The sequence below is a fragment of the Neovison vison genome, chromosome 7, assembly GCF_020171115.1.
Source record: "Neovison vison isolate M4711 chromosome 7, ASM_NN_V1, whole genome shotgun sequence".
NCBI classification, from domain to species: Eukaryota; Metazoa; Chordata; class Mammalia; order Carnivora; family Mustelidae; genus Neogale; species Neogale vison.
This window is the reverse complement of record NC_058097.1, coordinates 54,800,547-54,906,162: the sequence shown is the minus strand read 5'-3', so window position 1 is coordinate 54,906,162 and position 105,616 is coordinate 54,800,547. Positions and strand designations below refer to the sequence as shown.

At 41.8% G+C, this 105,616-nt stretch overlaps 3 protein-coding genes across 12 annotated transcripts; all 3 read left to right on the top strand.

Moving 5' to 3' along the window:
* The first annotated feature begins 4,073 nt into the window (after nucleotides 1-4,073).
* On the top strand, nucleotides 4,074-21,301 carry LOC122911980 (zinc finger protein 234-like). Of its 4 annotated transcripts, XM_044257200.1 has the most exons (5): nucleotides 4,074-4,159; nucleotides 8,165-8,258; nucleotides 10,307-10,433; nucleotides 11,193-11,285; nucleotides 19,642-21,301. In XM_044257200.1, the coding sequence occupies exons 2-5, from the start codon at nucleotides 8,244-8,246 to the stop codon at nucleotides 21,033-21,035; spliced, it is 1,629 nt and encodes a 542-aa protein (XP_044113135.1). In that variant the 5' UTR covers nucleotides 4,074-4,159; nucleotides 8,165-8,243; the 3' UTR covers nucleotides 21,036-21,301. The 4 variants fall into 4 exon arrangements, with proteins under 4 accessions (XP_044113135.1, XP_044113137.1, XP_044113138.1 ...); XM_044257202.1 differs by lacking the exon at nucleotides 8,165-8,258; XM_044257203.1 differs by lacking the exons at nucleotides 4,074-4,159; nucleotides 8,165-8,258 and adding an exon at nucleotides 5,185-5,223.
* Nucleotides 21,302-30,531: 9,230 nt separating this feature from the next.
* LOC122913370 (zinc finger protein 226-like) lies at nucleotides 30,532-75,174 on the top strand. The gene is made up of 11 exons (XM_044260118.1): nucleotides 30,532-30,648; nucleotides 36,039-36,133; nucleotides 37,292-37,833; nucleotides 39,619-39,766; nucleotides 45,754-47,604; nucleotides 59,709-59,718; nucleotides 59,948-60,132; nucleotides 65,686-65,729; nucleotides 68,466-68,592; nucleotides 69,997-70,089; nucleotides 72,599-75,174. Exons 3-11 carry the CDS (start codon nucleotides 37,771-37,773, stop codon nucleotides 74,782-74,784), a joined length of 4,707 nt encoding a protein of 1,568 aa, XP_044116053.1. The 5' UTR covers nucleotides 30,532-30,648; nucleotides 36,039-36,133; nucleotides 37,292-37,770; the 3' UTR covers nucleotides 74,785-75,174.
* A 16,113-nt stretch (nucleotides 75,175-91,287) lies between these two features.
* On the top strand, nucleotides 91,288-104,252 carry ZNF227 (zinc finger protein 227). Of its 7 annotated transcripts, none has more exons than XM_044257176.1 (7): nucleotides 91,308-91,344; nucleotides 92,086-92,224; nucleotides 94,512-94,584; nucleotides 95,009-95,070; nucleotides 97,158-97,284; nucleotides 98,082-98,201; nucleotides 101,663-104,252. In XM_044257176.1, exons 4-7 carry the CDS (start codon nucleotides 95,011-95,013, stop codon nucleotides 103,783-103,785), a joined length of 2,430 nt encoding a protein of 809 aa, XP_044113111.1. In that variant the 5' UTR covers nucleotides 91,308-91,344; nucleotides 92,086-92,224; nucleotides 94,512-94,584; nucleotides 95,009-95,010; the 3' UTR covers nucleotides 103,786-104,252. The 7 variants fall into 7 exon arrangements, with proteins under 7 accessions (XP_044113108.1, XP_044113111.1, XP_044113106.1 ...); XM_044257170.1 differs by lacking the exons at nucleotides 91,308-91,344; nucleotides 92,086-92,224 and adding exons at nucleotides 92,445-92,619; nucleotides 92,732-92,911; XM_044257173.1 differs by lacking the exon at nucleotides 92,086-92,224 and having other exon boundaries at nucleotides 91,288-91,344.
* Nucleotides 104,253-105,616: the final 1,364 nt, after the last annotated feature.

Here is a 105,616-nt window from a genome sequence, read left to right as displayed (position 1 = left end):
TTTTACATGTGAAAATCCAGTTATCCTGGCAACATTTTTTGAAAAGATGGTCTTTTCTCCATTGAATGTTCTTGACTCCCTTGTCAAATATTAATTGAACATATATGTCTGGGTTTATTTCAGGGCTTTCAATTCTTTCCTATTGATCTATTTGTTTTTATATCAGCACCATACTGTTTTGATGACTGTAACTTTATAGTATAGCTTGAAATCAGGAAGTATGTTGCCTGCTTCGTTCTCTTTCTCAGGCTATTGGGGGTCTTTTTTGGTACTGTATAAATTTTAGGAGTGTTTTTTTCTACTTCTGTAAAAAAAATGCCATTGAAATCTTGATAGGGATTTCAATGAATTTATAGATGGCTTTTGGTAGTATTGATATTTTAACAGTATAAATTATTCCAATCTATGAACATGAATACTTTCCCATTTGTTTGTATCCTATCAGACTGGGGCCCCACTCTAATGACTTATTTAATCTTAATTGCCTTCTTAAAGACCCTATCTCCAATCATATTGGAGTCATATCTCCAGTCATATTGGAGTTTAGAGCTTCAATATATGCATGACAGAGGGGCACAGTTAAGTCCATAATAACTTGTGAGAGGGAAATTGTTTCAAATGGTTTTTTTTTTAAAGATTTTTTTTAAAATTTATTTATTTATTTGAGAAAGAGAGACAGTGAGAGAGAGCATGAGCGAGGAGAAGGTCAGAGAGCGAAGCAGACTCCCCATGGAGCTGGGAGCCCGATGTGGGACTCCATCCCGGGACTCCAGGATCACGCCCTGAGCCGAAGGCAGTCGTCCAACCAACTGAGCCACCCAGGCGTCCCTCAAATAGTTTTTTTAATTGGGATATAATTCACATACTTTAATATTTACACTAGTGAGGTGTATGATTGCATGATTGTTGGTACATTCACAAAGATGTAAACTATCACCACTATCTCATTCCAGAACTTTTTCAACAGTTCACCAACCCCCCCATCCCTTAACAATCATTTTTCCACTCCCAATGGACAAGTCCCTGATAACAACTAATCCTCCTTTACAGCTTGATGTATTATGCACATTTCATATAAAGGGGATCATTAAACACATTCTTTATTGTGTGTAACTTCTTTCCCTAAGCATATTTTCAAGGTTAACCCTCCAGTGAATCAGTACTTCATTTTTTAAAGGTTTTATTTATTTATTTGAGAGAGAGAGAGAGAGAGCACAAGCAAGGAGAGGGGCAGAGGAAGTAGACTCCCTGTTGAGCAGAGAACCCAATGTGGGGCTTGATCCCAGGACCCTGGGATCATGACCCGAGCAGAAGGCAGATGTTCAACTGACCAAGCCACCCAAGCACCCCTCAGTACTTCATTTTTTAGTTGCAGAATAATATTCTATTTTATAAATATATCAAATTTTATTTACTATTCATCAGTTGCTGGACATTTGGATTATTTCTACAATTTGGCTATTATGAATAATGCTGCTATGAATATTTTTGTGCAAGTGTGTAAATATGTTTTAATCTCTCTTGGTACTTACCTAAGAGTGGAATTTCTCTGTAATAAACCCAATCTTTTATTTTTTTTATTATTTTTTAAAATTTTTTTTATTTTTTATAAACATATATTTTTATCCCCAGGGGTACAGGTCTGTGAATCGCCAGTAAACCCAATCTTTTAAAGATCCATTTTGGGGGCGCCTGGGTGGCTCAGTGGGTTAAAGCCTCTGCCTTCAGCTCAGGTCATGATCCCAGGGTCCTGGGATCGAGCCCCGCATTGGGCTCTCTGCTCAGTGGGAAGCCTGCTTCCTCCTCTCTCTCTGCCTACTTGTGATCTCTGTCAAATAAATAAATAAAATCTTAAAAAAAAAAGATTTCTTAAAAAAAAAAAAAGACCAGTTTTGGTGATGTCAGGCTAAGGGTGACATCATAGTTAAAGATACTCATGGCTCTGCAGTTTATAAGACTATGCGTACTTAAAGGGGTACATGCACCCCAATGTTTGTAGCAGTATTATCAACAATACCAAAATTATGGAAACAGTCCAAATGTCCATTGACTGACGAACGGATAAAGAAGATGTGGTATGTATAAACAATGGAATATTAATCAGCCATCAAAAAGAATGAAATCTTGGGGCACCTGGGTGGCTCAGTGGGTTGGGCCGCTGCCTTCCACTCAGGTCATGATCTCAGGGTCCTGGGATCGAGTCCCGAATCGGGCTCTCTGCTCAGCAGGGAGCCTGCTTCCTCCTCTCTCTCTGCCTGCCTCTCCGCCTACTTGTGACCTCTCTCTGTCAAATAAATAAATAAAATCTTAAAAAAAAAAAAGAATGAAATCTTACCATTTGCAATGATGTGGATGGACCTAGAGTATATTAGTTTAAGTGAAATGAGTCAGTCAGAGAAGTACAAATACCACATGATTTCACTCGTATGTGGAATTTAAGAAACAAAACAGATGAACACATAGGAGGGGGGAATATCAAAGAGGGAAATAAACCATAAAAGACTCCTAATGATAGAGAACAAACTGAGGAGTGATGGAGGGAGGTAGTTGAAGGATGGGCTAGATAGGTGGTGGGTATTAAGGAGGGCACTTGTTATGATGAGTACTGGGTATTGTATTGTATGTATGAATTCTCCTGAAACTACTATTGCACTTTATGTTAACTCACTAGAATGTAAATAAAAATAGAAGACTATGTGTGCTTAAAGAGGTGAGATTGTCAGAATAGAGGGGACTGTACAATTCTTAGATCCAAGTAGATGGGATCAGGTCCTGTGCCTCAGGAGGGCTCATACTATGCAATACCAATTTTTTTTAATGTTACCCTCTGCTGCCTGAGTTTGGTCATTACTGGTAGTGAGTGTTGTCCAGTTGGGGTGCCTAGAGCTGGGATCTGGGCCCATGTGTGTCCAATCTTGTTTCTCCTTCTGGGGTTGTCTCAGGCCTTTATCCCATCTGAGTGGTCTACCAAATATCCCAGGAAAAGCCAAGATTGATGCCCATGAGGTTCTCTTGAGGGGCCTTGGCTATTCCCATTAAAGGCGCTTCTCTGTGGCAGTGTTTCTTTAGGCTATTACATGATAGTGTACTGACAGAATGGAGGTGACTCATGGATTTTGGGAGATTCAGACTCATGTGGGAGAGGTAATAAAGCATCAGCCAAATTACCATACCTCTCCTGGGCCCATGAATTTTGAAATACAGTTTTATTTTTATTTATTTATTTATTTTTAAAGATTTTATTTATTTATTTGACAGAGAGAGATCACAAGTAGTCATAGAGGCAGGCAGAGAGAGAGAGAGGAGGAAGCAGGCTCCCTGCTGAGCAGAGAGCCCGATGCGGGACTCGATTCCAGGACCCTGAGATCATGACCTGAGCCGAAGGCAGCGGCTTAACCCACTGAGCCACCCAGGTGCCCCTGTAATACAGTTTTAAATTAAAGTTTTTATCCACAGTTCTGTGTAGGTTTCCAAATGTACAGCTTTTTTTTTTTTAAAGATTTTATTTATTTAAAATAAAGAGAGACACAGCAAGAGAGGGGACACAAGCAGGGTGAGTGGGAGAGGGAGAAGCCAGCTTCCTGCTGAGTAGAGAGCCAGATGGTCTCTACCCGAGGACCCTGGGATCATGACCTGAGCCGACGCCCAAGGACTAAGCTACCCAGGTACCCAGATCTGCATTCTTCTGAAGACCTTAAGTTCATCACTGCAGCTTGAACAAAACTTTCCAATCATATGAGTTAGGTTGACTGTTACTGTAGAGACAAAACTAATAGCAGCTTAAATAACAATATTTTCTGATGCCGGACTCCTGAAAGATAAACTCTAGACCCAGTGTGAGAATGCACGTTATCGCCCAAGAACTGGACAACACGAACTTAGCCCCATTACCATTGTGGAAACCGTAGTACCCCATCTCCCAAAAATCGCAAGCACTTCCGGCCAAGGAGGATGGGAAAGGGGGACAGTGTTCTCCGGCTTTCTGGGAAATGTAGTCCGTCAGTTATGTAGAGACTCGGCTACTTCCGCAAGGCGGCCGGGAAAGAGGAATTCTGGGTAGTAGAGCTCCGGCGCAGCCTGGGGACGGGACGGTCTCAGGCACTTCCGCTCAGGTGGCCCGGTTGTTGCGGGTTCCGTTGCGGGCTTTCCTGTGGTTATGGTGAGTGCGTTCTGGATTCGGAACCCTCCTGAACTTCCCCGGGTGCCAGTACCACTGGTCACTGTTTTGGGTAAAGAGCTCCGCGCGCGAGAGGGGGCTTGAGGGCTGGAGTGACGTTCCCCTCCAGGAACCCTCTTGGCGTTTGGGGCGGTTGAGCAGCTTATGGCCTGGCGGAGGGGCTCCCCAGACCGCACACCTTTCCCTCGCTCAGCCCTTTTCGCGCGGTTGGACATTGGGCCACTTACTTAAATTTCCTTGGCTCTAGTGGGGGCGTGTGTGTGTGTGTGTTTATAGTTGATGTTTTCTGTAAAATTGGGGTGACATCCTACCTTCCTATAATCCAGTGGTTTGAGAATCAAACGAGATGGTAGGAATAAAAATCATAAGGACAGTTCCTGCTCCGTGGTGAATAGTGGTCTCTTGGTATTAGACTCTTGAATTTTGTTAAGTGCTCAGTAACCAGACGGCCACCAATATCGTGTCTGCAAGGAGTCCTGGCACTTCTTTTTGATCCCTCTTGGAAGCCTGATCGTCCCGAACCCCTTCTGAGGTTACTCCTGTGAAAGTTAAATAAAAGTAAACCAGCTTTAGAGTGGAGTCACAGGCTGGCAGGGGAAAGCCCTCCTGCCCTACCCTCACTCTTGCCAGTTGCAGACCCACTTGGAAGAGGCCACTTGATACTATTTTAGCTCTTAGTTACTATCCAGAGGGAGGAAGAACGGCTTTCCTGCCCCTGCGTCCTCCCAGCCAATGAGAAATTGTCAAAACTCAGCCAGTGAAGAGCCACTATACTTCCAAGCCGCAGTTCACTCCTTTGGACTTTTGTGTTTAGGACAGCATTCTCAATTTCTCCCTTTCCCCTATAAAGGAGGGTTTCTCTCCTTTGTTCTGTGGACTTGCCGTATCTTGCTTGTTCTGTTTTGCAGTTCTCTGCTGTTCCAGTAAAACAACTGGCAGTTTTATTTTGAAGGTTAACCCTCCCAAACCGTTTCCAGCTGGAAAGGAGGAGGGGCAGGGTGGGGACAGATTATCTCCGATTTCTCTGGGACAAAGACAGAATTATGGTATTTCAGAGCCTCCTTTCTTTCCTTGGCCTTTATCTCAAAAAAGACTGCATTTCTTGTTGCACTGTTGTCAATAAGTAGTTATGTCTGAAAATTGCTGATATTCTTGCAATATTTATGAGTTGAAAATACCAAGGCCTCGCTGCTGTCAGCTGTCAACTGTTCTTGCACTTTTTTTCCTTCACACATCTCTTTTTTCCCCCCAAAGAATTAGAGATTGTGCTGTAGACAATCCTTCTTTTTCCCTAAATGTTTGCATTGTTAACAAAAATTGAGTAAATTTCAGGACTTAATTGACTTTATTAAATGATTCATAAACTGGGCAGCATCCCATAAAGCAAGTAGAAGGCAGCTCCCAGGAGTTGTACAAAATGGAAGGTTTTTGTAGGAAGGAGGATGGGGCAGGGAAATTATTAGCAAGAGAAAAGAAAGGATTGTTTTAGGCAAGGTCACTTTCCCTTGGAGGGAAAAGCAAAGGATCTTATGCAGATTACCTCATCTTGAAGGCGTGGGGAAGGCCTGGGTGTTAGATTAACTTCTTAGGTGCTTATCAGGAAATTCCTGAGTGACTGGTTAAGACCGTGTTTCTGGGGGGAGGTTGAAATTGCAATTAGGTTAGGCGTTAAGCCCTGGTGGGTGACTTGGTCTAAGTGATGCCATTTTAGTCCTGTGTTTTTCCTTTGAACAGTGTTTACTTTCTAGGAATCAGGATAATCTCTTCTATAATCACAGTATCTAGATCAAAGTCAGAAAATTACATTGTTAATCTGCTGTTATCTGACCCTCATTCCATACTTAAATGTGTTCTGTTTTTCATTTAAATTTCAATTAAAATCCTTTTATCCTTTATGTTTCCCCCTGATTAAGGCCATTCCTTTCTGTTTACCCCTGAATAAAGCCATTTTTGTGGGCTGCCTTTTGCTGTCATGTTTTCTGTTGTGTCCTTTAATCCAAAATGATTCCTCCTCCTCCATTATTTAGTTCGTGATGTTTTTGTTCATGATGTGGAGGCAAAAAATATCAGAGAAAGTCCATCTTTTGAGTTTTATGTGATAGACTTCACAGTTTGCGGATTATGTGTTGTTGGCAGCAATTCCACAGAGCTGGTGAGGTGGCCTTTTTAGTCAGCATAACAGGAGCTGAAGGACGTATTTTGGTTTTTATATTGGTGACGCCAATTTTGTTCACTTAGCGAAGGAGAGCTCTGTGCCATTTTACCACTGAAGTCACTGTTGATTTTTGTGATTTAAGTTTCCTGTGGGCAGACATGTTTTATTAGCGGGCTTCCTGTTGTATAGATCACCATCTGCTTTCCTCCTGCTTCTTTTTTCATTCCTTCAAATATACATTCTATACAGACTCTGAGTCCAGAGGTTTGTTAATTTAAATGAGATGTTGCTTATCAGACCATGCTCTGTTTTATATGTCAAAATTTTCCCTTTGCATGTGTGCAATTGAGTGCTTTTTGTAACATTGAGTGGTGCAGCTGTCACCATAATTCAATTTTAGAGCATTTTCATTCTTATAGTAAGACCCCTTGTTACCATTTGTATTTAATCCGTGTTCTCAACATCCCCAGACAACCACTAACTTCTTTTCTGTCTCTATATTATGAACCCTTTATTTATTTATTTATTTATTTTAAATATTTTATTTATTTATTTGTCAGAGAGAGTGAGCACAGGCAGACAGAGTGGCAGGCAGAAGCAGAGGGAGAAGCAGGCTCCCCACCGGGCAAGGAGCCTGATGCGGGACTCTATCCCAGGACGCTGGGATCATGACCTGAGCCAAAGGCAGCAGCCTAACCAACTGAGCCACCCAGGCATCCCTGAACCCTTGATTTAAATGGCATCATACAAGATGTGGTCTTTTGTGACTGGCTTCGTTCACTTCTGTTATTTTCAAGGTTCATCCCTGTTGTACACATCATAATTTTATTCCTTTTTATTGCCCATTAGTATTTCGGTGTGGACATACCACACTTTGTCCATTCACCCATGCGTGGACATCTTGGTTTCTAGTCTGGGGTTCCTATAAATAACAGTTTTATAAATACATTAAGAACTCATTTTTGTTTGGAGATAGGTTTTCATTTCTCTTGGATGGATACCAAGGAGTAGAGTTGCTTGGCTGACTGGTAGCTTCTGGTTTAACTTTTTGACAAACAGCCAAAACTTCCAGATTGGCCTCAGCATACTGTCCCCATCCACCCCGCCCCTAGAATCTTGTGTTTCTTAATAGATACTAGAAACCAATGTCGTTATTGTTTGGGAAAGTGGCTGTCCATAACAATTTAAAAATTACCGCTAAGGTAACACAGTGTAAGGGAAGACAATGTGGCAGAGTTGACTGGTTTGTCAGAGGTTCCGGTACCCTGCGATGTCTTTTGGTAGAAATCACATGTATAAGAGCAATTCCATACTGCAGAGTGTCATCTTTTTTTTTTTTTTTTTTTTTTTTAACCAGAGCTACAAAAATGAGAAACCCTGATTATATTCAAAGTGTTGTCCAGCTCTCAACAGTTCCATGAGTTAGAAAAGTTAGAAATATTATTGTCCCAGTTGTACAGATGGCAAAATTGAGGAAAAGAGATGTTATTAATTTGCCCAAGATGATAAAATTAGTGAGAGGCGGAGGTAAGATTTGAGCCCAGATATTGTTGCCCCAGAGAGGTAATTCTTGCTCGACTCATTATGTTGTCTCAGTTTCCATCATATTAGCATCTGAACTGCTACCTTGATAGCCACAAGATAGCACAAGGCAACACACAGCAACAGTGTGTGTGTTGTGTAGGAATGAAGTAGCCATGCCATGACTGGCTCCTCCCGCTGTGGACAGCAGCCACCGGAAGGAAGGGGCTCCTTGGCTAATTCACAGTAAACATTCATGTAGGCGAGCATCATCCCTGGGCACCTATTCATGTCCTTTTCTGCCTTTCCAGACATGACCAGGCACACGTTTGCCTTGCCAGGACTTCGTATTCTGGGAATCTGTACCTCTCCAGAAGTAGGAAGAAAAAAATGACCACATTCAAGGTGCATATGGCTTGCCTTTCTTGCTGTTAAAATTCCATTTCACTACTCAAAATGTTACATGTTGGGGCACCTGAGTGGCTTGGTTGCCTAAGTGTTCCACTCTTTGGTTTCAGCTCAGGTCATGATCTCAGGGTCCTGAGATTGAGCCCTGCTTTGGACATGTGCTCAGCCAGGAGCCTCCTTAGGATTCTCTCTTTCCTTCTCTGCTCCTCCCTACAGCTCGCTTTCTCTCTCTCTCAAAAAAAAAATTTTTTTTTTTTACATATTATTTTCATTTCTTGGGGTGACTCTGGGAGAACACCAGGCTAAATGACCTGTTTATTCTGTATTTGTTTTTAGCATTTGTCTTATTTTGTCATTATTCATTTTATTTAAAAAAAAGGTGCGTGATGAGCACTGGGTGTTATACACACCTAGTGAATCATTGAGCACTGCATCAAAAACTAATGATGTATTATATGTTGGTTAATTGAATATAATAAAAAAATTAAAATATATATAAAAAAGTAAAACTAAATGTGGACTAATTAATAGGAAAGCCCAGTTTTCCTGCTTGCTTCACCACTGACACATCGACTATTTTTTATTTTCTCGTACTCTTTCTCGTGTATATTCACATTTATTAATATTCATGATATATATCTAATATTGACTTGTGCTTCTTCATTTAACATTATAGAACATTTGTTATTTGTGGTTATATCACATTCCTATTAAATTGATATGATTTTTAATTTTTAACTACCTGCTGCTTAGGTGGCTTAGGAGTCTGTTTGAAGCAATACTGAGGTGATAATTTTCCTACCTGCAGTCTTTTTCTGCAAAAAAAAAAAAATCACTTCTCCAAATAAGCTACCTATTTTTTCTCCTCAGTGTACCAGGAGCTCAATAATGAAAAAGTATATTTGACACATGCAGCGTTAGAGTTTTGAAAGTTAGAATATTCAAATACGGCACATAGACTCTTAATCTCACAAAACAAATGGAGGGTTGCAGGGGCGGGGGGAGGGAGAGGGTGGTGGAGATTGGGAAGGGTATGTGCTATGGTGAGTGCTGTGAAGTGTAAACCTGGCGATTCACAGACCTGAACCCAGGGGCTAATAATATGTTATATGTCAATAAAAAATAAAAAATTTTTTAAATAAAATCTCTCTTAAAAAAATATTCAAATACTGCACAGCACAGTAGGCTCTAACTGCCGCTTTATGCAAATCTCGGAGATTTTCACACAGGAAGAGCAGGCTTCTGTCTGTCTTATGTCCGAGTCATACCCTACATGTCACTTAACTGATCTACTTTTATTTCATCATGTATTAGTTTTTTCAAAGTAATGTATAACCTCAGGTTTGTGTGTATGTGCATACACACAGACTTCATTTTTTAGGGAAGTTTAACATTCACAGTCAAATCCAGAAAGTACAGAGATTTCTCACCCTGCCCCTACACACCTACAAACTCTCCCATTGTCAACCTCCACCATCAGAGGAGTACACTTGTAAGAGTGGGTGAACCTCTCTCCGCACATCATTATCACACAGAGTCCATAGATTACTGTAGGATTCACTCTTGATGTTGTTTTCTGTTGGTTTGGACAACTTTGTAATGATGTGGCCCCACCATTATAGTACCCTACATAGTACTTTCATTGCCTTAAAAACCCTCAGTGTTCCACCTGCTTATCCTTCCCTTCCCCAAACCCTTGCCAACTACTGATCTTTTAGACTCCACAGTTTGTAGTCTCCATAGTTTTGCCTTTTCCAGAATGTCATATGGTTGGATTCAAACAGTATATAGCCTTTCAGATTGACTTCTTTAACTTAGTCATATGAATTTAAGGTTAACTCCATGTCTTAGCATGGCTTGATAGCTCTTTTTTTTTTTTTTTAAATCCTTAAATTATACTCTGGTCTGGATATACAGTTTATCCACTTACCACCTAAGGGACATCTTGGTTGCCTTCTTATATATAAGAAGATATATCCCTCAGTGCTGTCCCTCTCAGTGAAGGTTGGTTGTAAGATTGAGACGACACGTGCTTGGTGTTGTAGGAGATGGTGACGTTCAAGGATGTGGCAGTGGTCTTCACCGAGGAGGAGCTGGGGCTGCTGGACCCCTCCCAGAGGAAGCTGTACCGAGACGTGATGCTGGAGAACTTCGGGAACCTGGTCTCTGTGGGTGAGGACACGAGCCCTCTGTAACTGAATGTTAGTTCCAAGAATGGCTTCATATCCTTGGGTTTTCAAGGTTTTGGGGCCCTTGAACTGGTTCTGTGAGTTTGGGGATCTGACTTCCCTAATATATCTGGGACTCGCAGAGAGCATTGTTTTTTTACCAACAGATCTTTATTTTGTTTTAGAAATGTAAATGGATAGTATACAGCTCTACCTTACCTATTTCTGATCCTATCATGAGTTACAAAACTAGTGCAGTGAGTCCTGTTAGCAGCTTTTTTTTTTTTTTTAAAGATTTTATTTATTTATTTGTCAGAGAGAGAGGGAGCGAGAGCGAGCACAGGCAGACAGAGAGGCAGGCAGAGGCAGAGGGAGAAGCAGGCTCCCTGCCGAGCAAGGAGCCCGATGCGGGACTCGATCCCAGGACGCTGGGATCATGACCTGAGCCGAAGGCAGCTGCTTAACCAACTGAGCCACCCAGGCGTCCCCTGTTAGCAGCTTTTAATGAAATAAACAAATTAGGTAGTAGCAATCCTTCTCACACTCTTCCAAAAAAAATCAAAGAAGAGTAATTACTTCCTAACAGATTCTATGTACATATAGGAGACTTGGCAAATGATATTTCCTCCAGTGGGTCATGAAAACAAATGTGTGAAAAACATTGCTTCTGGTTGTTTGAAGAATAGGAAGTAGGAACCCCATTTTCCAGTGAATCTTATCTAGAACGTGTTGACTTTAAGCATATGACTTTGTGCGCTCCCAGGGCATCAACCATTCAAACGAGATGGAGTCCACTTGGTAAGAGAAGAAAAGTTTGGGATGATGAAGTTAGCAACCCAAAGAAAAGGCATTTCAGGTAAGAACCAGGTAACCATGAGTCTTGGAGGCAACTCTCCAGTCTGTTTGATATTTCTCCGTGCTTATTTCGATTACCTTGTTCTAAATTGCCAAACCTCTTTCCTGGGTTATCACAACAGCCTCTGTGTGGGTTGTCCTGCTCCCACCCTTCCCATCCTACATCTGTTTTCACAGAGTAGCCAAAGGGATCCTTAGGTAATGTAATTGACATTGACATTGCTCTGGTCAAAAATCCATTATGGCTGGGTGCCTGGGTGGCTCAGTCGGTTAAGCATCTGCATCTCAGGTCATGGTCTCAGTGTCCTGGGATTGAGCCCCATGTTGGTCTCCCTGCTCAGCCGGGAGTCTGCTTCTCCCTCTCCCTTTTCCCACCCCCACCACCACCACTTGTGCTCCGTTTCTCTGTCTCTCAAATAAATAAATAAAATCTTAAAAAAAAAAAAAATCCATTATGGCTTCTTTTTTCCCCCCTGCCTTCCAGTTAAAACCACTTAAAGTGGCTCCTGGAGTCCCCCAGAGTCTGCTCTGCATCCGCAATCCCTCTTGTTTGAATACATCTTCTGTCCTCTCTCTCTTATTCCATTTTTATTTTTCTTTCAAGGTTTTTTTGTTTTGTTTTTGTTTTTTTTTTTAAGTTATCTCTACAACCACCGTGGGGCTTGAACTTATGACCTCAAGATCAAGAGTTGCAGCCAGCCAGGTGCCCCTCTCGCTCCATTTTTCCACCCGTGTTGTTCTCCCTGCTGTTACTCAGACCTGCCAAGGATACTGTATATCGCCTATTGCTGCCTTATCAAATTACTATGAATATAGCAGACTAATCAATAAACTTTTAGTGTATTTTTGTCGTTCAGGTATGAGCTCTGACATATCTCACTGGGATAATACCAAGGTGTCTACAAGGCTGCATTCCTTCCTGTCTCTTACCTTTCCAGACCCTTACGATGACATTGCTTCCTCCCAGACAATCCAGAATGTTCTTTCTGTTTTTCTGATCAGCTGATTAGCACCTTTCATTGCCTCTGCAACCCAATTAATATAACATAACATGTTCACAGGTTCTGGGGATTGGACATGGACATCTTCCTGGAACCATTATTAAGTCTGTTACAGAAGCTTCTCCCTCGGGCTCCTTTACTTCTTCATTCTGCCAGGAATATTCTTTCACCAAAAATCTTACTGGTTCATCTCTTCCTCATCCAGGTCTTTGCTGGGTTTTAATACCATGCATGACGCAGGCCTTCTAACATTCTGTGTAAAATACAATGCATATGTCCCTCCTCTTGCCTTCTGTTGTGTCTCACGTGCTTTTGTTTACCTCTCACTTCTCTCTCCCCAGTGGGTATAATCTGCAGGAGGAGAATTTTAATTGTTTTGATTATTGATGTGTCCTCGGTGCCTAGGCCAGCAGATGCATGCAGCAGATACCTATAACTATTTATTGACTTTGCGAATGAATTCATGGATAGGAGAATTTAACTGTATTTCTTGCTGTTGGTGATGCAGAACAGTTAATTTTTCTGAATGCTTAGTATAGGCTTTTATTTTTATTTTTTTATAATTTTTAAAATTAACATATAATATATTATTAGCCCCAGAGGTACAGGTCTCTGTTATTACAGGCTTTTAAATTTATTTCACAGCTCACTAAAAGTCTTTAGTTTGCACCTTGAAAAAACGGATGCAAAAAAGACCAGGTTATCTATGTGCCAAGTTTTCCCACCCTGTTTTCAAAGAAGCAGCCCGGAAGCCTTGTGAGAAAACAGGACATAGTCTTTCTTTTCACCATTCCATGACTCATGGCAATCACTAATAAGTGACCATAAACCAGAGTGAATTGAAGATATTGAGGAATGTTACTTGTCCTCAAATGGCTGCCTATATAATTTCTACTTCTTTAGATGACTTGGAGTGTGGCTGTGCGTGCCCACACCAGAGAACATCCTTTTCCCTGTGGCTTTCCTTTTGTAGTTGTTTCTGGGAAGAAAAACCTTTTTTTTTTTTTTTTAACGTTTTAATGTACAGTGTTACAGTAGTTTCAGGTGTACAATATCGTGATTCAGCACTTCTGTACATCACTCAGTGCTCATCACAAGGGCCCTCCTTAGTCCCCATCATGCTTTTCACATACACACACCCACCTCCCCTCTGGTCACCGTTAAGTTCTCTATAGTTTCTTGGTTTGTCTCTTTTTGGTTTTTTTCCCCTTTGATCATTTGTCGTCTTTCTTCAGTTCTGTGTATGAGTGAATTTATATGGTACTTGTCTTTCTCTGACTTACTTTACTTAACGTTATACTCTCTAAATCCATTCATGTCATTGCAGATGGCAAGATTTCATTCTTTTTGGTGGCAGAATAATACTCCATTGTATATATCTATCCACCACATCTTCTTTATCTGTTCCTCGATCTATGGACACTTGGGCTGCTTCCAGGGATGCCTGTATCCCTTTGAATCAGTGTTTTACTATTCTTTGGGTAAATACCCAATACTGTGGTTGCTGGGTGGTAGTATAGTTGTATTTTTAACTTTTTCAGGAACCTCCATACTGTTTTCCACAATGACTGCACCAGTTTGCATTCCTACCAACAGTGCGATAGGGTTCCTTTTTCTCCACATCCTTGCTGGCACTTGTTTCTTGTGTTTTTTATTTTTTTTTTATTTTATTTTATTTTATTTTTTCTTGTGTTTTTTATTTTAGCCATTCTGACAGGTATTGTGAAAGGGGTTGCATTAAATGTGTAGATTTCTTTTTCTTTTTTTTTTTTTCTTTTTTTTTTTTTTTTTAAAGATTTTATTTTTATTTATTTGACAGAGAGAAATCACAAGTAGGCAGAGAGGCAGGCAGAGAGAGAGAGGGGGAAGCAGGCTCCCTGCCGAGCAGAGAGCCCGATGCGGGACTCGATCCCAGGACTCTGAGATCACGACCCGAGCCGAAGGCAGCGGCCTAACCCACTGAGCTATTTATTTATTTGACAGAGAGAGATCACAAGTAGGCAGAGAGGCAGGCAGAGAGAGAGAGAGAGGAGGAAGCAGGCTCCCTGCTGAGCAGAGAGCCTGATGCGGGACTCCATCTCAGGACCCTGAGATCATGACCTGAGCCCAAGGCAGCGGCTTAACCCACTGAGCCACCCAGGTCCCCCTAAATGTGTAGATTTCTTTGGGCAATATAGACACTTTAATAATATTTGTTCTTCCAATCTGTGACCATGGAATGTCTTTCCATTTCTTTGCATCATCTTCAGTTTCTTTTATCAGTGTTTTATAGTTTTCAGAGTACAGGTCTTTCACCTCTTCGGTTAGCTTTATTTATTTTATCTCATTATTTTATTTATTTATTTATTTATTATTTTATCTCATTATTTTTGGTGCAGTTGTAAATGAGATTGATTCCTTAATTTCTAACTCTGCTGCTTCATTATTGGTGTGTAGAAACACAACACATTTCTGTACATTGATTTTGTATCCTATGACTTTACTGAATTAATTTAATTCAGCAAATTTAATTAATATCAGTTCTAGCAGTTTTTTGGTGGAGACGTTCAGGTTTTCTATATATAGTATCATGTCATCTGGAAATGGCAAATGTTTTACTTTTTCCTTACGAATTTGGATGCCTTTTATTTCTTTTTGTTACTTCCTGAAGCTAGGTCTTCCAGTACAATGTTAAATAACAGTAGTGGGAGTGGATATTCCTGTCTTATTCTTTTTTTTTTTTTTTTGTAAGATTTTATTTATTTATTTGACAGAGAGAGAGAGATCACAAGTAGGCAGAGAGCAGGCAGAGAGAGAGGGGAGGAAGCAGGCTCCCTGCAGAGCAGAGAGCCCAACGCGGGGCTCGATCCCAGGACCCTGGGACCATGACCTGAGCCGAAGGCAGAGGTTTTAACCCACTGAGCCACCCAGGCGCCCCTCCTGTCTTATTCTGACTGTAGAGGAAAAAGCTCTCAGGTTTTTCCCTTTGTGGATGATACCTGTGGGTTTTTCATATATGGCCTTAATGTTGCCTTTAAACCTACTTTGCTGAGGGTTTTTACCATGAGTGGATGTTGTACTTTGCCAAATGCTTTTTCCACATCTATTCAGACAACCATATATGGTTCTTATCCTTTCTCTTATTGATGTGATGTACCATGTTGAATGATTTGCAAATATTGAACCACCCTGGGAACCCCAGAATAAATCCCACTTGATTGTGGTGAATGATGTATTTAATATGTTGTCAGATTTGCTAGTATTTTGTTTAGGATTTTTGCATCTGTGATCATCAAAGATAGTGACCTGTGGTAGTTCTCTCTCTCTCTCTCTCTCTTTTTTTTTTTTTTTTTTTTGGTGGGGTGTTTATCTGGTTTTGGTGTCAGGGTAATACTGTCCTCATAGAGTGAATTTGGAAGTTTTCTTCCCTTTTCTATTATTTGGGATAGTATGGTTTGGCAGAATTCGCCTGTGAAGCCATTTGGTGCTGGACTTTCATTTGTTGGGGCTTTTTAGGTCACTGATTCAATTTCTTTGCTGATAATTGGTATTTTCGAATGTTCTGTTTCTTCCTTTTTCAGTTTTGGTAGGTTATATGTTCCTAGGGATTTATCCATTTTCTTCTAAACTGTCCAATTTGTTGGCATGTAGTTTTTCACAATACTCTCTTGTAATTACTTGTATTTCTGTGGTTGGTTATTTCTCTTCTGTCATTCGTGATTGTATTTACTTGGGTTCTTTCTCTTTTTCTCCTCATAAGTCTAGCTAGAGCTTAATTAGTTTTAATGATTTTTTCCCAAAGAATCCATTCTTGATTTCATTAATCTGTTGTTTCTATATCATTTATTTCTGCTCTAATCTTTACTTACTTTCTTCTGCTGGTTTTAGGTTTTGTTTGTTGTTCCTTTTCTAGGTCCTTTAGGTATAAAGTTAGGTTGTTTGAGATTTTTCTTACTTCTTGAGGTCAGCCTGTAGTGCTATTAAACTTCCCTCTTAGAACTGCTTTTTCTGGGCATATGGGTGGCTCAGTCGGTTAAGCATGTGCCTTTGGCTCAGATGGTCATTCCAGCAACCGGGGATTGAGTCCCACATGGGGCTCCCTGCTAAGTGCGGAGCCTGCTTCTCCCTTTCCTTCTGCCCCTCCCCCCTGCTTATGCTTGCGCGCTCTCTCTCTCTCTCTCAAATAAATAAATAAATAAAATCTTTTTAAAAATGAATCACTTTTTCTGCATCCCAAAGGTTTTGGACTGTTGTGTTTTCATTTATTTCCATGTACTTTTTATTTCTTCTTGTGTTTCTTGGTGGGTCCATTAATTATGTACTAGCATGTTATTTAACATGCGTGTATTTGTGGTCTTTCCAGATTTTTCTCTTGTGGTTGACCTCTAGTTTCATATCATCGTGCTCAGAAAAGATGCATTGTATGACTTTGATCTTTTTAATTTGTTGATGCTTGTTTTGTGGCCTAATACGTGATCTGTTCTGGACAGTGTTCCATGTACACTTGAAAGAATGTGTATTCTTCTGTTTTAGGATGTTCTTAGTATGTCTGTTTTTTTTTTTTTTACCTTAGTATGTCTGTTAAATCCATCTGTCTCAGTGAGTCATTCAAAGCCATTGTTTCCTTGTTTATTTTCTGTTTAGATGATGTGTCCATTGATGTAAGTGAGGTGTTAAAGTCCTCTGCTATTTTTTTTAAAGATTTTTATTTATGTATTTGAGAGAGAGAGAGAGTGTGTGTGTGTGTGTGTGTGTGTGTGTGTGCAAAAGCAGGCAGAGGCACACACACTCCGCTGAGCAGGGAGCCTGATGCAGGACTTGATCCCAGGGTTGACCTGACCCAAAGGCAGAAGCTTAATTGACTGGGCCACCAGGTGCCCCAAAGAAAACTATTTTAAAGGGATAGTTAAATACAGCCATAAACTAGTATCTACCAAGAGGTACACACTCACCTATTGGTGATTTTCCAAGTTTTTATCCTTAGAACTTCTTTACATTTGAACAAATAGTTTAATGAAAGACTTGCTGAGTTCTTGAACTAAGTTTTCAGACCTTTTAGAACACAAGCCCTACTAGGAAATACTTCTTTCAGTGTATCCAAAAGAAATATCGGGGAGCCTGGGTGGCTCAGTCAGTTAAGCGTCAGCCTTCGACTCAGGTCATGATCCCAGGATCCTGGGATCGAGCCCCACTTCAGACCCGTTGCTCAGTGGGGAGCCTGCTTCTCCCTGGCCTGCCATTCCCCCTACTGGTGCTTGCTCTCTATCTCTCTCGCTCACTCTGTCTGTCAAATAAATAAACAAAATCTTAAAAAAAAAAAGAAAAAAAATCACGCGTATGTAGATTTATATGGATGACTGTGTAAGACAATTCATGGAGTCGCTCCACTTCGTCAGTAATGACACTCAGAGAGTTACTGTCCCTTTTTCCTAAATGCTTATTGCATGATTTTAAGTTTATTTTACAGCTGACTAAAAGGCTGCAGTTTTCAATTAGAAAGACTGTGGTAAAACCCTAACTTCTCTACATTCAAAGATTTCTCACACTCTGTTTTGAATGAGAGACTCCAGAAGCCTCAGAAGAAACCAGTTCATAAACTTCATGTAGTCTTTTCACCCCTCCTGGTTCTTGTCACCTTTGATTCTTTTATCAGGAATACCGACCTCCTTGTGGGTATTCTGCCTTCACAGGAAAACTGCAGTTTCCTCTCCCTTTTTAATTTCAGCTCAGGTCATGATCCCAGCATCCTGGGATCGAGTCCTGCATTGGGCTTCTTGCTCAGCAGAAAGCCCGCTTCTCCCTCTGCCTGCAGTTCCCCCTGCTTGTGCTCTTGCTTTCTTCTTTCTCTCTCTGGAAATAAATGAATAAAATGTTAATTTCAGATATCCTAATTAAGTTTCTGTGTGTATTAACACAGGAAAATGAGATGAATTACACACATTGTGTAGAATTTGCAGAAATACTTAGAATATATAGCTATAATCAGTTCTGGGTGCTTGATACATAGGATTGAAAATTGTTCAAGCAACTACAAAGTTTAGAGGGAAAGTTTACATGGATTTCCTGGCACTCAACACCAACTACAGGTTTGAGAGGATCCCAAAATTGCCTTCAGATTAAAATAATTTTCTTTTCTTTCTTTTTTTTTTTTTTTTAAAAGATTTTATTTATTTATTTGACAGAGAGCGATCACAAGTAGATGGAGAGGCAGGCAGAGAGAGAGAGAGAGAGAGGGAAGCAGGCTCCCTGCTGAGCAGAGAGCCCGATGCGGGACTTGATCCCAGGACCCTGAGATCATGACCTGAGCCGAAGGCAGTAGCTTAACCCACTGAGCCACCCAGGTGCCCCCAGATTAAAATAATTTTCTAAAGGGACTGGCAGAATTCATGAATACTGTTTTACTCACAGCTGGCGTTTATTACAGGGAAGGATACACCTTACACTCAAGCAAGAAAAAAAGTACTTGAGAGGGAGTTTAGAGAAGTGCCAGATGCAGAGTTTTCTTTGGTTTCTTTCCGTTGGGTCAGGGGTGTGTTACTTTGTTACTTTGCAAAATGAAGGTGTACAGTTATACCCAGGATGTTACCAATTAGGGAAACTCACCTGATCCTGTGTCCAGAGTAATTATTGGAGCTCTGTCATTTGACCAGAATAGACTGAATGGTTTCATATGGTTTTTCTCAGTCCTTCGGTTCACACCACCAGGTGATTGAAAGCCCCACCTAAAATCATAGTCTTGGTGTTTCTGGTATGGTCCGCCTCATCCCTAAATCATATTGTTAAACTGTCTAATGTGATTAAAAACCCTGTGGCACTCCTTTGAGGCATGACATGCCAGGGGCTTAGAACTGTCTCTCACATGTTAAGGACAAAGGCCTTCACTGTGTATATAATTTACTTACCCCATAATTTATTATTTAAGAATTTATTTCTGTGCTCAGTTAGTTGTTTCTGACTCTGTATCAGCTCAGGTCTCGATTTCAGGGTGGTGGGTTCAAGCCATCCTGGGCATGGAGGGTTTTGTTTTGTTTTTATACTAAGTGTTTACACTGATTTATGAAATTCAATAGAAACAGCAAAATTAACCTATATCATGGTCATTTTTGTTATTAAGTTTTTGATTTCTAATTTGTATATCACATATGAGGCTTGGAGTGATTCTAAATTTGTTTCATTGATGCTTAGTGCATAGGAGCCTACTGGACTACCTCTTGGTTTGTGTAGGCATTTAAACCAGAGACCATGATATACACTAGAAGGATGTAGGGATTCTGTCCTGGTTTCATTAAAGTCCCATGCTCTTTGCCAACTGCTAAATGGTTGAAGACACTGAACAAAGCTTTCATTTGTCCACATCTGCATTCTCTGTCATTTTAGGAGACAAAGTCCAACATGAGGTGGAGACTATTGCTAAAGCAGAACCACACGAAGAACTTTCCTCCTGGCAAATCTGGCAACAGATTGCTAAAGACTTAGCCCGGTATCAAGACTCCATGATAAAGAGTTCTCAATTCTACAAACAACATGATTTACCTGGCCAGGTTGGGGCAGGATTGCCTGTGACTCACTCAGGCCAGAAAACTTACCAGGGAAATGGGTGTAAAAAATTCTTCAGTGATATCTCCAACTGTGATCTTCAACAGTTAAACTCAAGAGCGAAGTCTCATACATGTCGTGAGTGTGGGAAATGCTTCTTTTATAGCTCAGCACTTCGTATTCATCAGAGAGTTCACCTGGGAGAGAGGCAGTATCGGTGTGATGAATGTGGTAAGGAATTCAGTCAGAGCTCACATCTGCAAACTCATCAGAAAGTCCACACCATAGGGAAGCCATTCAAATGTGAAGAATGTGGGAAAGGCTTCAGTCGTAAATCAGAACTTAGTAATCATTGCAGGTTACACTCGGGAGAGAAACTTTATAAGTGTAAGGGATGCGGGAAGGCCTTCATTAATGCTTGTCATCTTCAGGACCATCAGAGAATCCACACTGGGGAGAAGCCATTTAAGTGTGATATCTGTGGTAAGAGCTTTCGTCGTAGATCGGCACTTAATAGTCATTGTGTAGTCCACACAGGAGAAAAACCATACAGATGTGAGGATTGTGGAAAGTCCTATACTTGGCGTTCACGTCTTCGTATCCATAAGAAAGTCCACATGGGACAGAAGCCACACAAATGTGAGGAATGTGGAAAGAGCTTCTTTTCTAGGACACATCTTTATTACCACCGGAGGTTCCACACAGAGGAGAAACCCTATCATTGTAAAGAATGTGGGAAGAGCTTCAGATGGGTTTCCCCTCTTTTGACACATCAGCGAGTCCACAGTGGAGAAAAACCATTCAAATGTGAAGAGTGTGGGAAGGGATTTGGTCAGAAATCATGCCTGCAAGCTCATCAGAAAGTCCACACCAGAGAAAAACCATACAAATGTGAGGAGTGTGGGAAGGGCTACAAGACAAGCTTGGATCTTGATGTGCACCAGAGTGTGCATATGGGAGAGAACCCATACACCTGTAGGGCATGTGGTAAGCACTTCACTAGGACCTCAAATCTTAAAGTTCATCAGAGAGTCCATACTGGAGAGAAACCATACAAATGTAATGTGTGTGGTAAGGTCTTCAGTCAATCTGGACATCTAAAATCTCATCAGAGAGTTCACACAGGGGAGAAACCTTACAAGTGTAAGATATGTGGTAAGCAGTTCAGTTCAAGTTCATATGTTAAAATTCATCACAGAATCCATGCTGGTGATAAATTTCATCCAGTCTCATAGGAGAACAGTAAAGTGAATGTTTCATCCATAGCTGAATATATCTCGGTGATCTCAAGATCACACAAAGGGTGCAATGAGGGCTTTAGTTAAGGCCTTAGCAGTTGAAATTATCACTCAAGAAACAGGCTGTTGAAATAATCTTTCCTTAAGCACTTAATCAAACTCTAATGGATATTAAAATTGATGTCTCCTGGAATATAATCTTCATGAGGGCAAGAAGTTTATTTGCTGCTGAATTTATATAATAAACATTGAGTAGCACTCTGTATGTGCACTTGGTACTTGTTTGTTAAATGAATCAAAGGGAAGAGAGAGACTTAGGGAAGGTGGCAGAGTAGGAGGACCCTAAGCTTGACTTCTTTCATAGATACAGCTAGACAACACATCAGTGTAAGTGACCCAGAAATTGGCCTGAAGCCTGGCACAACAAACTCATGAGCTAAAGGTAGAGAAGAGGCAATATCAAAGAAGGCAGGCAGGGCAAAGGTGCAGTTTGAGAGTGAAACAGACTGTGTCCATCTGTGGTGGGGACAGAGCCAGTGGTGGGGAGAAGGCAAAAAACACATTATCACAGGGAAGACAAATTCCCGTAACATTTGGCTTTGAAAGTGAGAGGGGCCAAATGCCATGAGTTCTTACAACCAGTGGGACTTAAGCCTGGAATTTCAGTTTCTGTGGGCTGGGCTCTAGAAGAGCATGGCAACTAACCAGTGGAGATATAGCCAGGAATCAGCAGTTTGAAAACGTCAGGGGCGCCTGGGTGGCTCAGGGGGTTAAGCCGCTGCCTTCGGCTCAGGTCATGATCTCAGGGTCCTGGGATCGAGTCCTGCATCGGGCGCTCTGCTCGGCGGGGAGCCTGCTTCCCTCTCTCTCTGCCTCTCCATCTACTTGTGATTTCTCTCTGTCAGATAAATAAATTAAAAATCTTTAAAAAAAAAAAAAGAAGAAAACGTCAGGGGCACACGAGAGAGAAAGTGACTTAATTCATCTCTGAGCATGGCCCGGAGAGGCAAAGATCATGGGGACACCCCTCCAGGAATAAAGGAGTTGGTAAGCCCCATTTCCCTCCCAGGCCCCCCAGCATAAACACATGGCTACCTGCTTACAAGTTCGGTAAGGAGCAGCACCAGCACTCCTTACCTAACTTGCTTACACCGAGCCCTACCCACTGTGGTCCAGTGGATCTGCCTTTCCCAGGCACACTTGCTTCAGTCCTGGCTCTGCAAGCCCCTTCCCCTGGAAGAGTAGAGCAAATTCCACTAACACCTCATCTGCCGACCTGCATGTTTTATGGGATCACATCCCGAGGTGGCAGTGGCAAGCAGGTCTCTTCACATGTAGACCAACCCACATTAGGATGTGCCTCAGCCAGCTGAAGACCACACACTGCCCACAACAGGCAAAGGGAGCCTCCGCAGATGACCAGACTGAAGGAAAAGGCAGCCAGGACCCAACAGCAGGCATAGGCAACACACTTAGGAGACATGCCCTAAAGCGACAGTTCCCAGGGAACAGGAGACTCCATGAGGCCATTACCTCCAAGGGCCAAGAGACATAACACTTGAATAAGACACCGAAATAGAGACAAAATGAGGAGAGTTGGCATATCACCCAAATGAAAAATGACCAAACCACAGAAAAAGACAAAGCAGATGTAAGTAATAATGCCAGAGAATGTAAAGTAATGTTCATAAAGATACTGAACTTGAGAAGAGTGAAAGACATCAGTGAGACCCTACCACAGAGATTAAAAAGACCCAATCAGAGATGAACACAATAAATTAAAACACTTGATGGCATAAATAGACTAGATGACACAGAAGAATGATTAATGATCTGCAAGACAGAGTAATGAAAAGTAATCAAGCTGAGCAAATGAGCGGGGAAAATTATCCAAATAATTAGGGAACTCTGACTCCATCAAGCATAATAACATTTGCTTTGAAGGGATCCCAGAAGAAGAGAGAGAAAAGGAAGCAAAAAGTTTACATGAAGAAATAGCTGAAAACTTCCTTTTTGTGGGGAAGGAAACAGCCAGATCCAGGAGGCACAGAGAACACTCCAAAAATCAGCCCAGGAAGGTCCACACAAGACACATAGTTCTGGAAAACGGCAGAGAGTAGTGGTAAAGGGAGAAGATGCAATATTTAAAAATTGTATCTGTAAACGGAAGCCAGCAAAAAAAAAAAAAATTCAGAGAAACAAATAGGAATTGAAATGCAGAAATGCACAGTACTGCATTCCACAGCATTATTTTGATAGTATCCTATTGCATTTGGCTCCTGGCATACACTTGGCCTCTATTCTGTGGTTGGTTATTTTCTGTGTCTTGATCTCATGTTCCATTGGTTTGTACAGTAGAAATTCAACTCTCTTGTGGCTTTTCTCATTGCAGACTGAAACAATTTTAACTTTGTAATAACTGGCCATTGCACATAGCTTAACTGGACTTTCTCAACAGTGTTAAGGCAAGGGTTCAAAGTAACATTAGAAGTGTCAGATTTAGTAATGATAAAATTTTCTTAATTTTGAGTTCATCATTGATTTTCAAATTTCTGCATTTCTACATTTGATCTTAGCCAAAAGACCAAGAAGCAATCAACTTTCTGCACTTCTGTGTGATCTTTTATATGATTGTCTTCTAATTGTAGCATTTTTAAAAAATAAAACTTCTCTGGTAGAAGGTATGCCAGATTTGAAGGACATTTAGCGTGTCAGCTTCCCATATTCTCCCTCATCCCCATGAAATAAATAATAGAAAAAATTGGGGATTTGGTGGTTTCATCAAATATATTAATTGTACAGAAATGACAGATAACATGTTATTCTTGCTTGGTGACAATACATATCTTTTGAAAAGGAGTATATAGCAGAATGTGAACATGTAACTGTGACGGAAATCAAACTAGGAACATATGATTATGAGATTCAAACAATGGAAAGATGAAAACCACATTGATAATACTGCAGGGTTGTTTTTTTTTTTTCAGCATAACAGTATTCCTTGTTTTTGCACTACACCCAGTGCTCCATGCAATCTGTGCCCTCTCCAATCCCCACCACCTGGTTCCCCCAACCTCCCACCCCCCGCCGCTTCAAACCCCTCAGATTGTTTTTCAGAGTCAGTTTTTAAAATGGAAATAACAAATGTTCACAATAAGAATTTGTTTCAATTTCATATGTTCCCGCAATAACATGGGGACATTAAAGTAATGGACATGTAATATTAGAAGAACATAATACAGACTTTGTGAAATCAGACCATAGTCTTCATAGTATAATAAAATTCATAACTCTCGTGTATATGTGTGTGTTTTGTGTATATCTATACATAATGTGGAAGTTGATACTTAGTAATATTCTCTGGCAAGGAGTATCTCCAGCAGACTCCACACTAGAGCGCAGAGCTAAATGCCGAGATTGATCCCATGACCCTGAGATCATGACCTGAGCTGAAACTCAGATTTGGACACTTAACTGACTAAGCCACCCAGGCGCCCCTCTATTATGTTTTTATTTCTCAGCATCAGTTTGATCAAACTAGTAAATTTTGTGCAATAGTATTTGAAAAATTATTTATATGAGCCCCTTACAGTTAAAGTCACCTAATTAAGATTGCTTTACATTATCATATAACAGATAAGATTAAAATTAAGGACTAGGACTCAAGCAGTATTCAGAAATTTTTGCTTTGAATACAGCGATAAAGTAATGATTATGATTAACCGTCTTTGTAGTTAATGCACAATATGCATCTTGAGGCATAAGCCAGGGAGCAGAAACAAATACTGAAGATAGTAGTAACGTGGTTATATGGTGGGGGTTAAAAGAAATGATTTGAAGAAAAAACGCATGGGTAGAGATCATAACATAGTAGCCAAACCTTTAAGAAGAAAGAGCAGTTTTGTATGCCTTTTCACTCTTCTTGGACACCATGGTGATATTTTAAGTGTATTGACTAAAGAGCTTTACTTACAAAGTATATCTAGTAGATTCATTTTTTTTTAAGATTTTAATGAAATGGAGTTAAGTCTTCCCAAATCCATGTTCCCCGACACCAGCCAAATCCAGGCTTGCAAGCAGGCCTAAGTAAGGATCCCTGTCTCAGAACTGCTATATTAACTTTCCTCCATACATGATATACAGAAATCTATGGCCCATAATTTTTTTCTCCTTTTAAAATGTCATCAAATACTAGTAAGTCATCACCAAGGTAGTGATTTGTAACAAATCTCACCAGATCAAGCCAAAAGTACTTAACTCAAAACTGGAAAGACTACAGGTGGGGCTTACACCTAACTGTGTTGCAGGGGTCCTCAAGGTGGTCCCAGCTAGTGACAACCCGAGACTGGCTGGCGTGTGTTCATGTTCGTGTCTCCCAAAGTGGGAGGCCGAGCCTCCCAACCACACTCAGTGGTAAATGCTTAGATTTGTATCTAGTTCCAGAGCTTTTGTGAGCTCATCCAGCTTCACTCCCACTTGTCACCATGGACTTCACTTTTCTTATGTGGTCCCTATGGATATCCTTATCTTAGCTTTGAACTTACCTACATTTGATGGGGATTGTTTGAGGTCATTATCCTTTCTCTGTGTTTAAAAAGGAGAGGCTTTCCAAGTCATTAACATCTAACTATATTGGTAGGATATCCATTTAAAGATCTGAGTCCAAAAAAAAAAAAAAAATCTGAGTCCGGTACCACAATATCTCCTGATTATTTGACACACTGTGACTGATTCTAAAGTTATCAGAACCTCTGCCTTACTCATCTGAGACTGACATTTTGGTACATATGCCATGTCTTACCACAAATTAATTCTCGAAAGATTTGTTCAAACTATAAATACTTTCATATCTTTTTACTGACAGGACTAATGCCTGGACATTGTAAAGAAGCCCATCAACAGAGGACAGTCAAAAGAAGAAAACAGGAATTAGTAGGAACTCACCACTATTAATATTTTGATGAGCATTCTTCAGTACCTCTAGGCATACAAGTAAGAGTTGTATAGAATTTTACAAACTAAGAACCTAATGCATACTATTTTCTTTCCCTTTAAAAAAATATTTTATTTGGGACGCCTGGGTGGCTCAGTTGGTTAAGCGGCTGCCTTCTGCTCGGGTCACGATCCCCGCGTCCTGGGATCGAGTCCCACATCCGGCTCCTTGCTCCGCGGGGAGCCTGCTTCTCCCTCTGACTCTGCCTTCCACTCTGTCTGCCTGTGCTCGCTCTCGCTCGCGCTCTCTCTGACAAATAAATAAATAAAATCTTAAAAAATATATATATTATTTATTTATTTATTTGACAGAGATTGCAAGTAGGCAGAGAGGCGGCAGAGAGGCGGCAGAGGGGGGAGCACTTGATCTCAGAACCCTGGGATCATGAATGAGCTGAAGGCAGACACTTTAACCCACTGCACCACCCAAGTGCCCCAATGCATACTATTTTCTATTTAGAGTTTTTCACTAAATTCAAATAATTCTTGAAGGTCACTTCAATAAATTGACCTACAACCTCATTTCTAGTACCTAAACAGTATTCTGGCTTACCAACTATCATTTTTTTCCCTAACTGGTTTCTTGTTGCTGAAGACCTGTGTGATGGTCAATTTTATGTGGCAGCTCACCTTGACTACAGTCCCCAGTTATTCTGTCAAAGTACTAGGTTTTAGGAAGGTGTTTTGTAGATGTGATTGAAGTTCAGAATCAATTGACTTTGACTAGGGTGTAGTACCCTAGATAATTTGGGTTAGCCTGATTCAACAAGTTGAAAGTCCTTAAGAGCAGAGCAGAGCTGAAATTTCCCTGTAAGAGACCATTATTCTGCCTGTTGGTAGCATCTTTAGTTTGTGCCCAGGAGGTCCATTTTGGCCTTCCTGATGTCCTGTCCTAGGGATTTTTACTTTGCCAAGCCAACCCCACAATCTAGTGAGCCAGATTCTTGGAATAAATCTCTTATATTACTTCCTAATAATTCTTTTTCTTTGGTTGAATCTTTTTGAAAAAAAGATTTTTGTTCCAAGAATGGTTCTGGAGGAACAGAATGTGTTTTATTTTAAATATTTTATTCATTTGTTTGACAGAGAAAGAGCAAGAGAGAGAGAGAGAGAGAGCACACAGCAGGCAGAGCAGCAGGCAGAGAGAAAAGCAGGCTATCCACTGAGCAGAGAGCCTGACATGGGGCTTGACCCCAGGACTTTGGGATCACAACCCAAGCCTAAGGCAGCTGCTTAGCTGACTGAGTCACCCAGACACCCCTAGAGAAACAAAATCTTTAGAAGAAATTTTCTGAATTGTGTTTTCTAGAATTCATTCTTGAATCTTAATAGATACAAAGGCACTAATGACTCTACTTCCAATGCAAAATAGGGCACTTGCCATGGTGTGACATAACAAACATGTATGAAATACACATTTGATACTCTTAAGGAAATAACTATTGAAGACCTCAGAACGTATCAGTCACATTAAAGAGTATAAGGGGTTTGCTCCTAACTATGTTGGACAAAGCGGGGGGAAAAAAGAGCACACGGCTTCAAATTCCAGCTCAACTATTAATGACTTGAATGTTTCAAGTCATGCACTGGCTTCTTGAACTTTCCTTGCACATTGAAATAAAGTTCTCAGACAACAATCTGAGTGGCCATGCAGGCTGCCTTGCAAAACAGAGCAGGAGCAGCTGAAGTCTGCACATAGCTTTTGTTTTGTTTTGTTTTGTTTTAATAATTCTTTTTATTTGACAGAGAGAGATCACAAGTAGGCCGAGAGGCAGGCAGAGACAGAGGAGGAAGTAGGTTCCCTGCTGAGCAGAGAGCCCAATGCGGGACTCGATCCTAGGACCCTGAGATCATGACCTGAGCTGAAGGCAGAGGCTTAACCCATTGAGACACCCAGGTGCCCTGTTTTGTTTTGTTTTGTTTTAACCAGAAACGCAAGAACAAATGCCTAGAAGTGTGGGAAAGGAGTACAAAGGGATGGCAACTATCTTGAAGCCGTTAAGCAGGCTTGCATTCTCCCCTGCATGTAGGCATGCAGGGAGTCAGTCATGGGATAAGGGAGGAACAGGATGTTTGGGCTCGCAATTGTCAGGCATAGGAAGTGGGGACTGAGGGTTACATTCTTTCATAGCTCCTAATCTATACCCTGCCCCTGGGGATCATGGGATCCTGCTCCCACACGGCCATTGCGTTCAATAGCCCAAAACCAGGAATGCTGCTGATGTTCCAGCTGCTTCCATAGTTACCCCTCAGGGCTTACAATATGTTTTCTAAAAATAACTCTACATTTCCTTGTTGATCTTGGTGTCCCTAGTGAATAAAAAGATGGAAAGTCTACTGAATTATTATTTGATCTACACAGGTGGCAGAGTTTTAGGTCAAGTAAACAGAAGTCTAACTTGAATAATCAAAACAGAGGGTCACAGTTCCTAAATCAATTCTTAGACATGGCCAGTTTAGAAAGCCAGAATCCTTTGGGTGAAGGAGAGGCCAGGTCATCTTGAGGATGGAAACTTCTGTACTGCAAAAGTGTGGGCTGTTAATCTTTTCTCCAGAGTACCCCAAAGGGACCTATGGCTATTGTACCAGTGTGACTATGCCCTGAGAGGAAATAATCAGACTTTTTTTTTTTTCAGTGAATGAGTTGTTGCTGCTCTCAATTGGCACATTGATGATATTGTGCTGATTGGATCTGGTGAGCAAGAGGTAGGAACTACCTTAGTTGTATCGACTTGCTTGTAAGAAGGTGGGAATAAATCCCAGAAATATTCAGGGAGCCTTCACCTGAAGTAAAATTTCCAGGCATTCTTTGGTATATGTTGAACTGTCCTTCTCGGTGAAGAATGTGTTACATCTTCCCACAAAAATGAGGTACAATATCTAGTGGACTTCTTTAGATTTTAGAGGTAATATAGTCCTAATTGGGGTGTGCCACTTTGCCTTTTATGAATGACCTGAAAGCTTTTGGGGCCCAGAACAAGAGAAGGTTCTGCAATAGGTCTTGGCTGCCATGTGCGCTGCTTTGCCACTATGCATTTTCCCTGTCATCCTGATGTCATTGGCTTCATGGTATGGTGAGATGACATTTGAAGCCCAGTTAGGTGGCAGAAACCTGTGGGCCTCCACTCTGTCCTCCCAGATGCTGTGTATGCTCTAAATCAGTGTCCAGTATGTAATACTGTTTCACCGGACATCAGGGGTTTTGTTTTTCATTCTCAATCCATTCAATGCAACATCATATGGCCATCATTTGGAAGGAGTTAGATTTTCAGGGACTGATACTAGAAAATGTTTATGTTATACCGAGTTTAGAAAAATGGAAAGAGAACATGAGACTTCATTTTTAAAAGTTGAATATGTATGTTGATAGGTATATGTAAGTTTATGTGGAGACAAAATTTTTCTTCAGGGAGAAGGATTCTAGGTGCATTTTTTTTCTTATTTCCCTCATACTATTTTTAGTTTTCAGTAACATGCATCTTTTAAAATTGCTAACTATAATAAAGATATTTTAACCAGAAAAAAAGGGGGGAAAAAACCTCTTAATGCTATAATATACTCCCCCACCTACAGAATCCTTCTCAGTGCTTTAGCATTAAATCATAAGCTTTGGGAATCAGAATAACGCCAATGTCAAGCTCTGCAGCTATTCCGCTTGCTTCGAGTTAGTGGACAATTTTGTAACTTCACTGAAACTTGACGTTTTCACCTCCGAAGTAGGGATAGTTTTAATGAAAAGTTTAAGTGAGGGAAGAGCTATTTTCCATGAGGACAAGCTTCCACTTTGGCCCTCTTATGCTGTTTTTCCCACTAAACTTGGGGCACATCAGGGTCTGGAGTAGGGGCGCGTAACTTCCTCGCTCCTCACCGCCTCTCCCAAATTCTACCCCACCCATTCCTTTAAACTCTCTTTTAGCCTCCTATCATCAGATTATACTCAACACCATCCTCCTTTCAATCAACTAGTGTCGCCTAAGCAATCGTTTCCCTTTGATTTCTTGAAGATTATTCTCTCCTCACCCCTTCCCTTTCCAACAATGCTCCTGTCACAACTGGGAGGCATTCCGAATTCAGGAAGTTGTATTCATGGAATCATTTCGCACAGGACTCAGGCAGAGGGAACGCAGACTCTTAATGTAGAAACCCCTATGAGCACTCAAGAAATCGAGACTATGTGATTCCTTCCTTTCTGGCGTTTGGGGGTAGTAGAGACAAGGAGCTCCCAACAGCTGGAAGACCTGCTTTGGAGCGTCAACCTAAGAATGTTCTGCCTTCAGCATTCTGGGAAGTGTAGTCCAGTCGCCCTGTGTGGTGGCATGAACTTCCGCTCCGGAAGGTAGATCCGATGCATTTTGGGACGTGCCATCCAGACGCTCTCTGTGGTACCGTGCACTTCCGTTCAGGAAGGCGGATCTCGTGCTGCATTCTGGGCAGTGTAGTTCGGGACTCTGTGGTCTCGCCGGCACTTCCGTTGGGTGAGTGTGAGATTGCTACTGAATTTGCTTTGGGAGAGGTGCGTCAGTTCCGCCTCTCCGGCGCTTCCAAACTTCCTGGGTCCGCTTGGGACCTGCAGCGACCCGGTGGTTTAGGGGGAAAGAGGCCTGGGCAGAGTATACAGGTATGGAGGGGGATGGCAGGGGTGTGCATCTTTGGGAGAGACTCTGCTTTCAGGGTGGTTTGCGAGTCTTGGGGTGGGGTGGGGTCACCTATCGCCTGGTTTGAGAGTTTCTGCGCGTCTCAGCTCGCCCAGTGTCAGCCTCCCCTGCACCCACGGCTGCTTCTGCTTCCTGGGGTTGGGGAATCGAAAGAGGTGGTGAAAGCTGCCTCCATTTTGACCTCAAACTTTCTAGTTGGCTTCTTTCCAGCTTGTCTCGGCTCGGGTGGAAGACCCCGAGGGCAAAGCATCCCCTCGTGGGAGCCAGAACTACTCGCTCACGCAGTAAGGACTGCTCAGAGCGAGCAAGGCCCCACCCGCGACCGAGACAGTGATCATTTGACCTTCACTGCCCACCTGCCATCGCCCCGCATTTTCCTTGTATAGACCTGGAAGTATTTGCGGTACTTTGAAGACAGTCTTTGAGCTGTTTGCAGTCTTTTTGGTGTTGGCCTCACTGAAATAAATTCCTTTTTTAATTCACCACCACTCGTTTCTCTGCTTGTGGATTTTGTCAGGGGCCAGAGGTGAAGTCTGGTCTGTTTGGGAATCCCAGAGCCAGGTGCTCCTGCACTCCTGTGTGCCAGCGAGTGATAGAAATAAAAATCTCAAAACTGTTTCTGGCACCTGGTGGATGGTGACCTTTCTTAGTATTAATTTCCTGAGGAGCGGTCAGTTCCCTGGGTCAGGGTCAGCTATTCCACTGCAGAACCTTTACTCTTCTCTGATTCCTGGGTGACGCTCCATAACCCCAGACCCCTTATAATCTCTCTTTTAGGAAGGTGAGGGTGTAACAGAACCGACGTGAGTTTGCTCCTTGGTGAGTCAGAAACTGTACCAGGTTAAATCATTGCACAAAGAAAGCTTATTTGCAGCAAATAAAGAGATCACGGGGAATGGCTTCCAAAGCTGTGACTCCCACAGAAGAGGGTGAATGGGTTCCTTTCGTTTAGGGTTAGGAGGGATATTTAGATAGGGAAGTTTTGTCATCCTGTGTAGAGGTGGGCAAGGTCAAGCATACACCGTAAGGAAACTAGCTTACACGTACACTGTATGTTATGTAAGTTAGGCTGAGTCGTCCCCCCCTCCACCAGCCCCCGAAGTCACTCCATGGTCCTTCCACACAAGTATGAGTCGGGCTCAAAAGCTCTGGGTGGTCTGGGCCTGTGGCAGGTCTTGGCAGTTGTCATCACTTGAGGCGTGGCTTTGAGTTTCACTTGCCTGAGGTAAGAGATAAGCTAAAAAGAAGAGCTTAAGGAACAATGCAAGACAAAGGTTAATGAGTGCAAGCAGGTGGGCATTAAATGTTAGGTCTTGGGGTCTAGTTGGTGGCAAGGGTTGCTTCCAGATTGCATGGAGGGGAATGGAGGTTTTAACTTCTACTAGGAATAGCAGCATGATCATGGCATTTCATAACATTCTTTTCTTTCCCCAGCCTGATTTCTCACAAAGGGCTGCACAGAGGTGGGAGGAGGGACTCCTTGGCGACTGACAGCAAGGTTCTGTGTGAGTGGGATTTGGCATTTTTCTTTTACAACAATGTTCTCATTAGTCGGATAACGTTTGGGATGTGTAACCGGGTAGGGGCATATTTTTTTTATTGCCGACCTCACCAACGATGGTTTTATACAAATAAATACATTGTGCCACACCATAGCTATGTGAAGGAATTCTGCTTTCTTTTTCTGTTCTGTTCTATAAAATGAGATTGAGACCCACAGAGCATAAATGATTTTCCCATAATCTCTACCTGTAAAGAAGCTGAGCTGGGGTTGGGATGGAGGCAGTCTGAGTCCAGAACTTGAGTTCTAATCTCTTGGATATGTTCTCTTTAAGCCACAGGAAGTAGCAGGAGTCAGACTCCAGGTAGTTAGCACTTGATTCTGGATGATCTGAAAAGGCTAATGGGCTATGACTTTTCCGAGTTTTTTCAAACATTGTCAACTATTTTGTTTTACTTATTACTAATAATATGTTTTATGCTTATAGAACCATGATGGAAAATTCAGAAAGTACAGAAATATGAGGGAAAAAATTTTTTAAATGACCCATTAATCCACAATGTAAAGATCGCAAATGTGAAGCTTTTAATGTATTTCTATTTGGTGGTATTTGTATATTTGTTTATAAGCATTTTACGAAATTATCACATATTTCTTTGTGTTTTTCACCTGGCGTATTTTAATGATGGAAAGCTTTTTTAAGATCTTATTTTATTCTTTATTACCTTTTTATTATAATTTCTAAACTTATTTTTTTATTATGTTCAGTTAGTCAGCAAATAGTACATCACAAGTTTTTGTTGTAGTGTTCAACAATTCATTAGCTGCATGTAACAGCCAGTGCTCATCCCAACATGTGCCCTCCTTGATACCCATCATCTGGTTACCCCATCCTCCCACCCTCTTTATTTTTAAAAAAAGATTTATTACTTATTTATCTGAGAGAGTGTACATGACCGCGCATCCTCATGCAGGGGATGGTGCAGAGGGAGAAGGAGGCAATTTTTTTTTTTTAAAGATTTTATTTATTTATTTGACAGAGATCACAAGTAGGCAGAGAGAGGGGAGGAAGCAGGCTCCTCGCCGAGCAGAGAGCCCGATGCGGGGCTCGATCCCAGGACCCTGGGATCATGACCCGAGCCGAAGGCAGAGGCTTTAACCCACCGAGCCACCCAGGCGCCCCAAGAAATTCAGAATTTTAAGCAGATGCCCTGCTGAGCATGAAGCCTTATGCAGGGCTTGATCCCAGGACCCTGAGCTTGACCGGAGCTGAAATCAAGAATCTGCCAGTTAACCGACTGAGTCACCCAGACATTCCTTAAGATTTTATTTCTAAGTAATCTCTACCCAGTGTGGGGCTCAAACTTGCAACCCCAAGATGAAGAGTTACATGCTCTATCAACTAAGCCAGCCAGGAGCCCCTAACTGTGGAAATTTTTAAACACTACCAAGAAAGAATAAACTAATGAGTTTCCATATAATTTTCTGATCCTCTTTATTATTCCTATTATTCCTGTTATTCCTATGGCTGTTTCCTGATATTTTAAGGCTGTAATTTAAAATTTTTGCATTGAAAAGTTGCAAAAATAGTGCAAGGATTTCTCATATACTCTTTACCCACATTCCCTAGTTGTTTACATTTTGCCTGTTTTATGGCTCTGTCAGCCACATAACACCAGGAATATACCTGGAATTCAATGACAGCTTATTCTAGCTTTCTTTTCCTTTTTTCTTTTTTTTTTAAAGATTTTATTTATTTGACAGAAATCACAAGTAGGCAGGGAGGCAGGCAGAGAGATAGGGAAGCAGGCTCCCTGCTGAGCAGAGAGCCCGATGTGGGGCTTGATTCCAGGACCCTGAAATCATGACCTGAGCTGAAGGCAGAGGCTTAACCCACTGAGCCACCCAGGCGCCCCTTATTCTAGCTTTCTGAAGGAAGGAAGCCCCAGATACGGATAGCAGGAGGTATCTTGGGAAGAGGGATTTAGGAGAGGCTGATTATAGAAGTCTAGCACAACTTAGCTGATACTCTTAGATATTATGCTACATAATAGTGTTATCTATTAAATATTAGATACCTAGTAAGTTATTACTAATAGTATTTAATAGTGTTACCTATTAGATAATCCTGGAAAACATTATATAGCATCCTGTTTATGTAATCCACAGTCTTGTAGTTAATTTTGTTCTGTTTTTCATTTAAAGGCCTTATAGCCAGTCTCCCCTAACCCATCTCAGTTCAAAGTCCAATTTTTTGCATTGCCTTGAGCTGTATATTTGTTTATAAACATTTTACAAAACTTTTATCATCTTTTTGTCCCTTAATATGGAATGCATTCCATAGCCTTCTTCGTTGATGCTTTTTTTTGTTGTTATTTTTTTTTCTGGGTAAGCTCTATGCCCAGTGTGGGGCCTCAACTCATGACCCCAGATCACTACCTGCTGTAGTGACTGAGGCAGGTGCCCCTATTCTTGATGCTTTTATTTGTATTTATTTATTTATTTTGTAGATTTTATTTCTTTACTTAGGGGGAGAGTGCAAGTCGGGGAAGGGGCAGAGGGAGAGGGAGAGAGAGAATCTCAAGCAGACTCCGCACTCAGTGTAGAGCCCGGCAAGGGACTCGGTCCCAACACCCTTGAGGTCATGACCTGAGCTGAAATCAGCAGTCGGACACCCAACTGACTGAGCCACCCAGGTGCTGGTTCTTGATGCTTTTGAAGAGTATAGAGGGAAGTCATTTGGAGAAAGTTCTTCATTTGGGGTTTGTCTGACGTGTACATGTTTAGGCTCTGTTATGCATCGTTGGCAGGGATTCCACAGAAGCGTTGAGGCATTCTTGTATTGCAGCGCAACAGGAGCCAATGGCTGTTGGTTTGTCTAGGTTTTGGTGAACTCAACTTTGTTGACTAGCTAAGGTAATTTCTATTAGGTTTCTCCATTGTAAAGTTACTATTTGATTAATGAAGCCTTCTTATGGGAAGATACACTTGTTAGTGGACATCCTACTGTGAGGACAAGCTTTCCCTTCCCCCTTGCTTATTCACTCATTCATTCAAAGTTTTGCTAATTTAAATAACATGTAGATGAACAAACATTTATTTTTACCAATATACTTGAGGTATATTGTACATATCCTAGAATTCACCCATTTTAGTTGCATGAATCAATGATTTTTTTAAAAAAGATTTATTTATTTGAGTGAGTGAGTGAGCAGCTGGTGGGGAAGAGGGAGAGGGAGAAGCAGACTCCCCATGGGGCAGGGAGCAGGATGTGGGACTCGATCCCAGGACCCTGGGATCATGACCTTAGCCGAAGGCAGGCACTTAACCGACTGAGCCACCCAGGTGAACCCCTTGAATCAGTGATGTTTAGTAACTCTCCTGAGTGGTGCGGCCATTGCTATAATTCAATTTCAACCGTTTTTGTTTCCCCATTCCTCATGCCCATTTTAGTTAACCCCCCATTTTCATCCCTGTTACTCCGGCAACCACTAACCTGCTTTGTCTCCATAGATTTCCCTCTTCTGGACATTTTCTATAAAGAGAATCCTACAGTATCTGACCTTTTGTGACTGGCGTCTTTCACTTTGAGCAGTGTTCACAAGGTTCATCCATGCTGTAGCGAGATCCGCACCCCTTCCTTTGAATTGGCCGCTAATATTCCATTGTATGGATTTGCCACAATTTGTTCATTCCTGCATAGGTCATAGGTCTGTGTTTCGGTGGTTTCCAGCTTGAGGGTTATTAATGAATAATGGCGCTGTGAACATTCAAGTATGGACTCACAACCGTCATCCCTGTAGATGAGCACCATCCTGGGCTACGTTTAATGCCTTTTTCCTGCCTTCCTAGGCACCCTGCAAGGTGCAGCTCTGTCTTCCTGGGATCTGTGCAACGCAGGACTCTGCACGCGCCCAGAAGTAGGAGGACACATGACCATGGTCAGGGTGAGTAGGGCTTCGTTTCTCACTTTCCAGATTCCATCTCATTACCCAGGTTGTCACACATTTTTCTGGGGATGACTCGAGCAGAGCAAAAGGCCTTTGAGGACCTATTTTCCATCAGGGTCTTACTTTGTGCCTTTTGAATTTACTTCATATGTATTTTTGGGTTTTGCTGTATTCTTATTTTATGGAGTGAAAAACTGACGAGAAATGAACAGTTCCCCCACTTCATTACTTCCCAACTAACAGATGAGCTGTTTTCATTTTCTCCTACTTTTATCCTTGTGGGCGTTCATAACTGAATTTGTATTCATAACATACACCTAATTTTAAGTACTGACTTTTTTTTCCCCTTTCATGTTATGTCATGCTCATTTTTTATGGTTGTGTCCCATTCCCATTGAATCGATGTACCTTTCTATCTTGAGCTCCTTCCCACTCAGAGACATGTCCATGGTTTAGGGATTTTACTGTCTTAAGCAACACTGCAGTCTCTTTCTGCATAAAACCTTGTCCCCTCAGGTCAACTCTGAAAACACTCAGCCCCCTTTTTGTCCTCACATTTGACATGTGCCACGTAGGCTATATTTTAGGTGGAATATCCCGCTGCAGCCAGAGCAGAGCAGGCTGGAAGTGCTGCTTCACACAAATACTGCAGGAGGTTTGCACACAGGGAGAGCTGGACTCCGCCTTCCCCGTGCCTCAGTCTTAGTATCGGCTGGTGACTTGCACTCTGTGCTTGGCCCCTCAGAGCAGCCAAGGAAGGAGGTGTCGGTCTTACCTTCTTCTTAAGCATGTGAATATGAGAGCCCCACTCAGATTCACACAACAAGCCCAGAGCAGGAATGTGAGGTGTCCTGCTCAAGTGAAAGAGATAGACAGGAAGACAGAGAGAGTTCATTTTGGGCCGTCGGCCCTGTGGCGTGTCTAGAGGGCTTTTTTTTTTTTTTTTTTAAATTTTATTTATTTATTTGACAGTAGAGATCACAAGTAGCGAGAGAGGAGGAAGCAGGTTCCCTGCTGAGCAGAGAGCCCGATGTGGGACTTGATCCCAGGACCCTGAGATCATGACTGGAGCTGAAGGCAGAGGCTTTAACCCACTGAGCCACCCAGGCGCCCCAACTCTCCTTCTTTTTTCTCCTTTTTTTTTTTTTTTTTAAGATTTTATTTATTTGTTGAAGAGGGAGCAAGGGCACAAGCAGAGGATGCAGCAGGAAGAGGGAGAAGCTGGCTCCCCGCTGAGTGAGGAGCCCAGTGTGGGACTGGATACCTGGACCCTGGGATCATGACCTGAGCTGAAGGCAGAGGCTTAACCGACTGAGCCACCTAGGCATCCCTGGATCACTCTTCTGAGAGATCATCTCCACCGGTGTTGCTGCTCCCTGACCCCTGTCTCAGGGTATCTCTCTTCCTGTGGTTGCTTTCCTTCACTGACCTGCTCAAAGCTACAGACACAAAGACAGCAGTTAGCATAGGCGCTATATAAAAACCTTTAAATTCCTCTCTGGCAAAAGACACCTAATATGCAATTACCAGGAACAATAACCTGGGGCAAAAATATTTACCACAGTGATGCTAAAAAGGAGACAAAGCCCTTATGGGCAACTTACACATGTGGTTAAGGGAAAAAACCCAATGGCATGCAAAGAAGGACATGCACAGCCATGTTAAAAATGAGAAATACGAATAAACATCTGAAAAGGGTAGGTTTGTGTTTTTTTCCTTTAAGATTTTTTAATTTGAGAGATAGCAAGTGTGGGGGTGGGAAGGGAGGGAAAGGGAGAAGCAGACTCCCTGCTGAGCAGGGAGCCCAGTGCGGGACTTGATCCCATAATTCTGAGATCATGACCTGAGCCCAAGGCTTAACCAATTGAGCCACCCAGGCTCCCCTGAAAAGGTAGTTATATTAATTTATAGTCAAATAAGTGGGAATACTAATACAGATTGTTCTTCCAAATCAGATTGCCAAAACCATAGAAGGTTATATAACCTGCTCTTGACCATCGTATGGAGAACCCAGGTTGTCGTATTCTCTTGAAAGATTAGGGAAGTAGGAAAAAGATTGGGAAGAAAATCTACCATCATATGATCATAATTTTGAATGTGCTTATTTTTGACCTTTTAATTTTCTCTTGCAATTATTTTCAAGTCAGCAGATGGGGAACAAAGCTACATAATATATGTTCTTTGTGGGATGGATTATAATGAGAAAAATACGTAAAACTAAATACCATTTATGCAGAACAGGTAAGGATAGAGGATCTGTTCTTTGGGATAACGCAGCCACACACTGTGATGAAAATATTACTCATGCTGGCAACACGAAGAAATAGTACTAATAATATCAGATATTTTTTTGGCACTTAACTCTGTGCCCTACTCTGTTCCAAAGACTATAGGTATTCCCTTGTTTAATCCTTGGAAAGAACTCCGTCATAGAAGAACCACATATGGAGAAGAAGTTCAGGCACACGGACAAAATTGTCCAGAGTACACACCCTTGGGAATCGCACTGAGGCCTTCGTTTCTAGAACATGGTGCCGAATGTTACATAGGGCCAGCCACACCACTGTCCCACAGGGTTACCCAAAGCTTGTGAGTTTGACACATGTTAGAGCAAAGGGACAGGGTTCATATGTGAAAGAGGAAGAAGGTGGGTACAATCAAGTATGTTTGGGCTAAATTGCAAAATACTTCTGGGATGGTTGGCAGTGGGCACCACAAAACAAAACACGGGTCATCCAGGATGTGTATTCAGAGCTCTTCGTGGTTACTTATAAGTAGACTGGATGAAGACACAAAAATATACGGACATTCATCAACAGATGAATAGATAAAGAAGATGTGGTATATATATACACAATGGAATACTATGCAGCCATCAAAAGAAATGAAATCTTGCCATTTGCAACAATGTGGATGGAACTAGAGGGTATTATACTGAGTGAAATAAATCAATCAGAGAAAGACAGTTATATGATCTCTCTGATATGAGGAATTTGAGAGGCAGGGTGGGAGGTTTGGGGGTAGGGAAGAAAAAAATGAAACAAGATAGGATTGGGAGGGAGACAAACCATGAGGGACTCAATCTTACAAAACAAAATGAGGGTTGCTGGGTTGGGGTCGTTAGGGAAAGGGTGGCTGGGAGATGGACATTGGGGAGAGTCTGTGCTATGGTGAGTGCTGTGAAATGTGTAAGCCTGATGATTCACAGACCTGTACCCCTGGGGTAAGTAATACATTATATGTTAATAAAAATAATTTTAAAAAAATATACGATCATTTTCATTCCCACACTTTTTGGTAAGGCTGAGGAAAGTCAGTGTGTGACATTGGCAGGGTAGAAGGGGAAGGGCCTAGAAGCCTATGATGGACTTGAGTCCCTCAAATTCTGAAACCGCTTTCCACCATCCTCGCCTCCTCAGCGCGGCTCCACTCCCAGTGGCCACCAGATACAAGATTGAGGTTGCATGTGTTTGGTGTTGTAGGAGACGGTGACATTCAAGGATGTGGCAGTGGTCTTCTCAGAGGAGGAGCTGGCGCTGCTGGACCCTGCCCAGAGGAAGCTGTATGGAGACGTGATGCTGGAGAACTTCAGGAACCTGATTTCTGTGGGTGAGCACAGGCACTCTATGGGTATGTGGCAGGTGTCTGGAAATACGTGTTGACTTGGTGAGTGTGTCAATGGATGGGAGACCAGTATGTCTCCATGAGTCAGGAAGATAGCTGTACGTCATGTGCAAACCAGAGTGAATGAAGGATGTTGCAGAATACTTTTTGTCTTCTACTGAATGCCTGTTTAGTTACTTTCTGTTTCACTCACTTTTTTGGGGTGCCCTTGGCATGAGTGTATGTTTGGGTCTGTGTACTTGACCCGTGTCCCAGAGAAACTTACAAGCATTGTGGTTGTGACCATACTGAGTAAACACCCTTTGCCTAAAACTTCCCTGAAATCTTCCACTGGCGGGCATTTTTCTTTCTGGGAAGAATACTTGTGGGATGAGAATTCTGATTCTGATTCTCAGATCCCCCCACAGAAGGAGGAAGACCTGTTTGCTATAGTGTCAGACACTGTCAGCCAGATTGCAAGCTGCCTTCCTCTTGAAGATTTGCCATCTCTGCCCATTTGCCTCCTTCGGAGCCCACACCCATGTTGACTACCCCCTGGTTTCCCCTTCCCTGTCCTTGAGAGGGAACATTTAAGGTGAGAGTAACAGACACATACGTAAATACTGCCTGTACATCTGGCTCAAAATACATTATGCCTTTTATTTTCTAAAGTGTACCCATTAAACAAATGTTGAAGAGTATAGATGTTATAGTTTTTCCTTGATTTTTTATGAAGATAGGGTGTTTTTCAACTGGTGAACATTCTAACCTAGAGAGAATCAGGAAACTTGCTATCACATCCTCAGAGATATTCCCTTTTCCCCTCACACAGCTACTGTTTTTTTTTTTTTTTCAAGGTTTATTTATTTGAGAGAGCATGTGTGTGAGCGGTAGGAGGGGCAGAGGGAGAGAGAGAGAGAGAGAATCCCCAAGCAGACACCCTGCCAAACTTGGAACCTGATGTGGGGCTCAATCTCACAACCCTATGATCATGACCTGAACCAAAACAAACTGAAACTGCTTGACTGCCCAAGCCACCCAGAAGCCCCAAACGTCTACTCTTTTTAAGGGGCAATTTGTTAAATAAAACCATGAACTGCACTGTCTACCAGAAAAGTACATACTCACCTAAGTAATATTTTCCCAAGATTCTGTTCTTGAAACTTACCTTTCCATTTGAACAATTTGTGTAATTAAAAACTGGGTTGGGATGCCTGGGTGGCTCAGTTGTTAAGCGTCTTCCTTTGGCTCAGGTCATGATCCCAGGGTCCTGGAATCGAGCCCCACATCCAGCTCCCTGTTTGGCGAAGGCCTGCTTCTCCCTCTCCCACTCCCTGGCTTGTGTTTCCTCTCTCATTGTCTCTCTCTGTCAAATAAGTAAATATAATCTTTAAGGAAAAAAAAAACAACTGGGTAAACTTCTAGAACCAAAGTTTTCAAGTTTTTTTTGAACATGAGCCATAGTGAGAAATGGATCTTTCATTGTAATCAGAACAAACATTTCACATGTCAGTTCATACCTGTGACTTTTATAGGCATTTTATGTAATGACCCCCTGTCTTATTGGCTGTGATGCTTTGATGGTTTCTGTCCTGGCTCTTTTTTCTGAAAGCTTTTTTTTTTTTTTTTTTTTTTTTTAGATTTTATTTATTTATTTGAGAGAGAGAGACAGTGAGAGAGAGCATGAGCAAGGAGAAGGTCAGAGGGAGAAGCAGACTCCCCATGGAGCTGGGAGCCTGATGTGGGACTCGATCCCGGGACTCCAGGATCACGCCCTGAGCCGGAGGCAGTCGTCCAACCAACTGCGCCACCCAGGCGTCCCTTCTGAAAGCTTTTTATAAGCTTCTAAATCTTTCCAGCTCACTGGCATATTGGAGTTTTTTAATTTGTTTGTTTTTTTAATGATTTTATTTGTTTGCCAGAGAGAGAAAGAGAGAGCATGTATAAGCAGGGGGAGCAGCAGGCAGAGGGAGAATCAGGCTCCTCGCTGAGCAAGGAGCCCGACCGTGACCTGAGCCAAAGGCAGCTTCTCGACGGACTGAGCCACCCAGGCATCCTGGAGTTTTTTAATTTGAAAAATTATTGTGATGGGCTATTTTATCCACACATCCACATATGCACTGTTTTTCTACATTCTTTCATCAGACAGACACTCCTAAAGCTTCAGAAGGAACCAACAATAGACCCTCCTTCCTTTTCACCCCAGGAATTCTTGCTACCTTTCTTTTCCCATCTCTTTCTCTCTTTTTCTCTCTCTCTTTTTTTTTTTACATGAGAGAGTGAGCACAGAGAGGAAGAAGCAGACTCCTACTGAGCAGAGAGCCTGATATGGGGCCAATCCTAGGACACTGAGATCATGACCTGAGCTGAAGGCAGATACCCTACTGACTGAGCCACCCAGGCACCCCCATCTTTGATTTTCTTATTAGCATCCTGCTTCACGTACCTCTGGCTCTTGATGTCACCTGTCCAGCTTTTCAGCTTCCCAGCAAGACCACAGCGTTCTTTCCCTTTTCTGTTTCAAATAACTTACTTGGAACAGATGTTTTCCTTCTAGGACTTGGCTTAAACTCTCACCAGAATGGTCAAACTGGGATTCATTTAGTCATTCAACATGGATTTGTTGACTATGCACCATGTTCCGGGCATGATTTTGGACATTGGTTATAAAGTAGGAAAGTGTAAAATGTGTTCAGCCTACAAGGTGTAACATGCTTCCCGCCTTGATGCTGCATGATGGTGGAAAAGACGTGGTGAACAGCAGATGACTTAGCATGTCACATGGTGCAAGATGCCACGAGGAACAGAAACAGGTAGGGATGGGAGTCCCCGGAGGTGTCCTCCGGGGTTAGGAGGATCAATTATTTTACAGTGGGCGATAAAGGGCCTCATTGCTGGGCTCACTTTGAGCAGAGACCTAGAAATCATGAGGAATGATCCACATGTCTATCTGGGAAGAGTTCCTGGCAGGATTGAACTCCCCACTCCAGTACTGGCTTTCAGAGTTCATGCTGTGATCGTATCTTTTCCTTCTCCCAGGCTCAATTTCTTTTGTTTTCACATTTTCCCTAGAGATCTGAATTTCTGTCAGGTTTTAGAGCCATGTATGTTTTCTGTTCAGCTTTATTTCCCTTTTATCCTCATGAAGGAAACTTGCCTATAGAAACTAAGTTCTGCTCTCTGCTTTATGCTGTGTTTTAGTCCATGTGCTTTAGGTATTTGCTCCCAAACCCGCAAGTCATTCTAGACATTCGATACCTCGACACTGAAGTAACTTTCCAATAAAGTGATCTGAGGCTTGTATAGTTATATAGAAGCTGTTTACCACATGTCTACTGGATTGAAAGAGGAGGCAGCTTTTAATTGACTATTCATACAGGTAGGGGAGTGAATTCCTCTCTTTTTTTTTTTTTTTAAGATTATTTATTTATTTATTTGACAGGGGGTGGGTCACAAATAGGCAGAGAGGCAGGCAGAGAGAGACGGGGAAGCAGCCTCCCCACTGAGCAGAGAGCCCGACGCGGGGCTTGATCCCAGTACCCTGAGATCATGACCTGAGCCGAAGACAGATGCTTAGCTGACTGAGCCACTCAGGTGGTCTGAATTTCTCTTTTGTAAACATTTTATTCAGTAGTGCTTTCAAAGACTATTTTTTTAGAGCAGTTTTAGGTTCATAGCAAAATTGAGAGGAAGGGACAGAAATCTCCCATATAATTCCTGTCCCCATGCACCCACAGCATCTTACATCCACATCCCCTGCCAGATAACATTGATGACTCTATATTGACACGTTGGTATGGCTGAGTCTGTACTCTTAGTCTTAGGGTACTCTTGGTGTTGTACATTTTATGGATGTGGACAAGTGGATAAAGGCAGGTATCCACCCTTATCATACAGAGTAGTCACACTGCCCTGAAGATCCTGTTCTCTACCTCCTCATTCCTCCCCTCTGACCCTGAGCAACTGCTGATCTTTTTACTCTGTCCCTACTTTTGCCTTCTTAAGAATGTTGTAATTAGGAATTATACTTTTCAGTTTGGATTCTTTCACTGAGTAATACGCATTTACATTTTCTCCATATCTTTTCTTGGTTTAATGGATCATTTCTTTTTAGCACCAAATAATATCCCATTGTATGGGTGTACCACAGCTAATATCTGTTCACCTACTGGAGGATATCTTGCTTCCTTCCAAGTTTTGTCCTTATAAATAAACCTCCTATAAAAATCTGTGTATAGTTTTCTGTATGGGCTTAAAATTTCAGTTCCTTTTGGTTAATTCGAAATTGTGCAATAGCAGGAGAGTATGGTAAGAGTATGTTTAGTTTTGTAAGAAACCACCAAACTCAGGGTACTTTGTGTGGCTCAGTTGGTTAAGTGTCTGCCTTTGGCTCAGGTCATGATTGTGGAGTCCTGGGATTGAGCCCAGCATTGGGCCCCCTGCTCAGCAGGGAGTCTGCTTTTCCCTCTGCCCCTCCCCCTGCTCATGTTCACTCTCTCTTTCTCTGTCTTTCAGATAAATAAAAATCTAAAAAAAAGAAAAGAAAGAAACAACCAAACTCTTCCAAAGTGGCTCTATACCATTTTGCATTCCTACCAGTAAAGAATGTGAATTCCTGTTGCTCCACATCTTGGTGGCATTTGATAGTGTTGGTGTTCTGGATTTTGGCCATTCTAGTATGTGTGTAGGGTATATCAGTGTTTGGATTTGCATTTCTCTGATTACATAAGATGTGAAACATCTGTATTTTTATTGGCCCAGTAGATCAATACTTATTGATTTATTGGTGCAACAATCAATATTTTTATTGGCCCATCTGTATATTTTCTTCAGTAAGGTGTATATTAAGGTCTTTGGTTCATTTTTTAACCACATTCTTTTTTTCCTTATTATTGAGTTCTTAAGCTGATTGAAAAGGTTATTGAAAAAACAATCTCCAGTGTTCAGGTAACTTTTGTATAAATATAGAAACTTGGGAATACCATGGGATAAACCTTTTAGAAAATACATCTCTGGGGGCGCCTGGGTGGCTCGGTGGGTTAAGCCGCTGTCCTCGGCTCAGGTCATGATCTCAGGGTCCTGGGATTGAGTCCCGAATCGGGCTCTCTGTTCAGCAGGGAGCCTGCCTCCTCCTCTCTCTCTCTGCCTGCGTCTCTGCCTACTTGTGATCTCTCTTTGTCAAATAAATTAATAAAATCTTAAAAAAAAAAAAAGAAAATACATCTCTGAACTTAAATTATTAGAAGTGGTCAAAACTGTATAATAGTAGCCGACTCATTTAATGTCTGTCAAAACAGAAAGATTAGATAAATGTGCAGAATTTCCAGGAATACTTTGCATATATAAATATAAGTATTTCAAGGTATTTGATACTAGGATATATAACATGAACCCCAAATTTGATGGTTACTGCTTTTCCGAAGTTCTAGTTGATTCATATTTTATTATATAATGTTTCTGTTTCCATTATTTATTAACTACATAATTTACTATTCAAGATTCTGCACTAACTTTCAGATTCAGTGGAAATGGCCGTAAGTTCACAGTTTGAATCATATTTACAATTTTTGAATTAAGTCTTTGACATCTAACTTATACCTCTCTTAGGAGACTTGGTTTGGGGCCCCTGGATGGCTCAGTCATTAAGTGTCTCCCTTTGGTTCAGGTCATGATCCCAGGGCCCTGGGATTGAGCCCCACATTGGGCCCCCTGCCTGGTGCTCCCTCTCCTTCTGCCCCTCTTCCCTGCTTGTTCTCTCTCTCTCTCATAAATAAATAAAATCTGTAAAAAAAAAAAAAAAAAAAAGGAGACTTGGTGTGTACTTGCATAGTGGATAGAAGCCCACTTCTTGGATTTCGTATACACATAAACCAGAGAATAAGATACACAGTGGAAAAGACCAACTGAATATTCTCTGGATTCATTAAAGTCTTATGCTCTCACCTAAATGTGAAATCTTGAAAACATTGAACAGAGTCTTAAGTTGTCCACATCTTTGCATTCTGTCTCTACAGGAGGAAAGATCCAAAGTAAGATGAAGACTGTTTTAGAAGCAGAACCATCTGAAGAGCTTTCCTGCTGGCAGATCTGGCAACAGATTGCAAGTGACTTAACCAGGTGTCAGGGCTCCGTGATAAAGAGTTCTCAGCTCCCCAAACAAGGTGATTCACCCCGACAGGTTGGGGCAGGACAGTCTGTAACTCACACAGGCCAGAAACCTGATCAGTCTAGTGAACTTAAGAAATGTTTCAGTGATGTCTCCAGCCTTGATCTTCATCAACAAACACACTCAGGAGTGAAGTCTCATATATGTCGTGAGTGTGGAAAAAGCTTCTGTTACAGTTCAGCACTTCATATTCACCAGAGAGTTCATCTGGGAGAGAAACGCTACAAATGTGACGAGTGTGGTAAGGAGTTTAGCCAGAGCTCATGTCTGCAAACTCATCAGAAAGTTCACACTGTGGAGAAGCCGTTCAAATGTGAGAAGTGTGGGAATGGCTTCTGTCGTAGATCAGCACTTAATGTTCATTATAAATTGCACATGGAAGAGAAACCTTATAACTGTGACCAATGTGGAAGGGCCTTCATTCATGCTTCACATCTTCAGGAACATCAGAGAATCCACACTGGGGAGAAACCCTTCAAATGTGATAAATGTGGTAAGAATTTCCGACGTAGATCATCACTTAATAGTCATTGTATGGTCCACACAGGAGAAAAACTGTTCAAATGTGAGGAGTGTGGGAAGTGTTTCTTTTGTAGCTCAAATCTTCATATCCACCAGAAGGGCCACACACGAGAGAAACCTTATAAGTGTGAGGAGTGTGGGAAAGGCTTCATTCAGCCTTCGCATTTTCGGGCCCATCAGAGAATCCATACTGGAGAGAAACCATATGTATGCAAAGTGTGTGGTAAAGGCTTTACTATGAGTTCAAATCTTCAGGCACATCAGAGAGTCCACACAGGAGAGAAACCATACAAATGTGATGAGTGTGGGAAGAACTTCGGTACAAAAACCCGTTATCAAGTTCATCTGGTAGTCCACACGGGAGAGAGACCCTATAAATGCGAGGTATGTGGGAAGGACTTCAGTCAGAGAGCATATCTTCAATCCCATCTAAAGACCCACAACGTAGAGAAACCTTACAAGTGTGAAGAGTGTGGACAGGGCTTCAATCAGAGTTCCCGACTTCAGATTCACCAGCTGATCCATACTGGTGAGAAACCACACAAATGTGACGAGTGTGGGAAGGGATTCAATCGTAGAGCAGATCTCAAAATTCATTGCAGAATCCACACAGGAGAGAAACCATTTAATTGTGAAGAGTGTGGGAAAGTATTCAGGCAGGCTGCAAATCTTCTGGCCCATCAGAGAATCCACAGTGGAGAGAAACCATTCAAATGTGAAGAGTGTGGGAAGAGTTTCGGTCGCAGTTCACACCTCCAAGCCCATCAGAAAGTCCACACTGGGGAAAAGCCGTACAAATGTGAGGAGTGTGGGAAGGGCTTCAAGTGGAGCTTGAATCTTGACATGCATCAGAGGGTCCACACAGGAGAGAAACCCTACAAGTGTGGGGAGTGTGGTAAGCACTTCAGTCAGGCCTCAAGTCTGAAGGTTCATCAGAGTGTTCACAGTGAAGAGAAACCATACAAATGTGATGTGTGTGGCAAGGTCTTCCGCCACTCTTCACAGCTGCAATCACATCAGCGGGTTCACACGGGGGAGACACCTTACAAATGTGAGACATGTGGTCAGAGCTTCCGTTGGCGATCAAAACTTTCACATCATCGCAAAACTCATGGTGGCAGTACATTTTGTGAAAGTAAGAAGAGTAGTAAGAACATCAAAGAATCATCAGAAAGATGTTCAAAATGATGCTTTGCAAAACCCTGAATTCCTGTCATCATTGAGTCTCATAAGAGAGAAAATACTTGTGTTAGTTTAGTATTATTAAGCAATAATTGAACATATCTCAGTTTTCACAGGATAACACAGTGGAGAAACCCTGTAAGTGGTGTGGTGAGTCTTTGTTCAGAATCGCTTAGGGGGTAGTAGTACTTAGGAAAAGAGTTTGGTCTGACCTTTAACACAAGTATAATGATGGGTATACCAGAATTGATACCCACTAGAATGTAAGCTCCATGAGGGCAGGGACTTTGCTGCTAAGTCTACACTGCCCTCAAAGCTCGAGGCATCATCATTCTGGACTTCAAGTTATATTACAAAACTGTAGGAAATAAAACTGTATGGTACTGGCACAAAAATAGACACATTGGTCAATAAAACAATAGAAAACCCAGAAGTGACCCCATAATTATATGGTCAGTTAATCTACAACAAAGCAGGAAAGAATATCCTATGGGAAAAAGATTTTTTTTTCAACAAATGGTGTTGGGAAAACTGGACAGCCACATGCAAAAGAATGAAATTGGACTACTTTCTTAACATCATACACAAAAATAAATTCAAAATGGATGAAAGACCTAAGTGTGAGACCTGAAACCATAAAAGTCCTTGAAGAAAGCACAAGCAGTAATTTCTCTGACATCAGCTGTAGCTATTTTTTTCTAGATAGGTCTCCTGAGGCAAGAGAAACAAAAGCAAAAATAGATTATTGGGACTACATCAAAATAAAATCTTCTGTATAGCAAAGGAGACAATCAAAACTAAAAGGCAACTTACTGAATGGGAGAAGATACTTGCCAGTGACATATTTGATAAGGAGTTAATGTCCAAAATATATAAAGAATTTATAAAACTCAACAAAGAATGAATAATGCAATTAAAAAATAGGCACAAGACATGAGTAGACGTTTCTTCCAGAGGAAATCCAGATGGCCAACAAACACATTGAAAAGATGCTCAGCATCACTTATTGTCAGGGAAATACAAATCAAAATTACAATGAGATAGCACCGTCAGAATGGCTAAACTCAAGAAACAACTGGTTTTGCCGAGGATGTGGAGAAAGGGGAACCCTCCTGCACTGTTGATGGGAATGCAAACTGGTGCAGCCACTGTGGAAAACAATATGGAGGTTCCTCAGAAAGTTAAAAGTAGAACTACCCTATGATCTAGCGAGTGTACTACTAAGTATTTACCCACATAATACAAAAATACTAATACAAAGGGATACACACACCCTAGTGTTTATAACAGCATTACTTACAATAGCCAAACTATGGAAAGAGCCCAAGTCACTGCCAACTGATGAATAGATAAAGAAGATGTGTATATATACAGTGAATAGTATTCAAGCATAAAAAAGAATAAAATCTTAACCATTTGCAACAACATAGGTAGAGCTAGAGATTGTTATGCTGAGTAAAATAAGTTGACAAATACTGATTTAAGAAACAAAGCAAATGGGTGACTCGGTTAAGCATCTGCCTTTGGCTTAGGTCATGAACCCAGGGTCCTGGGATTGAGCCCCGCATTAGGCTCCCTGCTCAGCAGGAGAGTCTGCTTTTCCCTCTGCCCCTGCTTGTATGCTCTCTCTCAAATAAATAAGTAAAATCTTAAAAAACAAACAAAACAAATGAGCAAAGGGAGAAAAAGAGAGGCAAACCAAGAAACAGACTCTATATAGAGAACAAACTGTTACCAGAGGGGAGGTGGTTTGGGGGGTGGGGATTAAGGAGAGCACTTAAACGATGAGCACTGGGTGATATATGGGATTGCTGAATCACCATATTGTACACCTGAAACTAACACACTGTATGTGAACTAACTGGAATTTAAATAAAAGTTTTTAAAAGATCTACACAGCCTTAACATTGACTAGCACTTGTAGGTGTGCTCTCTGCTTGTATGTTAAACAAACATAGGAAGATTGATCCAGAGGAGGAAACCTGCAAAATAAAATTAATTAAGGGAAATGAACATTTGTGGAAATGTAGAAAACCACCTGATCTTAAATCCACAACATTAATGTAATTACTACAGTTGGTTCTTCTCTTCCCACAGTCTCTGTTCTCAAGTTGGATTCTTATCTGGGCCCCTGTCTGGTTTTCCAAGGATTGTATAGTGTGTATTGAACTATCTTTTGTAATTTTTCTGACAGTACAAACTGTAAAAATGTTTCATATTAGCTATGATTTAACTGCATTTCACACACCTAATCTTTTTTATCTATCAATGTTAAGGCAGGAATTTATTGTAACACTTTGAAAGTGTCACCAGTAGTTACCAATAACAATTTTTTTTAAAGACTTTATTTATTTATTTGACAGACAGGGGATGCAAGCAGGGGGAGTGGGAGAGGGAGAAGCAGGCTTCCTGGTCAAGCGGGGAGGCTGATGTGGGGCTCAATCCCAGGATCCTGGGACCATGACCTGAACCAAAGGAGACACACAATTACTGAGCCACCCAGGTGCCCCAACAATTTTCTTAATCAGCCTTGAATTGGTGATTTCTAATTGCATTTCCATCCCAACCCAAAATGTTTGTCTTCTAATTACTGTAGTATTTATCAAAACTTCTCACATAGGGTCTGTATTTTATTCCCCACACCCATGAAAGGAATGCCCCCCAAATTTGTGGGAATTTGATAATTTTATCAGATGTATTTTTTGAGGCAAGATTGATAGTTATATGCTTTTCCCTATTGGAATCTCTGAAGCATTTTTCTGGGAAAGGAGTTTATGTCAATATAGATAATATGTCTCTTTGATTTGGAAATCTTATATTTGGAAATTAAGATTATGAGATTAAAATGCCAAAAATATGAGCACCATATTGATGATTTCACTGAGTTTTTATAAATGGGAGTAAGTACACATAATGTAGGAATTTGAGTTTTGGTGTATTCCTATATTAATGTGAAGCCATTAAGATTATGGCAGATAACTAATGACAGAAGTACATGTTATAGGCTTTGAAAAATCATAGATTGTAGCTTTCATAGCATAATCAAACATAAATACTTGTGAGTCTGTCTCTGTGTGCATGCGTGTGTATATGTGTACATGTATAAGACTGTATAAAGGGATGCTCTTCCATGGTGGTTTTCCTTGGCAAGGAGCATTTATTTTGTAGTCTTTTCCCATTTTTTAAAAATACCTCTCTCCTCCATCCCTGTTATCTTTCCATCTATGTTTCAGTTTTTCATTGAATATGGAATATTATCAAAGCAGTAAATTACTGTAATAGAATTTAGGAATGTACCAGGTAATTATCCCTTTAAATTAAGCCATTATAAGGGTTCTATATTGTCATATGGCATACATAAGATCAAAATTAAAGAATGGGCTCTGGAAGCCAATTTCAAAGCCAAGAGCTTCTCTGACTGTTTTACATAGACAAATAACTTCATGAGTTTTAGCAATTGTATCTTTGTAATAAGTGCATGCTCCGCTTGAAGTATAAATTCCTAACGGAGTGGGAAGATCCTGGAGCTAAAGCAAAATGAACATACGTTGTGGGGGCATTAACAACAACAACAACAAAAGAGTCCTTTTCGAAAAAGGTGTGCATGAAGAAAGAACATAAAATAATAGAAGTTGACCCTCTGGATGTGGAACCAATAAAGATGAAGAACAGGTTTGAATGCTATTCCATAGTCAGACACAATGGTGATTTTTCATTGTAGCCGATTAAAGGGCTTTACTCAGCAAATAATATTAAGTCAAGAGAGGTTCCCACAATTGATTTTCTGGACCACACATTCATAGGATGCTAGGTATTTACTAAGGTCTATGTTGTCTCAATTTGTGTGGTATGTTGGGGGTTCCTACGGCTACTTCCATGTGCTTTCATTCCCTATGAGTACTCACGAGACACTAGGAGTGCTCACAACCGATTTGTTACGCTGAAAGGATACAAAGCAAAAGAGCAAAGAGGAAAGGTAGGTAGGATGAAATCTGGAGGATGTCAGGTGTGAGTTTCCAAGAGTTCTCTCCTTATGGAATCACAATGTACTAGTTTCTTGAGCACTAAATTGTGATAACATGTAACTGTCACCAGAGATGCACCAGAGATTCGGGGCCCTAGATTTTTTTACTGGGGGGCTGGTCATTTAGGCGTTCTCTGCCCGGCATGTACCAAAATTAGAGACTCTCATCAGGAAAATAGATATTCAGCATAAACCACATTGCACAGAGTTTAGGCACTGTGAGCTACTCTTAGTGAATATTAGGAATCCTCCAGAGCAATCCAAGTATCCAGATACTGATCAAGAATGAGCCTTGCAAGCAGGCCTCTCCAAAGATAGCAGTCTCAGCTCTGTCTTAAACTTCTCAGCATACATGATGTCAAAAACCCAGTGCCTTCATTTTGGTTTGTTTTTGTTTTGTTTTGCTGTTGTAAGATACCATAATAGGTTGTCAGGGAATTTGTTACAGAAAACTCAGGAGATGAAAAAAAATATTTGTTGTCCTCCCAACCCATAAGACTGAAGGTATGGCTTATTAGTTTAAAGTTCCTGAGAAATAGGATGGATTCTACACAGTTGAAAATGTCTCTCCATAAAGTATTATTAATTATAAAAGAAAACAGAGAAGGTCTATAATGGCGAAATCCAGTTAATACTCTCAGCCAAGATGTTCATTTGACTCATAATAGAACAAACCAACATTTTAGGCCTCCTGATAGGATGTCACTTCACCATTATTACTGCCAAAAAAATAGACAATCAAATCTAATCATGGGGGAATGGAATATCAGATAAGACAGTTTCCTGCTTCACAGTTAATTGACTCGAGGGAGCATAATTGACCAAAGACTCCTGTTGCTGTGTTCTAAAATCTACGACCAGATTTTACACAAATTTGGTGGTAGATTTACCATGATTGCTCCTGGTCAACACAATAAGAATCCTAAGATCTTTGGAGGCTGGACTCCTCTATACAGTGAATTTTTTTCAGGGACTCTGACAGCTTTGGAGAACTTTACTTAGATTACAAGGCATTCTAGGATGGTCACCAAATCTTTCGTCCAAAATTTCTTCACTCAGGTCACACTTGTACCATGATCTCATGGCTTAGGCAGCCTCTGCCCCAAGATCCCTATCATTTTCTCTCACAGATTTTAGCCCTAATAAAATATTTGTGTTTTTAAAAATATTTTATTCGTTTATTTTTGTGAGAGAGAGAGCGCGCACACAAGCAAGCGAGCACAAGCTGGTGGAGGACGGGGAGCAGAGGGAGAAGCGGACTCCCCGCCAAGCAGGGAGCCTGATGCGGAACTGACCTGAGCTGAAGGCAAACGCTTACCTACTGAACCACCCAGGCCCCTGACTAATAAAATATTTGTTCATTAAGAGTCTTGCTTAAAAAAAAAATAAAGTCTTGCTTAGCATCTTGGTGTCCAATTCCTGGAGGACCAGGACAAACCCAGTATCTTAGAAACGCCCCTCTTGGCTCATTCCAGTTATTTCCTTTACCCTGTGGTAGCCACTAACTCATAGTGGCAGAAATTCATTTAGCCTCTTTTGTACTTTAAAGATTTTATTTTTTTATTTATTTGACAGAGAAAGATCACAAGTAGGCAGAGAGAGAGAAAGGGAAGCAGGCTCCCTGCTGAGCAGAGAACCTGATGCGGGGCTCGATCCCAGGACCCTGAGATCATGACCTGAGCCGAAGGCAGAGGCTTAACCCACTGAGCCACTCAGGTACCCCAAGCCTGTTTTGTATTTTATGTAAATGGAGTCATACCCTATGTACAACATAGAGTATGTATTTTATATCTGGCTTCATTCACTCAACATCATATCATGATGTTCATCAACATATTGTTGGGAGCAGAGAACTTTATTTTACTTTCATTGTTGGATATTATTGGAGTGTGTAAATGTACCATGATCTAGTCATTCCATTGTTGATGGATAGAGGGTAATTTCCAATTTTTGGATATCACACTGAGTACTGACATGAACAGTCTAAAACATGTCTTGTTTTTAATGTATGATACATTTATTTGAGGAAAATTAATATGGGTGGGATAGATATGTTTATTTTTTTGTAGGTACTTTCAAACAGTATTCCAAAGTGGTTATACCAATTTACACTCTCACTAGTGATATGCAAACATTGGCATCTTTACCCATTTGGTTTTTTCAGTGTTTTAAATTTTAGCCTTGGGGCACCTGGGTGGCTCAGTGGGTTAAAGCCTCTGCCTTCGGCTCTGGTCATGGTCCCAGGGTCCTGGGATCGAGCCCTGCATCAGGCTCTCTGCTTGGCAGGGAGCCTGCTTCCCTCCTCTCTCTCTCTCTGCCTGCCTCTCTGCCTACTTGTGATTTCTGTCTGTCAAATAAATAAAATCTTAAAAAAAATAAATTTTAGGGGACGCCTGGGTGGCTCAGTTGGTTGGACGACTGCCTTCGGCTCGGGGCGTGATCCTGGAGTCCCGGGATCGAGTCCCACATCGGGCTCCCAGCTCCATGGGGAGTCTGCTTCGCTCTCTGACCTTCTCCTCGCTCATGCTCTCTCTCACTGTCTCTCTCTCTCTCAAATAAGTAAATAAAATCTTAAAAAAAAATAAATTTTAGACTTTCTGATCAGAATGTGCTGGTATCTCATAATAATGTAATTTGAATTTACCTTATGATATGGAGTTTAGTACCTTTTCATGATTATTGGCTACTTTGACATCCTCTTTTCTGAGTTGTTTACTTAAGTCTTTTTTTTTAAAGATTGTTTATGTATTTATTTGACACAGAGAGAGAGAGAGAGATCACAAGCCGGCAGAGAGAGAGAAAGAAGCAGGCTCCCTGCTGAGCAGAGAGCCCGATGTGGGGCTCAATCCCAGGACCCTGGGATCATGACCCAAGCCGAAGGCAGATGTTTAACAACTGAGCCACCCAGGCACTCTTTAAGTCTTTTGTCCATGTTTTATGTTGGGATGCCTGTCTTATTGATTTGAAGTCTTACATTTTACATAAGAGTCTTTTGTTCCGGGGCGCCTGGGTGGCTCAGTGGGTTAAGCTGCTGCCTTCGGCTCAGGTCATGATCTCAGGGTCCTGGGATCAAGTCCCGCATCTGGCTCTCTGCTCAGCAGGGAGCCTGCTTCCCTCTCTCTCTCTCTGCCTGCCTCTCCATCTACTTGTGATTTCTCTCTGTCAAATAAATAAATAAAATCTTTAAAAAAAAAAAAGAGTCTTTTGTTCCATACATGTTTGGTAATATCTCTGACTTTTTGCCATTTCATTCTATTAGTGTATGTTTTGATTAACAGTATTTAACTTTAAAATAGTATAATTTTTCAATTTTCTTCTTTTACATTGTGTGATTTTTTTGTATTAAGAAGTTCTTCTTACTTAGGGGTGCCTGGGTGGCTCAGTGGCTTAAAGCCTCTGCCTTCGGCTCGGGTCATGATCCCAGGGTCTTGGGATTGAGCCCCACATCTGGCTTTCTGCTCAGTGGGGAGCCTGCTTCTCTTCCTCTCTCTCTACCTGCCTCTCTGCCTACTTGTGATCTCTCTCTGTCAAATAAATAAATAAAATCTTAAAAAAAAGAAGTTCTTCTTACTTAATAAAAAATAAAAAGAAATTCTTCCTACTCCAAGGTAAGAAAGCTGTTCTTGTTTTTTCCTACATTATCATTGTCTACTCTTCAAATTTAAATCTGCAGACTTCTGGAATTTCTACTTTAATATCCTACGAGACAATGACCAGTGTTTTTTTCCCATAGAGATACCCAGCTGACCAAGAACCATATATAGAAGTTGCAAGACCTCTTTACCCTCTCTGTTGCAGTGTTATCTTTATACACGTCAGGTATAATGTCTGTTTCAATATAGATTTTTATCTCTCTTCTCCTCACCTGTCTATCCCTCTTTTTTTTAAAGATTTTATTTATTTATTTGTTTGTTTGTCAGAGAGAGAGAGAGAGAGAGAGGCAGGCTCCCCTCTGAGCAAGGAACCCAGTGTGGGACTCGATCCCAGGACCCTGGGATCATGACCTGAGCCACAGGCAGCAGCTTAACTGACTGAGCCACCCAGGCATCCCTCGCCTGTCTATCCCTGAGCAAATTCCAGACTGTCTTATATTGTGGATTTTTAATAGGATTTAGTGTCGATTAATGTAAGTTTTCTTTTTCATTTTTTATTTCAGATTATTTCAACTTTTCTTAGCTCTTTTATTTCCCACATAATGTTTATAATCATCTTAGCAGTTTACAGGGGAAAGTACTGTATTGTTATTGGGGTTTGATTGATACTACAGATCATTTGGGGACAGTATGAGATCTTTATGATACTGAATCTTAAAACCAGGAATATCACTGTCCATTTTTAAAGAATTTTTCTTGGAGAAAATAAAAGTGAATCCCCATGGGGCCCCTGGGTTGCTCAGTGGGTTAAGCCTCTGCCTTCCACTCAGGTCATGATCCCAGGGTCCTGGGATCGAGTCCCACATCAGGCTCTCTGCTCAGTGGGGAGTCTGTCTCCCTTCCTCTCTCTCTGCCTGCCTCTCTGCCTGCTTGTGATCTTTATCTGTCAAATAAATAAATAAAATCTTTTTTTTAAAAAGTGAATCCCCATATAATAAGATGTACTTACATAGCTTCCAAAATATTTAAAGGACCTACATATGAAAGACAAGTCTAGAAATTTAATTTTAAACAATCACAAAGAAATATTTTTGCCTGAGGAGTTTCAAAAGACAGAGATTAAGAAAAAAAATTAGTGGTCATTTTAAAATCAATGATTCTATTCAATGAAGGACACAATAGACAAAATTTAAAAATATGTGCCCAGTTAGGAAAGGATATTTGTAATTTCTAAAACTGACAAGGTATCAATAATCAGAATATGTAATGCAAACAAGGAAAGAAGAAAGTAGCCTGTATCTGTTCTCTGTGCCATGTTGCATTAAGTCAGGCATGGTTCTTGGAGGATGATTTCCCAGAAGAATTTGGAACACAGAAATGTAAAAAAGACACAAGAATCTTGTAATTATTGTTCCATTGAGATATAGCTTTCACTGTTTCTGGGGCAATTAGCCAAATATGCAATATTCCAAGTGTAGGGAAAATAATGTGATTGTCCATGAATTCAGTCTTATCTTTAAAAAAAAAAAAAAGAATGAAAAGCACATCATTTTAGAACTATTTAATAGTGATATCCAATAAATCAAATGTATGGGTCTTTTTAAAAAATATTTATTTATTTATTTATTTATTTATTTATTTGACAGAGAGAGACACAGCGAGAGAGGGAGCACAAGCAGGGGGAGTGGAAGAGGGAGAAGCAGGCTTCCCGCCGAACAGGGAGCCTGATGTGGGGTTCGATCCCAGGACCCTGGGATCATGACCTGAGCCAAAGGCAGATGCTTAATGACTGAGCCACCCAGGTGCCCCATGGCTCTTTTTTTTTAACATCTGGATTCAAAAAAATTAGTCTAAGTAGTCATATTTAACACAATTCAACATTTCTTAAAAATCAGGGCTTGGGTATAAATTGTTATTAAACAAATATTTTTACTTTTCTTAAATGTATAATTGTATAATATATTTAGGCTTTAAAAATGTTATCAGGGGCCCCTGGCTTGTTCAGGTGCTGAAGCATGTGACTCTTGAGCTCCTAGTCGTGAGTTCAAGCCTCACGTTGGGGGTGGAGACGAATTTTAAAAAAAGTTCTTATTAGTAAGAGATAGATACTAATGTATTGACTTGTGTGAGTACATCTCTGGTTTGCTTTAAAATATTTAAGACAAAAATAAAAATTGAAAATATGTTAGAGGAAATAAAGTGATCCTCGCCAGTTCACGAAGGAATGGAAAGTAAAGAGAAGGTGTACAGACTGGAAAAGAAGAAATAAAATTGTCGTTACCTACAATAACATGATTAAGTGTATAGAAAGCCCAGATGAATGTGGCATTAACATTAAAATTTATAGATGAGTTTGACAAGTTTGCTGGATACAAGATCCAGTACAATTTTAAGTAGTTATTATCAGCGTTGTCTTCTCATTCCCAGTTTCAAAAAGTGAAGTTTCCATGATTTCATCAAGTAATACTTTTATTATAAAAGTTTATATTTCTGTTTTTCTAGAAATATGTTGATTTCATTTAAATTTATGAATATATTTGTATAAGGTTTATATATTTTATTTATTTATTTTTTTTTAAAGATTTTATTTATTTATCAGAGAGAGAGAGGGAGAGAGAGCGAGCACAGGCAGACAGAATGGCAGGCAGAGGCAGAGGGAGAAGCAGGCTCCCTGCTGAGCAAGGAGCCCGATGTGGGACTCGATCCCAGGACGCTGGGATCATGACCTGAGCCGAAGGCAGCTGCCCAACCAACTGAGCCACCCAGGTGTCCCGGTTTTTTATATTTTATAAGGTTGTTCACAAATCATGATAATATTTAATGATGTTCTCTTTTTTATTTCTGATACTGGCTATTTCTTGTATGAGGTATTTTCTTAGTCATTCTCACCATACTTTTATCAATTTTATTGCTTTATCCACAAGGTGATCTTTTGGCCTTTTGTGGGAGGGGAGGATCCACTTAATTTTGTTTGTTTTTTATCAATGTGCTCTTATTTTATTCTATCTGCTTTCTTTAGTTTTGCTATTTGTTTATTCACTTTCTGAGGTTAATGTTTTCACAATGGATTTTCAGCTACTCTTCTATTTAAAAATATGCATTTAAGGCTTAACACTTCCTTCTATACATGTGTGTTAAAATCTCTAGTTCCAGGGCACCTGGGTGGGGTGGTTCAGTTGGTTAAGTGTGTGACTCTTGCTTTGGACTCAGGTCATGATCTGTCAGGGTGGTGAGATGAAGCCCTGCAAGGGACTTCTGCTCAGCAGAGAAACTGCTTGAGAGTCTCTTCCTCTGCTCCTACCCTGCTCACACACTCTCTAAAATAAATAAAACCTTTTTTAAAAATTTAAACTTTATTTTAGCTTTTCAGTGTTCCAAGTTTCATTGTTTATGCATCACACCCAGTGCTCCATGCAATAGGCGCCCTCCTTAATACCCACCACAAGACTCACCCAAACCCCCACTCCCCTCCCCTCTAAAACTCTCAGTTTGTTTCTCAGAGTCCACATTCTCTCCTGGTTCATCTGCCCCTCCGATTTCCCCCAACTCCCTTCTTCTCTCCTTCTCCCAATGTCCTCCGTGTTATTCCTTATGCTCCACAAGTGAGTCCATATGATAAAATATTTTTAAAGGAAAAACCCCTCCAGGGGGCGCCTGGGTGGCTCAGTGGGTTAAGACTCTGCCTTCGGCTCAGGTCATGATCCCAGAGTCCTGGGATCGAACCCCACATCGGGCTTTCTGCTCAGCTGGGAGCCTGCTTCCCTTTCTCTCTCTGTGCCTGCCTCTCTGCCTACTTGTGATCTCTGTCTGTCAAATAAATAAATAAAAATCTTAAAAAAAAAAAAACCTCCAGTTCCAACTGAGTTTGAATCTTTCTCTTTGTAGTTCTGTCAATTTTCCCTTTATAAAATATAAACTGAAGTTATTACTTTCTGGCACTTTGAATCTTTTATCATTATGAAATGGCCCTCTGTATACCGAGTAATGCTTTTTGTCCCCCTGAAAGTTCTCTTGCTGTAATATTGACATCACAAATTCTAGTTACAGAAATAATTTGAGGCCCAGGATGATGATTGACATCTTTCTTTGCAAAGGACTTTTCACTTGCTTCTGCAAGGGTTGGAAGATGCCAGCAATTCACTTTCACGCAATTTCAGGGACTGAGGTGACTTTACGTTTGCGTTTAGTTCCTGCCCAAGAAGGCCATGTTTCCTTTCGGTCTTATTCCTATGGTGAAGCTCTTTGGGGTTTACCAGGAAGTCTCTGTTGTAGGCAGTGGATTTGTGTGTTTTAGTCCCTCCAGCATGTCTAAAGCGGTACTCAGTTTCTCCGCCTTTCGAGGAATAGAATCTACACTCTCTTGATGCCGACGTGCTAGAATAGTAAAGACCTCTGCCCAGACCCTTTTTTGAAAACTGGGAGCTTAGAGCAGTCAGGCATTTCCGCCTAAGGGGAGCATCTTTCTCTTTTTCGGTCCCACAGTCGGTGAAAGGTAATAGGGACCACGGCCCCTGTAGCCTACCACCCCCCCGCCCCAGGGAGTCTGGAACCTGTGGTCCAGAGTAATCACATCCTGCCGCTATAGTGAGGCGGGTCTGTAAACCTCCCCCCCCCCCGTCCCTCCGCGGGATTCTGGGAAGTGTAGTCCAGGAGTGCCGTGTAGTCGCAGGTACTTCCATTGAAGACGGTGGTTTTCGGGAATTCTGGGAAATGTAGTCCAGGAGCGCCTGTTGGTCGCAGGCACTTCCTCCCCAGGAGGCCGCGGTAGCAGCCATCTTTTCACTGATTAAAGTGTTTCAGGTTTGCTGTCCACGACCCATTCAAACTTCCCCCGAGAACGTACCTGAGTCCCGCAGCCACCAGCATTTCATTTGGGGAGAAAGAGGAAGAGCGGCTAAAAACGGAGGTTTGATGGCCGAGGGTGGCGATTTGCGTTCTCCTGGGCGGAGCTTTGCGCTTTGGGGACCTGTCCGGGATGGGGCGGACTCTGGTTGTGCTTTCCCGGGTGTGAGGGTCTCCCGGGCTCTCTGCACCCCTGTCCTAGCTTTCCACCCGCGAGCTGTTTGTCTTCATATGGGTGGGTTCCCGGGTAGGTTACTTAATCCCTCTGTGTCTCGGTTTGCTGTTCTGTAAAAGGGAAGTAGGAGTAATACTTCGCTCATACTGTGCTGTGAGGAATACAGTGTTCTGAGGCAAGAAGCGAGGTAGTACAAGTAAAAGGTTTAAAACTGCCTCGCGGGAGACTTTTCTTGTTATTAAAACTACTGTAATTAACCAAGAAGCGCCCATTTCTTAGGTTCTATGAACGCAGGAAGCTCAATTGTCTGGACTCCTGACCTTTTTTTTTTTTTTTTTTTGGAAGGAGAGAGTTGCTGCTAGTTGGTACCGGGGAGTGTGATGTATCGGGCGGGAATGGAAACACAAATCTGGTATGTCACAGCCCCCTTTCCTTTCCCAGCAGTGACTTCTCAGAAAGCACTGCGTGGAGGAGGAGGGGGCATCAGAGCTCCACGTGAGGAGGGCTTGGCATTCTTATACTAAGATGGTCACGGAAATCGGAGAACGTGTGGGACACGCGCTTGCGTAATGATTATAGCTGAGCCTTAGTTGCTAAGTTTGATTCTAAAAGCTTTACACAGATGAACACATTTCCGTCACACAGTGGTTCTGTTAAGCAGTACTGCTGTTTTTCCTACTTTATGTTATTGTTTTAAAGATTTATTTTATTTAGAGAGAGGGAGATAGCGCGCATGCGAGCTGGGGAGGGGCAGAAGCAGAAGGAGAGGAAGAGAATCTCAAGCAGACTTCCTACTGTGAAGCCTTACAGGGGACTGGATCCCATGACCGAGAAATCATGACTCAGGGGGAAACCCAAGAGTCTGATGCCTTCCAGGCACCCCTGTTTTTCCTACTTTTAAATTTTTATTTTTTTAAAAGATTTTATTTATTTGACAGAGAGAGACACAGCAAGAGAGGGAATGCGAGCAAGGGGAGTGTGAGAGGGAGAACCAGGCTTTTCGGCTGAGCAGGGAGCCTGATGGCGGGGCTTGATCCCAGGACTCTGGGATCATGACCTGAGTGGAGGCAGATACTTAATGGCTGAGCCACCCAGGTGCCCCTATTTTTCCTTTAAAGTTACTTTAAAGCAACTTTCTGATCTGTGTCATATATTTCAAATAGTATTTATATTATAAAAGTAGCCTAATCATTATGAAAAATACAAAAATATATAAATAAAACCATCAATTACCCATAACCTTGGAATGTAACAATAACATTTTAGCCTTTTACCTGGTTACTCTGTGTATATTTCTGTTAGTGGCCGCTGTTTCCTTGGGCCTGATGGTACGCTGCAGTGCCATTTAAATTGTGTTCTGCGGACCAGTGGCATCAGCATCACTTAGGTAGAAATACTTGTCCTTGAACCCCTTCTGAGACATTCTGATACAGAATTTCTGCCGTGGGGCCAGGAATCTGCATTCCAGCAAGATCCCGGGGAGATTCCTGTGCACTTGAAAATTCGAGAAGCTCAAAAAAGCCTCTTGTCTGGAAACAGACCTAGAAAATTTACTTCGCTGGATGTCATAGATAAAACTGAGCTGGATGTACCATACGGTCTACTTAGTCCAGTGATTTTTAAACCCACTAGTCAACTGTCCGGTCTCCTTGCAGCGTATTGACTTGAGTAGAAAGCAGCTGGCAAGTAGAGTCAAAATGGAGGGGATTCGAAAATCTGAAGATATATTTCTCCCAGGCCTTGGGGAATGGATTCTTTGCCATCTTTCGCATCAGAGAAATTCTGCCTGAAGTCGGAAGATCAGCTAGTAGTTACTGTTTATTAACAGGAAATATTTTTGCCATAGTCTGAACTGTCATTGTTACTGTTCTTACTGCTGTGGCTATTTCCTAACTTCTTCTTTTTTTTTTTTAAAGATTTTATTTATTTATTTGACAGACAGAGATCACAAGCAGGCAGACAGGCAGGCAGAGAGAGGGAGAGGAGGAAGCAGGCTCCCTGCAGAGCAGAGAGCCCGATGCGGGACTCGATCCCACGACCCTGAGATCATGACCTGAGCCAAAGGCAGCGGCTCAACCCACTGAGCCACGCAGGCGCCCTATTTTTTATTTTATTTTCATAGAGAGAGAGAGTATGAATGGGGGGAGGGGCAGAGAGGGAGAGAGAGAGAGAATCCTAAGCAGACTTCACACCCAGAGCCTGATGCTCTGTTAGTGAGTGTCAGCCAGAACCCCCAGGAATGTACCTGTAATCAAAGAGTTAAGTTCATTTTAGCTTGCTGAAGCAAAGAAGCCCACACACCCAGGTGTCTTAGTAAGAGGCTATTAGGTGGGGCTGCTTATAGGGTTTTGGCTTGTGGTAGCTGAGTTGGGAGTTTTAAGCAGTGAGGGTTTGTTCTGGTTTACCTGCTATCCAGAAGCAGAACCAAGTTGATGACTGAATATTGTAATAGTTTTTATCTAGTAGGTGGGAGAAACAAAATGAGTCTTCAGTTGTCGCTATTTTTTTCTTTTTTCACTATATTTTCTTTTTTTTTAATTTTTAAAAAAATTTTTGAAAAATTAACATACAAGGTATTATTTGTTTCAGGGGTACAGGTCTGTGATTCATCAGTCTTTTTTTTTTTTTTCCAAAGATTTTATTTATTTATTTGACAGAGAGAGATCACAAGTAGGCAGAGAGGCAGGCAGAGAGAGAGAAGGAAGCAGGCTCTCCACGGAGTAGAGAGCCCAATGCGGGGCTTGATCCCAGGACCCCGGGATTATGACCTGAGCTGAAGGCAGATGCTTTAACCACTGAGGCACCCAGGCGCCCTGTGATTCATCAGTCTTATGGGATTCACAGCACTCAACATAGCACATATCCTCCCCGATGTTCATCCCCCAGCCACCCTATCCCTCCCACCCCATCTCCCCTCCAGCAGCCTTCAGTTTGTTTCCTGAGATTAAGAGTCTCTTACGGTTTATCTCCCTCTCTGGTTTTGTCTTGTTTCATATTTTCCTGTCTTCCCCTATGATCCTCTTATTTCTCAAATTCCTCATATCAGTGAGGTCATAGGATAATTGTCTTTCTCTGACTGACTTTATTTTGCTCAGCCTAATACCATCTAGTTCATCCGTGTCATTGCAAATGGCAAGATTTCAGGGTTTTTTCTGACAGCTGCATAATATTCCGTGGTATATACATACCACATCTTCTTTATCCGTTCATCTGTTGATGAACATCTGGGCTCTTTCCGTAGTTTGGCTATTGTGGACATTTTTGCTATAAACATGGGGTGCAGGTGCCCCTTCAGTTCATTACATTTGTATCTTTGGGGTAAATACCGAGTAGTATAACTGCGGGGTCTTAGGATAGCTCTATTTTCAACTTTTTGAGGAACCTCCATACTGTTTTCCATTCAGTTGTTATTATTAATAGTCAGCCACTCGTGTTGGGAGGGCAGTTCTTGGGTTTTTTTTTTTTTGTCATTTTAGAAAGTCTTTGTCTCTGTGTTAAGGACTGTCTTGTCCTTTTCACGTTCATCACTAAGACTGAGTGGCCCTGTCAGATTCTCTGTGACCAGTGGGAAACACTAAATTCTAGCTGCTGTTGCTGCTACCTTCCAAAGCCATTTTTTTTTTTTTGGTCTCTTTCATAGCTTTATCATACTGGTATATTGTTTTTGTTTTTTTGCTGAACCATTTGAAGGCAAGCTAGAGACTGATCAAAGTGGAGTTAAGTACAGTGATAACACACCATTACCTAATCCACAGCCCATATTCTGTTTTTCCAGTTTCCCCCGTAAAGTCTCTGAGAGCAGTTTTCCTTTTCTAGTTCAGGGTTCAGTCCTGTAATATGCATTGAACTTAGTTTTTATTTCATTAATCTCCTTTAGTCTAGAATGATTCCAGGGCATTTGGCTGGCTCATTTGGTAGAGCACTCAACTCTTCATCTCCAGGATGTAAAGGTTACTTAAAACAAAACAAAATCGAATGATTCCTCAGACTTTATTTAGCTCATGATATTTGTGTGAAGAATATGGGCAAAGTACTTTGTAGAATGTCCTTCCTTTTTTGGTTTATCTGATATTTGTGATTGGGTTCCGACTGCGTTAGCAGCAGGAATCCTCCAGAAGTAAGCGGTGAGGCCACCTTCTCAGTGCGTCATGAGAAGCCCGTGTCTATGGGTTTGTTCCAGTTGCTGGTATCAGGTTGTTTTCTTGGGCAAAGAATCTGCCAGTTAATATTTTGAGACTGTGTGACCATCTTATTACCAACCTTTCACCATTTTTGTAGCATCCACTGATGATTTTCTAACTCTCTTTCATTCTCCATTTTTTGGTTTGCCTTCTGCCATAGCAGGAACTTTCTCTTCTCACCTGTTTCTTTCTTTCTTTCTTTTTTTAAAAATATTTTATTTATTTATTTGAGAGAGAGAAATCACAAGTAGGCAGAGAGGCAGGCAGAGAGAGAGAGGGAAGCAGACTCCCTGCTGAGGAGAGAGCCCGATGTGGGGCTCAATCCCAGGACCCTGAGATCATGACCTGAGCCGAAGGCAGAGGCTTAACCCACTGAGCCACCCAGGCGCCCCTTACCTATTTATTTCTTATACATTCCTTTATTCATAACAATATGCTTACGACTCAGATGCCTGTCTTTTTTATTTACCTTAGGTGTGGACTGTCAACCTGTTCTTTTGTTGTTTGCAGAATCTTAGGTTTGATTAGTTTTTTTTACCTCCATGCCTACCTGTCAAAAGTGCGCTTCCTGCTTAAAAAGAAACTTCACTTATTTTTATACCTTTTTAGAAAAAGTGGGCTGTGTTGATTTAGATACTGTTGTTGAGATAACAAATTATCAGGAAGACAACCAGAGATCTTGAGCTGTCACCGAGACTCACATGACAGAGCAACAAACGTGAACTCTCGTGTATTTTAACAATATTCTCTTGGTAGAAATCATTTAGGGATTAGACTTACAGGGATAATTTCAAACCATAGAATATCATTCTGTGAACATATTACACAATTGGAAAGGAATAAGAAACAGACAGCGCTTTGATAGCTTTCAACCTTACAGCAATCCCATGAGATTGATAATTCTTTTCCCCCACTTGCAGACAACAGAACCGAGGCAGAGAGATGTTAATCATCAGGCCAGGATCACACGGCTAGCCAGGATTTCAGCCCTCGCATATTGACTATAGAGCCTTCTCTTATGGCTGTTGTCTTTGATTTATACCCTACCCAGAGTAAGAATTACTGCTGTGGAAACTACAGGCTCACTGGGATAGGGCTATTTACGTGGTTGGGCAGCTGGTTCCTTGAACTCCTCCCGAAAGGGGTCGGGGGCTGTCTGGTACACGTGCCGAGTTCTGCTTATCTCGCCATGTTCACCTGCACGGTCCCATAGGTTAATGGTGTACTTGACCTTTTCCATTGACTTCTTTCTCCTTTCTAGGATTCTGTTTCCCCAGAAGGAAAGAGAATATGAGCATGTTCAAGGTGAGTAGGGCTTGCCTTTCTTGCTGTTAAAAATGTCATTTTAGGAGTACCTCAGGGGCTCAGTCAGTTAAGCATCTATCTGCCTTTGGCTCCTGTTGTGATCTCCGGGTCCTGCGATCAAGGCTCACATTGGGCTCCCTGCTCATTCTCTCTCTCTCAAATAAATAAATGAAATCTTTTTTAAAAAATATCATTTTGGCCTTCAGAGACTGCACATAAGTTCTCTTTTAAGGAGAGTGCGTCTGCAGGCTTGCTGAGTGTGTCAGGTGCTTTTCTCTTTATGCCTTTTAAGTTTAATTTGTTTCGGTTTTAGCTTTCATTTCATCCGTTTTTAATCTCACAAGGAAAAGTAGAACAATTAATAGAAATGAGAATATCTTGCACCTCACTCCTTCCCCTGCTTCCAAATAGATGCTTTATTTCTGTAATCTCATCATCACATGTATTCATAGCTGTGTGTTTGCATTCATGACATAGATACAGTTTTATATCTTGGAAGATTTCTTTTTTAAAAATCTTTCAGGGGTGCCTGGGTGGCTCAGTGGGTTAAGCCACTGCCTTCAGCTCAGGTCATGATCTCAGGGTCCTGGGATCGAGTCCCGCATCGGGCTCTCTGCTCAGCAGGGAGCCTGCTTCCCTCTCTCTCTCTCTGCCTGCCTCTCCATCTACTTGTGATTTCTCTCTGTCAAATAAATAAATAAAATCTTTAAAAAAAAAATAAAAAAATAAAAATAAAAATCTTTCATACCTTTTTTTTTTAATTTTTTATTCTTTAATTTTATTATTATTATTTTTTAAAATGGAAACATAGGTAATGTATCAATTTCAGGCATACGACATAGTGATTTGACAGGTACATTGCAGACTGTCCACCATGGTAAGTGTAGTTATAGTCTATCACTGCATGAAGTTATTGTAATATCATTGATTATATTCCCTATGCTGTGCTTTTCATCCTTGTGACTTATTTTGTAACTGGAAGTTTGTACTTTTTTTCATTTTCACTTGTTTGTCGATCCCCCAACCCCATAACATACAACTTAAATCTTTTTTTTTTCCATTTAATATTACGCACCAATTTTTTTTTAAAGATTTTATTTCTTTTTAAGTAATCCCTACACCCAACATGGGGCTCAAACTTACAACCCAGAGATCAAGAGTCACATGTTCAACTGACTGAGCCAGCCAGGCACACAGTTACTATATAACAGTTGCTGTATCATATTCTCTTCACATTTGTATACCTATTTTTTAAAAGTATTCTTTATTCATAGACATTTAGTTTAGGTTTTTTACTCTTTTACTCTTTAGGAACACTACAGTGATAGTTTTCCTGATTTAATCTGTTTCTCAAAAGACCATTCTGAAAATTATTGCCCTTTTTTGTCCTTAAGGTATTGGGTATTCAGAATTGAAGAGGTCCGTTTTATATCTGGAGCACTGGATGTTTTTTGGTAGGATATTCAAATATGGCACAGTTTGTTGGGATCAGACTTCAGCTTCACAGGAAAAGATATTGTTAGAAGCTTTCTAATCACAAGAGCTAGCTTCTGTCTTCCCAAACCTAAGTCACAAACCCAATGTGTAGTTTATTTACTGTTTTTTTTCCTTGAGTGTACTTTTAAAATTATTTATTTATTTCTTAAAGATTTTATTTATTTATTTGAGAGAGAGAGAGAGAGAACACAGGCAGGGGGAGCAGCAGAGTGAGAGAGAGCAGCCCGCTCCTCACTGAGCAGGAAGCCCGACACAGGCTCAATCCCAGGACTCTGGGATCGTGACCTGAGCCGAAGGCAGATGCTTAACCCACTGAACCACCCAGGTGCCCCCAGCATATTTTTTTTTTTTTAATTTTTAGTCAAAATAATAACCTTAGATAATAATAACCTTTAATAACCTTAAAAAAATCCAGGGGTGCTAAAGATTTTGTTGCTCCCTGCATTGACACCTCAGAACAATTTTATGAAGAGGGGCTTGGTTTTATCTTCATTTTATTTTATTTTTTTTTTTAAAGATTTCATTTATTTATTAGAGAAAGAAAGAGAAGGAGAGAGCTGGAGCCTGTGAGTGCTTGAGCAGGGGAGGGGCTGAGGGGGAGGGATCCCAGCACCCTGAGATCATGACCTGAGCAGAAGGCAGATACCTAACCAAATGAGCTACCCAGGTGCCCCTATCTTCACTTTAAATATGAAGACAAGGGGTTGTGAAAAAGATATCTGCTTAAATTCACACAGAAGAGTAGAGATCTGGAGTAGAGACAGATTACAGGAGGAGAGAGAGTTTTTCAATCAGTGACCTGGCATGCCCTTTTGGTTTATTTCCACAGAGAGCGCTACTCCTGACTTGGTTCCCACCTTAGTGAAAGACACTGCTGGGGCTAAACTGTTCGATATTTCTGAAGTAATTGGCAGTGTTAATTAAAAAGTAAAACCTTTTTAGTTGAGGATACACCTTTTAGAATTTTAGGGGGTTTGCTTATTAACAGTGCTCACTGAGAGGGCCTGGTAAATAGGTAAAGCTTTCTTTTCCATAGCAGCACTTGTGATGAGGCTGAGGACAGTCAGTGTGTAGCATCAGCAGGAGAGAAGGAGAAGGGCTGGGAAATCTACAGATTGCTCAGGGGCCAGAGCACCTCCCCATTGGTCCTCCCCACCAGACCTCCCCACCCATCCTCCTACCTCTCCCAGTCGAACTTAGGTGTAAGATTGAGGTTGTATGTGTTTGTTGTATGTGTAGGAAGCAGTGACGTTCAAGGATGTGGCGGTAGCCTTCACGGAGGAGGAGCTGGGGCTGCTGGACTCTGCCCAGAGGAAGTTGTACCAGGACGTCATGTTAGAAAACTTCAGGAACCTGGTCTCAGTGGGTGAGAACAGCCTCCCTCTGGAGGACCTTTGTCACCTTGGGGTTTTAAGGCTTTGGGGCTCTTAAAATGGTTCCCTGAGTTTAGGGATTGGACTTTGCTAATTCTTGTGGGACATAGGATGTTTCTGGTCTTTCTGAACAGGATCTTTTAGGTCTTTTTCATTCGGGTTTTTGTAAAGGACTATAAACGGACAGTATACTGCGATACCTTGTCTATTTGATTTCAGATATCACTCCTATCATATTAGTGAATTATAAAACTGATTTACTGAGTTCTCTGAGCGGTTTTGAATGAAATCAATAGAAAATATCAGAGCTTCTTTGGATACATTGCAGCAAAAAAGTAGTTGATTGCATGAGTGTGTGAGGGTCACTGGGAGAAGATAGGGGGAAAACAGACAGGTTAGAAATAGGTCACTCAAACTTTGTTTGGGTAATACCTATCTCTATGTTTGTAATTGGGTCATGAAATAAATGCTATTTCTTCAATGGGTCATAACTAAAAAAAGGTTTGAAAAGTACACTTTCGATATCTTGAATATGTAGTTGGAACTCAAATTTCCAGTAAATTTTAGCTCTAGCATGTTCGTTTTATTTATTTATTTATTTTTAACATACCTACTTGCAATTTTAATTAATAGTTATAATTCAAAAACAGATTTATATACTTGGTAAGGCCCTTGTGAAAATAGAAGTACAGATCTTGAGGATCTGTTTTTTGAAGTTGGCTTCACTTTATAGACCGCTAAATCTACTGTCCAAAAGTCACAGGGTTGCTTTTAGTACTAATGCATCCATATGATTAAATCAGCATGGAGGAAACAGGTACTTTTTGGATGAAACCAAATGGTTTGTTAACAGGGCAACAAGAGTATCATCTTTCTTTTCTTTTTCTTTCTTTCTTCTTTTTTTTTTTTTCAAAGATTTTATTTATTTATATGAGAGGGGCGAGGGGCAGAGGGAGACGTAGACTCCCCACTAAGCAGGGACCCCAATGCAGGACTCGATCCTGGGATTCCAGCCTCATGACCTGAGCCGAAGGCAGTTGCTTAACTAACTGAGCCACCCAGGCGCCCAGTAGTATCATCTTTCATTCCATTGGTATAAAAACTGGTAAGCTCATGTATCCAGAAACCAAAGCTTGGTTTCTATCACATGGGTCTTTAGACACTAAACACAGAGTGAAGAAATAATCTAATACATTCTATCCATCTGTTCCCCAAAGCTTTACTTTCAGTAAAGATACAGGTATTGTTTGTAAGAAGAATATATGAAAAGAATTGGAAAATATTTGTCTAGAGGGACGGCAACTCTTCAAAGAACACAGTTCGCGGGTTGCAGAATAGGATAATCTTCTCTAGGAAGTAGCATGCTCATTTTAACTCATGACTTTGCGTGTTCTCAGGACATCAACCCTTTAAACGAGATAAATGGCTCACAGAAAGAGAAGAGAGGCTGTGGTTGACGAAGACAGCACCCCAGATAGAGAGAAATGTGGGTAAGAATGAAGCAGCTGTGCGTTGTCACAGTTTCCTGCCCACTGCTTTGTTTCTGTTTCAGCGCACCCGTGTGCTGTCCCCCGTGTCCTGGTGCCAGACCTCTTCCCTGCATTATCGCTGCAGGCTTCGCAATGGTGCCTGCTCCCACCCGTCTCCTGTGGCCTGTTCTTTAAGTAGCAGCCTGGGGGATCCTTTATAACTGCAAGTCCGATCATGGTAGTCTGCTGTTCAGAATTCTCTTATGGCTTATTTTACTTGGAATTAAAACCACCGAGAGCAGCTTCTCTAACGAGTCCTCTGGGATCTGCTCTTCATCCCCCATGGCCTGGCTGAATGCCGCTGTCCTTCCTCTTGCTCCGCCTTTCCCACCCATCTTGTCCTCCCTGCCGTTGCTCAGACCTGCGAAGGAAACTTCTGCCCCAGAGTCCTTCACTTGTTCCTCTCTGCTTGGAATAGTCTCTCACCTGGAACTCTTCAGACCCCTCTGGACTTTCTGCAGGTCACTCCATTCTAATCTCCCGTGAGGGTTCTGACCACCCTGTTGAAAATGTCATTCTCTCTTGACAGTCTGTGTTCTGCCTTATTTTGGGTGATTGTCGCCTCACGTATTTTTATTCATTTGCTTATTTTATCTTTATCTCCTCACTGAAGTGTAATCTTCAAGAGTGGAGGAAATTTGTCTGTTCTGTTGATTGTTCACTGTCCTTGGTGCTTAGAATAGTCCTGGTACATGGCAGAGGCCCTGTAAATAAATGTTGGATAAATGAATGAGTTAATCTATAGAAAAGCCTGCCCTTCACAGAAATAGCTAAGAGGTGGTGGACAGATCCATGTGAAGAAGGGATATTGCAAAATATTTTTTGTCTTCCAAATGCAATTTTTTTTTTTAAGATTTTTATTTATTTGACAGAGAGAGACACGAGAGGGAACACAAGCAGGGGGAGGTGGAGACAGAGAAGCAGGCTTCCTGCAGAGCAGGGAGCTGGATGCAGGGCTTGATCCCAGGACCCTGGGATCATGACCTGAGTCGAAGGCAGTGGCTTAACCCACTGAGCCACCCAGGTGCCCTTTGTGGGTTTTTTTGTTTTGTTTTGTTTTGAAGATTTTATTTATTTATTTGACAGAGAGAGATCACAAGTAGACGGAGAGACAGGCAGAGAGAGAGGTAGAAGAAAGCAGGCTCCCTGCTGAGCAAAGAGCCCGATGCGGGACTCGATCCCAGGACCCTGAGACCATGACCCGAGCCGAAGGCAGTGGCTTAACCCACTGAGCCACCCAGGCGCCCTGTTGTTTGTTTTTGATAGAGGGTTCTTCTGTCCACTTGTTAAGCAGCTGCCCCAGAGGAGGGAAAAAATTCAACTTCCGTATCTTTTATATCAGGGCATGGAAGGTCTCAGAAAATAGCCAGCTTGTGAGTTAGCCTTTCCCTAAAAAGGTTTGCCCAGCTGCATCCCATTTGCTTCTTTCAAATGCAGATATATAATCATAAATGGATCTTATGTCGTTACTGCAGACTTAATGTTTGTGTATGGATTTAAATATATGACTTTCTTGGAACACTGAAAAAATTAAATTAAATTTAAAAATAAATAAATAAATGGAAAATAAATAAATAAATATATGACTTTTGAAGGCATTTCATGTAATGACAGCTTTCCTACTTGTGATGATTCCTTATAGTTTCTAGTATATTTCTTTTAAATATCATAAGCAATGGAATTTATCTCCCAGCTCACCAATAAACTGCGCTCTGCACTTAGAAACAGTCATTCTTGTTGAAGGCCAATGTATCTATATACAAAAATTTTCCACACAATTTTCAGAGAGACAGCATTCTTCCCTGCCCTCTAAATTTGACTCCTTTTGAGGTGGGGGTTTGGGGTGGGGGTGGGGAAAGGCATTTAGAGAGCCAGTACCAAAGTCTCAGAAGGATCTAGTGTATAGATCTTCATGCTTTTCCTTCTTTAGCACCCTTGGTTTTCTCCTCAATACCCCCTTTAGTACACTGCTGCTTCTGGTGCAGACTTTCAACTTCTTAGCAAACTGTATTTTCCCATCCTTGTCCTATTTCAGATACCTTACTTGTGCTGCTCTGATTTGTTTGTACTTAAACTGGGATTTAGAATTCTAGACAATCTCAGACATCAGACTGGGATTCATCTATGCATACATTTCCTGAACACCTACTGACTGCTAGGCACTGTTAAAAGCTGTCAACACTGCCAGCTACTTGTCCTTATTGACACTACTGTGGTGGGAAAGACCATGTAATTTTTGAAAAATGACTTAAATTGTCAGGTGGTAGTAATTTTGTTTTAGATGGATTTCATTAGTGCTAAGTTGTTGGTTTTGATCAGTGTGTAAGCCAGAGTATTTCATAAATGGTGAAAAAGGTAAGCAGAACCATCCTGGGGTTCATTAAAGTCTCCTACGGTGTCCTAAGTGTGAGATCTTGACTCTTTGAACAAAGTTTTCACTTGTCCACATCTCTGACTTCTGTCCCTATAGGAGGGAACAGCCAAAGTGCACTGAGGACTGTTCGAGGCAGAGAGCCACGTGAAGAGCTTTCCTGCTGGCAAATCTGGCAACACATTACAAATGACCTGTCCAGACCTCCAGACTCCATGATAAATAGTTCTCAACTTCACAAACAAGGTGATTCTCCCTGCCAGCTTGGGACAGGACTCTCCATTCAAATTTCTGAAGATGAGAACTGTATACCATGTTGTAAAGTGGATGGTTTTAATGGTACTGAAAACTCACACCTTTCAATTTTGAGAGCCCAGGACTCATGGAGGAAATCTTCTCTGACTGAGTCACAGAGTTATCGGAACAGATCCCAGCAAGTTTCCATGAAAAATAAGCTGTGTCAATGTAAACAGGATGTTGATGTCATTGGTTGGATTTCACATCATCTAGATCAAGGAATTTACAGAAGTGACCAATCTTATAGCAACGATGATAGTGAGAAAGACAGTGTGAAGATTTCAACATTGGACCAGAATAGTATGACTCACACAGGACCAAAACCTCACCGATGTAACGAATGTGGAAAAACCTTCAGTGATCTCTCTACCTTTGATCTTCATCAGCAGTTGCACTTAAAAGCAAAGTCTCATACCTGCAGTGAGTGTGGAAAAGGCTTCCGTTATAGCTCAGTTCTTCGTATTCATCAGAGAGTTCACGTGGGGGAGAAAGGCTATAAGCATGGTGAGTGTGGTAAGGAATTCAGTGAGAGCTCACTTCTGCAAACCCATCAGAAAGTCCACACTGTAGAGAAGCCATTTAAATGTGAGGAGTGTGGGAAAGGCTTTGGTCGTAGATCAGCACTTACTGTTCATTGTAAAGTCCACACAGGAGAGAAACCTTATCATTGTGAGGAGTGTGGAAGGGCCTTCAGTCAGGCCTCTCATCTCCAGGACCATCAGAGGGTCCACACTGGGGAGAAACCATTCAGATGTGATGCATGTGGCAAAAGCTTCAGTCGGAATTCACATCTTCAGTCCCATCAGAGAGTCCATACGGGAGAGAAGCCATACAAATGTGAGGAGTGTGGGAAGGGCTTCATTTGTAGTTCAAATCTATACATTCATCAGAGGGTCCACACAGGAGAAAAACCCTACAAATGCGAGGAATGTGGTAAAGGCTTTAGTCGCCCTTCAAGTCTTCAGGCCCATCAGGGTGTTCACACTGGAGAGAAATCCTACATATGTAATGTGTGTGGTAAAGGCTTTACTCTGAGTTCAAACCTTCAAGCCCATCAGAGAGTCCACACAGGAGAGAAACCTTACAAATGCGATGAGTGTGGGAAGAGCTTCAGGAGGAACTCCCATTATCAAGTTCATCTGGTAGTCCATACAGGGGAAAAACCCTATAAATGTGAGGTATGCGGAAAGGGCTTCAGTCAGAGTTCGTATCTTCAAATCCATCTGAAGGCGCACAGCGTAGAGAAACCTTACAAGTGTGAGGAGTGCGGACAGGGCTTCAATCAGAGTTCCCGACTTCAGATTCACCAGCTGATCCATACTGGCGAGAAACCATACAAATGTGACGAGTGTGGGAAGGGATTCAGTCGTAGAGCAGATCTCAAAATTCATTGCAGAATCCACACAGGAGAGAAACCATATAATTGTGAGGAGTGTGGTAAAGTATTCAGGCAGGCCTCAAATCTTCTGGCCCATCAGAGAGTCCACAGTGGAGAGAAACCATTCAAATGTGAAGAGTGTGGGAAGAGTTTCGGTCGCAGTTCACACCTCCAAGCCCATCAGAAAGTCCACACTGGGGAAAAGCCATACAAATGTGAGGAGTGTGGGAAGGGCTTCAAGTGGAGCTTGAATCTTGACATGCATCAGAGGGTCCACACGGGAGAGAAACCCTACAAGTGTGGGGAGTGTGGTAAGCACTTCAGTCAGGCCTCAAGTCTTCAGCTTCATCAGAGCGTCCACACTGGAGAGAAACCGTACAAATGTGATGTGTGTGGTAAGGTCTTCAGTCGCTCTTCACAGCTGCAGTCTCACCAGAGAGTTCACACAGGGGAGAAACCTTACAAGTGTGAGACATGTGGTAAGAGCTTCAGCTGGCGATCAAATCTTACCATTCATCACAGAATCCATGCTGGTGATAAGTCCTATAAAAGTAATAGGAGCGGGAAGAACATCAGAGAGTCCACACAAGAAAATAGCTGTATAAAATGATTTTTTTAAAAGAAAACTGAGGTGTCATGTGAATTCTTCCAATCATGAAGTTCAAAAGAAAAAAATCCTTTGTTTCACGAAAGTCAATGTTTGAGCCACAGTTTAACACATCCCAGTAGTCAGGAGGCCACACAGAAGAGAACACTTATGAGTGGCATAGTAAGGTACAGTTTGAACTTTGACCTTTATTAAATACTACTCAGGGGAGGCTTTGGAAAGGACGAGTTTTATCAGGTCTTGTATAAAAGCATGATGAATACACAAAGTAATGCCCATTAGAATGTAAGCTCTATAAATGCAGAGACTTGTTCTGAATCTACATAGTCTTAACATTGCCAGGGACTTGGGAGGTGCGCAATACTTGTTCAGTTAATAAACAGGGGAAATGGATCTTTTGATAGTTGTGTTACGATTACCTCCAGAATTTCATAAAATTTTGTATTCAGAACAAGTAACCCCAATGTAGCCTTAATGAAATTAATTCAGGGAGGGCGCCTGGGTGGCTCAGTGGGTTAAGCCGCTGCCTTTGGCTCAGGTCATGATCTCAGGGTCCTGGGATCGAGTCCCGCATCGGGCTCCCTGCTCAGCAGGGAGCCTGCTTCCTCCTCTCTCTCTCTGCCTGCCTCTCTGCCTATTTGTGATCTCTCTCTCTCTGTCAAATAAATAAATAAATAATATTTAAAAATTATATATTAAAAAAAAAAGAAATTAATTCAGGGAGACAGAGTTGGTGAAATGCAAGAAAACTAGTAATTTGTCCTAGTAATTTGGCATTGCCTTGTGATGAGCTCCTGTCTTTCCCAGCCTCTTATCAAGGTGGGTCCTATCATTATGGACTTTGAACTTACACTGCATAAAATCAGTGGAATACCAAATTGTTATCTTTTGTGATAGCACAGACTGGAAACTTGATTGTTAATCCTACAATTAGCCATTTTACTATTCATTTTTATTCTCAATGTCAAGGCAGAGGTGTAAGTTATTATACTAATAACATACGTCCCTTAGTAAACGTTGAATTGATCATTGGTTTCTTAGTCTCCACATTTCCAACCACACTTTATATGATTGCCTTCCAAATAAGGGTTTTAGCATTACTTCCATTAAAACTTCTTAGGTAGGGACGCCTGGGTGGCTCAGTTGGTTAAGCATCTGCCTTTGGCACAGGTGATGATCCTGGGGTCCTGGGATCGAGCCCCACATCGGGCTCCTTGCTCAATGCGGAGCCTGCTTCTTCCTCTGCTTGTCACTCCCCCTGCTTGTGTTCTCACTCCTTGTCTCTGACAAGTAAATATAAAGTCTTAACAAACTTCTTAGGTAGAGAGGCTATTTGAAGTAGATTACTTTTGTCAAGTTCTCTACCCTATTACTCCTTGCTCTCCCCAGACAGAGAAAGAAGAAAAAATTATTTGTTGAAATTCGGTAACTTTATCAAACACATTGATTACCTGGGGCATGACTGACTTTCACATTTTTTCCTAGCAGTGGATTGAATAATGGCTATTTAGTTTAGTTTGTTTGTTTAGAGAGAGAATCCCAAGAAGGTTCCACACTCAGTGTGGAGCCTGACACTGGGCTCGATCTCACAACTCTTGAGATATGACCTGAGCAAAACTCAGGAGTTGGACTCTTAACTGAGCCACCCAGGTACCCCAAATAATTACTTTTTGAAGTTGGTCAGTATATGTCAAAATACAGAATCCCTTTGGTCTGGAGATGATAGAATAAGAATATATGAGTAGGAGATTTAAATAGAAAGGGAGAAAAGATCAGTAGATATCAATGCTGTTAACTCAGTCTTATGAAAGTGGAAATAAACATTCATCAGGAATTTATATAAATGTATTTTGATAAACTTATGCAATAATAGACTCATTAAAATGATGGCCAAGACTTAAGATGGAAGAATGTAACAGTTTAAGGTAGTTTAGGGACATCACATACCTTAATCAACCATGTGTGTCTGTGAATGTGTTAATCATCCAGTCATGTGAAGGGATATTTACCCCACATAAACAGTGGCAAGATTTTCAGGGATTTTTCAGTTATTTTACTCAGATTTTTTAAATTAAGCATCAGTTTTATAGTAAGGTAGTTATTTTATTAAATCAAATTATTAAATCACAGTAAACTATGATTTAAAAATTTATTAGAACTTGTCTCTTAACAGTAAGAAATCCTATCACCATGTATATAAGACCAAAACTAAGGAATCGAACTCTGGAAATCAGTTGTTAAAAAAATTTCTGTGGTCATTCAGAGACAGATACGTTAGTGAGTGAACTGTATATTTGTAATTAGTATATTTGAAGTTTAGGCATAACTTCATGGGACTAGAAGATTCTAATGTAGTTCCAACAGTGGAAATTTATACATCCTTATTCTTGTCAGACTTCCCTACCTGGGGAATAGATATCCCAGGGTACTGGCTGGTCCTTTCCAGCGCTTGGTCTGATTAGGGAAGTAGCTAGGTCTTTCCAGACACCATGGCACAGAAAACCTTGAGTTGTGGAGAAAAGGAATGATGAGAAAATTGTTTACAGAGTAACTGAGTGGGAAAATCATGAAGATGGAGAAAGAAAATATGTATGTTTTGAGGTAGAATTTAACAAAGATTCCCTAAGGGAAAGCTATTTATAGGGGAGCATCTAGCACGATGGGAGCAAGCTGTTGAGTGGGTCTGAGTACCATTTCCGACATAGGCATTTCACTGATCCTTGAGGCTTTTTTGGTTAAATGGCTTTACTCAGCAAAGGATATAATGTGGGAGGCAGGTTTCCAAAGTTGACTTCTTGGACCACACCTTCACATGCTATGTAAAGCCGGTGCTACCTCAAGTTGTGTTAGGAGAAAGCCTAGGCCGGCCTTCTGTGTTTAGTTTTGTTTAGTGATACCAGGATAGCCTGTGAGCTCTTGTGGTAATTTTCATTTAGTGTGTTGGATCAAAGGTTGGCAAGCTGTTTCCTGTGGTCCAAATGTGGTCCACTCCCTTTAAAGCTTCATTGGAACAGAGCAGTGCCCATTCATTTATGTATCTATGGCTGTTTTCTCATTGCAGTGACAGAGTTTAGTAGTTGTGACAAACAGTGGCCCACAAAATCCAAAACACTTTCTAGAGCTTTACAGAATACGCCTGTTGATCCCTGTGTTAAACTGAAGAGATATGTCTCCCACAACTGGAAAGACCACAGGTAGAGCCTAACTTGAGCCTGGTACAGTCCGGATTTCAGAATGGTTTCCTTTTGATTCTTGTATCTGCCCTTCTGATTGATCTTGTTCTTTAGGTTGGTCCAGAGATGGTGGTAACAATAGGGACTACCTGTTTCTCCTCAGCCAGTGAAAGAGAACTAGTCTTTCATTCGTAATATTGGGTAGTTTACTACTCTGCCTGTGTGCATTGCTCCTCTGACCTTGACTTCCATCTACACTAAATTAAACCTCTAATTGTGTATCCAGTTCCATTGGCCTTTGTGGGTCATTAAGTTTCAACTCCTACTTGACACCATCAGCTCTTTTTTTTTGTGGGGGGTGCCTCTGGGGGATTTTCCCATCTTAGTTTTGAGTGTGGCTACATATTAACACTTTGGGGACTTGTTATATAGAGTAAACATTCTTTCCTTTCTTCCTCCCTCTTCCTTTCTCTCTCTCTCTCTCCTTTCTTTTCTTTCTTAGTCTCTTTTGTTCTTTTTGTCCCTCCCTCCCTCTCTCTCTCCTTCCCTCCCTCTTCCTTCCTTTCCCTCCCCTCCTTCCTTTTTCCTTTCCTTTCCTCTCCTTTTCTCTCTCTCTCTCTTTCTTTTAACAAAAAGGGGACTCAAAGTCAAATTCAGTCACCAACTGAATGATAACACATTGATTGGTTCACAACCTTGTAGATTCTCTTACTTTATGGAGCATCAGAGGGAAGGAATAGAATCCTGAAAAACTGAGGTGGGAATATATGAGCAGATTCCAACAAAGCTTAGGTCTTTGATGTCTAAACTTAGGCGTCTCCTTTGCCATTAGGAGGAAGCCTTTTGTTCTGCTCTGATGTAGTCTCCTCTTGCCTGAAGAACCTGTAATAATCTCCCCTGTGATGGTTTCCTTGCAGGAAACTTGATCTCTGGTGAACTTTTCTTATTCTGACCTGAGTCAACATGAGAGTTGTGGCCCCTCAGCTAACTCCATAATGTGAACTAGTTCCCATTTCCAGAACACCTTAGAGGTCAGGCTGGGTCTCCTTGAAAGAATCTTACATACTGCCAAAACTGTGTACCACAAATTGTTCTAGACTTCTTCAAAGTGACTTGCAGCTATATTTTGTGGAGGTTATATATTAGGTAAGTGGAAATAACCAGAACATGGAAGGATTGCTAGACACTAGAGATGATATTAACTCCTGGAACCTCAAATGCCTGTGCCCAGCAAATAATAGTGGGGCTTATAAAGAACAAATAATGGATGCTTTTGCTCAGGTTCATATGTGGTGGTCTGAATGGATCCCTGAGCCCATCAACTGGTTATTTTCTAAGTTCCAGAATGCAGAGTTGCAATAGAAATACCCAACAAGTGGCAGAATCCTCATATTGGTTCTCTTACCAATGAAACGACTATTTTGATAAGAAAGGACAAATAAACACTGTAACTGCTTTGTATATATCAAAATGGAAAACCAAAAGCAATACCGTATTCTTCAAGGGATTCTAGGGGTTAGCACCACTAGTGGTATCTTGAAAGTCATAGCCCTCTTCAGTTTTCTCATTTGACCTGTGCAGAAGACAGGTGAATCTGGGAATGACATGGGATTATTGTAAATTTAATTAGGACCTGACATCACTTGCAGCATCAGATGAGGTTTTATTGCTGGAGCAAATCAACACATTTGCTCCCACCTGATAGGCCACCATTGTGCTAACATGCTTTTTCCCCCTCTGTACCTGTTAGTAAACATCATCCAAAGAAGTTTGGTTTCATCTGGTAGGGCTATCAACACACTCTTATGACCCCAGCTCACAGCTACACTAACATTTTTTTTAAAGATTTTATTTATTTGCCAGAGAGAGAGAGAGAAAGTGAGTACACACTAGTAGGCAGAGAGGCAGGCAGAGGCAGCGAGAGAAGCAGGTTCCATGTCGAGCAAGGAGCCCGATGCAGGACTCGATCCCATGACCCCGGGACCATGACCTGAGCCGAAGGCAGCGGCTTAACCCACTGAGCCACCCAGGCGTCCCTACACCAATTTTTTAATCTTTGTTCACAGTTCGGTCCAGGAATTGGCAAACAACGGTCCAAGGGGCAAATCTGGCTGCCACTTGTTTTTGTAAATAAAATGTTATCGAAACATAGCCATGACCACTCTACATACTGTCTATGGTGCTTTCAGGTTAATAAGGCAGAGTTGAGTAGTTGTGATAAGTCTGTGTGGTCTGCAAAGCCTTAAATATTTGCTTTCTGGCTCTTTATAGAAATGATTTTATGACCCCTGATAAATATATATCTAATGACATATGAAGTGTCTGTGACAGGTACGGACACTGCATAGAGCTGGCAGCATGCATCTTTGGGATTTGGAAGCAAAGTTAATGCTATTCTGTGCAGATGGCATTACTCCTGAGAAAGCATCAGGCCTCTTTGATCCCTAGTTAAAACGAAATATTTGGCCATAAGCCAGAAAATTATGCAGTGAAGTCATAAATTTGATTATAGCAGTAGCACTTCAACATCAAGTGGAAGTGACACAGAAGAGACTGGGTTTAGACAGAAGTCACAAGTAAGCGGCATGACTGTCACAAGTGACTCAGATTGCCAAAGCTCCAGTTCCTGCTTCTGTGACTTCCACCTCTCAACCCATGCCCGTGACCTCATGAGTAGTTCTCTGTGGTCAGTGGAGAGAGTTCTCCAAAGAGAACTACCCAACCCCCTGCTAGGAATTTGGTTACACAAGACCACTTCCATCATGGAAGGGACAGCACACTGTTTTCATTGGAGAAAAGTTGCTCTAGATACGGAATTGCCTCTCCTGCCCAGTGCTTCTGCAAAATCACCATCTGTGGACCTTACGCATTGCTTTATTTTTCCTCATGGTGTTCCATCTACCACTGTTTGTGCTGTAATTAAAAAAAAAAAAAAGAATTGTAGCAATGGGGCTCATGTTCGCGGATTCACTGATCTTCTACCATGTTCCCCATTAACTATCCCACTTCAGTAGCTGAATGTGCCTGGATTCTCAGAATTCCTACAAACTCTTATGCTCCCACATTTGTGTCAGGTCTAATTCCTATTTTAAAGTTTAGTGGCAAAGCTTTCCTGACTGAACACTGGCTGATACTGAACCCTGCAGTGTAAGTGCCTGACATTAAGATACTGATTACTGAGGCAACCATTTTAAAAGATTCATTTTGAGGGGCGACTGGGGGGCTCAGTGGGTTAAAGTCTCTGCCTTCCACTCGGATCATGATCTCAGGGTCCTGGGATTGAGCCCCACATCGGGCTCTCTGCTCAGTGGGGAGCCTGCTTCCCCCTTTCTCTCTCTACCTGCCTCTCTGCCTACTTGTGATCTCTCTATCAAATAAATAAAATCTTTAAAAAAATAAAAAGATTCATTTTGAGTAAACATATTGCCAGCTATATGACACAGTTTCTAGCAAAGCAACCAGATAATGATCTAGGTCATCCACACCCATGAATTTACTTTTTCAGAAGCCATGGGTGGCCTAGATAACCTAGATAACTGACCGCTTCCGTCACCTGGCCTCTGCTCTCCCAGCTCCTGATTCCACGTGTATGTTGCAACTTAGCCAATAATGAGTGAATCGTTGTGAAACCCCAGATGTCCTGCCCTTGAACCCAAGTAAAGGCAGAGCTCCCGGTCTGAGCTCATTGTTTTTCTTTGACTTCCCTGTGTGGCCTTTGGGGATGCCATGTACCCTCCAGGCTGTGTGAGTTATAAATCTTATTCCTAGCTTTTTGCTGAAATGTGTCCTGTGATCATAGCAAAAACCAACAAGAGCTGGTCCAGCCACAACACTGGCCCCAGTGGGGCTCTATACAAATAACACAGAACCTGGACAAGTGCCGCAGGCATCCATAGACAAGAGCATTACCACTGGTAGGCTTGGATAGACGCAACAGATAATTTCTGATGCTCCTTTTCGGTGACTACCCTTCTCACATGCACTCTCCTAAATTCTGTCACTATTGGCTACTTTTCCTTTTGTTTATCCTCACAGAAATGGAACTATATTATACGCTTTTGTGTCCTACTTATTTTGCTCAGTATAGTGTTTGTGAGATTGAAACATATTGTTTCCAAGCAATCATTTACCTATTCTGTTATTGCAGAGCAAAGTAGGCAACCTACATCCTATAGGCCAGATATTTTGGGATGTGTGTGTTGTGTGTTTATTTTTCTGCTTGCTGGAATGGAATTCCTGTGTCACGGAGGATGCATATATTTAATTCTCGCAGACACTGCCAAACATTCTGCAAGTGATTGAACTAATTTATGTTAGGTCCGTTATTAAATGAAATGAGACTGAGACAAAGTGAAAGTTATTTAAAGCTTTGTTTTATGCTAAGTATTAGAAATCAGACTGATCAGCCAAGGGAACGAGACTGAAACAAAGTTAAAGTTATGCAAAGCTCTATTCTATGCCAAGCATTACAAGTCAGACTGACCGGCCAGGGCCGTCTCCGAAGAGAGCAACCACCCCCAGCTTACAGGCTCAAGAATTGACTGACTGACCGGTCAGGGCTGTCTCCGAAGAGAGCGACCCCTCCCAGTCTTACAGGCTACCTTTTATTGGGTAAAACTGCAACCCATATTTTGGTATCTCAACCCATTGGGTTTGTGTGTCTCTTGTTGATTGGCTAGTTTCATCCGGTCTGGTGATGTGTTATTCAAGGTTACTTCATACTAGGAACCATTACAAACAGTACTTTCTGGGAAGGCTTATTCATAGGAATTACGAAGGCTTATTTATATGAATTCATATTCATATGAATGAAGGCTCATTCATTCAATATGTTATTCTCATACATATTCAGTGTGAATAATAAGATCGTCGTCCTTCCCAAGATGGAGTCATTTAGGTTTAGGCAAGACCTTCTCACTGATACAAACAGTACTTTGTACTGATTAGATGTCCTGGCCTGACTCATCTTTGTATTCTGGGCTCTGTTATCAGGAACTAGCCGACTACATTTTACTGGTTTTCTGGACTTTCTTCTAAGTAAGTTTCTCTGGGGGGAGAGTCAATTTAAGTTTACTGCACAAACAACAAAATGGCTATTTACCCAAGATGGAGTCACTCTGGCTAAATAGGTCCTTACAATGTATAGTCCCAAAAGCAAAGCAATAGAGTTCTAGTTGCTCCATTCCCTGTCAACACTTTTGTAGTGCCAGATTTTTTTTTTTAAGATTTTATTTTTATTTATTTGTCAGAGAGAGAGGGAGAGAGAGCGAGCACAGGCAGACAGAGTGGCAGGCAGAGGCAGAAGGAGAAGCAGGCTCCCCGCCGAGCAAGGAGCCCGATGTGGGACTCGATCCCAGGACGCTGGGATCATGACCTGAGCCGAAGGCAGCTGCTTAACCAACTGAGCCACCCAGGCGTCCCTGTAGTGCCAGATTTTTAATTAAAAAATTGTTTTGGTCACAAGGGTTTGTAGAGAGTGGTTTCCATTATTACTCTGATGACTAATGCTATTGAGAAAACTGAGGACCTATTCAAAGGCTTATTATACATTTATATATCCTCCTTATCCAGTGCTTGTTCAAATGGTTTGTGGATTTCTTTTTCTTGTTGCGATTTCTTATTCTTGGATTTGCAGGATTTCTTTATATTCTGCTAAAATTCTTTAATACTGTGTATTGTGATTTTTTTTTCAGTTCGGTGGCTCCCAACTTCATTTTCCTTATGGTACCTTTCAGTGAACAATCATGCTTTTAAGTTTTCACATGGTTTTTTTAGTTAGTGATTTTTAGAAATCTTCGCCTATCACAAATTCATGAAGGTATTTTTTTTTTAAAGGAAGATATTTTAGTATCTCTTTTTAAATCTTTTAAGGTCCACATTCCAGGGACACTTGGGTGGCTCAGTTGGTTAAGTGTCCACCTTCAGCTCAGGTCATTCCAGCATCTTGGGATCAAGTCCCACAGTGGGCCCCTTGTTCAGCAAGGAAACTGCTTCTCCCTCTGCCTGCCACTCCCCCAGATTGTGCTCTCTCTCTCTGACAAATAAACAAAAAATATTTTTAAAAATCCATATTCCATCTCATATGGAATGAATTAATTTTTATTTACACATTCTGTTGTTCCCCCAAGATCACAACCTGAGCCACAATCCAGTTGGTCACTTAACTGACTGAGCCACCCAAGTACCCCAAGAGAGAGAATCTTAAGCAGGCTGCACACTCAGCAGGGAGCTGAAGGAAGGGCTCAATCTCATGACCCTGAGATTGTGACCTGAGCCAAAATCAAGAATCAGATGCTTAATGGACTGAACCACCCAGGAGCTCCAAGAAAGTTAATTTTTAAGATGCAAGATAATATTGTTGAAACTTGGGAATTTCAAAAGCACAGAAATTAAGACAAATTTTGTTAAATTAGTTTCTTCATAGGGCCACCTGGGTGGCTCAGTGGGTTAAAGCCTCTGCCTTCGGCTCAGGTCATGATCCCAGGGTCCTGGGATCAAGCCCTGCATCGGGCTCTCTGCTCAGCAGGGAGTCTGCTTCCTCCTCTCTCTCTGCCTGCTTCTCTGCCTACTTGTGATCTCAGTGTCAAGTAAATTTTAAAAAATTAGTTTCTTCATGACTAAGGATATTTATTCAATGTAGGACACAATAAATGAATTTAAAAATCCAGTTCAGGTGCCAAGACAATTCAGTGGCAAAAGAACAGTCCCTTTAACAAATGGTGCTGAGACAACTGGATGTGCACAGGCAAAAGATGTCACACCTGCTTCTTCACGCAATATACAAAAACTAGGATCAAGGACATAAATGTAAGAACTGAAAATCAGGGGCACCTGGGTGGCTCAGTTGGTTGCGTGATTGCCTTTGGCTTCGGTCATGATCCCAGGGTCCTGGGATTGAGACCCATGTTGGGCTCCTTGCTCAACGGGAGCCTGCTTCTCCCTCTCCCTCTGCCTGCTACTCCATCTGCTTGTACTCTCTCTCTCTGTGTGTCAAATAAATAAACAAAATTAAAAAAAAACTAAAAATCAGACTTTTAGATGAAGACATAACCATAAATCTACATGACCTTGGATTAGGCAATGGTTTCTTTCTTTTTTAAAAAATAAAGATTTTTTTATTTATTTTAGAGTGAGTGAGTGAGAGAACACAAGGGGAGAGGCAGAAATCACACTTTCCAAACTTCATCAGTTTTATTGTTTTATTCAAGAAATGATCTTCTGGCCTTAAAAAAAAAATTCAGTCTGTTTTCCATTTCATGAATTTCTTATCTTTATCATTTCCTTCCATCTACTTACTATAGTTTTTGTTTTCTTTTTATTAAATTCCTGAGATGGATGTTTCCATTTTTATTTTTAGCTTCCCTTCTGTTATAGTAAATGCTCTTAAGACTCTACAGTTCCTCCTAGGTATTGAAACTTCCGATTAAAAAAAAATTATTTATTTATTTGAGAGAGAGTAAGAGAGCAAGAGATCATGAGCAGGGGGGTGGGGTAGAGGGAGAAGCAGACTCCCCGCTGAGCAGGGAGCCCCATGCAGGACTTGATTCGAGGATCCTGGGATCATGGCCTGAGCCAAAGGCAGACCTTAACCAACTGAGCCACCAAGGCACCCTAAACCTTCCCATTCTGATTGTGAATATTTTTCTCCTTGTAATTCTGTCAATTTTGCTTTTATTCTTGGGGGGCAGAGGGGTAGAGGGAGAGGGTGAGACAGAATCTCAACGCAGGCCCCACACCCAGCGGGGAGTCGTGCATAGGGCTGGATCCCACAACCCCAGGATCATGACCTGAGCCTAAATCAAGAGACAGTAGCTTAACTGACCCAGGAACGGATGTGCCTCTTAATTTTGCTTCTTAAAGTTTGCTTTATATTACATTGAAGCTGTTATTCTTGATAATCTGAAGCTTATGAAGTGTTTATTTGTATACCTCATAATGCTTTTATCTTCAAGGACTCTTTGGTCCAGTATTAATACATATTTAGAGTTTAGAAAAAATGTGAAGCCTAGGGTGATGTTCTCTTTCTCTAGAAAAGATGCTCATTTGTTTGTGCTAGGTGCTTGAAGAGTGTAACAAAAAAGATTCACCGTAAACCAATTTCAAGTAGTGACGTGATTGGGAGTTTGTCTTCAGTCTCTACCAAAGACAATCCATTTCCCTTATATTTTAACTCCTACCGGGAAGCTCCTGGGGATTACTCACCACCCTACTCTGACCTCCTCCCGAACCCGTCCTCACGAGTGGCTAAAATGCTGCTCGGTTTTCAGTAACAGAATCAAGGAAGACACTCGTATCCTAAAATGGCACAATTTCACCAAGATTCTCTCCCGCATTCTAGGAATTAATACACACACGCTCAGAATACCTGGAAGTATTTTCTCCTCAGTGGGCGGAGCTCGGGCGTCATTTATCTTGTGCATTCTGGGAGTTGTAGTCTGGAGTCCTTGTAGCCTGCAGCACTTCCGCTTCTGGGCGGCTGGAGCGGGGGATTGTGGGAAGTGGTCCAGGAGCTCCCTCTAGGCGGAAGGAGACTCGCTATAGTGCAACGCCGCTACTCACTTTCCTGTCCAGTATCTTCCATCCCAGGGACCTTTCTAAAACTGAGCGGGGAGCCAGCGGGACCTCTGCTCTCGGGGAAAGGAAGAAAAACCGCGCCTGGCAGAGGAGGGTGGAGTTGGGAGAGATTTGCGTTCGCCTCCCGCTAATCCTCCCGCGGGGAGCGCCTGGTGCTTCTCGGAGTTGGGGCAGCCCGGGTCTCGTGGCTTCTGGTCTGAAGGTCTCCTGGCACTGCAGCTGGCCTTCCTCACCGACCAGTCAGCTCTTCCCAGCAGAACAGTGTCATGCGATTTACTTCATCTTTCTTGGTCTCGTTATTCTCATCTTAAAAGTAGTGTATCTGGTGGTGGTCCCTTATCATTTTACAGGAATTCGTGAAATGACAACAGCCTTGTGAGGTAGATAATGCTATTATTATCTTTTCAGGGGAAGAGATGACAAAGAATGAAGTTTCATCCCATTTATACAGTCAAGCGGCTACAAGCTTTCTATACCATTATATTTTTCAGTACTGGATACATGCAGTCCAACCACTAGATCTGTGCATTCTCAAGATTAACAATAGCTTTTCTTCCTATAAGAGGACTTGACTGCACCATATGCTGCAAATTGTTTGATAAATTTATGCTAAAATTTAGTTGGGAATCATGTCTTAGGTAATTGACTTTATCTGAGGGAGTAATGAAATGTATCTTATCTCGCCTGCTAGCAGAACTGTAGTTCAGAGAACAGCACCTTGGTTCAACCCCCACAGTGATAGGGACACTGGATTATTTTTTCATACATGTACATTTAAAGGGGACAAAGCCCTGACCTCTTACTTTATTTTTATTTTTTTAAAAGATTTTATTTATTTATTTGACAGAGAGAAATCACAAGTAGTCGGAAAGGCAGGCAGAGAGAGAGGGAAGCAGGCTCCCTGCTGAGCAGAGAGCCTGATGCGGGACTCGATCCTAGGACCCTGAGATCATGACCTGAGCCGAAGGCAGCGGCTTAACCCATTGAGCCACCCAGGCGTCCCTTACTTTATTTTTTAATTGATTAATTTAAAGCCCAGACCTTTGAAAAGCACTTCTGGGTTCTATACTTGATAAGAGGCATATTGAGCCTCTAACAAGATTTACATGTGCGTCTAAAGATCAGAGAAAAGATCCCAAAAGCCCTGGGTTTCCTATGGAAATGCTTTAAGAAAATGCCCTCATCTTTTGGACAAGGAAAATTCCTTTTTTTTTTTTTTTCCTTTTTCATTTACTCTTGGTAAGCTTGTTTGCCCGAAACTTACAGCTGGTAAGAGGCAAAACTGCCATTTGAACCCAAGGTGTTAGAGCCTCAAGTCAATGTTTTTAATCTCAATGTTGTACATAAAAAAAAAAAACAAACAGGAAATAGTTCTGAATATGTTCTGAGCAAGTTTTTTTTTCTAACAGGTTTAGAAGATCTTTTGGGGCTTTATACTTTATGTTCTTATTATAGTAAAATATATGCCCATTATAGAGAGATTAGGACATACAAAAATATAAAAAGAAAAGAGTAGGAATAACCTGTAATCTCAGGGTTTAGACATAATCACTGCTACCATTTGTAATGTATTTATGCATAGGTGCTGTACTACAAATGGTATTTCTTTCTTAAATTTTATTATTTTGGAACTTTATTCCAAATAAATAGGAATATATTCTTATGGATAAACACAAATGTGCACAGAGAAAATAGAGTAATGCACCCCCCCCATCAGTCATCTGCAGCCCTTGTCAACATTTTGGTGAGGCATGGGGCCCAATGCTGACAGGAGCGCTTGATCCTGAGATCAAGATCTGAACTGAGATCAAGAGCCAGATGCTTCATGGATGTACAGTTATTGATAATATTTTAATCATCATAAAGCAAAGTTACTAAACCATCCACCCCTCATTCATGTTTCCTATCATCTGAGGATAATATTTATTTTTTACAGGTTGGTCGTGAGTCAGGTCGAGTTTCCAGTGCCCTTGTGTGTATTTATCAAGATGTTCCTCATCTTAATCCTATTGTTATATCCATTTTACAAGTGAAAAAAAGGACAGAGTTCACAGAATAAGTGGCAGGATTAGTAATTTAATCTAGGCAGCCTGATTCCAAGCCTGTAGTCTTTTACACATTGCTTTTATTAGCATACAAGACAAAACCCCACAAGATGTCTTATTGGGGCAAAGAATACTTAAGCTGTGGGGAAGACTGCACCCTGTAAGTGAATGGAGCAGGTAAGAATGACCTAATAAGCAGCAGATATGATGAGGCTTTAAAAATTTTTTTTTAATCTTTGGAAAGATTTAATTTATTTATTTGACAGAGAGAGACACAGCAAGAGAGGGAACACAAGCAGGGGGAGTGGGAGAGGAAGAAGCAGGCTTCGGGTTGAGCAGGGAGCCCATTGCGGGACTCATCCCAGGACCCTGGGATCACAACCTGAGTGGAAAGCAGACTCTTAACTGAGCCACCCAGGTGCCCCTCAAAGAGGCTTTTCATGGGAGTGTTAAGTTATTCACTACAGCTGGGCATGAATACAAAGTGGATCTGAGGAGGTAAAAAATATGGAAGTTTCCTCTTCTTATGACTTGCTAAAGCATTTGGAACTTCTTTGAGGGCACTGGATAGAAATGCAGGTGAAAATAACTGAATTTCCATGTTATGCTTTATCTCTCTGGCATCAGGGAGAAAAAAAATGATTGAAATTAAGTATCTGTTCATGTTGATCATACAAGATGTGACTAATGAGTGATTAGCACTCAGGTTCTGTTTGTCAAATGCCAAAAAATTTTTTAAAGATTTTATTTATTTATTTGACACAGGGAGACCACAAGTGAGCAGAGAGGCAGGCAGAGAGAGGAGGAAGCAGGCTCCTGGCCGAGCAGAGAGCTTGATGCGGGGCTTGATCCCAGGACCTTGGGATCATGACCTGAGCCGAAGGCAGAGGCATTAACCCACTGAGCCACCCAGGCTCCCCCAAATGCCAAAATTTCTTAAAAGAATTTATTTATGTATTTGAGAGACAGATCACAAGTAGGCAGAGAGAGAGGGGGAAGCAGGCTTCCCGCTGAGCAGAGAGCCTGATTCGGGGCGCGATCCCAGGACTCTGGAATCATGACCTGAGCCGAAGGCAGAGGCTTTAACCCACTGAGCCACCCAGGTGGCCCTCAAATACCACATTTTGAAACCTGACTTTAGCGCTTGCTATTTCAGTAACACTGGCAAATTACTTAACCTTCCTCTGCCTCTGGCTCCTGTAAAGCGAAGGAAATAATAGTATTTATGTAAAAAACAAGTTGTGACAAGAGAATCCGGAGTCTAAAGTGTTTGGGATAGTCCCTAGCATACACTGAGAACTTCATGAGAGAGATATGTGTGTAACAGAAGGAATACATGTTTATTATTGACAGTTAGATGGAAACAGAAGTCTCCATTCCTTTTGCTGCCACAGTTAAGAATTACAGGACAGCGAAAGGAAAGGAAAGCAGAGCAAAGTTGTATTAAAGTACAATCCAAGAGAGGAGCAGGCCAATCGATAGAGACAATGCACTCCACCCCACACCCAAAAAACTCCCAGGTGTGGGCTTATATCATTTTTTCCCTTTGGGGCTGGTGCTGGGGTTGCAACATTTGAGAGAAAGTCCTGGATTATATAATAATTAGCCAACTACACATGTCCTTTTCCAAAATATATTGGAAATGCCTGCATAGGGTAGGAAACTGCATTATTTCTCTTCTGGAGACAGGTCCAACGCGGACAAGAGGCGGGTTTCTGCACAAGTGCAATGAGCACAACAAACCTAACTCTTCCTCTGTCAGGATGTTGTAACCACAAATCAGTTGCTACAGGATGGACTGGGGTGGTCTCTGGGGGGTCCTTGTTTGGGGCTCTCTGTCAGGATGTCTAAGGTCCATCCTCTTGTCGCTCACGCCTAGCTTCCTGCCCAACACGTTCAGTAAAGAAGAAATGCAAACATATATTGTAGTGGAGGTATGGATATTTTGGGGTATTCCTTTCTGCTCCCCATCTTTATATCTTTTAAACATCAGTGCTATCATATGTTTGAGCAAATAATTTTTACAGTCACCATTTCATAAAAATCTAATTAGCAGTAATGTATTCATCCCTCAAACTCAGAAGTCTCTCTGAGGAATGAAGACAAAAACCCCGGTTGGGAAACTGATCATACAAGGATGCTGAAGTTTGTCTTTTTACTCTGAGTATGTCTAGCTGTTCCCCAAAGCCAAGTTTTGAATTATTTGTGCCACTCACAAAAGTTGATGTCTACAATGTATTCTGCCTTCACTGCATTTTGGGGGGCTCTCATTCTTTTTTATATCTAAAAAGGGTCTGAAACTGCAAAATAAAGGCTATCATTTTATCCCTTCTTTGTCTAGTAGTAGTGGGTACAATTTCATTAGTGAAGGATCACGTGATCTGCTTCTGTTACAAACTTTTTCTTTTAAGCCTCTGTTCAGATATTTGCTAAGTACGTTTTGTTTGTCAATGGAAAAAACTCAACTTCCCTGGCATCAGAGAAGTGCTTTACCTCTGCAAAATGGTAAGCCCTAAAGCGGGTTCTGCAAGTTGAAGTCCTCCAACTACCAAGGAGATTCTCTCGGGGGGAAGAAGGCGTGGTTTAAGGGGGCGGACATAGTCCTTCCTCCTCTTGGGGGATATGGGTAATGTAGTTCTCAACTAACAAGCCCCCCCCTCAAGCGCTTGCTCCCCTCGGGACTTCTGGGAAGTGTAGTTCCGGGGCGCCGTGTAGTCAGAGACACTTCCGCCCCGGAAAAGCGAGACCGCCACCATCTTTTCGGTCTGGAGGTGAGTCAGCCTTGCACCCTCACGCCCCCTCCGAGTGTTTTCCGCCTGAGCGTGGGACTAGTCGCTACCTAGCCGGCCGTTTTAGGATGGAGAAGTCGCGGCCGCCGGCGGAGGCTGAGCGACTGAGGGCAGAAGTTTGGATTCCCAGGACGCCTGGGTGGCTCAGTTGGTTGGACAACTGCCTTCGGCTCAGGTCATGATCTCGGAGTCCTGGAATCGAGTCCCGCATGGGGCTCCCAGCTCCACGGGGAGTCTGCTTCTCTCTCTGCCCTTCTCCTCACTCATGCTCTCTCTCCCTGTCTCTCTCTCAAATAAATAAATAAAATCTTAAAAAAAAAAAAAAGAAATGCATTAAAAAAAAAAAAGAAGAAGAAGAAGTTTGGATTCCCTCGGCTCTCCTCCCCGGCTTACCCAGCAGCGCTGCTACTTCTGTCGGTACAGTACCTGGCGACTTGCTCTCTGCGCTCTCCTTTCCTCTTCCGTCAAGTCGCGGCAGCCGGAGTAACTCTCGGGTCGAGCTGTGATTCGCAGTAAACGAGACGCTACGAGTCCGGAGCTTTGAAAGGGGACGGCACGGGGTAACGGTTGGCCATTGCTAACAGGAGTTCTCTACCCCGCTCTCTTCTGCCTGGAAGCCGCGGTGCAGGGAGCGGGGCCGAGGCTCTGGGAGCAATGGCGCGGCCCCTCTGCCAGCCTCCCGGACACCGAGCTCTTCCCGAGCTTTCCACCTGTCTCCTTCAGGAGCCCCGAGCCGCCCGCGCCCGCGCCGGGGGATGTCCGCTGCAGTTTATCCGCGGGGCATTCGCCGTCGTGCTGTCCCACAGCGTCCTGCTCTTCGCGTCCCCTGACTTCGGGAAGGGGAGGAAGGACGGACCTCTGGGTGCGTACTAGTGAAAGCACTTTCTTTCCTTTATTTCTTCTTCTTCTTTTTTTAAAAGATTTTATTTATTTATTTTACAGAGACCACAGGTAGGCAGAGAGGCAGGCAGAGAGAGGGGAGGAAGGGAAGCAGGCTCGCTGCTGAGCAGAGAGCCCGATGCGGGGTTCGATCGTGGGACTCTGGGACCCTGGGACCACGACCCGAGCCGAAGGCAGAGGTTTCAACCCACTGAGCCACCCAGGCGCCCCGGGAAAGTACTTTCTTGATGCGTCCTCTCCGTTTTCCGTTCACGGGTTTCAGTCACTCGGTCAGTGACGTACTAGGGAAATGTTCCAGTGTTTGCTGCATCCACCTGCGGGTGTTCCACCTCCTTGTTAATATGTGTGAATGTATAGGTGAGTTTTGTGTTTTGTTTTGTTTTTGTTGTTTTTTAAACCACACGCACGTGTATTTATTTTTGGAATTTACGATCTTCTACACTTCCGTTTTGCTCTTTCTTGTTTGCAGTTTGGTTTCCTTTTACTTGCTCTCAGCTGGTTTGGAATAAAAACGGCTGCTTGTCTCAGATACTAAATGTAGCCGCTGTGTATTCGCATTCTGAGAAATACAGAAACGAAATCTGTACTTGATACTTGATGATGGCACCTCACCAGCACCACCTTTTTTAAACCGGAGGTCAAGTTATCGGTCTGTATTTTGTTAAAACAACCCTCGAAATTGGTCCTGTCGTTCTTGGGCTTTTTTTTTTTTCTTGAAGATTTTTTTTTTTTTCTAATTTATTTGACAGAGATCACAAGTAGGCAGAGAGGCAGGCAGAGAGTGAGAAGGGGAAGCAGTCTCCCTGCTGAGAAGAGAGCCCAATGTGGGCTCTATCCCAGGATACTGGGATCCTGACCTGAGCTGAAGGCAGAGACTTTATCCACTGAGCCACCCAGGCGCCCCCCACCCATTTTTTTAAATAACATAAATGTTACCAGCATATTTACAAGTGTTTTCTTACCATTGCTTCTTTCCAGGTTCGTATACTTAATGATTGTTCCTCATCTTTGTTCAGCCGAAATGTCTTTTTTTCTCCCTCATGTCAGTAGTCATTTTGTTGAACATAGAATTCAAGTTTGAGGATTACTTCCATTCTTCCTTTGAGGTCCTTTGAGGTCTCCATTCTATTTGGAATGGTCCTTCCATTCAGTCCTTTGAGGTCTCCATTCTATTTCCTTGATTCTGTCAATCAAATTGTCATTTTGTTAGGTAAACTATTTTCTTTCTGGGGGTTTTAAGGATTTTTATTGTTTTCAGTTCTTTTTATTTACTCACAGTTTTTAGTTCTTTACATTCCTGAGTTTCAGCATGATTTGTTTAGGATGTATTTATTTTTTAAAAAATTTTATAGGTGGGGGAGGGGCAGAGGGAAAAGGAAAGAGAGAATCCCAAGGAGGCTCCATGCTCAGTGCAGACTTCAAAGAGAGGCTGGGTCTGGCAACACTGAGTTCATGACCTGAGCCAAAATCAAGAGTCTGACCCTTAACTGACTGAGCCACCCAGGCACCCCAGGAGTGTATTTATTTTTATTTATACTGTTCAGAATTGCTGTATATGAACTCAGCAATTATCTTTTGAAACAGGAGCTCTCTGCCATTTCTTTGGTTCTGTTTTCATCATACTCCTCCCATTGAACAAATGTTGGAGCCTCTCACTCTATCTTCTGTGTCTTGATTTTTATTTTTCATCTTTCTTTAATCTTCATGCACCTGGGATAAAAGGCATTTATCAATAAGCCTTTTTTACTTCACCAGGTAAATTGACTTGAAGTGGTGCTTTTTAGAAAGCTAATACCAGTGTGGATAAAATGTTACTAGGTGGGCAAAAAATTGTAAGTAAGAAGAAATAAATTTACTTATTTATTTATTTTTAGTTAGACAAGTGAGAAATTTTTTTTTTTTAAGGTTTTGTTATCCATTTGACAGATCACAAGTAGGCAGAGAGGCAGGCAGAGAGAAAGGGGGAAGCAGGCTCCCTGCTGAGCAGAGAACCTGATGGGGGGCTCAATCCCAGGACCCTGGGATCATGACCTGAGCTAAAGGCAGAGGCTTTAACCCACTGAGCCACCCAGGTGCCCCATAAGAAAAAATTTTAAGTGGGAATTAGGATTTTCAGAGAATAAAGGTGACTTTCATAGGAGAGCATTAGTGTATGAAGTCCAGATACCTTCCAGGTCTTTTTTGCTGTTGTTGGAAAAGACATGTGCAGTTAGAGTTTATGATGCAAGGTATCGTCTGCTTTTTTGCAGCTGCAAGAAAAAGGGCCTCCTGGTTCTTTGAATTTTCCATCTGCTTGTTTAGTCTGTGGAACAACCTTCTGAGGTGAGTTAAGATACCCAGCTCTTATCTTCATGTGCAAATGATCACAGTGAGGCACGGGGGTTTTTCTTTAACAACCCTAACATTATGTGGATGGTGAGAATCATTTTGAGGATTTAAACCTAGGCCATTGACTTTAGAACCCTTTTTTTTTTTTTTTTTTTTAAACTACATGTTAACAGCACCCTTCATTTCCCACATCCTCAGGATGTCATTCTTCTAGTAGGAATACTGCATTTGGTTGTCCCGGTCACTGCCCAGTGGCTCATGGCTGACAGACTTCGGGGTTGGAGTCTGCTCCATGCTCTGCTCACTGTGCTGTCTGTAGCCTCTGCGGCCTGGAAGTAGGAGAGCTGTCGGTTTAATTTCTGCAGAGATCACCTGGGCTCCCTGGCCTGCATCTCATGGCTTCTTTGTCCTTCCCCAGTTATGTCTTCTCAGGACTCTGACCTTCCCCAGAAAGAGCAGGAGAAAATGACCAAGTTTCAGGTAAGGAATTCTTTTCTGTCTCCTTAGATGTGATTTCATTTCTCACAGATTAGGCTCATCTTTCTCCTCTTTGGAAAAGTTAACGGAAAACCGCAGATTTTGAGTGCGTGTGGTATGCCAGGCTATGTGTGCGCGTGTGTGTTTAGTTTTATCTTTATTGTTTCACAAGACAATTTTTGGAAAAGTAATAAAAATTTGAAATAGACCAAATGAATTTACAGTACTACCTTGCTCATTGGCCAACTCTTTGTACTTTACCTTATGCCTTTTTTACTTGCATTTGTAACTTTATATTTGTAGTATTAGAAGTGATGGGATACATTGTTGATCCTCAAATAATGCAAGGGTTAGAGACCCTGACCTCCTTGAAAATCCACATGGAACTTTTGCCTTCCCAGAAGCTTAGCTCTTAGCTTACTGCTGATCAGAAGCCTTACCAATAACATCAACAGTTGATTAACACATACTTTATATGTTCTCTGTATCATATATTGTATCTTACAGTAAAGTATATGAGAAAAAATATTATCAGGAAAATTATATAAGAGAGGATCCATTTTTAGTGCTGTAAAAAGATATGCATGTAAGGTGGACCCATGCGGTTCAAACCCTTCTTGTTAAAGAGTCACCTGTACTTAGATACATTAGAGAAAGGCTTAATAACTCTTTTATTAAGGTTAGTAAGATAAGGGGTGCTTGGGTAGCTCAGTGGGTTAAGCCTCTGCCTTCGGCTCAGGTCATGATCTCAGCGTCCTTGGATCGAGCCCCGCATCGGGCTCTCTGCTCAGCAGGGAGCCTGCTTCCTCCTGTCTCTCTGCCTGCCTCTCTGCCCACTTGTGCTCTCTTTCTCTCTCTGTGTATCAAATAAATAAATAAAAATACTAAAAAAAAAAAAGATTAGTAAGATAAGGAAAAACCAAGTTGTAATAAGAATGAAAAAAATGGAGTGTCAAGGCAAATTTATGACAAAAGTAATGATCGTTAATAAGTAAATATGGGCAAATATTAACAAAAGCTTTCTAATTATTTATTTCACTTAGATTGTCCTATTTGGTCAGAGTCTAGAGATTCAGGAACACTTGTACTCCCTTGCATGAAAGGTGAATTGGGAAAACCTCCTGGGAGGGAAATCTGCCACTGTGCTTTGAAAAGTTTGAGAGTGTTTATTCTGTGGCTTTGCAGTTGCTACTTTTAGCTAAGGTCTCAGTAAAAGGATCTCTGCAGCACTGATTAAAATTTAAAATCTGGGGCCATCTGGGTGGCTCAGTTGGTTAAGCAACTGCCTTCGGCTCAGGTCATGATCTCAGGGTCCTGGGATAGAGCCCCGAATCGGGCTCCCTGCTCTGCGGGGAGTCTGCTTCTCCCATTCCCTCTCTTTCTCCTTTTCCCCTTGCTTGTGCATTCTTTTCTCTCTCTCTCTCTCTCTCTCTCTTTCTCTTGCTGTCTCTCAAATAAATAAAATCTGAAAAAAAAATTGAAGATCTGTAACTATATGTGATTTGGATGATGGAAGATATATCATCAGTTCTAAGGGAAGTTAAACTCTGGTCATAAAATGGAACGAGACACTGACAATGGTTATTGTTCAGGTTTATTGAGCATTTAGCTACATGCTAGGCACCATTCTACGTGCTTTACAAATACTCCTCTAATGTTTTCAAACAATTTGTGGTATAGACATCATTAAAGAGAAGTGGAAATGGAGATAGTGGGAAGTTAAGGAATTTCCCCAAGGCCCTAGAATTAAAACTGTGAAATTTGAGCTTAGTGCTTTCACCAGCCGTGAATGCTGCAGGTAGATGCAGCACGTACGTTGAAAACACAGAAGAACTGTGTGCTTGTCCCGGGAGGGCTGCCCAAGGCCTGTGAAAACTGCTGACATCGCAACAGAACCCAAGCCTTGTGGGGTGCTTAGGAGGGGACAGTGAGGGGGGACACTCTGGGACTAAAATCTGCCTGGGCACCCTCCAAAGTGGCAACCGTTTTTTTTTTTTTTTTTTTTTTTTGGGTAATCCTCTATCCTCCTCCGTGCTGCCCCTTTTCCAGTGGAGCTTGTGGGATTGAGGTTGTGTGCGTTTCATGTGTAGGAGGCAGTGACGTTCAAGGACGTGGCGGTGGTCTTCACCGTGGAGGAGCTGGGGCTGCTGGATTCCACCCAGAGGAAGCTGTACCGAGATGTGATGCTGGAGAATTTCAAGAATCTGGTCTCAGTGGGTGAGGAGAGTTGCCCCATGACACCCCCTTGAGAGTCAGTGTCCTTAGTTGTTCAAGCTTTGGACCTTTTGAATTAATTCCCTGACCCTGAAGACTCAGGTTTTTCTAATCCCTAGGACTACAGGCATAGGTTTTCCTCGTTTTTCTGCTCAGGTAAAATTCTGTCCAGGGGTTATTTTGCCCCGAGGTGACATTTGGCAATGTCTAGAGACAGGTTTGATGGTTACAGTTTGTCGGGGAGGGGCTCCACTGGCCACGGATGTTGCTAAACCTCCTGTAGTGTACAGTTCAACCTCCAGGACAAAGAATTAGCCAGTCCAGAATATCAGCGGTGCCCCAGTTGAGAAACCCTGACTCAATTAATTACAAATGGGAAACAAATATAAATTGGCTTTTACACTGTGTCTTGCAAATGCTTTTTCAAATTGTGGTTGTGATCCATTGGTGGGTCATAGCATTAATTAAGTACCCTATGCTGGCATTTTTTTTTTCAATAAAATAGAATAAGGATAGAAACTAGAAGAGTTCCTTATCAAGACCTCACACTGCAGCAGAAACTGACCATTTGCTATGAGTGGTGTGAGTGTCGGAAGTAGGGTGAGAACAGACATTGGCTGAATCTAATTTTATCTCTATCTAGACATGAACTAGGTCATGGCCTAAATTTACCTATTATAGTTCATGATCAGGAGAGTTCCAGAAATATCACTTTAAAGGTTCTGAGGGTTGTAGAACTTGGACAGAAATACATTTTAGCCGTGTGTGTATCTTAGAGGTGTATATCTGTCCCTTCATAGGACATCTTCCCTTTAAGCCAGAGATGGTTTCTCAGTTGGAAGCAGAAGAAGAACTTTGGATGATGGAAGGGGAACCCCAAAGAAGTGTGACCAGTGAGGACCACATGGCTGTTCCTTCAGGTACTAGCTAATCTGTGTCTCACCACATCTGTGCTTACCACACTTTAGTCTGAGCTCTGTCTTTTCCTCTGCACCGGACAGCAGCCTCCACGTTGGTCTCCCTGCCTTCTCTCTTGCCCTCCTGTCATCTGTTCTCCACATGGTACCAGAGTGATTCCTTAGAAAGCAAGTGAGGTCATGCCATTCCCCTACTGAAAAACCCTCCAAAGACTTCCCGTTTTGCTCAGAGCAGTGGCCTGCAAGACCCTCCCCTACCTGGATTCCTCACCAGGTTCCTTTTTGATCAGCCTTGCTTTTACCCTGGCTTAGGTCATTCCTGGCTCCCCTGGGGTGTTCTCTCTGCTGCTTCCGGGCCTTGGACCAGCTTCCCCTCTGCCTGGACCGAGTCTGCAGCCACTCCCTTACTAAGGTTTTGCTTGGATTTCATCTGCATCCGCTGGGCCTTCTGTGTCTTCCCTTTCAAACCTCATCCTCTCCGTTCTCCATCCCCTCACCCTGCCTTATTTTGTGTCTGAGTACGGATCGCCTCCTGACCTCCCAACACATTTTTGTTTACTTGTTCACCATCTGTCTTCCCTTGAAGTAGGAGTTTTGGCAGTTTCATTTGCTGTGTCTACTCAAGGCCTTTGTTGGCCTTTCTGCATAGGAGGGGATCCTCTGCACTTGTTAAATGATTAAATTATTTAAATAGTCACAGTCCTTATAGGAGTGAGCTATGATACCAGCCTTTCTTGGACAGGAAAGAATGCCTGGTTCATGTCCCCAGCCGCCGATTTCTTTCCCATCAAGCCTTTCACTGCCTACCACCCCCACCACTTTCTCCTGCCCTGTCCCTCTTCATTTTTCACCTCATTTTCCCATCTCCTTTCCTTTCTTTTTAATTTACATATTCCTCAGTTCTACTCATTTAGAAATTAAAAACTCAGTATCCCCAGGGGTGCCTGGGTGGCTCAGTGGGTTAAGTCTCTACCTTCAGCTCAGGTCGTGATCCCGGGGTCCTGGGATGGAGCCCTACATCGGGCTCTCTGCTCAGCGGGGAGCCTGCTTCCCCTTCTCTCCCTCTGCCTCCCTCTCTGCCTACTTGTGATTTTTGTCTGTCAAATAAATAAATAAAATCTTTAAAAAAACAAAACAAAACAAAAAACTCAATATTCCCAGAGCAAGTAAATTCATATGCTCTCCCTCTGCTTGAAAAATTAAATAGAGAAGTCTTTCTGCAAATGTGATAAATTAGGTGACAAATTCTGTGAGTAATTTATGGATGTATCCTCTGATAGGGACCCATTTACTATTTTGGCCCATCCACATAATAAAAAATAACTTCCCCACTGCAGGATTCTTTTTTTTTTTTTTTTTTTTTTTTTTTTTTGAGAGAGAGAGCGCACATGCAAGCAGAAGAGGGGAGGTCAGGGGGAGGGGCAAAGGGAGAGGGCGGAAGAATCTTAAGCAGGCTCCATGTTGAGCATGCTGTGGGGCTTCATTCCACAACCCTGAGATCATGACCTGCGGCGAAGTCAAGAGTTGGTTGCTTAACCGATTCAGCCACCCAGGTGCCCCCCCCCCGACCCCGATCTCAGAATCCTTAATTTTAATGAAATTTAATGAAAACCTTTTGTTACATACATGAGCATATTCACAGGTTCCAGGGATTAGGGCATGGACATCTTTAGGGGCCATTTGATTGTCCTACCACACCTAGAAATGTGTACATATGTATTGAGACTTTTTTAGCTTATATTATTAGAATGTAACTTTACATTTAAGCAAATTAATCATTAAGGACTTGGTGCCGCCGCTCCCCCCACCCCAAACATTTTAAGCCGGTGCTTCCATTCATTTTTAGCCACAATTCCCAGTCATATATTTTACACCTTGACCTAGCTTGGGTGTAATGTATGTATGTATTTATGTGTGTGTTTGTAGCTGAAACAAGCATTTCGTAGTGTTATCCTTACCATTTGTGATACGCTTCTCATATTCTATTTTTCTTTTTAACTATTTGTTCATTTATGGAATTGGTTTCATAGTTCATTAATGCATCCCAACAATTTGAAAAATTCTACTACAGTGGAAATAACGTAATGAAGAAAACAAAATGCATGTTTTCTTCATAACTGTTGTATTCTAGTGGGTCTAAAAAGACAAGAAAAAGGAAGTATACAGTTAAGTCAAATAATATGTGCTGTAGGGAAAAATAAAGCAGGGTAAGCCAAATGTGGAGAATCAAAGGTGTTAAGGGAGTGGGAAGGAATAATTTTATATTGGGTGATGAGGAAGGCCTTACCCAACTGAGCACCATTTGAGTGAGGACCTAAAGGGAATGAATAAAAAAACCAAGCCTTTTGACCTTCTGGGAGAGTTTAATTCCCCTCTTTCTCTTCAGGGTGGCCTTTGCAAGTACACTGTGCTTTGCTGCTTTCTTTCTCCCAGGGTCTTTCTCAGTCGTACAAGATTAGTTTTCCCTTTGCTGTTTCTTTCTAGAGCCCTGAATTACTACTGTGAATGTTAGTATTCCAACCACTTCCCAAATTTACTCCTGGAAGAGAATTCCTGCCAGGACCTAAAGTACTAATTAATTTCTCCCATCCAAGTACTAAATAGGCCTGACCCTGCTTAGCTTCTGAGATCAGACGAGACTAGGCGCGTTCAGGGTGGTCTGGCCGTTTCTGCCTACAAGTTGAGCTTTTGTAACCTAACCAGGTAGAATCCCTCTTGTGATAAGCCTACTGAGGAAAAGGTGAGGAGAATTTTAATTGATGTTATTATAGGATGGAGTATGGATTGCCTCTGTGGCCTGCAGCCATTTGATTTCAAACTTATAGGTCTCATACTAAATTAGGCAATTTATGGTCTGAATGGGTCGCATTTATGCTTAGTGGATAAGTCTGTTGACCCCATTCTTTGCTTCCACTTGCATGGAAAAACATAAAAGGATAAGTGATGTTGTACAAACATGACCCTCCCCCTGGTTTATTGAGGCCTTATCCCATGGCCTAGATGTGGAATCCTGCCATTTCTCTACCAAAGAATTTGCTTGTCCTCATCTCTGAATATCGCGTTTACTCTGCCCGCAGAGAGACACTACACGTAATTGAGGAGAGCTCTTTTATTCTTGCATGCTAGCTTCTTACACTCAGGAGGATCCTTCTCCCTTTGTCAGGGAGAGCATTCGGTTGTATGTGCACAGTTAACCAATCAGGAAGAGGTACATGAGTCAAGAGCCAATCAAGAAGAAGTACACGAGTCAAGCGCGTGGACACTATACCAAAGCATATAGAGCATGCAGAGCTCACGCAGAGAGAATGCAGGCGCCCGGTCCAATGAGGATTGCTTCCTCATTCGGATGGAGCTTGTTTACCTTGGAGCCTGACCGCACTGGCTCCTTGCCCGCCGCCATCTTGTCTGGCTTGCCTTGTGGGGTCCCGGACACCCCGACATCTGAATATTGCTTTTTCTTACAGGCAGCAAGAATCAAAATGAGATGGAGGCCCTTCGAAAAGTTGCACTGAAATACCTTTCCCATGAAGAACTATCCTGCTGGCAAATTTGGAGACAGGTTGCAAGTGATTTAACCAGGTGTTTTCAGAGAAAGCGTTTCCAGTTACCACATGGTGATTCCATTCAGGTTTCTGAACATGAAAATAGTGTCGTGAATCATAAAGGAAATGGTTCCACTTGCACTGCCAATCAAGAGTTGTCAGTTTCGAGAACCCAGGACACCTGTGGGAACACATCCCTGCCTGAGTCACAGAATCAGAGCGGAGATCCGCAAGTTCATGGGAAAAATAACCGGCATATGTGTGAAGCCTTCATGAAGAGATCGCTCGTCAGTGATCATAGTAACCCTGACACAGAACAGAAACCTTACAAATTCAACACGTGTGGCAAAAGCACGAGTGACGGCTTCATTCCTCATATAGCCCCAGGAGAGGAATTCCGTCCATGTCATGAGTGCAGAAAGGGCGTTGGGTATAGCTCGTCGCTTCCACATCATCAGAACATTCGCACGAGAGAGAAATGCTCTAATCAGAGCTCTCATCTGCAGACCCATCAGAGAATTCGCCCAAGAGAGAAACTCAACAAACGTCGTGGATCTGATGCTTGCTTTAGTAAGAGCTCTTTTCACCAACTTAACCACACGGGGGAGAAAGCCTATAGATGTGACAGTTGTGGCAAGGGATTCAGCAGCAGCACAGGCCTTATCATTCATTACAGGACTCACACTGGAGAGAAACCTTATAAATGTGAGGAGTGTGGGAAATGCTTTAGTCAGAGTTCAAACTTTCAGTGCCACCAGAGGGTCCACACTGAAGAAAAACCATATAAATGTGAAGAGTGTGGTAAGGGCTTTGGTTGGAGTGTTAATCTTCGCGTTCATCAGAGGGTCCACAGGGGTGAGAAACCCTATAAGTGTGAAGAGTGTGGGAAGGGCTTCACTCAGGCTGCACACTACCACATACATCAGAGGGTCCACACTGGGGAGAAGCCTTACAAATGCGACGTCTGCGGTAAGGGCTTCAGCCACAATTCGCCATTAATATGCCATCGGAGAGTCCACACTGGAGAGAAACCGTACAAATGTGAGGTGTGTGGGAAAGGCTTTACCCGCAATACAGATCTTCACATCCACTTCCGAGTTCACACGGGAGAGAAACCCTACAAGTGTAAGGAGTGTGGGAAGGGCTTCAGTCAGTCTTCTAATCTTCAAGTCCATCAGAATGTCCACACAGGGGAGAAACGATTCAAATGTGAAACATGCGGGAAGGGCTTCAGTCAGTCATCAAAGCTTCAGACCCATCAGAGAGTCCACACTGGAGAGAAGCCATACAGATGTGATGTGTGTGGTAAGGACTTCAGTTACAGTTCCAATCTGAAACTGCACCAAGTGATTCACACTGGAGAAAAACCATATAAATGTGAGGAGTGCGGAAAGGGCTTCAGTTGGCGATCAAATCTTCACGCTCATCAGAGAGTCCACTCTGGAGAGAAACCCTATAAATGTGAGGAGTGTGATAAGAGCTTTAGTCAGGCTATAGATTTTCGGGTACATCAGAGAGTCCACACTGGAGAGAAACCCTATAAATGTGGTGTATGTGGTAAGGGCTTCAGTCAGTCCTCTGGTCTTCAGTCCCATCAGAGAGTCCACACTGGGGAGAAGCCATACAAGTGTGACGTCTGTGGAAAGGGTTTTAGATACAGTTCGCAGTTTATATACCATCAAAGAGGCCACACTGGAGAAAAACCTTATAAGTGTGAGGAGTGTGGGAAAGGCTTCGGAAGGAGCTTGAACCTTCGCCACCATCAGAGGGTCCACACAGGAGAGAAACCCCATAGGTGTGAGGAGTGTGGTAAGGCCTTCAGTCTCCCCTCAAATCTTAGGGTGCATTTGAGTGTCCACATTAGGGAAAAACTGTTTAAATGTCAGGAGTGTGGTAAGGGCTTCAGTCAGAGTTCACGTCTTCAGGCCCATCAGAGAGTCCACACTGGAGAAAAACCATACAAATGTGAAGTCTGTGGTAAGGACTTCAGTCACCGTTCACGTCTCATATACCATCAGAAGGTCCACACTGGCAGAAATCGTTAAAAGTGAAGACGTTAATGGCTTTGGTCAGGATGCATATCGTACGTTTGGAGAGTCTGTGCTAGTAATAAACTGTCAGGCATTGAGAGTGGAAAGGGATTTCTTCAGATAGAATCTTTCTAACAAATCCACTAAAATGATGACATGGAACCATAATAATAGGAATAGAACTAATATTCAGGGCAGGAATGGCTTGCAGCCCTCTTGGCAAGATCCAAGTGATATAAATGGTCTTTAAGAGTGAATATATGCTCCACCCCCCAAAAAGTGAATATATGCCTAAGAGTAAGGCGTGAAAAGGATATTTGCCATATACTAGCTAGTTTGGGAGGGGGTCAGGAAAGTTTTTAGGATAATTTCCCCTTTAACTTACATTTTATACTTATTTACAGTGACTTTTATTTTTACGGAAGCTGTAAAGCTGTGAAAAATGAATAAAATTACTGATTAAAATTTCCTGTAACCAAGAACTCATATGATTGCTCTATTTCCTATGGTATATTGGATTAGAATTAAGGAATAGGTCTCCAGTGATGAATCTTCGATCTTCAGCAGTAAATTCGTATCTGCTGCAGGTGTATGTAAAAGAATGGTCATTGGGTCATTGTTTATAATAGCAAACATAGAAACCATCAAATGGATTGCTGAAGTATTTTATGATTTATTAATCCAGTGGAACACTGTAGACATCAAACGGGAAAAGGTAAATCTGTAATTAAGTATGTTAGAAGATGTCCAGCATATATTAACCTGAAAAAATAAAGCATAGGATTTTTGTGTGATCTCATTTAAAAAAAAGTGTAGATAAAAAGATATTTAATTCTAACTAGTTATTGCTAAATGATGAGATTTTGCTTCACATTTATTTTTATATTTCTTTAAACTTACTGTTTTGAAATAATCTCAAACTTTACAAAAAATGTGAAACTTGATTTCACAACCCTGAGATCACGACCTGAACCAAAATCAAGAGTTGGACATTTAACTGACTGAACCACCTAGGTGCCCCTCTACCACCAATTCTGAATTCAGCATCATAGTGTTCTTTCTAGCCTTCGCCAATTACAAATTGCATCTTTTTTCTCCAAGAATTAAAAAAAATTTGGCTCCCGTATCATCCACATATTTACTGGAGAGTGTAAACATGCACCAGACTACAACTTAGGGGTTCTATTCATGGAAAAAGAGTGGGGTATTGGGTAACTAGTGCCAGAGGTGATATGAATGGCATAGTGTTTACACCATAACTTTTCCCTTTCTCAGGGCATTGACTCTTTAAACCAAGTAAAACCTCATAGGACCATGAAGAAAAGTAAAAGAAAAATCCAAAGATGGACATATCTCAGTGAGAACGCACTGGATAGTTATTCCTTGCTAATGCTAGTGTGACTAATATGAAGGAATGGTTCCTTGTGAAGAACTGGTTGGGAAGCACATTCGGCCATTGGCCAGCCCCACATTACGTCATCGGCTGTTCACCTCCCATTTTCCCTATACTGCTCAGAGTGAGTGTGACAATTCTCAGGCCACCAAGGACCACAGCGCCCCACTGCTTCTTGAGAGAATTAAAAGTATTTTAGGAGAAACTAAAGTTAAAAAAAAACAAACTGGAATATTGTTTACAAAACAGTTTATTGTAATTAAAAAGCAGACTCCGAAACTAGACTTTGGTTCAGCCATATGCCAGTTGAGTAACTGCAAATAGATGCTTAATCTCTATATTCTTCAATTTGCTTGTGTGTTCAGTGTGGACGATAATATCTCTTCTGTTATGAAGGTGGAAACTTGATGCCTGGTATATAGTAAGAGCTGTACAGTATTAACCATTATCTTC

What these genes read in the sequence shown, in the direction of transcription:
- LOC122911980 (XM_044257200.1), top strand. An exon ending in CGGGAACCTGGTCTCTGTGG is followed by an intron (nt 10,434 to 11,192) that starts GTGAGGACACGA and finishes GTGCGCTCCCAG; the next exon opens with GGCATCAACCATTCAAACGA. An exon ending in CCAAAGAAAAGGCATTTCAG is followed by an intron (nt 11,286 to 19,641) that starts GTAAGAACCAGG and finishes CTGTCATTTTAG; the next exon opens with GAGACAAAGTCCAACATGAG.
- LOC122913370 (XM_044260118.1), top strand. Translation starts at nt 37,771, where the DNA reads ATGCAAAGAAGGACATGCACAGCCATGTTAAAAATGAGAAATACGAAT. An exon ending in TGAGCACAGGCACTCTATGG is followed by an intron (nt 39,767 to 45,753) that starts GTATGTGGCAGG and finishes CTGTCTCTACAG; the next exon opens with GAGGAAAGATCCAAAGTAAG. An exon ending in CCAGATAGAGAGAAATGTGG is followed by an intron (nt 70,090 to 72,598) that starts GTAAGAATGAAG and finishes CTGTCCCTATAG; the next exon opens with GAGGGAACAGCCAAAGTGCA.
- ZNF227 (XM_044257173.1), top strand. Translation starts at nt 95,011, where the DNA reads ATGTCTTCTCAGGACTCTGACCTTCCCCAGAAAGAGCAGGAGAAAATG. An exon ending in AGAAAATGACCAAGTTTCAG is followed by an intron (nt 95,071 to 97,157) that starts GTAAGGAATTCT and finishes TTTCATGTGTAG; the next exon opens with GAGGCAGTGACGTTCAAGGA. An exon ending in CAAGAATCTGGTCTCAGTGG is followed by an intron (nt 97,285 to 98,081) that starts GTGAGGAGAGTT and finishes GTCCCTTCATAG; the next exon opens with GACATCTTCCCTTTAAGCCA.